A 141,461-nucleotide genomic window follows, 5' to 3' on the forward strand; every position below is an offset into this window, starting at 1 on the left:
AGCCAGGCTTCATCCTGGGATCTCTGAGCAACGTACAAAGCTCCATTAATGAAGCCAGGGCAGAATTACCTCCACTTTGCAGGTGGGGAAATGGAGCTACAGAGCAGGGAGCAGCTCTGGGGATGTCCTAACCACTAGGCAACGCTGCTCCTCTGCCAGTAATCACTGGAAGCCCTGGCAACACAGCCCCCCGCAGCCTGTCTCCATCACCGCCCGGCTCACTCCATCTGCCTGGGCCACTGTCACGGCAGAACAGGGGTGGGAAGGTCGGGTCAGCTGGGGAAGGATGGCAGGTGCGTGTCAGAAATAAAGGGCCAACTCCTACCCCCTGAGATGGGCAGCTCCTGTGGGAATCCCCTCAGGCTCGCACTCCCGCAAGATGCTAGGGGCAGGCGGGGCCCAGCCGGAGGCCAGTTCCACCTCCTGCTGCTGCCTCCTTCCTTGCCCCATGAACCCTGGCTGCTGGCCTGAGACAAGGGAGGCTGCTGGGAGTAGCTGCTGTCTCCCAGCTCTGCTTCCTCTTGGGCTTACTGAATCGCCTCCAAGTGTCTGGATACTTTCCCCATCAGGGGGTTCTCTCTGGGGGGCGCCCTTCACCCCCTGCTCACGGAGAGGGCCTGAGCCAGTGCTCTGCTCATCCGCATTCAGCTCCACCAGCCCCGCAATGCACGCAGCGGGGGTGCCCTGCACTGCAGGAGCTGCGGCTTTGCTATTCCTGGCTCATCCTGACTCGGACTCCTGAGTCCCCTGCAGGGGAGAGGGTAATAACGGGAGCAGACACTGCAGCTAGGCCTGGCTAAGGTGCCTATCATGGGTGGCCGAATGCAGCCAGGCACCAGCAGCCAGTCTGGTTGGTTTGGGGGGGGGGGTCTCACCCTCCACCCCAGCGCATTAGGCCAGTGACTGATGCTCAGAGGAGCTGGGGCTGCATAACCCTCGGGTGAAAGGCTGGAGACGTTTGTCCTGGATTTAGCCATCCTCCCCCTCTAGACACTGGGCCCCGCTCGTGGGCAAAGATGTGTAGTTGCCACCGGTCCAGGTCTGCCCGCTTAAGGTGCCGCCTTTCCCAACATGGGGACCCTCCCATGGGGGAAAAGGGGGGATGTGCAGCCACCTGAATCCTGCATACCTCTCCCCCACCAAGGAATGCTGCCAGGGGAATTGCATCCAAAGCTTGGGACTGGGGCCGTAGAGCAGAAGTTCCGAGGTGTGGGCTTAAAGGGATCTTACTGCAGCGGGGAGGGAGATAAAGGACTGGCTTTTATCTGTAAAATGGGCTCATTTGCACAGATGCTTTTAATAGGGCAGGGGCAAGGCTTATTTTTACCTAGGGTTCGGAAAGGTCGTGACATTTGGGCCCAGCGAACCCCCAAGAGAAGCAGCCTCCGAGCCTGGATTCTGCAGCACCGTTACGGTTTATCAGAACCGTACTGGACGTGGTCGTACCAAGCCCTCCGATAAAGGCTGCAGCCCGAGCGCATTGGGCTCACTCACCTCCCATTGCAATGCACTCACTCCAGGGTTGGGGAGGGGCTTGGTGAGGTTGTTAATTAAAAAGGAGACATTTCAGCTCCATATTTAAGCTTTGGAAAAACAAATCTAAGATCAAGAGAATTGTTTCCCTTTCCTGCAGCATTGGTGAATATTTGTAGGGAGCATCGGGGCATTGTGGGAGAAAGCACGGGACAGCGGGGGAGAACAGCCCTGGGATAGCACGGGAGACCTGGAAATGTAAGACTGGCTACAAAGAGAAATAAGAGAGATCAGTTTAGTTGCACTAGCCAAGCCAAGTACCCAGCACTAATGGTGCAAGTTACACAGCCTGGAGGGTGAACGCGACGTTATCAGCTTTGCCGCTCAGGGGCCAGGACATTTAAATCATATTTTACTATTAACTTTAAGACATTTCTGTGTGTATGAGTCTCTTTCCCAGGGTTATTTATGTCCATCCCCCCCCGAAGTCTGGTCACTGGCTCACACCCTCCCAGGAGGTGCGTAGTGTGTCCGTGTTTTGGAGCAGCCCTCCCCGCAGCCAGCCAGCACTCTAACCAGTCTCACATTTGTTGAGTGATGTCATTTGGGGTTCGATATTTATCCAGAGTAGGAACAAACCTGGTTTATTGCTGGCCTGACGGTAGCACCCAGTGGCGCCAGGTGCTGCCCATCTGCCCCATCCTAAAGAGCTTATGTTCTCGGGTCCGTCTTCACTGCGGAGTTAGCCTGGGCTCTTAGCCAGGGACTGCCCCCTCCCTCCTGTCCACACACAACACTCTCTCACCCGAGTGCAGTGGTGCTTTCCTCCGGGGCTAGCTGGACAGGCTGGGCAATAGGCTAGAGCTTGGGTGCTGCTTTCACTTGACCGGGTAAGGCCATGTACCTTGCAGTGACGACACAGGCTAGATGCTGCCGAGCCGATATCCTCCAATGCCCTCCCGCAGTTCTCCCCCCTTGAGCCCAGAGGATGACAAGTTCCCTCCCAGTTCACTGGGAAAGAAGCAGAGTGGCTCAGCAGCACAAGGGGATGTGCCCCCAGACGTCTTAGCGGCCTCCCGAAGAGCCCAGCATCCACAAGACTGCAGTAACTCAGGTGGGGCTTTGCAGTCTGGCTGCTCACGCCTAGCCAGGCTAACCCGAGCGCTGATCGCCCGAGCGAGCTCTGCAGTGAGGACACAGACAAAGGGTACGTCTGCACGGCAAGCGGCAATTCAAAACCGGGTGTATTCGTAACTCGGGTTAAAACACCAGCGAAAACCCGGCAACTCTTCTCAACTGGGGTTAGCTGCGCTGCCCCACAAACTTCAGCTGGAGCAGCTTATCCGAGTTCAAGCAGAGTTATTGGGTCTTCCCTGCGATTAGCTAACTGTGGTTAGCTAACCTCAGTTAAATACACCCTTTTTTGCAGCAGCAGTGACAAGTGACTTGCCCAAGGTCCCAAGGCAGGCCAGTGCCACAGCCAGGACCAGAACCCAGGTGTCCTAAGTCCTCCCTTGTCCAGTGTCCCAGTCACCAGCCCATGCTTTTGTAAAGCATCAAGGGGATGAAATTAGTGCCACAAAATCACATTCAGCCAACCAATGAATCACACTGCTCCCGAGCCTTGAGGGAAAGGTGTAGCAGAACCCCACCCTGCATCACCACTGTAAAGTGGGGGAGGGGGGTTCCCCTCTTGCCCCATGGCAGGTCCCTGGAAAGACACATCAGTGGTTGCGGCTCAGTGCTCTAGACACATACTCACCGGGTCCAGCACACCCAGCTCCTCTGCGCTGTCCCCCTCCAGCGGGCTCAGGTCTGAGTCTTCGTCCGCGGCCTTCTGCCGAGCTGCCATCTCAGCCATGTCCCAGGAGGAATCCACCCTGGCCAGGGACGGTGGTGGGTCCTGCCACCAGGCCCCGGAGGGGTCCAGAAAGAGGGGGCTTTATGGGAACCGTGACAAAAACAAAGAGGTTTCAAATGACATTTAAGCAGCTAGAGACGCTGGGTTCCGCTGAGATGCTGAAGCACTTCCCAAGTTTTCACCCATGCTCCCCCCCAGACATATTCACAAAGCCCCCTCGTTATCCTCCCTCAAATCCCTACTCTGCCACGGGCCCGACACAAAACTTGGCCCTGGTGTGCCGAGAGCACGGCCCCTCGTGCTGATCAGCACGGTCATTGTTTCCTTGCGCTCCCCCTTTGGTCTGTCTGGCTCTCTCTGTTAAGTCTCTGCTCTTATATTGAGCTTGTCAGCTCTTTGTCCAGCCCCTGGCACACTGGGGTCCCTGGTCTATGACCCAGGCGGACTCTTAGGTGCGATGGGAGCACAAATCGTCAATATGACTAATCTTGCAGCTTCATCGGGAGTCTTGCCACTCTTGGTGTTTTGCCTAAAGCCCCAGCTCCTGGAGTCATGAGGGTAACAGGAAAACTGCAGCTTCCATTTTTTTAAAGTAAGTCTCCGGCCCCCCTGGCTGCTGAGAAAAGCAGGGCAATGGGAGCTGGGGAGAGCCAGAAGGCAAATAAAGAGAACCCAACACTGATTATTTTTTAAAAATCTCATGAGCATCTCATGACACCCACTCCTGAGTTCTGAGCGCTTCGGACTAGATATGCTGCAGCACCTTGCACGTACAATGGCTCTGAACAGGATAGGAGCTATGTATTTTCCAGGCCAGGCCAGTAGCAGCCATCTCTGTGCCCCAAGCAAAGGCAGGGCAGCCTTGGCTTTTTGGAAGGCTTTAGACTCACCAATTGGGGCAAACTGTCCCCCACCCATCCCAGTGCCCCCAGAGCCACAGGTTTGGCACCGTCACTGAAGCATGGCTGGGGCAACCATAGCCCTTTGCATTGCCAGAGCACAGGCCTGAGGTTATAACTAGGCAAGTGGATGCTTTCACCAGTGCCCGGGGCAAACCAGTCCAATGTCACCAGCACTGGAGGAACAGAAAGCAACAGGCAAATCTGGGGGACACCCCATTCCTGCAGCAGGGGGACCCTGCTCCACCCTTTACCTTGCTTGGAAGCCAAACATTTTGAGTGCTCCCCTTCTCACAAACAAACAAATCAACCCCCTGTAGGGAACCTGGAGACCAGGAGGAAGCTGCACCTGGGGCAGCCCCTGCCAGCTCTCCATTTGATACATCAGCAGCCAATCACAGGCAGCGGTGACCCACCCAGGGGCGGAGGGGTCCCAGCCCAGCTGGTGTGAGCACCAGAGCTCCCTGCTGGGGGGTGTCAGAGCAGCTCACATGTTCATAGGTTCCCTCTGCTGGGGGAGCTAGTTTGGCAGTACAGCTCCTTGGGTAGCAGCTTCTGTGCTTCAGAGTAGCAGGTTGGGGGTTCTAGACCCCTGGTGACTAGCTAGTTGATCACACAAGTGTCCTCCTCTGCCTTATTATTGGGGGTCACCTTACAGCTCCCATTCCCCTCTGGTTTCAGCGTAGCAGCCGCGTTAGTCTGTATCTGCAAAAAGAACAGGAGGACTTGTGGCACCTTAGAGACTCACCCATTTATTTGAGCATGAGCTTTCGTGAGCTACAGCTACGTGCATCCGATGAAGTGAGCTGTAGCTCGCGAAAGCTGATGCTCAAATAAATTTGTCCGTCTCTAGGGTACCACAAGTCCTCCTGTTCTTTTTGCATTCCCCTCTGAGCTGCTTGCAGGTCATGTCACTGCTACTTCCCGCCCTGTAAGGGTGCACTGATGCCTCTCTGCCCAGGGCTTTTTGGGGATGGGAGGCTTAGGTGGTGGAGGGAACTAAATCAATACTAGCATTGTACCTCTCCCCAGGAGCCTGCCTTTGAATCCAGACTGGCTCGCACCGAGATGCGTATGGCCCCCGAGACTGCAACGGGGATCCCTGCCAGCTGGGGTGGCCGTGCATTGGCAGAGCTACGTGTATGTGTCTGGGATGCTCTTTATTTGGGCCCCAATCCAGGGAAGCAGGTGTCAACTTCAAGCATCTGAGCAGCCCCATTGGACTCAACGGGATTACTCATCTGGTGCTTTAGTGCACGGCTGGAGCAGGGCCTTGGCCTCTGCTGTCCCAGCCCCGCCGCCAATACTGCTGTGGTAAGAAGCCTTTCAGCCCAGCATTTCCAAGCCAGTCACCAGGGCATCCGCCCCCGTGTTTGACACCAATGCACGGCTCCGGGCCCTGCACAGAACATTGCTGGCCCTGGCCCTGAAACGAAGCTCACCTCCAGTAGTTTTCGTACACAGACATTTAGTGTCCGTGGCATTGCGAAGCTCCCCTCTACTGTCAACACTGGGGAGAGGGGAGCTGGAGAGCAACGGGGGGCTGCAGGTCAGGACTGAGATGCATTGAGTGAGGCTGCTGCGGTTCACCCCAGAGGTGGCTGCAACTGCATGGTGGAGGAACCAGCCTGCTATACACAGGGCTTATTCACCTGAAGCCAAAGTAATGAGGACTGTGGGTCCCAGCAGCGGCAAGCCCCCTGGCGGGGGGCAGAGCAGTACAAAGTGTCCGCCCGCCCTGCTCCGGAGTGAGTAGTGCTGGCTGAGCTGGGGGCATTGGCCTGGATGCCTGGGGGGGTGGGGGGGGCGAGTGCACTGGTTCACCACATCCCTACCGCCCTCACCATCGGCTCAGCCCTTTCTCAGGAGAACCAACACGGCCTGGCCTGGCCTGTCTAGGGGTGAATCCCTCTCCCCTGAAATGGGCCCACTTCCTGCTCCCATTCCCCTTCCCCAGCTGCACTCCTCCTCCGTTTGCCGGTGCCAGCCCTCCAGCTGGTGGCTCTTGCTTCCTTTCTTCCCCCGCCTGGAGCAGCGGCCCCCTGCTCCTTGTTTCCAGATGTTTTTATCTGCTGCAGCAGCTGACAACAAGGAGATCCAGAGGTGGTGCCAGCAACATCTGACTGTTGGGCTCTCGGGGGACCCACCAGCAGGTGCCCCAGGGGGCACAGTTTGAGGATGGGGCTTACATGGGAGTTTGTCCCATATGTGCAAAGCGTGGGAATGCACGCTTGGCGGGGGTAGGGGCTGCATTGCAATATGCCCATTGTTAGCTAGGGATGGCGCAAATCCAGACCCCTTTGGGATTTCAGTGGGGGGTTCACACATCGAGGCCAGGAGCTGCCCCCGCGGTTTGGTTGCTGGGCCTGGAAAGGGTCTCCTCTATGCCTGGTTTGGGCGTGACCAAAGTCTTGTGCGTGGGTCACTGTTTCAAATGCTGGATGACTTGGGAGAGGTCAGAGCTGGCAGGTCTGGAGCCAGACTCCAGTGCACATAACCGGAGCCCTGCCTGACCCAACCCCGGACACCTACAAGACCTCGTCCTCAGCCCAGCTCTGGTGCCACGGGCCTTGCCCCAGCCTTGTTTCATCTGCAAAGAGCAAAGCTGAATGCCGGTTAAGTTAAAAGGGTGGAACTTTATTAAACCCTGTGCACTGCTCTGCCCAATTCGGCTGAATTGCTTCCCCTGTTCTGCTGGTGTCCTCTCAAAACCAGAGAGTCCCTCCAGGGAACGCTGGCCCTCCGACCCCGGTCCCACTGATCAGGATACAGTCCTCACCGCTATGAACAGGGGAAGTGGCCGAGCCATTCTGAATCAAGGTTTTCAAAAGCAACGAGTGATTTTGGGGACCCATCTTGAAACATCTTAAAGGGTCTTGATTACCAGTGGGTGGGGGATCATCGCTGTTTGAAAACCAGGCCTCTAAAAAGGATCTCACATTGGGCACCAGAATCATTGGTCACTTGAAAATTGTGGCCTTCATGCTGGGTACAGCCAAGATACACTGATAGAACCCAGCTCCCCCCCTCGGCCTCCTAGTTTGGCACATCGCTGGGGGAGGAGGGCCGGGGCAGAACAGAACACAAACCACAGCAGCGGATACCCCTGGGTGATATTAAATTGTCTTTATTCCACGGATACAGAGTTAAGAACAGACATAACCTGAATCATAATGTTTACATCTTTCACAGGTCAAACATACAGTACACTTAGAGAAAGCAGGGAACCGCGCGGGGAGGGGGCAGCATGCCAAAAAACCTCCTATCATGTCATGTCTCTGGAATGGCCACGGAAACCCACAAACAGCAGGGAACGGGGTGGGAGGGGGGTGTGCGTGATTTCTGTTTTTTCCCCTCTTTAAACTCTTTTTCCACGCACGCCCATCAGTCTATACAAGCAATGCCTCCCCCACCCCCCTTTAATTCAAGTATTGCACAGTTTTACGAGTCAATCGCCTCCCAGCCCCCTCACATGGGCCTGGCAGGAGCAGGTTATTGGTTTCTGACAGGGCGTGTCAGCGGCTTTCGAGACTTTCGGCAGAGTCACTTCAGAGATGGGGGAGCAAGAGCAGAACTGAGGGTGGGTCACATCCATTCGTGGGGCTCAGCAAAGTTACACGCAAGCTGGGCTGAGCAGCTTGGGCTCTCCTGAATTGCAGGTGGTTGGCTGGCTGGGTCACACCAGGGCCAGGGACAAGGGAATGTGCAAGGAAGGGGGAAATTCTGGGAGCACCTGGTGGGTTTTTTGTTTGTTTGTTTTTGGTAAGGAATCAGAGCAAATTCTCCTGGATGGCTGCTGCAGAGCCGCCTTTCAGAGGCTCAGACGCCAGATCTGGACGGGATCCCAGAATCTGCCGCTCTGAAGAGGCTTAGCAGAAAGTCTGAGAACCTGGGTTTGCTCTGTATTTATTTTCCCTGGGCTGTGTTTACGTCTGTTTTTTTGACACCCCAAGCAGGGGTGTCCTGCTGCTGTTCTCCAAAGCAATTGACAAGCCAAGAGATGGGCTTGTTACAAGAAACAAAAACACCCTCCGGCTCCCCCAGATTTGCCTTACATAAAACCACCAGAGCACAGAGATGGGAAGAAGGGTCGCTCCTACCAGGTGGCAGGGATTGCACCCCAGGAAACTCCTTCTCCTCCCATTCATTTCTGTAACTAGCGTACACATGAATTAAACTGAGCCCGGCTGAAATACCCACCCACCTCAGGCAAGCACCCCACCCTAAGCACAAAGGCCACAAAATTGGGTGGGGATGTCCATAAAGAAAAAAGAGGATCGTAAGAAAGAGGAAGAGAAGACCGGAGTACAATGTGTGTGTCTGTGTACACGTACAAGGAGTGTATGGTGAGTTCAAATGGGGAAATGGCCAGGAGCAAGACAGCTGCCCCAGCAGCACTGGCTCTGGTTTGCTCCTACAGAATTGATCGCACCCATGTAATTTCTGCCTGTGTTTGCTGGTAAGCGTGCGACCGGAAGGGTGTTTCTGGCAGTCTCAAGGAGACTGACTCTCCTTTGCTGGAACTGACTCGAAGTAGCCTAGGTGTGGGCTGGGGGGTATCCAAGCCATTAGACCCAACCAATTGGCATTTAAGAACTGTTGGTGCAGATCGCAGGTGCACCATGAGAAGTGCTCCCAACACCTGCCTCCCCAGGGAGACGCACACTTGCTGCTTCGCTGTTCACCCAGCCGTGCCCGTCCCACGCTCCCCTGTCCCGGGAGGTGGGAGCTAGCGCAGGCTGACTCCCGCCTGGAAGATTGTGCCTGGGAAGGACCTTGCTGCCGGGACATCAGAGACAAGCAAGAGGGATTGGTAGGGGGCTGGCAGGGTTGATGGAGGAGGAGAGATGAGAAGAGCTGAGCAATGAGGAAGGATGGAGGGATACGATTCGAGTCCTACTCCACATCTATTTGATAGGGGGTAAAGCACCAAGAGAGAGATCACGGCGGCTGCAAGAAGAGAGTGTAACGAGCAGCAATGGGATGCTATTAAGAAAGGGAGAATACAGACTATCCGGAAAACCTGGCAGTGAGACGTGGCAGACCAGGGAACAAAACCCCCTCACTTGGTTATTTAAAACAGGACTAAGCAAAGCCCCAGTAAATGCACCATGTGGAAGAGTCTTGTCCGGACCCCGGCATGATCTGAACAGAATTCTTCCAGCTCTAACGTCTAGGATCACCAATGAACCCTGGCCAGCCAATCCAATGGCTGTGTCCAGCACTCGCATGCTGGAGCCGCGCTGGCATGAGGTCCCTGGGGTGCAGCTCTGCCCAGCTGGAGCAGGGCAGGTGGGAGATGCTTTGGTTTCAGCTTGGATTTCAATTTGGAAACTTGAGGGATGGGGCCAAGTTAAAGAGCCCTCCATGGAAATGGGTCCACAGTGAGTCACGCTTAAAGCCAAACAAAATCCCCATCTTGCCGTCCCTGTGTCAATAAACTGCTCGGCCCCTCGGCACATGCTCTAAACTCTCTGATCCTATGTGCAGCGCAGGGCTGGGGCTCCAGCACCAAAAAAGAACCTGGCATCCTCAGGAGTGACCTGCAAAACACGCCCGCTTCCCTCTGCCCCGTGGAAACAGGAAGGTGACCTGAACGAATGCACTGCCATGCCGTGCCGAGGCACACATTTATTGCAAATGATGAGCCAATCCTGCAGAGAGCCACATGCCCAATGATGTCAATGGGATTGGAGGACACAAGGTGCCACCCGAGATGGCATCTTTTGGGCTGTCCCGGATCCCAGATGCCTTTGTGCTGAGCTGCCCGGCGTTGTTCTGACCCCACCCCCTCTTTAGCCACAGAACCATCCATCACCCCTGCCTGGGGTTGGGCGCATCCCGTTTCTCTCCTCACTGCTCCATGGCTGCTGGAAGGAAAGCGGCAGGCGCCCTACCCCTCACACTCCTGCTGCTGCCCCCAGGCAGAGCTGCCATGGGGGGAGGGTCACCCCAGTTAAATACCTCCTGGCACGGGCTCTGGGAGGGGCGAAACATTGGCCCTTCCTTTTCTGATCATCTCCAGGGACTTCACAAAAAGATGCCCAAAGAGCCACTATCCAAGAGAGAAAAATATCCCAATTTCCCCTCCACCCGTCCCCCCAGTAATATGCATGGAGACAGCTCCTGGGCCCAGGAGTGTCAGCATTCCCTGGATTTTTGGCCTAGGTTAAGTTCCTTTTCCTACACAATCTGGGCCGCACTGTAACACTAGGATCCCTGCCATGAGGCAGGGTGGATATGCCGTGGAGTGGGCCAAATTCTGCTCGTAGTGACATCCCTGCAAACTCCATGGAGACAAAGCACTTGCAGGTAAGTCCCTGAGAGCAGAATCTGGCCCACTGCACACACACTACACAATCTAACCATGCTGCTTTGCCCCAGTGATTTAAAACCTGCTGACATGGCTGTGGCTGAGCTTTCTGTTAATTCTCCCAGCTGTTGTATATTCCACTGGGAATAATATTCCCAGGCAATGGGAGGCAGAGGAGAGAATCAGGGATTAGCAGGACACAGGAGGATGAGGTGACCCTGCAAAACCCACACATAAGAAAGCTCTGACTGAGGAGGTTTAGCAAGAACATCTCACAATGAAAGAGCCTGGAACCGCATGCATCCTCGAGCCCTACCCAGGGGAGTCAGCGAGCGGTTTTCTTTGTGCCACCCTCTTGCCCACGAGAGTTACCGCCTGGGAAGCTGCATGCTCCCATTGGTTTTTTGGCCACTGAAATACTCTATTTTAAAGCTTTCTGGTTTGGACTTCTGCAAGAGGCTCCCCTCACGATCACCTCTCCCCTCCCAGAGCTTTTGGTTTGAAGGCAAGCTTACTGAGTTCTTTTACAATGGGGTTATTTCCGTTCTATACAATTGTCGTCTGTGGTTTTTAAGCAAGTTGGAGGTAGAGAGGCAGGGTCCAGATGCTGAGCAGATGTGAGATGGATGGGACAGAGAGGCGGCCAAAATTCAAGCACAAGAGGAGGTTTAGAAAAATAACAAACACTAAGAATGGCAGGACGAACCCTGCAGGTAATTACATCTGAAAACTCTTATATATTACCTCTTTTCATGAAATATAAGAAAAATAGACAATATACATATATCACTTGATAAATAAACACAACAATTGTTCTTAGGGCGAGTGTTGCATGTCAGAAAACCAGGGTCAGAACCTAACGCTGGATGAATGAGGCTGCGGAAGGAAACAAACAGAAGCTACGAATTCTCAGGTTTGGCCCATTAAAAGGTCTTTGGCCGGATTCACTGCAAGCTACCATCAAATGGTTGGTAAACAAACCCCCAGCAATAGCTCCAGCCCAGCTAATGAGGGCAGCCACCGACTGCTTTGCAGCACATGGCTCCTGCAGAGGGACTGATCTCTGCACAGCTTCATCTTGGGCTTCAAGACTCAGTACAGGTCTTTCCTAGGGAGACCCTCTGTAATGCAGAGAGATCGGTTCACTGGTATTGCTGCTGGGACTGGCCTGCATCAAACAGCAAATCAGTTCCAGGGGAGGAAGTTCTACACTCACATATATTTACAGGCTGCTTTGTCCCTTGTACTGTGTCTCTCCTCCCATCCCTCACCGAGGGTGTGACCTTCCTCTGGAGAGCTGCAATTGGGACTTTGGAGGAACTGTCTCTTGGGGCTGGGCGGCTCATGGGTTGGTATTTTCCAGGAGAAGATTCTTACTAGCCAGGAATTCAGGCCTGCTTTAGAAAGACCACTTGCCTAGGGTTGGGGGAAGGTAAGGAAAGTCTTCCACAATTCCCCAGGGATGTAAGAGCTGCATTGCAGGCCAGGACAGAGAGCTAAAGCAAAAAGTCTAGTGCATTTTTAACTGCCCTTCCACCCCAGTCCCGGCTTCCAACAGCATTCCAACAGTGTCCATATTGTCTTGTCAGGACACGTTACCGTATAGGCCTGGCGGGGGAGAGGAAGGCTACAGAATGGGGGTGCTTCTGGCACTTGTTGGCTACTGGACGGGTTGAAATGCTGCCGGGTTCGCTGAGTTCAGAACTGGCAGGTGTTCAAAGCCTGAAAACTTTGGATGTAAGAACTGTGACTTCATCCTGCTCAAAGCCAATAGCAAAACTCTGGCTGGCTTCAATAGGATGGGATCCACGCCTGGTTCTTAAGATTTGATACCCCGATTGTGGCAGAGAGCTGAGATGAGGGAGGGGACAGCAGGGTGCATGGACTGCAGCGTTGCACTAACAACTTTCCTCAATCCCCACTTCCTGCCTGGGTCTGTCTTGCTTTGAAATCATAGAATCATAGGACAAGCCGGCACCAGCTGCAGAGAACCACGCGGCACCGTCTACAGCCATCCCTCAGAGGCAGTGAAAGTACACGTCAAACACAGCCCTCCACACTCTTCTCCAGGACAACCCGTCCCAGAGCCAAGACGACATGACCAAACGGCGTCAGAGCCACATCCACTGAGAGAAACAGCCACGAGCCCAAACCTGCTCCATGGGAACACGCCGCACATCTGAGGAGAGACACAACATGGTCTTTACAACTTCAGAGCAACCAGGAGGGAGCTTGAGTGGGGTGCTAAATGAACAGGGAGGACTCACATTGGATGCGATGCAGCTAACGGATCCAGGGCTCACAACTAGAAAAGAAAGGGCAAAGCAGACCCAACCGCAGTGGGACTGAACAATGCCGCCTAGCCCTGCATGTATCCATTGTGCTAAACAAAGGACTCCTTGTTGTTCCAAAACCCGAATCGATGTTCTAAAGAATCACACAGTGCTTCTGAAAACAGCAGAAACAAGGGAGAGGTTCAGGGGTGCGTCGTGAGGGAGAGGAAAACATCCAAACATAGCCACCTTAGGGTTCTGAGTCAATCGCCCTCAGCCAAACCTCCCTTTGCAATGACTACTGACTGGGAACTTTTTATTTGAAATCCCTACTTTTTTAAAAACACACGTGATGGATTTTGCAACTCCGGAAAACGAATGCTCCTAACGAGCATGTGGATTTTGCGTTTTTTTTAAAACCTATTTCCTAAACTTTACATACTTCAGTGGTTTATCTTAATTTTTTTATTTGGCAAACGTCTCTTCTTTTATTATTATCATTATTATTATTTTTTGGACCTCTTCCAATACTATATACATTCACATTAACATACAATATTTGCCCTGACCATGGCTGGGCAGTCTCTAGCTTTCTCCCTTTCTGCAGTCGTGTCACTTTCCATATTGCACTCCCGTCCTCTGTGCGTTATACACGATGCAAGAAATGCAAAATAATCTACATTGTCTTTTTTTCCTTCTCTAAGAACAAGTGTTTGTTTGTTTCCTTTCTTTCCTACTAGTAACTGTTGCAAAATCATATGAGGGGGTGCGGGGTGGGAAAAGAAAAAGAGAAAACGAAATAAAATGACCCAATGACAATGTTCATCACAGGACTGGAGAAAACATCTGGAGAACAAGTAGACACAAAGCAAGGGGGTCTATCTACAGGCAATCGAAAGAGTCTTTAGAAGGGGAAAAACAAAAGGTGTCTTTTTTTTTCCTGCGAAAGGTTGAAAGGCAGTCACAAGATACTGGAGCAAGAGAGGTGGGGTTATGGAGAGCAGAGAGAGGTAGTGGAGGAGTACAAGAAGCAGAAGGTACTGGTGCAATTGCTTTCTGCTCACACTCTGACGAGCAGTGGAGAATCAACGACAGATTGTCACAGTTCTGTTTGAAATGATGCTCTCTCTGGAACAGGACCAGGATCTGAAGGTTCTTGTTCATTAGCACGCTCTCCTAGGCAAATGAAACACGTTTATAATCCACAGAGGGAGGGAGCACACAACGTTGACTCCCCATCACACACACACACACACACGCACAAAAGTTGTGTATCTTTTTTTTTTTGCTTTATTTTAATAAAATTCCTTAAATCCACAGATGCGCGTCCTTCCTCCTTCAAGGTATGCGTGGATGCTGAGAGTCCAGCACAAGAACCCACTCCACCCCACCAAAGAACGCAAGGAGTCCAAGAGCGCCGGCTTGCCTTTGGCCAGTCGTCGTGGTTTGGTTGAAAGGGATAAGTGCTGCTCCTTGTTTCACAAAAAACAAACCAAAACCATCAACCGAAAAAGTAAAAATAACCAACAACAGAACCAAAAAAACTTTGGCAGTGGAAAAAAAGTTTGGATTTTTTTGTTTGTTTGTTTTTGGATTTCCTTTGGAGCAGAGGTGAGTCTGGTATGTTCTTGGCTAGCTAGCAAGGTAGTTTACAGGTAAGCTTCCTTTACTTGGTTTTACTTTGTTTTGTTTGTTTTTTGGATTTTTTTTTTACTTAAAGCCAAAGAGTTTGACGTTTTTATTTTTTATTTTATTTTATTTTTTTTACAAAAAAAAAAAGAAAAACGAAAAAGAAGAGAAGAAGTTTCTTGCCTTCTAAAATCGAAATCCTTCATCATGCCGTCCCCCGGCCGCACTGGGAGGGAGATTTCACACACATGCGCACATCTCCAGGGGGATAGAGACTGGTGGGTTTCCTTTCCCCGAGTCAAGGTGCGTAGAGTTTGCGGACAAATTCCTCGTCCGAAAAGAAGAAAACAAACAAACAAACCGACGACGACGATCATAACTCCCCAAATCATAGAAAACCGAAGCGAGAACAGAGAAGATTGGTATTTGCCTTAACTCCACTTAAAGCCCAGTTTGAGGATCCGTGAGGATTACATGTGAGAGATCGAGAGGTCATTTGGAGGTCACAGAAGAGTCAGGTAGCTGAGGAAGTTGCATTGAATGCAGTTAGTTTTTCTTTTGGAGAGAAGCAGTAGCAGCAGTGACGTTCTGTAGGTTTCTCTGTTTCTTTCCCCTCTGTTGGCCGGCCGGGGGGTCGGTTAGCGTGACGCCGTTTCCAGAGGAGCCGGGGTGGCCGGCGTGCCGGAGCGCGACGCAGCAGCCGAGCCGGTTTCGCTGGGGCTGGCGGCCATGGTGGCCACGCTGGTGATGGAGGTGCTGACGGCCCCCACGTCCGGTTGAGCTGAGCCCACCCCTAAGCCCACCCCGGAGGAAGGGGCTGCGCCGGCAGAGGTCTGGAGGCCCTGCAGAGTCTGCCCACAGACGTGGTGGTGCTTCTCCCAATCCTTGTGCTGGCAGAAGGAGCCGCAGTAGCGGGCCGTGTTGCATCCGCTGCAGGTCTCGCTGGCCTTGCGCCCGCAGTTCCAGCAGCTCTGTACGAGAGGGCGAAAGCAGAGACATCAGCGTCGGGGCGGTGCAGCCTGGAAGAGAGACCCAGCCCCGCTAGACACCCCCTGTGGGATGGAACCGTCCAAAGGATCCCGAGCACCCACTGAACACAAGAGACCTCGGTCTTAGGTCTTAGGTTCAGGCCCCCAAAGAGTACCATTTCCCTGGCCACTTTCAGGCAGACTCTGGGCTGGTCGCGCTAGTTAGATTTCACAGTATTGGATCTTTCTAAACCCTCAGTACCTGGGGGAAGGATGGGCCGAGCACGGCCTGGGAGCTGGGACGCCCCCACAGTGCAGGGTGAATTGCCTGCTCATCTGGTTTAAAACCAGGCTCCTGAGCTCGAAATGCTTGAACTCAGGGGTTGTAACGGGGCGGCCCCCTCACAGCAAGCTTCCAGCCCCGGCTCGCACGCTGGGGGCGCCCGCGGTGTCAACAGGCAAAGGGTTAAACTCTTACTACCCTAGCGAGCACGGCGCAGCGGGGCGAGCTCGCCTCTACCTCACTCGAGTCCTCCTGCTGATTGATCACAGTCAGCGCGTCCTCGGAAGCCTGGCGCTTGGCCTCCGCCAGGGCCCTCTCCATCTTGGCTCGCTCGGTAGTGATCAGCTCATGGGCTTTGCGCTCCGCATCCGACACTGCCTTCTGGAGCTCGGACATGGCCTGGCGCTTCACCTCGTTCACAGCTTCTTCTGAAAGGAAGAGCACAGATCATGTAGTGCAGCCACCGAGCCGACGGCCCGCAGGGGCAAGCCACGCAGCAGGAGACCAGAGGGCAAGTCTGGGCAGCTGCTCCCTAGGGTTTTGCTGTCAAGATTGGGTGGCCTGACTTTCTGTAACACGCCCGTGCTCACCCTGCCACAGCTGGCAGCGCAGACCGGCTCTTTGCATGTGTGCATACACACATGAACACGCGCACACGCATGTGCACAGACATATGAACACACCCATGCACACACACTGTTTGAATGCATAAATGCTCATGCAAATGTGTGCCTAGCTCTCAGGTTGAAGAACCGGGGAAGTGCCAGACTGGCTCAGACCCATGGCCCAGCCAGCCCAGCATCCTGTCTCTAGCAGTGGGTAGCACCAGATGCTTCGGAGGAAGGTGCAAGAACCCCACCAGCGTGGACAGCTGTGGCAGAAGCAGCCCATAGGGGGAAGTTTCCTCCTGACCCTGGTAGCTAGGGGTTGGTTTCTACCCTGATGCACCCCTTCTAACTGCGGAGGGTCTTGTTATCCACACAACCATCTGTCAAGCACAGTGCACCCTATGGAGGAAAAGCACGCACAGTGAGGGTTTCAGAATGAAGCTTCTGGGAGGGCAGGGGTGTCTTAAAACACGGAGGGAACAAGGGGAGAAAGCCTTGACCATGTTCTCCATGTCCTGTCTTTTACAGATTCGCCCAGCGCTGGTGCCAGGCGGAGCTGGGAGGATGGAACCGACGGCCCACTGAGCCATGTCCCATCGTGCCCAACAGCCAAGCACAAGCTTTTCTGAAAGCCTGGGCTGCCCAAAGAGAGCAGTTTGGGTCCCTGGCTCCAGCAGAGGGACATGAGCTGGGTGTGGATTCCACGGCAGGAAATCCCAAGCATCCAGGCTCGGTTTTGGCAGAGAACCCCTCCATGGCGTTCAGATCCCCTCCTGCTCTCCCAGTGAGGGGTGATCCAAAGGGACAAACTAAACTTCAGGGAACCAGGGGGAGGAGTGGCCTCATGGTCCAGCACCATCAGAAACTATGGGAGCTTGTTACCCCTCGTCCCTGCCTTCCAGCCCCTGGAGTGCTCTACACGTAAAGGTGCCCCAGAGAGACGGGGCGAGAAAACTGGCCTACAGTGGGCGGGATCCCATCCGTAATCTCCTGAGGAGTTCGGTCTGAGTGTGAAAGTCCCTATGGGACTCATCCAAGGCCCGGGGGAGCCAGTGGAAAGACTCCCATTGACTCCAATGGGCTTTGGATCAGGCCCCAGGGTCACTAAGCACCCCAGCCGCTGGTTCGGGGGAAAGGAAGGAGGCATAGGGATGACGTTTACGTGTAATGCTTGCTAGTCCCCAGGGTGTCCTAATGAACAGGGCTCCTTCCCCCGATCTCAGCCCCCGAAACACAGCAGGGGAACTCCACCGAGGTCCAGGCAGTAGACCCAGGGGTGCGTTTGGCCCAGCGACAGCAGAGTCCTCAGGCTCAGCCAGGCCCCCCGGCACCGCCTCACGCCGGCCGGTGCCCTGCTGGGCTGCGGACAGGGGATCCCGCGGTGGCACACTCACCAGCTTTCCTCCAGATTTCCTCGGGCATGTAACCAGAGAGGGGCCTGGGCACAAACTCCCGGTGAGTGTCTGAAAACAAGCGGGGAGAGGAACAGGTTGGAAGAAATGAAGCGTGCAAAGCAGCAAAGCCCCGGAGAGCTGCGCTACAGTGCGGTCCATGCGGAGACCGACAGCGCCGAGATAGCGACCCAGTGGAAACCATCCCTGCCTGCTCTTGCCCCAAGATACACACGGCGCGGCTGTAGGAGCTGCTGGCGCCCTGGGCCGGGCTCTCCCCTGCCGGGCACCCGGCGCCGTGGTACCTGGGCCAAGGGCGTGTCAGGTGCAACCCACTCACACCGGAGCCGAGTTGGCATTGGTGTAAATGCTGACACAAGCGCAGGGCAGGGGAGAATCAGGCCCAGGGCGCCATTAGCTCTTTGCCGGGAAAGCCGCTCCGCGGGGCTCGTCCGTACCTAACGGGGGGGCCTCGGAGTTGGAGGAGCTGTTGTGGGGGCGGGGTGGGGGGTTGGTGCCTTTCTTCATGTCTTCCGCGTCGCTGTAGCGGCGGATCCAGTGGTTGAGCTCCTCGCGGTCGGCCTCCTGGCAGCGGCGCAGCACGGTGAGGGAACGCCGCGTCTTCTCCACCATGTCCATGATGCAGTTCAGCAGCTGCCAGAGAGCAGGAGGGAGAGCACAGATAAGGCCCAGGCACAGGGTGCGTGCTGGGGGGCAGCTGCATGTCCATGGGGTGTCTCAGGGTAAGATGGGCTTGCCCTGGTGCTTCTCACCCTGGTATGTGATGCAAGCCCCAGTTTGCACCGGGGGAGTGTGTCTACAGCAGGTTTGAGTCCGCCCCGATTTGTCCTGGGGGGAGTGTGTCTAGACAAGGCCCGCATCAATGGAGTTACACCCAGCCACACCCTGAGAAGGCGCCAGCTTTGCAATGGCTGGTTCACATCCCATCCCCACACCCAGGAGTTTCCCCTAGGCCAGGGCAGCTGGACAGGGCTCAGAATGGGGAACCGTAGCCAGGGCACACAAAACGGGGTCCTGACTCAAATTCTAGCAGACAGAGACCCCAGGGTCCCCCAGCTTGGGGACAGGGTTCAGTTTCCGCAGGGAGAACCCTGCAGTCCTGGCTCAGGAAAAGCCATCCGTTTCAGGAGGGATTTCCCCGGAGCCAGGCTACAGGAGCAGGCCCTACATTGAAAGTCAGAGAAGATGGTGAGCAGCGTGGGACGTGAAACAGAGAAGTCCGGATAAGTTAACTGAGGAGCCCCTCTGTGGAAGGGCCAGAGCTCATGTTCTCGAGAGCAACTAATCCATGCCCTCCCCTCCCCACCCCGCCCTGCAGTGACCACAAATGTCACAGCCACCCCACCGCCTGGCAGGGCTGCCCTGGTCGCAGACAGCGGCAAGAGGGGTTGGTACGTACGTTGTTGAGGTGTTTCCACTCTTCAGCCCACTCCCTGTCTGTTAGTCTGTGGTCGATCACTTCCTCCTGGCGGGAGCCGTGCACGGCTGGAAGAGAACACGCGGGTCAGTGAGAGCCAGTCACCCTGGCCCAGAGCTCTGGGCACCCCAGGGGCTCCGGGCACCCCAGGGGCTCCAGTTACGGCTATGTTTTGTTATCTGTTTTAGGACAGCACCTCGGGGCCATGCTCTGGGATTAGGGCCCCTTGTGCTGGGTACTGTGCGGAGCAAAGAGATGGTCCCTGGCCCAGTGAGCTTCCTTCCCGTGGCCTGAGAGCAGTGCTGGCGGGCCGGGCGTTGGCCCAGGTGCTGGGGTGCACCTGGCCTACGCAGCGTGCCGGGAGGTGCCACGCAGGGCCCGGCGCTGGAGCACGCTGCTCTGCCTTGGCCTGCACCCTCTCAAAGTCGGGGCTCTGGGAGCTCGACACGGGACGGCAGTGGAGTCACGCCCCAAGACAGGAGAGGCCGTCAGGGAAAGAGAGAGAGAGAGAGAGACGTTTGAATGCCAAAATCAGTGCAGTCTCTATACCGTCCATACAGCCCCCACTGGGGCCTGCTCTGTAACGCAGAGCACTGGCTGAACAGCCGGGAGAGGGGGAACAGTCCTTGGGGCTAGCTTACAGGGAAAAGCTTTGCCTGCCCTTTGCTAGTAGGGGAATTGGGCTGTGGGCTGCCGCCAGAGCTGCCCGTGTGCCAGGAACGGGTCACCCTCCCCGCAGCCATGGGTTAGCACCTACACATCTGCACTGCTGCCAATCTCTTGCGAATCACTCATGTACGACCCTCTTCACCAGGCCCTTCCCGGCAGGAGACCCTGCCATAACAGGTGCCCACCCCGCTCCCCCGGTCACCTTTCCAACAACTATCTTCTCAGAGGCGGGAAGGGGGCATTGTGCAGGACCACCGAGAACTCAGCCTGCCTGAGCATCACTGCAGCCTGCCTAGGACCCCCGACAGCCCCAGAACGTCAGACGGATTCTCCCAGGGAGTCAGGGACTGAAATGCTTCTCGCATCAGAAGTTGCCGAGTGATTTGTATAACTCAGGCTGCGTCTACACTGCCCACTAACCCGGACTCTGACCAGGCTCCGTTTCTGTCCACACACCTATCAGTCTGGCTCAGGTCACAAGCACTCAGGACCTGGGTCCTAGGACCCTGCTAGGTCAGAGCGCGAGTCCCACTGTGACTGGGGTCGAAGCCCGGGCACTGTGCAGTGTGGCTGCAGGGCAAGCCAGAGACCCGAGTCAGAAGAGCTGTGCCGTGCAGTATGGAAACCTCGGGTACAAAGCAGTGTGGATGCTCAAATGCAGGCCCTCAAGCCTGAGTCCCCCAGACCTGGGTTTACAATGCTGTGTAGATACACACTCAGCTGCTCCTCCTGAAAGATACCTCCCCGCCTTGGCTCGGTACCGCTGTGATCCCAGCGATTTCTGAGTAGCATGCTCAGGATCCGGAGTGCTGATCTTCCTCCAGGAGAGCCATCCTCTGCTCTGCTTTCTCTAATTACCCAGGGGCAAGTACCGCAATGCCCCAGAGTCCCTGGGCCCCTGGACTCCTCTCCACGGTGTCCTGACAGCACCCAACCCAACAGAGCTCGCTTCTCTCCGCAGAGCGGGGGCTGAATCCATCACCCAGTGCAAGTCCACTGCCTGCACTGGTTGGGCCCTCTGTCTCTGCCCTGCCCCCCGACTGCCAGCCTCCCCCCGGCTCACCTTGTCTGTCCCTTCGTTATGCTCTCACGCCACCCAGAGCCATGGAGGCTCCCTCCCTTGGCCCAGTGCTTTGTGGTGGCCAGTCCCTGCCGGACTGCACACGCTCCAGGGAGGCAGCCCGCCCCCCAGTGAATTCCCAGGCACCTCCCCTTGGGCATGCAGTCTGTAGTGTCCGTCCCCCCGGCACAGCCTCACCTGTCTGCAGAGCACCCCCTGCACAGAGCAGTCTGGCCCTTCAGCAGTGGAGGGGAAAGGATACTCTCCGGGACATCTCTGCCCGTGATAGGAAATCTCTCAGGGAGCTCAATGCCCCTGAATGCTCCCCACAGCAGTGGGGGCCCCCAGCCCACGCCGCTTCCCACTCACCCACTTGCCGGTGGCGCTCCCGGAGCTCCCTGGGGTCAGGGTGCCGGTAGGTGTCCCGGTAGTGGTGTGCCATGGCCATGTCCTCCAGACGGTAGTGCTGTGGCGGGGGTGGGGGCGGGGTGGGGTGGGGCAGCCCGTTGCTGGGGCTGTAGCGCTGAGCGGGGCTCATGGTGCACGGCCGTTTGCTGAGGTGTTCGGAGTGCAGAGGGTCTCGGTCCAAGCCGTTCTCTTTGGTCCTGCTCCGCGGAGGAGAAAAAGGATGACCTGGTTACAACACTGGGACAGGGCTTCCTTACCCTCACCTCCTTTGTAAAGTCTTTTGAGCCCCAGCCCAGTGCTCTGGCCACTGAGCGCAACTCTGACACTGACTCCCTCAGGGGCCTTGGACAAGTCACTGCCCTTCTGTGCCTCAGTTTCCCACTCTGTCAAATGGGGAGGGGGGTGATCCTGATTTACAGAACCTGAGGGCAAGTGACTCTAGAAATGCAACAAGCTGCCAACGTATTAGTCCAACCTGGAGCCCGTGTCATTGAGTCCTGGGTGCAGCGAGTGATTCTTCTGAGTCGGGGGACTGCTGAACTCACAGTCTGAATTAGACAGCTGTAGGCCAGATTCATCTCTGGCTCCTGCTTGCTCATTCACTGGCCCCCTGCAGAGGCAGTCTGCTGGGTGACAGGGCACATGGCCAGGGAGGTAGAACGCACACTAACCCAGGCTCTGACTCAGGTTTGAGCCCAAGTCCTTCTTCTGTCCACAAACCAATCAGTCTGACTCAGGTCACAAGCATTCAGGACCGGGGGCCTCAGACCCTGCTGCGGGGAGGGTCACATCCCTAGCCCCGTTATGACTCGGGGCCAAGCCCCATCGCTGTGCCGTGTGGACACAGCTCAAGCCGCGGATCCGAGTCAGAAGGGCTGTGCAGCGCAGTGTAGATGTGCTAACACGGCTGCGAGACGTGGGTCCAGCACCTTTAAGCCCCAGTTTTCCATGCAGTGTGGACGCTCAAGCCCTGGCTTAGAAACCCAGAGACCCCCAGGCCCGGGTTCCATAGACCCAGGTTAACAATGCAGCGCAGACACACTGTTAGGGACCAGCTTAGCCTGCAAAGTGGGTGGCACTGCTCACAAAGAGGTGTGTGGCCAGGATGGCTGGAGGTGCTGATTCCTGCCCAGAGAGCTCTCCCAGGGCCTGGGTGGAGATGCAAGCTGCCCACGTTTCTGGGAAGCACCAAGGAGGTGGATGGTGAGAACTCCAGCTGCCTGCTATTGGAGTGAACCTGCCCTCTAGTGCAGGGGGCTCAACCCTGACATACCCCCAGATCCCAAGTGCCCCGAGGGCTGCACACGGCAGGGGAAATGCTCCTTGCCACGTGACATTCCCCATTCACAGCGATCAGTGCCTGGAGTCTAGCTGCAAGTGGCCCAATGTGCCTGCCAGGCTCCCTGGAGCAGGGTCTCACCAACCTGTATCCCTGGGCCCTTGAGCTTCAGCAGGGGAAATGCTGGCAGAGAGTACCCAGGAGACTGCCCTGCCTGCACCTAACATGGTGCCTTCGGGGGTGGGGATCTGGGAATGGCTTTATCCTCTCCTCCTTGCTGGGTCGCTCCCACTCACTGTGGGCCCCGTGCTCACAGCATGACACTAGCCCTAGGAGCTGGGGTGGGACTCCTGGAAAGCAAGCGAGAGCCTCTGGGTCCTACCTGTCTGGTGTCCTCCTCTTGCCAGTCTCGGTGACCTCCAGGAGCAGCTCAGAGGAGTCGATGGGGGAAGAAGCGTTGGCATCGAGCAGCAGCTGTTCGTGCTGGGCCAGGTACTGGGCTGGGGTCTGCTTGGCCATGCGGGCGCAGTGGAGCAGCTCGCGCTGCAGCAAGGGCAGGTTGGCCTGCAAATGGGGCAGAGACAGAGTAAAGCCCCTGCCAGCCCGAAGGGGCGAAGCCCCAGCACTCCCCCCGCCACCCACTGTTGCACAGACAAGCTGACCCATGGAGGCTGGGCTCCATTGCCTTGCAGGGCTCGCCCATGGGAATTAACCTGCTGGGGGCTCCTTACTCTGCATCCCCTGCAGACCTGGACGGGCCAAGATAAACAGCAGAGGATGCTGGCCTGACAGGGTGGGAGGAAGCGTGAAATGCTGGATCTTCCTTAGCCGCTGCTGGCAAGGATACCATCTGCCCTGTCTGAACACACGGCCAGGAATTCAGTGCCCTTGGCCAAACCGCCCGTGTGGGACAGTGCCCATGTCTCCGGTCTCTGTGCCGCAGCGCTTCACAACCCCCCCAGCATTGCTGGGGAAAGCAGTTGCGCTGGGGAACATAGGGGTGTAGCGCACCCTTCCCTTGAGCCAGCATAATGAGGTTCCCTCTCTCGTACCGGGGAGCCTTGGCCATGCTAGAACTCGACCCAAGGACTCTCCTACACTTCTGGCCAGGAGACGTGGGGGTTACCCCATAACTACCAGCTGCAGGGTTTGTGGCACCTTCCTCGGAAGCATGTGGCCACTGTCAGGTACAGGACATTGGAGTAGGTGGATAATTGGACTGATCTAGAATGGGAATTGCTATGTCTGGGAAAACCTCCCCTGGTAACAGCAGCAGACATTTGCTGGCACGTGGCCTGAATCCCCGCTGTATGGATTCAACCAAAGCACCCGGGCTAAGGTCTCCAGTCATCAGTCAGGTGGGAGCTGCTCAGACTTTGGAAGTCCCAAGAGTTTCCGTAACCAGTAGGCACTGCTGCAGTTTGCTCCCACCCCATGGGCTCCTGCAGGTGGCTGCGGTTTGAGCTCCTCTGTTAAGCATTTTGGGGCCAGGTCTGCTAGCCTTACTCACCCTGAGGAGCACCTTACTCAGTAAGCAGCTCCACTGATTGCACTGTTACCGAGTAAGGTGCTGCTAATTGGAATGAAGGGTGACAGAATCAGGCCCATACACAGCCGGGCTAGGGAATAGGCTTCACCCATCCCCTGACCTGGAGAAGGATTCTTAGCCACGAGAAAGCACTGGGGGCCAGATCCAACCTCAGCGGAGGGGATGGAAAGGCCCCTGTTGGATTTCAATGGGTGTTGGATCTGCCCCACAGATGTCACGGTGATGGGCACCAGACAACCCCCGGGGATAAGACAAACACAGATTACAAAAGCCCAGGGCTCCTCCTGCGTACCAGCAAATGTGGGTTATGCAGGATGCGGCCGCTCCCCCAATAGCATGGCCATTCGTCGTGCCACGTTTACATTCCACTAGCCAGAGCTTCGGGGGGTGTTCTCAGCCCTGCTGCCGCCCAGACTAGAGCCCCCCGCAGAGCAGACCGGGAGAGCCCCACCTGTCTCTGGGTAGCGCCAGGGCCGGGGTGGGACCGGCAGCTCGGACACCAGGCGTGGCTCGCCTGTCCAGCGCGGGCGTTGGCAAGGTAGGAAGGGTTAGTAAAGAAACTCCCCCACCCGCTGAGCTTCTCATGGAGCTTCCCCCCCAGAAGAGCATCCAAAGCAGAAATGATTAAGCAGCAGAAATTCATTTTTATCCAAGCACTTTTGCTGCCAGCCCCAGTTTTCTATTTAGACAGCTGAGCCTCGGCCAAGTCGCCATCTGTTGAACATGTTAGAGTGTGAGCTGAGGAGATGTACTCCTGCGGATTCGAGGGCAGCACGCCCCCTTCTCCCCCCCCACCCCACAAGACACCCTCTCCCCAGTTAAAGAAATAATTTTTAAAAAACCGGAGTCTGGGAAACACACTGGGGCTGGCTGGTTGCAGTTAACGTAATGAGAAGCAGCTGGCGTCCTAGGTGGAAACAGCTGGGAGCAGGGTGCCCGGGGATCAGACAGCACAGGGAGTGTTGTCACATGGCTCCTCTGGCCAGAGAGCCGCTGAGCGTCACGTGGGAACGGCAGAAAGGAGCCAGATTTTCAGAGCGTCCCAGGGCCTGAGGTCTGGGAGCACCAGGCACAGAGGTGCCACGGAAGCCAAGCTTCTCCAGGGCACCGGCACATCGGCCTCTGCCCAAGGATCTGGAGCCAAGCCTTCCTGGCAGGGAGCACTGGCCCTCTCTGACAGGCATGTAGCTTGGAGGAGAGGGCAGCATCTCCCGGAGGGGGGCAAGGAGAAGCACCCTTACCCTCCATGCTGAGGCGCTCGGTCTCCTCTAGCTTCGGGCAGCAGAGGAAGGAGCATCAGAAACCGCAGGTCCTGCCCAGTGCCCAAGACACAGATTCCCCAGCTGGCAGGGCCATGCGACCCCCTGTGCCCGACTTGCTCAGGGGTTAGGCAAGTGGGTACGACTGCCCAACCCACGGCACTGCAGGCAGCGGAGAGACTAGGTCCACTTGGAGCTCAGCCCCGAAAGCCAGGTCACGCAGCAATGGCCCCGATCCCCTCTCCTCCCATAGGCCGCACTGACCTCAGCTGTCTGAGGGGCTGCTGTTCCGGGCCCAGGCACGGAACGGAAAGGGGAATAGGGAGGGTCACATGGCTCCTAGGACAGACGGCATATTATTACCCCCCTTTCACCAGTGGGGAAACTGAGGCACAGAGCACTTAAGTGACCTGCCCAGGGCCACAGGTGTCAGTGTCAGAGCCCAGTGTCAAAGCCTGATTTTCAGAGATGTCGTGCACCCACAGTTCCCACTGGTATCAGTCCGACTTGCGAGAGTCCAGTAGTTCTGCATGTCAGGCCCTTCTTTGACTCTCTGTGCCTCGGTTTCCCCATTCACATAGCGGGGAGAATAGCACCTATCTCCAGGGGGCATTGTGGGGCTTGGATTGATGGAGCCCACTGCTGCAGCCATAGAACAAAGAGCAACAGGATCGGGTCCTTCATGCTTGACATTTTCAAACCAGTCCAGGTGACTGGCCATGTAGCTTTCATTCATGTCAATGAAACCTGGGTGTCTAACCCCCCTAGATTGCTTTGAAAATCTCAACCTATGTCTCTAAAGAGCTTTGAGATCCTCAGGCAGAAGGAGCTCTGGTTTTATTCTGACTTCCCCTCCGGACAGGGGGCGGGGGCAGGCGAGGCCACCCTGCCCGACGCGGCTGGGTGTGGGGCCGGCGCCGAATCGCCCCAGAGCACTCTTAAATGTTTAAACCCTTTGCCGTTTCATGGGAGTGGAATACACAGGCTCCGAGAGTGCTGGAGGCTGCTCTGGCCAGATTCCTGCGGCTAGTTCAGAGCCATCGGGATAGAACCCTTGGGGCCGGGGCGGGGGAGATAATAAAGATGCAAAGGGGGGGCTTCCCCCCCCTCCTTGATTCCTCTGATAAACAAGGGCAGCTGAAGCCAGCCTCGGAACATCTGCTGGAAATATTTGGTTTGACAGACATGCCAGGGCGCTGAGAATCCCTCCAGAGCAGGGTGACAGAGCAGGCTCAGGGCGGAATTAAAAGACAAATAAAAAAGGGAGATTTTGAATGAGTTGCAAATGGTGACCAGCTGGGCCTAGCCCCGCTCTTTGCTGTGCACAGCCCTGCAAGCCTGTATGTGGGGAGAGCGCGAGAGCACCTGTACTGACGAGCTGTGGTACATCCTGGGGGCTGCAGAGAGGGCAGCACAGGTTACCCCCTTCCCCCCACCCCCACATTTCCCAAACCGGGACCTGCTGAGACTGGGGAGTGAGAGAGGGGTCAGGCAACAGTTGATTTAAAGCTACGAGAGCTCCCCTCACAGCTTCTGCTCTGGTCCAGGGCCTCCTTCCTCACCTGGGGACATCGCTGGCTCTCACCAGACCACCGACTGGTCCAAGGAGCTGCTGTATGATTGTCTATGGGGCTAGGGTAGGCTAAGTGAGGGGGGCCCCCGACATGGCCCCCATGGGCAGGGCGTTAACGCAAAGCAGGAGGGCTTTAAGCGTTCCCTAGGGTTAATGTCGGGGGCCAAGAGTTACACGAAACTGCGTCCTGGGAGTCAAGGCCCGGCAATCTGAGAATGGAAGGATACATGGAGCCAGGCCCCTGTCCTTGTCCCCTTTGGGCCACTGGCTGATCCTGCTCTGTCTCTTTCTCCCTTGTGTCATGGAAGAGCAGACGCGCAGCCAGGACGGTTCCCTGCTAGCTCCCATAGGAGGTGGGAGCTCCAGGTCTGGAAAACACCCATCACATCCATGGCATGGCCAGAGACTGTGCGCAGCCCACGCAGAGCTAGCGGGAGGCACAGGCCGGGGCATCACTGAGCAGGCAGTGCGGGTTCACTGGGGGGATGGTTTGATCCTCTTTTGTGTTCCCCTCGAGAACTGGCAATGCCAGGCACCCGCCCAGGGGAGGCTGGGCCAGCTGCTGAGACCACGAAACTGGGGCCACAGCTTCTCGCTGGGCAAAGATTTCATATAGACCCAGAGTTCTACCCCCTTGGCCAACCTGAGTGTACAACGCCCTGGGTCCCGCACCCCCTCCCGTCACAGCCAGGACGGCACCTCCACGCCGAGCCGGTGCCTTGACTGACAACGAGAGCGTCACGTTCACACCCAGAACCCAGCCGGGCACCCGCTCCCAGAGGCTGCCCACATTCACCAGCAAACCCAGCCTCGGCACAGCGGAAGCCAGGTGCCCCCAGCGGGAGCCGTGCCAACCCAGTGTCATGGGCTTGAAGAGGAGGGAGTCACGCCCCAGTGGCGACATATTCCAGAGGGGTGGACCCCTGGCACTAACCTCCATGCCAGCAGCTGGGTGCTGCCCGCAAAGCTGCGGGGCCTGCAAGGAGCAGGCACGTGTGACTGTGTCAGCCAGCATTCCCCGCTGCTTCCATTCCCCTGGGCACCACCCGCCTGGGGCAAATATCCAGGACTGGAATGGAGAGCTGGGATCTGAAGCCTTGTGAGTGAAGGGTGGGTTTTCCCGTGGTTTCTGAATACCTAAGCACACCTCCTCTTTCCTAAGGGGATGCTGTCCTTTAGGTTAGGCAAAGCAAACTGGTTTCCGTTCGTAACTGTCTTGTCTGAAAGAACTGAGGCCCTTTGAAATGCACCCGAGAATGGCATCCGTGCGTCTGTCATCCCTTTGCATCCCAGGGTGCTTAGCAGTGGGAACTAAAAATACAGTGTAACTGCCCACCCCCCACCCCTAATGCTCACTTTCTGTTTATTTAAACCAGGGGGCAGAGATGGGCTCCTGTCACAGTGTGCCTGGCCTCAGGGGGCTCAGCTCCCCTCCTGGGACTGATCAGCTGCCTGCCAGCTGAGGCTGTGATGAGGCCGTGGGTCCGGGGATAGCCAGAGCTCAGTTTCTGGGTAGAGCGGGTAGGGTAGGCCCTGCAGGGGAAAGAACCCAGTTTGCACGTGACACTCAGCGTGTGGCCTGGGAAAAGACAAGGCAGCAGAGGCTCACCCTAACTCTCGGGGCAGACGGGGAATAGATAGGCCCCTGCAGGAGTTCCCGAATCAGGGAAGTGACCCGACTGATGTGCTGAATTTGTGTTATTTGGGAAAAGGGGCCTGGAATCCCGTGGCTGGAGAGTGCTCTTTGGTGCACAGGCTGCTGAGTTAGCCCCGGGCTTACAGCGCCCCACAAAGCTTACGAGGCAGAGACAGGGCTTCATATTGGTTTGAATCGTTCCATGGAAGTCAAGATGGCCCCCTCTGTGGCGCTGGGAAGCCAAAGACAAGCACCTCAGCTGGTACAGTGACACGGGCCTGCTGAGTTCCCCAGTCCAAAGCTGGGGGCAGCGGGAGAAGGGAATGCACCACCCCAATGGTGAGGAGGGAGCGAGTCCTTTAAAGCCGTGTTCCTGGGCATGTGAGCGGAGGGGGTGAGCCCGAATAACACGGGGAGGGGGTTCCTGGCTTCCTGGGTTTGAAACTAAAATTACAACATGCAGGCAACTAACCCAGCACGACCTGCCCCCCCGAACTCTCCGGCTCCACCCCAGAGCTCCTCAGCTCCATGTATCTGGCCCCTTCTGACTCAGGTATTTGCATGTTCCTTGACAGAGCAGGTAAATTCTTCCCATAGCACAGTGGTCCGATAAGCGAGACACCCACAGGAACCATCTCCCAAGTCAAAGGGCGCCTGATGCAGCAAAGCTCCCGCACGGGGCGTCATCGGGGGTTGGTGGGGCCACGGCCCTGGGCTAGGCAGGACCGGGCGGCATAAGGGACCTACCTTCAAGAAGGGGATGACGAAGGGGCGCAGCGGGAAGTTAGTCGCCTCCTGGAGCTTGGAGTGGAACTCTTCGATGGTGAGCGTGGAATTCTGCGAGGCGGAGACAGGAGAGGAGTCACAGCAGAGAACAGCAGCCCTCTTCCCCAGCCCCTGTTCACACGGCCAGCCCTTCGCTTCTCCCTCCCACCAGCCTGGTCATTTCCACTGGGGTCTAGAATTCACATGGCTACCGCCACAGGCCCTGGGCTACTCGTCACGCAGGGCTGGGCTGGGGCAGGGTAGGTCAGTTCACTTGGACAATTCCCTGTTCACCCCTGCATTTCAGTGCAGGTCTTGAGGCCGCAATGGGTAATTTGTACCCGGTGACAAATGCAGGAGAAATTCCCAGTTTTGCTGGGGGGAAGGAGGAGAAGTATACCCCCGCCCTTTTCCACATACTGTGTTTGCTTCTGGGAAAATGGCAGTTTTTTTCCCAGAGCAAATTCAGGACACAAGGAAAAATCTCTCCGGAGTTCGCCTCACAGCTCTGGGAGGGGAAAGCCTGGCTTTCGCACCAAGCCCTGGCTCAGTTACAGCTCCATCCGTCTCTCTGATGGGGCATGCCGGACAAACGCCCCACGGAACGTACCACGAGCCCCAGCACCAGCGTGCGCACCCGCTCCCCGATCTCCGGGGAGATGTCGTTCCCAAACTGCTGCAGGGTGGTCAAGAAGCGCTTGAGTTTGCTGAGCTGCCGGGCGCCGCAGGCTGGAGGGAGCTGATGGGTGGAGAGGGAGGCAGTGGAGGAGGTGGCAGGCCCGTTGCTGAACCCGTTGGGGGTGGAAGGAGCACCATTGATAGCGGATGGGGAGTGGCTGCTTCCATTCATTACTGCAATGAGAGAGACAGCGAGAGGGTCACTGGAGAAGGCACTGGCTTTCAAGACCAGCGGCTGGCCTCTGGCCTCCTGGAAGAACTTCGAGCAAGTAGCGCTGCCCCCCACTGGAGAGAATCAGAACGGCTCTACTATGTGCCATAGGCTCCATACAGCTGGAAGCTAATGGGGATTTTCCTTTAGCAAAGTGGGCTTTCTGGAGCAGGAGGCTGACTTCTCAGTGGCCCCACAGTGTGCGGAGGGTTAGCATCAGCTGAGTCACAGCTCCCTGCAGAGAGGATGCCGGGTCACAGTTTCTGTGCATTAGCATCACGTCTGCATGTAGGGAAGGGAGGATGTCACCTGCGCGTGGGAGTGGGGAGAAGTGTGTCAGCGAGGGGAGGGCAGGCAGCCTGGGGCGTGGGGGTGTCAGCATTAGACATGTCAGACCTGTCAGCAGACATGTCAGCGTTTGCTGGCCGCACGGGGAGTTTGGTTGTCTCACAACGACGTGCTGCAAACAGAAGGGAACGTGAACAGCAATGTCCGGCCAAGGCAGCTTCCAATCGACAGCCAAGCAGCAGGGCGATCAGCGAAACAGCCACTTCCCCCGCGGGCAAATGAACGTGCCATGAAGTGGCCATGTGCTCGTCAGGCCCGATAAATCAATAACCCGCCCTGCTCCCTGAGACCTGGCTCAGCCCGTAAACCTGCCAGCCAGTCATTTAACACCGACACAATTAGAAGGCACGAGGACAGCACAGCACGTCTGGAAATCCTGCCCCTTGCTGCACATGGGGCTCTGTGTATCAGCACGTGGCCTCTGCCTGGACCACAGCACGCCCCGGAAGGTACAACTCGCCTTCCCCAGCCCCACGGAGAATCAGTGGGACAGACAACGAGGGTTCTGGGATGGGGAGCACTTTGCATCAGCCTCAGTAAATACAACCTGACAGTGGAGCGAGGGCCTAAGTCTGCTCCTCTGGCTGGGATGTTTGCAGGTGGTGAAATCTAGGGGCTCGCTCCTGCATGGGCCAAGCGCTTCCAAGGGCTGCTCATGCAGGGCCAAGCCCCAGGAGCCATCTTCCAGCAGCCCGGGGGGCAGGACGGGCGCAGAGCTCTTTGGAAAATCCAGCCCTAACTAACCTCAGCCGTATATGTGGCTCTCTGCAATCACAGAGTGAAAGGCAGGGCCAGGCCCTGAAATCTGCTTTCTAACCCTGCAGAACAACCGGCTGCATTAAAGCTGGGCCTGCATTGTTTGAACCCGCAGCAGTGGAGACTTGGCACTTACAGGCCGTGCATTTCCTCGCGTGCTGCAGAGATCAAACCCCTAGGTAAGGTGCCTTCATGCCAACCGCTGCTGAGGAGCCGGTAAACAATCGCCTTCTCCTGTCCATAGGAAGTAGAGGGGGAATTGTACTGCTAGGTCCTGCCTAGCCCACCCTGCGTCAGCCAGGGCAAGATAGCGCCGAGCCCTGGGCTCTTCTGCGCCTTGTCCAGTGCAGCTTGAAATCACCGAATCAGCACGATTGCTGAGTAATTACACTCCGGGGGGAATCCTCTCCCTGGATAGCCTGGTTGGTTACATGCTTTTCACCAGTCTCCACCCCCCCGCCTCATCCCCACGTCTCCCTGGAGCAGGAACCGCAGCAGCTAGACGCGCCACCCAGAAAACAGAGTCACTTGGAATAGCAGAGGGATTCCTGTTCATCGGCTATGGAACCCCACCCCACGTGCAAATCACCTCCAGGAAATCGGGACTCCGAGTCCCCCTGAACACAGCTCTGCTGGGAAGAGAAACCCCAAAGGGCCCCACGATTCGCCCTGAGAAAATACAGCTGGTGAATAGACCCGTGGTTCCCCTGAATCCCCCCTTCCTGCATTCACTAACCTGCCCCGCTGTGGTTGTGCTTCTTGGAAGCCAGCAGCCCTGATTCTGGTGTTTTCTCAGGCTCCCTCTCGCTCTACTACGAAGCAATATCAGCCGCTTGCTAAAGAGATGCCGAAAATAACCCCCAGGCCACAACTGCTTTTATTCCAGTGACAGGTGTGTTACTAAGTTAAACTCCGCACATGGCCCCGACGGAAGGTTTGTGGACGCAGCCTGCACCCTTGTAGCCAGCTCTGCTAACGGGGGAGCAAGCAGGTTGGGAAAAAGTCCCGTTCTGACTGAGAAGGTAAGCAATGAACGGCGGCAGCCTGCTTTAAAGCCCCCTCCTCGCACGCCCTCATGTGCTCACACCCACAAGCCCTGGTGGTGAATTCGCTGCTCCCACAAGGCTGGGGCTAACAGACAGCAATGGACGCAGACACCGTGACTCCAGGATCAGCTGCCAGAGGGCAGATCCCAGCACTGGTCCCACAGAACAGTGTGTTTGCCAGCTCCCCATCCTCCCCCTACACTGGGATGGAGCCATGTCCCGCAGGGGTTGCAGTGACCCAGCTCCCCACGCCCTGGGGCTGAGTGCACAGCCCATGTAGCAGGCTAGGCGCTTGGGAGCTCCCTTAATGCCCTGTGCCCCTGCTTTGGGGAGAAGGCAATATCCAGCTAAAAGCAGAGCCACCAGCCCTGCCCCAGCTTCACCCCAAGTGCCCCCACCCTGCCACGGGGCAGCCTACCCCATCCAACTCCTGCCCGCCACGTAGCAGAACTGCCCCGGTTCTGCCACCCACGCACCAAGCATGGGGCAGGAAGTCCCTCGCACTCAGTGCAGCATTAAGGACCAGGGCGGGAGAGCTGAGGTGGGCTCTGGGTCTCTCATTCGAGTGGATGTTTCATTTTACTTACAAAGACAGACCATCGACCATTTCAAGCAACCATGAAAACGGCCGCGAGGCAGAAACGTCGGAGGCCCAGCTTCTTGATCTGCAAGCAAAATAAAACACACGCTATCATGAGAGACCAGAGGGGGCAGCTTTCCACAGTGCTGGGTGGGGGCTGGGCTGCTTCGGCCCCCAGCTGCTTGAAATGGAGCGGCGTGGTGAAAATCCAGAGGTGAGAGACTTAACGGACTTCTCCTTGGAATGGACTGTGGGTCCCTGCCTTGAAAAGGCCTGGCCATGCTTCCTAAATGGCACTGATCATCCGGGGATCTCCAAGCACTTTGCAGGGCTCCATAAAGGAAGCTTTGCCACTCACACGTGAGGTAGGTATCACAACCCTGCCTTGGGGAAACTGAGGCATGGAGAGGGGGAGCAACTGGCCCAAGTCACACAGCGACTCAGTGGCTGGGAACAGAACCCTGCACTAGCCATCAGACAATGTTCCCTGGATGGGACAGAATTTGCTACTGTCCCAATTTGGTAATTTGGGGGATAAATACTGACCTCTGAATCCAACGTGGCCCTTAGTGTCTGACGCCCCCATGGCTGCCTCCCTGAGTCTGACACTTTTACTAGCCTCCTCAGCTTCTGCCCTGACCCATGTCTTCCTCCCCCGTGCTGCACAGAGCCCTGAAGAGTGGTAACCATTAAGTTTGCTGGTTAATAAAGTCCCCTATTTACAGGGTAAGTCTCAGTGTAGACCTGAGTCAGAGGGTTTGCTAATATTCACAGGACTAAGTGCAAAAGGGACAACTTAAAATTCTTTTGTCTTTTTGTAACCTTTATGCACACGCAACACATACAGAGCATCATCCCCAGCCACACTGTTGAGGAAAATCCTGGTGTGTTGGAGGAGGGGGCTACCCGACCCCACGCAGACGCACAAACCCAAGTACGAATTAAGAGGCCCCACATCTGTTGCACAGCTCAGATTAAAAGCAAAACCCGTCAGATCACAGACGATCAGAATCCGATTTCTAATTAGAGAACATCTGGTTCCAAAGCCAATGTTTATCCTGACTGGGAATGCAGCTCGGGGTTAAAAAAAAAAAACAAACCAACCCGCTACCAAATGCACCTTAAAGAGTTTGGGCCTTGCCTGGATTCCCTTGAGCAGAGCAGATGGAGTAGCTTTGCAGTTCGAAGGCTAAGCAGTTGTCAGAGGCGTTGGCGGGTTTGTTTTTTGTTTTGCTCTTAGAATTTATCAGCAAGAAGCTGTTCTCGCTGGTCAGGAGGCAAGGCTCTCTGCTGGGGTGGGAAGGGGAGTCTCTTACAGATCTAGACCAGCTATTTCACAGAGCAACAGCTACGCCAGTGTGGAGGCTGCACACAGACACTCACATTAGCATAGTTCCTCGTGGGCCGTTGGACCGGTCGTCTGTAGAGCGGTTGTTGGCAGTGATGTAGCTGCGCTGGACCGGAAGAACAGCTCTGTGCAGCTCCAAAGCTGGTCTCTCTCCCCAGCACAAGTTGGTCCAGTAAAAGATACCATCTCACCCTCCCCGGCTTTGTCTTGCTCATTTGCACAAGGGGGCAAATAAAGTGCGGCAAGGTGCCTGCACGCTCCTGCCACCCGCTTGTGAGCACAGCAAGGAGATGCCACGTGCTCCTCCCTGAGTTAGTGAGGGTGAATGAATTCGGCCCCGTAGTTTTACATTTCCAAAGTGATCGAGGCCCAGCCCCAGCCCCTAACGTCCCGTCTTGTTCCCGCTGTCTGAGGGGGCAAGAGAAAGTGGCCTCCAGCGCACTGAGGCCAACCTGATCTGTTTGCAAGGGACTCCTCTGTGTCTGCCAGCCCATCCCACTGCGTCTCCTCCGTCTGTGTCTCTGGAGCCGCCCAGAGCAGGCTGTACCATGTATATGTGACTGGCTTCTGCAGCGTGCCCCAGGACATGGCCAGACACAGCCTGCAGCTGGTGCACACCAATCCCCAGCCTTCCCGGCTTACTACACTGAGGAGGGTGGCTGCAGCAAGTGATCCAAACTCAGTGGAGAACCTCTGCCGAAAAGGGGCAGGGCAGGGCTGCCGGGACTAGTCACGCCAGATGACTGATCCTGTGGAACCTGTGAATGGAAGGGGGGAAGGCAGATAGCGGGGCTGGGGCAGGGAGTGGGGGAACTCAGGTGTGTTGCAGAGACACTGCCCAAAGCCCTTTTTGAGCACCAGAGCCTCCCAGCTTCGTGGTTTAGCTCAGGAGGAGGAGGTCCCCTGAGAGCGTTCCTGGAGCAATTCCCTAGCCCATCAGTCACTGTCTGCGCACTCTGAAACCTGCGCTCTGTCGGGGATGTGACAGAACGTGGGTCTGTGTGCAACCAGATTATGTGCCTTCTCCTTTAACACCATCCGACTATGGCACAGGAGAGATCTGGAGCACTCGAATTACTGCACTGCAATAATTAGGGCCCTGCCAAATTCACGGTCATGAAAAATGCATCCCGGACTGTGAAATCTGGTCTTCCCCTGAGAAATCTGGTCTTTTGTGTGCTTTTACCCTATACTATACAGAGTTCACAGTGGAGACCAGCGTTTCACAAACTGCGGGCTCTGACCCAAAAGGGAATGACAGGGGGAGTCACAAGATTATTTTAGGGGGGTTGCGGTATTACGGGTGATCTGGGTAACTACAGGCCTGTTAGTTTGACATCTGTAGTATACAAGGTCTTGGAAAAAGTTTTGAAGGAGAAAGTAGTTAAGGACATTGAGGTCAATGGTAATTGGGACAAAATACAACATGGTTTTACAAAAGGTAAATCGTGTCAAACCAACCTGATCTCCTTCTTTGAGAAGGTAACAGATTTTTTAGACAAAGGAAACGCAATGGATCTAATTTTCCTTGATTTCAGTAAGGAGTTTGATATGGGGAATTCCTAGCTAAATTGGAAAAGATGGGGATCAATGTGAAAATTGAAAGGTGGATAAGGAACTGGTTAAAGGGGAGACTGCAGCGGGTCACACTGAAAGGTGAACTGTCAGGCTGGAAGGAAGTTACTAGTGGAGTTCCCCAGGGATCGGTTTTGGGACCAATCTTATTTAATCTTTTTAGTACTGACCTCGGCACAAAAAGTGGGAGTGTGCTAATAAAGTCAGCGGATGACACGAAGCTGGGAGGTATTGCCAATTTAGAGAAGGACCGGGCTATCATACAGGAGGATCTGGATAACCTTGTAAACTGGAGTAATAGTAATAGGATGAAATTTAATAGTGAAAAGTGCGAAGTCAGGCATTTAGGGATTAATAACAAGAATTTTAGTTATAAGCTGGAAGTAACAGAGGCGGAGAAGGACCTTGGACTACTGGTTGATCACAGATGACTATGAGCTGCCAATGTGATATGGCTGTGAAAAAAGCTAATGCGGTCTTGGGATGTATCAGGCGAGGTATTTCCAGTAGAGATAAGGAGGTGTTAGTACCGTTATACAAGGCACTGGTGAGACCTCCCCTGGAATACTGTGTGCAGTTCTGGTCTTCCATGTTTAAGAAGGATGGATTCAAACTGGAACAGGTACAGAGAAGGGCTACTTGGATGATCCGAGGAATGGAAAACCTGTCTTATGAAAGGAGACTCAAAGAGCTTGGCTAGTTTAGCCTAACTAAAAGAAGGCTGAGGGGAGATATGATTGCTCTCTATAAATATATCAGAGGGATAAATACCACAGAGGGAGAAGAATAATTTAAGCTCAGTACCAATGTTGATACAAGAACAAATGGATATAAACTGGCCATCAGGAAGTTTAGACTTGAAATTAGATGAAGGTTTCTAACCATCAGAGGAGTGACGTTCTGGAACAACCTTACAAGGGGAGCAGTGGGGGCAAAAGACATATCTGGCTTCAAAACTAAGCTTGATAAGTTTATGGAAGGGATGGTATGATGGGATAGCCTCATTTTGGCATTTAATTGATCTTTGACTATTAGCGGTAAGGATGCCCAATGGCCTGTGATGAGATGTTAGATAGGTTGGGATCTGAGTTACGATAGAAAATTCTTTCCTGGGTGTCTGGCTGGTGAGTCTTGCCCACATGCTCAGGGTTTAGCTGATCGCCGTATCTGGGGATGGGAAGGAATTTTCCTCCAGGGCAGATTGGCAGAGGCCCTGGGGGTTTTTGCCTTCCTCTGCAGCGTGGGGCATGGGTCACTTGCTGGAGATTCTCTGCACCTCGAAGTCTTTAAACCACGATTTGAGGACTTCAATCGCTCAGACGTAGGTGAGAGGTTTTTCGCAGGAGTGGGTGGGTGAGATTCTGTGGCCTGCGTTGTGCAGGAGGTCAGACTAGATGATCATAATGGTCCCTTCTGACCTTAAAGTCTATGAGTCTATGAGCCTATGACCAGCCTTATTTCAATACCTTCAGAGCTGCGGGGGCCGGAGAGCGGTGGCTGTTGACCGGGCGTCCAACTCTGAAGGCTGAGCCCTGACAGCAGAAGCACAGAAGTAAGGGTAGCGGTTCTACAACCCCCCACAACAACCTTGGCTTTACCAAGAGGATCAGTATCATTATCCCCACTTTACAGATGGGAAAACTGAGTCATGGGGGGGGGAAGTGACTTGCCCAAGGTCACCCAGTAGACCAGTGGCAGAGCCGAGAATAGCTCCCAGGTCTCCTGCCTCGCAGTCCAGTGCTGTATGCACTGTCTCCCATTACACACTATGGTGCAGTGCCATTCACACATCAAGGAACCCCACATCCTGTTGTGTTACACTGGCACATCAGGGTTCCAACACATATTGTCACTGCCTGCCTGGAGATACAGACAGATCCAGGTGCTTAGATACTACGTGGATAAGGGTCATGGAAGAAGTAGCTAGCTAGGAGATGTATATGGGGCTCGCTAGCTTGATAGATAGATGACAGGCCATTGGGGAGCACAGAGTTAAATCCATCCCAGGCCCAGCACCCCAGGCTGTTCCCAGCACTCCTTGCAAGCAGGAATCCAGTTCAGGTTCTTCTTTCTTCTCAGGACAGTGATGGAAGGAGGAGTCCGCCACGAACACCCGGACAGGGTTTGCACTGAGAGGAGCAAGCAGTTCCCACTAAAGCCAATGGGAGCTGCAAGTGCTCAGCACCATTCAGGGCTGGCCTCGTTGTTTGCACCATGTAACATTGTCAGCAGTGATGGTCACCGGTAGATCCACCTGGAACAGATCCTGATGGCTCCCCGTCACTGGCAGGACAACTGCTCCTGTTCCATCCTTCCCCATGGGACCGGCTCCACACAGCCTGCCCCAGTCACGCCCGCCCGTGGCTATGCCCTCTAGGGGACAGGTTTTCTCCGGGTCACTCGCCTGCCATGCTGGCCTGATGTCTAGCTTTCCATGCCCTCCTGGGAGGAGATTGTTCCAAGCCTTCGGAGTGAAGCTTAACTATGCAAGAGGGAACGCTGGCAAGCGAGGGAGTGCCCCTGCGGCATGTGCTCCTGGCAGTCCCAGTGCTGTGCTGTATGACAGCTCCATTTGTTTGAAAAGAGACGAAGGAGGCTGCAAAGTCTTAGGAGAAAGGAGGTGGATGAGATCCAAGACAACCTATCAAGACCCCAGCTGCTCCGTGCCTGGTGATAGGAGAGGAATGAAACAGGCGACAACACTGTAGAAATTAAATTGGTGTGGGTCCCCTTATCCCACCAGAGAAAGTAGAGAACACATCAATGCCCGTAGCCTGCAACTGGCAGCCAGTGATAAGGTAATCCCGGATCCCACCGCAGTGACTTGATGGACACAGGCCATAGGGGAGCACAGGGTTAAACCAGCATCAGCAGCTCATTACAGCCTGGATTCTGGCATTGCTAAGTCCAGCCCAGTGCCGCAGTGACTTGGCACCAGATGGGAGTTCCCCTTTGTCTGTTGCTTTCCAGCCTGGGGTTCACGGCCCTCCCCCTCCTCCCCAGTTCTTCCTAGAGTTTCTTGACATTTTGCATCCATAATTTTTTTGCTGCTGACAAAAATTTGGCCTTTTTTTCTAAACAAAATGTTTGGTGAGAAATTTTTGTGTTTCAGGAAATTTTCAGCTTTTTTTCAGCAGAAGAAGTGAGGACAACAGAGCGCTGGTTGCTTTTTTACTTTTTGGTTGAAAAACTGATTCCCTCCCTCCCCAAAAAATGACAACAAAACCCCCTCCCCAAAGGTGTTGTTTCTTCCCCAGATTTGCACAGAAAATATTCATAATTTCCCAACCGGTTCCAGTTGTTTCTGTATTGGAGAGAGGGTTGTCTCCTGGGGCGAGTGCTGGCAGTCAGGACATTGACTCGGTGGATGACCTTGGACAAGTCACCCGCACCCCCTCCTTGTGCCTCAGTTTTCCCCTCTATGACACAGGAATAACCACATCTCCCTAACCGCAGGGAGCACTTTGAGCACGAAGGCGCCGGGAAGGGCAGGTGCTTTGTGTCCTTTTTAGAGATGCAAATAAATAAGGAACACAAACACCTGTTCCAGGGTGAGGGCAGTTACTCTCTCTCTACAGTACGGCAAACGCTGAGCCTGTGGCCCAAGGATAATACAGCAGGGGTGCATCCCAGCTTTGAGAGCTCCCGGGGAGAGCAAGGGCAGTGGTAGAGGACAGGTGTTAGGTCTGCCTACGGGCGTGTGCTCATCGAGAGGATTGGCTGCGGTGCTGGCCACGCCCCAGCCTGCCCCTGGGAGGTGGGCAATGCGCACAGCAGCACCAGCTGAGCCCTGCTTGGTGCCATGCAGGCACAAGCCAGGGATGCGGGCACAAGCCAGGGATGCGTGGCACAAGCCAGGGATGCGTGGCTGGCTTCTGCAGGAGAGTGTTGGGGCAGAGGACAGTTCCCTGTCCTTCCCCTCCGCATGGCACTCCTGCCCAGGAGTAGCTGTAACAGGGCCCATACGCTGCCCGGTGGCACAGGGCACAGAGCCCTCTCAGGGAGTACCCTTTCCAGGTGACATCTCCGTCAGCATGACAGGATCCGGCCCCGAGTCTGCTCACCGCATCCCAGCCCCTTCCCATCACCCCAGCCCTGGCTGCCCCGGCTACTCACTGGTGTTTGGCGTGAAGGAGGGGTGCCGCGTGGCTCCCTGCGTGACGGCTGGCGGTGGAGGAGGCATGTTGGGGGGTGTCGATCTGGACTGAGTCTTCACGTCAGCTGGTGAGTCAGGCATCGTGGCTGCCTTCTTCTTCTCTGCACTACCTGCAAGGGGCAGAGACGCAGAGAGAGAGAGACAGGTGAGTGCGGTGGATTGGGGTCACCGGGCCACATGGCCAGGGAGGCGGCACCAGCTAAACCCAGCCTGCTGATCCTTCCCTCACCCTGGCGCAGACCTAACGCCCACTGGAGTCAGTGGGCATCTTGCCCTCGTCTGCAATGGTCTTTGGGTCAGGCCCTCAAAGGAGGTGGCAGCCACACACAGACCTCTTTGCATTGCAGCCAATCGAAACACACGTGTTTTGCCTCTCCTCTCTATGGCAGGGAGAGGAGCTTTACGAGTTCCCACCACCCCAAAAGCTGGCGTTTCAGGGCCAGGATGGGAGCACGTTTGCGCCTAACTCTGTCTGGGGCACCCCTCCCATCCTTCCTGAGCAGGGCGAGACTCAGATCACGGAGGGGGCAAGGAGGACGGCTCTCCGGGGCATCCCTTCCTGTTCACTGCAGCAGGGACGCAGTGGATGCAGGGCGGGAGGAGAAGTCTACAGCGGTCAGGCCTGACTGGTGCCCTTCCTGCCCCAGAGGGAAGATGCAATTTCACCCAGTGAGCAGTGAACACGCTCGGGCTCCTGGGCAGACACATTATCACTGGGTCCTACACAGAGCCATGGAGGGCCGTGTCTTAGCTATACCCTGGTCTTGGGGGCTCAGCTTTCTTGTACCTGAGCCCCTGGCCATCCATGAGCTCAGCCTCACAGCAGCCGGGCGTGGCAGAGAGACGAAGGGCGGAGAGCTCAGAAGGATCTAGGCAGGCAGATAGCTGGGGAGAGACGGGCCCCTGGGGATGCGATTCACAAAAGCCAGCGCACTAGGCGGGGAGCCGCCGACGCCAGCCAAGGGAAGATGCCAGCCGGGGTTGGCGCGCAGCCCCACCGCGCTCTCAGAGGCAGGCACGGAGGTCCAGGCTTCAGGGAGGTGTCTAGCACCGAGGACGGATCTCCCTCATAACATTTAGCTCAGTGACGAAGGTACTGATCTGGGAAATGGGAGACCCCCCGCTCAAGTGCCCTTCCCCCAAAGGAGGAGAAGGGATTTGCCGCCTCTCAGGCGACTGCTCTAACCATTGGGCAGTTCTGCTATGGTGCTCCCTCCGTCACTCCTGTTTGAAGCTGTAGCGCTGGGAATAAATAACGAAAGACTCCATGGAACAGGCTCCTGGCCTCCCCAGTCCTGGGCGGGTGCCCTAACCGCCCGGCGACGCAGTCACGCTTGTGCACCCTGGCTCGCAAAGCGTCGCTGGGACAAGAGAGTGGGCAAGCGAGCCCACCAGCACGCGCATGATTCTGCTGCCTGGTGGTTGGCACACTTACCGGGATGGGGGGGACGCGGGAGCCAGCCCCTGCTCCAGGGGCTCATTCGTTATTTGGCTGCAGGATAACAGCTTCAAGGGGAGGGCCCAGGGCCTGACATCAGACTGTCCCATGCCCCAGGGTCAGGGCACTCACTCCCCATTCAAATCCCCGTTAGGTGGAGGGAGGATTTGAACCGGCTACTCTCCCATCTCCCAGCTGAGTTAGAACCACTGGGCTAAAAGTTCCAAGGGAGGCTGTGGTCCTCCTCCTCCGGCCGCCTTGTGCAAACTCGCTGAGCCGATAGGCAGCCTCTGCGCACGCTTAGCGGAGCAGGATTCTCAGGCGGGTTAGGCAACCAAAGGCCTCTCTGCCCCTGCTCTGTGGATTGCTTGGGGGCTCAGGCGGAAGATGGGCATCTGGACAGCCCCAGTGCGTGGGCCCTGAGGCAGGGCCATTGACACCCAACAACTTTAGGTGCTTCCAGGGTTTCAGCAGGTATTTCGTGCATCGTGGTGTTCCCCAAGTTGGGGCTGGGGTCTAACTCCAGCGGCGCGTTCAGCCTGAGGGGACGTGCCCCTGGTACCCAGGAGGTCTGGGGTAGACCTGGGAACTGAACCCAGAGCTCCTGAGTCTCCATGACTGTGCCTTCAATCACAAGGCCATCCTCTCTTGCCCAGCCAGCCCTCTGCCACCAACATATTGTACATACGCACAGCACTGTAGGATAAACATATTCCTCCAGCCACACAACACTGGGTCGTATAGCCATCTACCCACCCCGGAAATCCTGCACCATGCGCACGTCTTCCCGCATACATACTAATGCAGAGTCCACACATCCAGGCGCGTAATACGGCATCTGCACAGACACGCATGCACACACAACACGCTCTGTAGCACACGCGCCCGACACACAGAGACAGCTCTAGATACGTGTCACGCCTGCACACAGCACGCTGTCATCTTGGCGCTCGTCCCTGAGAACCCCTCTCCGCCGCGGCACACACCGTCGGAGCAATCTCCCTGCTGGTTACCTGCCAGTTTGGAAGGAATTGGAATTCTCCCTGGGTCGCCGGCTGGAATGCCTCGTCATTTCCCAGGAATTATGTGTGGAGTTCCAGGAATCGTGCTGTCAGGCCGTGATTATTCACAGATAGTAAATTGGGTTTTAGGTTCCATGCCGCAGGCAGCAGCTCACATATATACAGCAACCAGGTCAGTTCCACTGGTACCTTGAGAGCATCCGTTCACGCGTCATTGACCTCAAACGCTCAAAAATCCCCAGTCAAACCCCAAAACATCAGGGGATTTAAAAGACCTAATAAAGATTCCCTTTCTTTCTTTCTTTCTTTGAGGTTCCCTTTCTTTGCCTCGTGGTTTCTGAGCCTTTAGCCCTCAGAACACGTTTTCTGGCTTTTCTCCAAAACCAGGAGAGGGAAATTTTACCTTTTTTTAAAAAGAGCTGAGATTGTGACATCATGCCAGGATGAGACTAGTGGGGGCTTTAAGAAAACAACTTGACTCACGATAGTCACAATAACACTGCGAGAACCGGCCACACTGCCTGAAGCCCGGCGCCTTTACTGGAAATAAACCCTTCTCTGGATCATTGGGAATAAAATTCCCTGCCCCTCCCACCTCTCGCTTGGCCTACAAAGCCACAGCGACAGAGCTGGTGGAAAGTTTTCCAACACAACGGGTTTCCATCCTCAGAAAATGCCTGGAAATTGAAACTTTGTCGATTCTGACAAAATTTCGTCATGGAAACAAAAAACAAGCGAGCCGAAGCATTGCCCCATTTGACGTCTCTAATGCAGAGCAGCACTGTTGGTTTTTAACAAAGCCATTCAACATGGCGCTTGCCGAACGGAGCGTTTCCGTGGCTAGTTTTAAAATGATTTTGCATTTTGCGAGTTGTTTTCTTTTATTTGATGTTATACCAGAAGTTATAATAGACAATTAAAAAAAAAAGTTGAAAGCTGATAGCCCAACGTGAAACGTCCCTGTTTTAAGTATCTAATGTTGAGACGGTCAGTGGGGGTCAGGGCTCAGGTGTATTTGACAAATTCCAACTGCCAGTGCGCCCCCACCCAGCTGCCTAAAACTAGTTGTGTTTGAAGGTCAGAGATAACCTGTAACCAGGGAGTGATTAGAGAATTCCTTGTCCCTGGGATCCCTGTGAGCTGTTACCAGGGAATATCCTTGTGATGGGGTGTTCACAGCTCCCCCTCCCCCCCCAGCAGTAGCCCAGAAAGGGCTAATGACACCATTGCCAACTTTCGCGCGGTAAATAAGCACCCCGACTTTCGCAATAAGCCAAAAACCAAGCGAATCCCATTTCAAAACAAGGCCAAAACAAGCCAATCCCTAAGAACCCCAAGACTCTGTGTGACTAGATCCCCCCGGCGTGCAATCTGGGCCTGTGGTGGGCCCACTGTGCACCCCTGACTCTCTCCCCCTTTGCCCCTGCTTGCCAGGAGCTGATCAAAAAAAAGAAGCAACAAGCTACAAGCCAAACAAACAACAAGCTACAAGCCAAAAACTAGCCAACAAGCAACTCAGAAGCCAATGAAGCCAAAAATAAGCCCAGTTTCTGTGGTTTTTTCGTGCGTTTGGCATGTCTGGTTAATGAGGCTCCGAAGGAGCCAATTAACCTGACAGGCAACACCTGAGGGAGAACAAGGGAGGAAGGATGGAGCCCAGCTGGACAGGAGCAAGGAGGGCTGGTATAAAGCCAGGAAGAGGGCTTCGAGAGGAAAGAAGGAGAAGCTTTGGGCTCCTAGCTCTCAGGGAGGGGTGTACCAGCCAGATGGTAGAGCAGGGAGTCTGATAAAGACAGAGTAGGAAGCAGACCAGGGAAATAGCAGGGAGGTTTGGGATGGAGGAGACCCTGGCTGCCGGTTGTAGGGTTCCCTGAGCTGAGCCCTGGAGCAGAGTGGGTCGCGTTCCCCAACCAGCAGTAGAAGGGAAGATTGCCTGGGTCAGATCATCCAGTGAGACGCTGATACTCTGGAATGGGGAAACCACAGAGTGACCCAGCCGGGGCGGTGGGGGGCAAGCTGTGGAAAAGGAGCCCCCTAAGCCAGGAAGAGGGATGACCCTGACCCACTGCAACTCCTGGAGCGTGAGACAGAAGGGGGCAGCCCTATTCCCCAGACACAGCTCCAAGGTGAACCCCACAACAATCCCCTGTGGAGGGCAGGGGCTAATGCAGCATATCACCCCAGGTGCCCAGAGCAGGACTGCGCGGCTGTGCATGTCACATCCCTCAAGCTGTCTTTCTCAGCATCTCGACAGGGCTGCGGTTTTCCTGGAACTCAGCCATGGCACAGTTCAGAGGAGGCTTTGGAGTGGCATGGGGACATGGCTGGGCCTGGGGAGGGGGGGGCAGGGAAGAGACGAAGCAAGTAAACAGGACAACTGCTAAACAAGCTTAAGTGAGAGCACCTGCTACTGAGCTCAGCTGCTGCCCTGTCTATTTCTCTCTCTCTCTCTCTCTGCTGTTAGAGAGGATGCACGAGGGTTTGATGGCCTGGCACAAGTGTGGGGGCAGCTGCAGTGGTCTGTCAAAGTGCCTTGTGTCTGGCGGCTCGGCTGGAGCTCTGGTGAGAACCAAAGAAGGAAAGCGTCCCTCTCGCTAGAGGCTGACAAGCGTTTCCTAGAGGTGTCACTGCCTTTATAGGATCAGGAGAACTCGGGGGCTTATTCACATGCAGGCACCGCTGATAAACTAATCTAATGGGCATTCTTAATCCACTGCAACTGTTGTAAGATTAATTGAACCCTGCGCAAGTACATTGTCCAGGCTAAATAAAGCCTGGTCTTATCCAGAGCAAGATGTTATCGGGGCTTGCACGGTGGCCAAAGCTGGGGCTGGGCTTAAACGTGAGGAGAACAGGGTTTTATAGATGAGCTACCCAGGTTCTGCAGGAAAGGGGGCATCCGGCATGGCAAACTGTAGCTCTTTGGTGCACAGAGCAGGCAGATCTCTGTAGTGGGGAGGGGCCACACAATCAGGGTGCGCTCGTGCCAAGCTCCTCACTTCCTCCAAGGTGCAGGAAAGCGCTTAGCAGCCTCCCGAGGGAAGGGCGGCCCACAGGGAGGCTATTCCAACAGCACCAATTAGCCTCGCTGCCCCTCTCATCCTCTGCGCAGAAGATGAGGCAAGCTGTGCCCCTGCCTTCATCAACCTGCCCTTGCCAAATACCAGCCACCGCAGCCACATGCTGGTGTAACACCAACAGACCCCAGTCGTCGGCGGGCGGGATCGAACCTGGGACCCCTGGAGCTTAGTGCATGAGCCTCTACTGCATAAGCTAAAAGCCAACTAGCTGGTAGCCCAGGCTGTAGAGCAGACTCGTTTGATCTCTCTCTTTAAGTGGCCTCTAGATGGGACAGGACACCACCCCCAGGAGGTGTGTGGGTTACTCCGGCACAACCTGAGATGGTGCCAGGCCTACAGCAGCAGGAGGCTGTGATTGCCAGGCCATGGTGGGCCTGTGATTCTACACCCGCGTGCCAAATGGCCGCCTCCATGCAGCACAGCCTCGCACGTACAGTGCGGGTGAGATCACGCTGCGCAGAGGACACCCTCTTATTCTACAAAATGGTGCCCGGCGGGCGCATTCACAAGCCAGACGGGATCGTCCCATGGGCACAGACGGCCTGGGGCATGCAATGCGTGCCTTGCGCTCACAGATGGCCATGAGAAACAGCACCGCACCGCCAGCCCCCCGGCAACTCACATGGTACGCCAGTGCCGCTGAGCCAGAAGCATCTGACCCTTGCCCAGCCAGAGGCTGCATCATCCGCTTGCCAGGCACCCAAGAGACGTGCCTCGCTAGCACAAGATGATGCGGCCCTCAGCCTTTGTATGGAGCTGTTGCTCGCAGGGCTGATAGGTCCTGAGTTCTAGTCCCAGCTCAGATAATGACGCCATCTGGGGCAAGTCACTTAAGAGCCCTGGGTGTGAGTGTGCGGAGAGGAGAAAAGGGCCTTGGCCCTCTCCTGTGCGTCACAGGGACAGCCTTTGCGCTCAGTGAGCTGCGAGCACTAGCCTCTCCAACGGGAGTGGGGAGGGCTTGGGAAGCCATGGGCCCCATGCCATGCTCCATCCAGCAGCTCCAGCCCCCCCCCGGGAAGAAGCAGGCTCTGCCCCCTTTCCAAGGTTGGTGTAGCAGCCTGGAGCTCGCAGACTGTGACCTCTGATTCAATCCTCCTACCTATCAAACAGGGCGTGCAACTGACACCAAGAGTTTTGCCTTAAGTCCCAGGAAACAGTGTCTCATTATTTAGAGGCCAGCTTCTCAAAATCTGGGCAGACGCAGGTTGGGTAATTGCCCGTGCAAATTTACCAGTTCGTTCCACAGCAACCTGATCTACTCTGGCACCACCCAAGTGAATTAGGCACCCGCATGCCCAAGGGCTTTGGAATCCCAGCCTGTCTCACTGGAATTGCGGTAGAGTCACACACTCAGTTACGTGGAGCGATGCAAACAGCATTGTAACAGCAGAGACTGGAAAGCACACGCTCACAAACACGCTTGTGCACCGGAAGATACTGGGCTCAACACTTTTGTTCGGGGCCTCGGACAAGAGCACAGCCATTGAGGCGAATGGACGCGTACATACACCAATTTATTTTTCAGGGAAATTCTTCTCCAGTTAAATCGCTGAGGATCTCTCCCAGACCTCTAAAGTCCCTTCAGAGTTCACGGCCATGGCGGCTCCACCTGTCTCTTCCAGCACTTGAGTGAGACCGCTATTAATTACTTATTTGTAATCAGTTTTAGTGGGACTGCAAGAGACCAGCCAGCCCCAAGAGCACATGAAAGAGGAGGAGGGGTAGCTCAGTGGTTTGAACATTGGCCTGCTAAACCCAGGGTTGTGAGTTCAATCCTTGAGGGGGCAAAAATTGGGGGATCGGTCCTGCTTTGAGCAGGGGGTTGGACTAGATGACCTCCTGAGGTCCCTTCCAACCCTGATATTCTATGATTCTATGAAAGGCAGAGCCGGCCATTCACACCAAGCCTGCTCCCCTCGCACTAACCCAAAAGTTTGCTGAAGTAACTTTGAAAATGCAAACAGCCGTATACTATTCCAGGAGGTGTAATTAGCTTCCCAGACAGTGGATGCCTTGTCTGTTATAGGCCCCTCGTCTCTCCCTCCACCCCCTCCTTCAAACCTCCTCCCCCAGAGCTTTCCCCCTTCATGCTCAGGCAGGGTCAGTTTCTACGTCTGGTGAAAGCTCCCCCCAGACAAAGGGCTACATGTTGTGGAGAGAGCTTTGGAAAGGAGCCAGTGCTGGAGCCTCAGTCCTTCCCCTTCGCTGTCCACAGCTGAGTGCAGGCCAAGAAACACGGGCTTTGGGAGGCAGCTCCAGCTGAGGCCAAGGAGAGGGAGGTGGGACACTGCCATGTTTACAGGCATTGCAGTGACATTCTTGGCAGCTGAGTCCCTCACGAGCCTTAACGGATGTAGCTTCATAGCCCCTGGTGAGGCAGGGAAGGGTCACTCTCCCCATGTCACAGAGGGGAAACTGAGGTGCAGCAAGATTAAACGACTCACCAGGGTCACCCAGGGAGTCTGTGATAGAGCCAGGAATTGAACCCAGGTCCCCAAGTCCTAGATTGGTGCCTTAACCACAAGGCCAACCTTCCTCAAGAGTGTAGTATTATTTATCAGGTGTATTACGGTAGTGCCAGGGAGCCCTAGTCAGGGCTCAGGACCCCACGGTACCAGGCACTGTGCATTATTAGGTGTATTATGGTACAGCCTAGGAGCCCCAGTCATGGCCCAGGACCCCGTGGTACCAGGCACTGTGCATTATTAGGTGTATTATGGTACAGCATGGGAGCCCCAGTCATGGCCCAGGACTCCGTGGTACCAGGCACAGTGCATTACTCGGTGTATTATGGTACAGCATGGGAGCCCCAGTCATGGCCCAGGATCCCCAAGTGCCAGGTGCTCTATGTTATTAGGTGTATAACAGTAGTGCCAGGGAGCCCCAGTCATGGCCCAGGACCCCGTGGTGCCAGGTGTTGTACAAAGACCAAACACAAACACGGTCCCTACCTGAAGAACTTACTTGTGTACACACCTAGAGCTCCGGATCCTCTCCCTTGTCCCAGTGCACCATGGCCCTGTAATGTCCCACAGGGAAACAAGGGGGGCATGGGTAGGCACGGGCTGGCTGAAGAAAGGGGCCTCGTCCCAGTATCTCCAGGGAGGCGAGTGGAGCCGCCAGTGTCACTTATGGATATGCTTGGAAAGTGGAATTCAGGTCCAACATGGAGATTTCATGGAGGGCCCTGCATTCCAGCCCCATTTACCCAGTGACTGGTTCACAGGCAGGCACCCAGTCCATGGGATAGACACCCAGGCCTGGGGTAGCTCCCACAGCTGGTATTTGCTCTCCGGATCACACACCTGCTCTGGGCCTGGCCCACGGGACCAGCTGTGACATGGAAAGTGCTCAGCCAGCCCTAGCGAGCAGCATTTTCACCCCCCGGTGGAAAGCTTGGAACTCACTGTGGTTCCCTGAGTTTGGAACAGGAACCCCTTTTCGTCAATTTCAGCAACGTTCCCAAAATCAAACAGGCTGGGATTTGAAAAGGGTCTGGATTTTGTTCTTGTTTCTTCCCCCCCTTCTTTCCCTTTTGCCACGGGAAAGGCGCAGAAAAGAACAAACCTAACTGAAAACGAAGTATTTGTAGTTTGGGGTTTTGCTGGGGAAAAAAAACGGAAATAAATGTAAAAGACGATTTTTTACAAACATTTCCATTGTTGGCAAAAGGTCCTTTCAAAAACTGATAAAAAAACCAAACGTTGTTTGAAAAATATTAACCGGGTCTTAACTCATGGCACGGGGCTTATCTGGAAATCACCTCGCCAGCCCTGCCTCCTGGCGTATCTGCCATGATAGTCGCCAAAGACCTGCGTGTGTCAGGTGCATCCCCATGGGCTGCTGCAGTTTCAAAGCAGGGCATCTGAACTCGAAGAGGGGCTGCCGTGGGGCAATTAAATATTAGCACCCACAGCCAGCAAGGAAGAACCAATCAATCAACTTCAGGGACTCGTCCCTTGGGCTGTGATTGCAAACCAATGGAAAGACCCTTTTTGCCCCCACCTCCCATCGCCTTCAGGAAATCGCCCCCAGTGCCATCACTTCACCAGGATTAAAGGCCAGCTCAGCAAACCGCACGGAAGAGGGAAGCGTTAGACAGAAATAAGCAACTGCCTGGTGCAGCACTTGTATGCAGGGTTGTAAATGAAACCAACTGGAGGCCAGGCTAGGCATTGCTGTGGCTGCTCGTGAAAAACAAAGCTCTGCAAACAAGGGGCTTAGGGTGGAAATTATGACCCAGCTTTAGCCACGGCAGAGCACATGGTGCTGGGAACTACCAGAACTGATGTGCTTGGCAGGAGCTGAAAGATAACTTTCCAGTGCGTTTCACCCCTACCTTTAAAAGTCAATCCCCTTTAATGGTGACATGGCTGCAAAATCAATTACTCCTTGCGGATCAGCTGATGTCCAACTGCTGTTCTAATGCCCCCACAGGGATGGAAACCAGCGGTTTATGCAGACAGGGCATTCGGAGCAGGAAACGAAAGGGAGTGAGGGTTTTTGCCGCTAGTTTGGGGCTCACTCACCCAAGAGGCATGGACGTTTTCATTCAGAGAATGGCCTCTACCTTTCTCCCTGCCCGGAATCCTGCTGTCTCCCCTGCTAGATCTCATAGAAATTCTAAGTTATTGTTGTATCCAGGGGCTTGGGGATGCAAAACGACACACTCCTGGCATGCCAGGAGCCCCACCAACTTCCCTGGAGCAGACGGTAACTGGGTCTCAGCCTGCAATGCTCAGTCACACTCAGCCTTCCCCTCCGCGCACTCCCGAGCCGAGCCGCACCTCCCTGTTAAAGCCAACAGCAGCTCAGGGTGACAATCTCCATGGGCTGCTCGCCTGAATCAATGGCCTACAGAGGCTGCCACGGCTGACTGCACCGCAGGTGAAAGGAGCCGAGTGCCTGGCTCACCTCTGGATGCCATGGGGCACAATGGGCTCACATGATCGCCAAGGAAGGCTCCAGCTTCTGTGGCAAATCTGGTGAGGTTGAAAGGCAGCCTTTGGTTCCAAGGGAGAGGGGGTCGTCCAAGCCCCACCACTCCAGAGACACTGGCCCAAGCGGGAGGGTAATGGATGTCTGAGCGGCAGGAGGATTTGGAGGTGACAGGCAGAGATGATGGGGGAACAGATGCAGGCTGTGCTGAAAAGGCAAACATCAGGTGGGCAACACTCCTGTAATGGCCCTCGCCTAGAGCTGCAATCCAGTGCTTCGGGAAGGGAGTCGTTCTGGAATGGCAGTGCCCTCTTCATTGGTAGGGTGGCAATCAGCTGCTTCGATAAAGCCCACGCTTAGCCCCACTCCACCTGGCTTGGCATGTTGGTTTGGCCTGAAAATTACCAGATTTCCTCCAAAGGCAAAGGAGAAAGGGCCAGGCCCTCAGCTGGTGTCAATCAGTGGGGTCCATTAACTGCAGTTGAGTTCTGCTGATTGACCCCAGTGGTGGATCTGGCCTGAGAAGCTTGAAGAACATCAGTCAGACCACCTTCAGTCCCAGGCCATGGAAAAGGGACTTGGATTCACAACTTGGACTTTCATCTTATGATGCTCAGTCCCCCAGTGGCTCCAAAATGGCTGGTTCCTGGCCCCACCGACCCAACCCCTGGCCTGTTTTGTACCTGCTCAGATGAGTGTGTATGTTTGTGATGCAAGTAGGGCAAGATGTCCACAGCACTTTGCTTCCTGGTGCTGAACTGCTGGAGTTCAGTGAATGATGGGCTAAGCCTGGGGGCTCTTGGCACCCTGTGCCCCGGGTAAATTCAGAGCATCATTATCTCCATTTCCAGGGGGGAAACTGAGACACAGAGCAGGGCTGGACCCAAGCACACTGTGGCTGGGGGGCGGGAATTGGCATCCGAGGCAGAATTAGCACTCGGGAGCTCCCGTGTCCTACTCAGCTGCTTACACTACTCCCTCAACATGGGCTTTGGCTGCAATCCAACCCAGCTGCACTGATCTCCCCAACATGGCATCGAGTGGATTATCCATTCGGCTGTGGATGGTCAATGAGCTATTTCTGGTGGACTGGGGAACCATGAGGAGACTGGGTTTGTGCTGCCTGCTTTTGACGAGGTGGGTTGCATTTAATATTTGCCCTGTGCCCCGATGCTGCGGAGATGGGCGCTTCACAGGTCATCCAGAGCTCCCTCTGGAGTCATCCCATTGACTAGGACGGGATTCCTCATGCGCACCAGTGCGGGGAAGGGGTTCGAAACCTGGCCCTGAGTGAGCATTCCCGAGGCTCAGCACGGAGCCTCCGGAGACAGAGACAGAAAGGGCCATCTCTCAGCTCTGTCTTTCTTCTCCTTCCCAGGCTCTGGGATCCCCACCGCTCCTCCGCAGCTGCACAGGGTCTGTCCCACTGGCTGATGACGCTGGGAACGTGCATCGGTCAGGACACAGAGCAGCGACGCATCAGCCAATGCACGGGGGAGCAGGGCTGGGAGTAAGCAGGGGTCATTTTCACACAGTCCCTTTTCTGAGCCCAGCCACGCTACGGAGAGAATTGGTGCTGTGGGCCAGGGAGGGTAAGTGAAGGCAGAGAGTAGCCTAAATGATGGGTGCAGCCAAAACAGCGGACCTTCCCTAACAGGGGAAATCAGTCAGTACGTGTCAGTAAGATTCTAGGTCAGGAGGGCCCTGATTCTGTGCTTCAGGCCCTGGGACATGGGGCTCTGGTAGGAAATAGATTGGGTAGTTGCAACCCAACCCCTTGCCACTCTGCTTTTGGAAGTGTGGAGGGGCGAGAGGGATCATGTGAAGGACTGCTCCTCCTTCTGCCCGATGGCCGCATTCCTGCCCACATCGGTCCCTGGGAACCAGGCCTGGCATGGAAAACTGAGCTCCACACGTTTCCTGCTTTATTTATAAATACCAGCCTGAGTGACAGCACAGAGCCAAACAGCAGCTGAGAGCCTCCCGTGGCAGATGGGAACCAACAGAAGTCCCGGCACGTCCAGGGAGCTGTCATCTGCAGAGGCTTGGGAGGTTTAAAGGAGACGTTGGGTTTGTAATGCAGGCAGGCGGGGACATCTGTGCGGGTTGAGGGGGGTGCAGCTGTGAATGCAGGTGGTATGTTAGCATGCTTGCACATGGGTACGGCCATGGGCCAGGTGATGAGTCTCTTGCTCACACTGGAGTATCTCACTCCTCAGCTAGTGCCACTGAAATCACTGGTGTAAGATGATACTCGGTGGGGAAAAGGGTATAGGAATCTGTCCCTAAGTGTACATCAGTGTGAGTGTGCAAATGTGTACATACTCTGTGAGTGTCAGTCCATCTGCATGTGAGCACGCATACATACATCTAAACTGCCTGCCGCCCTAAACAGATCTCCCCGCTCTCCTTGGATTCTACTCCAGGGAACAGACCCGCGAGGCCATTCAAGCACTCATCATCCTTTGCCGTGAATCGCTGGGCAAGCCTCCCCCCCGCGTGGGAGACCATCAGATGTGACCGAGTCCTTGTGCCAGCCAGCAGCAGAGACAGGACAGCCACACACACTGATTAGCACAAGCGGCCAAATTCAGCCTGGCTAGCGCCCGGCACCGCCCTAGCGCCCCCCCACTGAAGTCGAGGGGATTGCGTGGCGGGTAACTGCATGGCTCACACGTGCGTGTGTTCCTGTGTGCACGTGTACAGTGCATGTACCGTGTCAGGGGATGTCAGCGCACATGCCTGCGTAATGGTGTGCATGGCGGGACGGCCATCACGCCCTCTTCCCCCTTTCTTGACACACACGTTCTCAAGACTAGATGGTCACAATGGTTCCTTCTGGCCTTGGAATCTAGGAATTCCTCCAGAACCCACGGCACTGTGAGGGGAACAAACATTTGTTCATTTCCGAAGCCTTCGTGGTCAAGCCCCAAAGAATTCCAGATTTTCTTTTCAAAATAAAAACACTGCAGGGGGGCTGCGTCCCTCCGCTGGAGGGCGGGCTTTCCCAGCGGCGCCGCTGGCTCTTGCAAACAGGTTGCTGATAGAATCCGGAACTCTTCATACACATTAGGACCAACCCAACACCTTCAGAAGTGGCCTCTGATGCTGGATGCTGCGGTAGCTACGTCCCCTGGACTGGGCACCCTGCAGCGTGGCCACCCGCAGTGGATGTCGGTGAAAGGCCTTGCCCGTATGCGGGCACTAAGTCACCTTGTTATGAGCCGCTGCGAGTTGCAAGGATGGCGTCTGGGTCCATTATGCCACCATCTGAACCCACAACGACAGTCTCTGTCAACCCGGCATGTCTGCTACAGCAGCAGCCCCCACTGGGGCTTCTGTCTGTCTGAGCTGCCCCTACATCTGCCTGGCTGCACATTTTGCTGAGTGCTCTAAGCTAGGCATTCGGAGCTTACCCACTCACTGCGGTGGGCCCGTGAGCCCTTCCAGAGCCTCCGGTTCCTGCGAAGATCTCACCCCCTGGGCTGGCTGGGGTGAGACCAGCCCGTCTGCACCCACCAGAGCTAGTGGCTGCTCTGCACGCCACAAAGAGGCGCACTCGCTGAGTTAGCAGGCATGGCCTTGGGCATTCCCATGCAGTCTGAATTAAACCTAGTAACGTTCAACCCGGGGAGAGTCCAGAGAAAATTCTAATATGTGGCTGAATGGATTATAATAATCTCCACGGCATTTCAGCAATATTGCACCCCTGCTCTGCCCTGGAATACGACCCAACCTCAGTTAATGAAACTCCATTTAATCAGCGCCCTGGTTAGCCACACGTTAGCGGGGAGAAGATGCCAGGCAGTAGTCCCATCTGCGTGCGCCAGGGTTTCTCAAGTCCACTGGCAACTTCGCCCTTTTCCCAGAGGTCCCTCTAGAAGACCTCTAGAAAAATGGTGCTGTAGTGAACACACAGAATAGAGAGGTCACTGGCTGTGTGAGGGGATAATGTGACACACATGTCAATCCTCTGAAGGCTGAATGCAGCTGCCTCTTGAATCACCTGCAGTGTTTCTTTCTGGTAGGTGGCTACACTAGTTGTTTCCAGCTCTGCCTTTGGTTGAGGGTCCTACGCATTCCTGCCCACATTCGCTTATTCCTCTGCTGTGTCCTTATTTCTAATATGTGCCCAAATCCTGACACTGAAAGTGGAGGAACCACCAATATGTGGGTTAGGTACAAACAAGCTTTCCCACAATTTATCGCCAAGAGGAAAATTTCCATGAAACTAAACAAACTTGAGTGGAAACAAAGGCAGTTTTTTAAAAAGTAATAAACATTTCCTTGATGTGTTTGCAACCCAAAGAGATGAGAACTAGAAAATGAAACTGACCAGAAAGTATAATGGAAGAGAAACTGACTAAGTTTAGATATTTTTAGAGTCTAAGCTGAGAAATACAACAAGTGAGAAAACAGCCCGAACAGGGAAGGATGTATTAGTCTTTTAAATGCCCTGTGGTTTTACTAACCTTAGGTATTAGCGGTAATATCAGAAAGGAAGGCTGGGATGGAGCCTATGGGAGTCTGGCACTCTAACCAATGGGATATGGGCACGTCAGTCCCCTGAGAATCCCAATTTACATTTGTTTTTGAAAAGTTACCATTGTCCCTCTGACCATGGTTTAAGGACCTCATCCACGCATGCCCATTCTGACCTGTTATAGTATCGAATCCAGATCCTTTCTCCCGCAAGTTTTCCCCGGTTTTGGCCCAGCACCCGGTTACCAGGTATGGCTGAGTTTCTGCACTGGAGCATGGAAGATTTTGTGAGCTAAAATGCAGGAGGAGACCAGGGGGCGAGCGGTGGGGGGGGGGGGGGGAGAGGGGAAGGGGGCTGTGTGGAGGAGTCCATGCCGTTCTGAATGCTGTCAGTCCCCCCTCCCCAGGGCAGTTATAAATGTGGCAATGATTCTCTGACATGACTCAAACTCTGCTGGAATTTTTTTTTCTTTTGGATAATTTGTCCCAGCCGCTTGGGGCTGAGTCTGTTTTCCGACATCTGGTTTTCATTAGGTCTGTGCAACCCAGATGAATAAGTAATAATATAAAAATAAAAGGATTAGTATTTTCTCCTTCGTTGGTCCGACCGGACCCTCCCCCACTTCACCTCCTGATGGGAATCAGATGTCGAATCCAGATATCTCCCCATACACCCAATGGGGACCTAACGCCCTCGATTTGTTACACCCCGGCATTTAACCCTCCATGAACGCCTGGTGCCTGCTGGGGTAGAAGCAACATACCAGCCCTCCCAAATGCCTCCAGGTTTACCACCATAATTGTGGCAGCATCCCAGAAGCTACTGTCTAATAAAACTCAGACGGTCTTTTTTATTCACGCACGCCCAGGCGTTCGGCCTGGCGCCACTGAGCCCCACGGGCGAGCTCTGGGCCCAGGCTTCTCTGTGCAGGGCTGGAAGCGGCCAGTATGGGCTACTGTACCCCGGTTTGTGCCGCAGACTCCCAGATCACCCCCCCGCCCCGATCTCTCAGTCTGCTCTCCCCCCTGTTAAAAGCTATTGGGAACAGAGGCTGGTTCTCATCTGGTCTCTGTCCCTCTCTTTAGCGGCTGACAGAGCTTGCTGGGCCTGGTTCTCCACTGCCCTGCGCCCGGCGAGTCACGGACCCGGGCAAAGTGCGGGTGACACGCTCCCGAATCACAACGGCAGCATTTTGCACACTCTTGGCACTAGCAGCATAAATAACTGCTCGGGGCAATGGTGGATCGGGGCTTCCTATGTCCAGCTGGAGGGGACTGCCATGCTGGCCTCTGTTGTCCTTGGGCCCCATGCTAACGCCTCCCAGCTCTGCAGCGTGTCCCCTGGAAACAGAGGGGAGTACTCAGGGGTGGGGCTCTGTGGGGGCTGGGGAGGGTGGGGAAACGAGGAGCTGCTCTCCATGGCATTGCCCCCTCCCAGGGTGGTAAGTGGCGGTCTGCACCCACTTCAAAGCAGCAGCAAAGCTGGCCCCTCCGTGCCTGCAAGGGGCTTCGGCACAGACACGGGCCCCCTGCTCCCACAGGGCGGGTGGGCGGAGACGGGCCAGGCCTGGTGGGGAGTGGGAGTGAAGGAGCTGTGTGTGCAGGAACGGGGGCTCATGCACCCCGCACCCCACCAGGCCTTGACTGCATTCACCCTCCCTCTTGGTGACAGCAACCCCCTGAGCCAGAAGAGTGGGCCACTCAAGGCATCTCCCCTGCCCCAGAGCTGAAGAGGCTAATGCTCCAGTGCTCCCACCTCCTGGGAGTGCCAGAGGCCACCTCTGGAAATGCGGCTAGTCTCCCGCAGGCCAGCACCCCAGGGAACCAGGAGGCACCAGATGCATGACGGCTCTGCGATGGATTGGCACCTGCCTTCGCTCTCTCTTGGCTGGGGACCCTTGTTCCTCTCGCAGGCTCCCAGCATGGGGACAGATAATGAAACGTACTCCCCAATTCTAGGCATGCAGAGCAGCTGGCTGGGAGCACATGCCGTGCACCACGTCCCAGTCCCAGCAGTGTCACCCAGCGACTTCCAAAGAGCTGCCGCTCCTCGTCCTCATCCCGTGCAAGGACAGAATGGAGAGGAAGGCTGAGAATCAGGAGGGAGGGGGTCTCTCCCTGCCTTGGCCACAGGCTTCCTGCATAGCAAGTCACTTCACCTCTCTGAACCTCTGTTTCCCCATCTGTGAAATGGGTATAAGAATGCCCTACGTAAGCTCTAAGTCTGATGATGATATGTGTCATCCCTCAGAACCTGCACCATGGGCTAAGCCCCAGGCTGGCCACCTCCCTGGGTTCCCCCAGGAGTCTTTGGAAGCAACTGTGCCATGTTTCTGCTCCTCCTGGCATCCCAGTTCTGCTCAGCTGCAGAGAGCAGGGTCAGGCAGAATCTTTGCTTATCAGCGATCCAAAGGCCCGGAGCGGAATGGGACTGAGCAAAGCGGCTCTGGTTTTATGGCTGCCTCCCTTTGATGGGCTCTGGGGCAGGAACTGGGAAGGCATGGGAGCCGGGGCGGGAGACAGCATGGAACGCGCTCTTCTTGATTCAGACTGGAACCCGGGATAGCATTCAGAAAGCCCAGTCTTCCTGCGAGCCTCCCCTTGGGCCCGGGCAGTACTTCCCGAGTGAGGAAAGAGTTAAAAGGGAATTAAAATAACAGCATCTTTCATGCTCTCCAAATGGCTACAAATGAAATCCAGATGCTGGAGGCGACGTCTCCCGAAGCCGGGCTGCCTCCTAAATAAAGGAAAGCATTCCTGCTCCTCAGCTGCTGGTGCCACCGGGGCCAAGAACAACTCCCCGATAAGATCGCGAGGGACAGAGCCGCTCCATCTGGACTGTGTTAGGGAAGCACTCAATGCCAGCGGCAAAGTGGGGACGAACTGCAGAGCAGTCACATGTGAAAGGATCGAGGGGGAGACGGTTCACACACACACACAATGGGGAGTTGGGAGCCTGAGATCTGCTCTTTGGCTGCACCCCCCACGCCAGTTTCTCACCCATTTTGGGGGGAAATTGACACGGATTGGGGGTTTTTTTCTTGTTTTTCTTAAAGCAGGAAATTAACGCCCCTCCCTCCTGGCAGTCTCCAGACCCAGGTGGGCAGAGGCTTGGGGAATGAAGGGCTGGCGTCTCTGCAGCCTGCCCGGCCTGTGCCTCTCCACGCCGTGGTCACGGCTGTGGCTGCCCAAGGGACCCGCCACATTGCAAGCTGTTCTGAGAAACCTCCCGGCAGCCAGAGGCTAGAGCCAGGCCCAGGGCCGGGCAGGTCTGGAGCAGCCCACTTTCCCAGAAATGGGCGTGGATTGTTCCTGCCGTGCTGGGCCCCGGCAGCCCTGCCTCATGGCAGAAGCGAGAGCCCCGGCCACAGGAAACCACGTGTCTGATTCTGCTCTCCCTTAGGCCGCAGTGACTCCTGATTTACACCTTCCGACGCAAAGTCAGAATCAGGCCCAAAACAGCCACAGATCTGCCCAGATTGGGAAGAAGGCCACAAACGCAGAGCCCGGGAGAGCTCTGCAGACGACGTGGCCACGGCAAGCCAATAACTGTGAGCCATGCTGGAGTAACTGTTGCGTTCCACCCACGAAGGGCCAGATTGGGCGGGGGGGGCAGGACTGAGACTTGAAGCCACAGATTTTACTCTTAGTGTCAATTGTACACTGAGCAGTCCAAAGAAAGCGCAAGAAAGAGGAAGTTCAAGCAGGGATGGAGCCATTTTCCCTTCTTTGGCTCCTCAGGGGGTTCGTTATACCCATCAGCCACCCTTAGATGCCAGTCGTGGGCATGCGAGTAGCTCAAGGGAGGGTGTAAGTTAGTGGAACGGGGTCTAAGCTAGTGTCAAGGGAATCTAATGTAAGACATCACCTCTGAATTGGGCCCAGAGAGTCACTGGTCTGAGGGACGCCACTTAGTGCACTAGGAAAACCAAACCAAACAAAACCACCCCCTGCCTAAAAAATGGACCCCAAATCCTAATTATTATACCCTTCCCTGCCTAGGGAGCAGAGAGTGCTTTACAAACAGAGAGTCTTACCAGCCCCTCTGCAGCAAATATCATTGTCCCCATTTCACAGGAGATAAAACCGACCCACAGAAAAGTGGAATGACTTGCCCAAGGTCTCAGACAGAGCGAGTGGCAGGAATTGAACCCAGGAGTCCTGGCTCTCCATCTCCTGCTGTAGCCATGAGAGAAAACTCCCCCAGCACTGGGCCTGGAACCCAAGCGTCCTGGCTCCCAGACAACAGCCCTAAGTGCTAGACTGCACGTCATATTTGAATCACTGAGAGCTTTCCTCCCATCCCCTAATAAACCTTTCAGATATTTGCTGGTGGGGGATCACCCGGCCAGGTGAACTCCAGTCTACGCTCCACCTGTCACTGCAAACCCTGTTGGAAGGTGGATTTGTCTTGCCTCCATGGGCGGAAATAAAGTATCGTAACCACATTAGAGACCCCAGTTTAACCCTGGCTCGATCCCTAGGCCAAAACGTGCTTAGAATATGGGCTGCTTTCGTCCACACAGGCAGGTATGAACCACGCGCTAACTCTTGGCCACAATCTTGGGTGTTTTAGCACAATCCTCTCTTTAAAAAAGTGTCCGTCCCCCTTGTCCTGCCCCAGCAGAGCCCAGCCTGCCCCCGGGGGGGCGATGGAGTGAGGGGCTCATCCCACCAAAGAATGGCCCCCAGGGAGCAGCTGCCTTGGGTGGGTGATGGAGGCCGACGTAACCTGCCCTCCGTGGTGGAGGAATACGGTCACTAGGGCCAGGTGTGTGTGGGGGTTTAAAAGGAAAAAAAGTGTAACTCAGAGGAGTCTCAGGGAACGTGAGGGGGTCACTCTGTCACTGACCTCCCCTTGCAATGACAGCTCAGGCAGGCAGCCGAGGAGTTCAAGGCAAAGTGAGACACATTATCAGCAACGGCTCTTTCTGGCCTGACTCAAGGGATCTGAGCAGTGCTAACAACCAACCTGGATCCCCACAAAGCTCCGGCAATGGGGGGAAAACAAACCAAACAATCTCCTTGAAATGGGGATTTCAGAGCCCAAGAGCCCTCAGGAAAGTCTAACAATCCCGGCCCAGGGCACAACGGGAGCAATTCAGTATGCGCTGAAATGGAAAATCGCTCCATTATGGAGAAAGCCCCGCTCCTCCCAGCCCCACTTCGGCACCCAGGGCCAGGGTGTCCTGGGATCAGTTTAGGACTCAACTCCACACACCTGAGACCGGCAGAGTCTGCATGCAGCTGGGCTCTCAGCCATCTGGTCTCCACCGGCAACTTGCCAAACCTTCTCTCCACTATTAGTCAAATGTTTTACGAGCACATTTCTTATCTGCTCTGGGACATGACTCCAGGGGGACAACCAGGGCAGAGCCCTTCTTCTCAGGGGTCTCAGCTCTGACCCTGCCTTCCTGACAACAGAACCACACGTAAATGGGCTGGTGACCCTGCTGTGCAATACCATGGCTCTCTTCCCCGTATTGAGAAGGAGAAAGAAACGTGATCACCAAGCGAGGGATGCAGGATTTCACATCAGGACTGCGCTCCCTAGCTAGGTGTCTAAGGTCTGTCAGCACCGTGGCACCTGAGCCTCTCCCAAAGCAAACAAACTCTGAAATCTCCCTTCTCCCAGCCCTGCCGGCAGGAACAAGCCTACCATTATCGCTGGGATTTTAAAATGACATGTGAGGATGCTGATGTGGTTGAGAGAGAAAAAGTGATGCTTAGATACCAAGGTGAGGGGCACCTTGGCTTAGACAGATCAGTAACACATCCTGTGAACTCTTTGGGGCAGAAACTGACCTACCGAGTATCTGTATATGATTAGCACAACAGTGCTTCTTTCCTTTAGAGTTCTCCTAGACACTAAAGTAATACAAATAGATAGATAGATAGATAGAGGGGGTATATTGGGATGGATAGATAGAGGGGGTGTATGGGAATGGATAGATGATAGACAGACAGACACACAACGGTTCTCTGAATACTAGGCTATGTCCTCACTGCAGGGTTAACGGGCGGGATCTACACTCACATCAGCCTGGCCCGAGTAAGAGTGGTGAAATCACACTGGAGTTGCCATGTCCACACGGGCACTGCACTCACTTGTGGGTGATGCTGAAACTTCGGGGGACCTACCCCATGGTCCTTGGCGCTGCACTAAGCTGAGCCGCTCTGTGAATTCCTCCCCAGCGAGCTGTGGGGGGAATCGTCTGTCCTTTCCGGGCACAGGGAGGGAATTGTGGAAAGGGGCGAGGGGAGCAGCTGTACTCGAGTAGCGCTGGCCTGCGTCCACACTGCAGGTCTGCGTTAGCAGGTGACGCTCTGCGCTCCCAGGGGTGGTAACCTGTGTCCCTCTCCGGCCAGCACTGCTTTTGGGGGATGTTGGTGGCTGGGACTCAAGGTCGGGGCCACGGGGATAACGTGGCCGTGTATTCTAGCCGCAGTCAGCAGCGGTGCAATGCCCCTAGCACAGCCAGCCTTGGGCAGCCTTCCCACCGCAGGCTTTCCTGACAGCGGCAGGGACACCTGAACCCCGCTCCTGCCAGAACAGCTGCACCACGAGTGGAGTCGAGTCGCAGAGCCTGTCTGACAGCAGCTGCTGGAAGTGCAGAGGAGAATGAGCCGAGCTATAGCCCCGGGGCAGGACCGCAGCAGGATTCCCCTCAGGCCCAGACGGCCAGGTTTAGCATAGACAGTGATGCAGGGCCAGCTCCTGCCATGCTTCCTCGGGCAACGCTCTCTGCAGCCCGTCCTGGGACTGCTTGTGAGCTGAGGGTGATTTCTGCCTGGCTCAGGACGGCAGGACTTGGGGAATGTAAGGCATCCCCCAGCGGGTTCCAGTCTAGACCCACAGAACAGTTCCTTCTTGAGCTTGAGGGGTGGCTGGGGGGGCTTTCGCCGCCTCACCCTACTAATGAGGTGCTTAGCTACATGCTGCCCTCTCCTTCCCCGGCCCTCACACTGTCACTAAGCGAGAGTGACCTGGTCCCGTTCCCTCGGCCTTTGCATGGCCAGCTCTCTGCTCTGTGCTGGGCGGGAGCGGGCCTCTGATGAGCCAAGCTCAGGGTTGGAGCAGAAAGAAACGAGACTGATGCAGTCTGGGGTCAGAAGAAAAGCAAACGGCTAATGAGCTGAGGACACAAAGGCTCGTTAATGAAGCACGCAGCACAACCCGGAACCCAACTGTCCCCGCAGTGTTAGGTCCAGAGCCTTTCCCAGCCCCGTTCTCCGGAGTCGTCTCCTTCTCTTCATGCCCTCCAGAGCGATACCCAGGTCCCCTCAGTGGCTTCGACAGGGGCCACGTGGCTATCCCACAGCCATGCTCTGAGCCGATGCCTTGGGGTTTTTTGCCATGACAACATCGTGCCGCTCACCTGAAGTGGCACATTTTGGGGAGCCCAGCGGGCGAGGCCAGGGGAGCAGGTGCAGTTGCTTTCAGTTTGTTCTAAGCCTGTGTCAGCACAAACGACGCCTTTTGAAAGCAAAGCAAATCAGTGAAACTCCCACGTATCATGTAAAGGAAACCTGGCTTTCGCCGCTCCCATGCTTTCGAAATGGGGACTTTTGCTGCAGATAACACACGCTACTGGAAAGTCGGGAACCAGATGTGCTCGTAGGCTGACATAGAGCAATGACAGAAGGGCTCTGGAACAGCTCATGTGCGGAAATCTCCCCTCTGCACCCCGCTCCCTCCCGAGTTCACTCTCACTGCATCCCCAGAGCCAAGGACAGTGATGGAAAGTGCCCTTCACTGCTACCACCACCGGGCAAACCCTGTCTGTGCCATTACAGCCTCCTGGAAGAGAGCAATTCGGGCTGTCACGTTTATCGACTCAAATTCTCACCAGCCAAGACCTGGGCCTTGGCGGTACCTGACTAGGCTGCCAAAGGAGGCTACTGGGGTAACCTGGAGATCATAGGGACCCCCTTACCTGGGGCGGTCTGTGCTTTTCACCCTTCGCAGCTCAGAGCTTCCTGTGTCTGGCTGAGCTCAATATGAGGAGACTCTGCCTTCCAGCTAGGCCCCTTCCTGCTCTCTGTGGCTATCTTAGGGCCCGCTGCTGGGAGGTGCCAGGTGCCCACGGTGGAGCGGTGGGCCTAGGTGTCTCACCAGCATCTCAGCATCTCACCAGCCCAGACACGTGGTGCCCGGGCGCAAGGAGAACATGGAACAAGATGTCACTCTGTGCCTCAGAGCAGGACGGGCGGGTCCTTGATTCCAGGCTTGGCCACATGAGAAAATGGCACCGGTATCCTCTGAGTCGGCTTTTAAACTGATCCAGTGAAGCCGGTGCCAAAGGCGACATTTGGCTTCTTTTGGTTTAGTGACACTGGTCCTGACTGACTGGAGTGAACTGCAGCAAGCCTTCTACTGAACTAGCTCTGTTCACACTACCCTTTGCAGTGGTCTGCCTGGATCAGGTTAAATTCACACCTCCCTTTATCCATGTGCTGCTGTCTCAGGTGGATGAGCCCTCAGAGATGGAACAGCTTGGCTAGGTCCTCTGCAGCCCGTTGGTGCAGGGCAGGACTGGTCTGTTTTCCAGTCTGCTTTCAGAAGTCCTCACTGGCAGGGCTTCTGTCCCTTCCCTACAGCTCTCTAGATTCCCTGCCAGGCTCAACTCAAGGGTGTCTAGTCCTCACTGGTCCTTCCCCAGCCTTCCAGGCGGGTACTGCTTTGCCAGCCATGGCTGCCAGCGGTGCCCCTAGAAGGCCTGTAAGCCATCGTCTAGATCAGTGTGGTGAGGGAGTCAGCTGAGCCCCTCCTGCTTGTTAATCTCTTGACCATTTTAAGCAGAGAAGCAACTGGTGGCCGTTTTGTCCTGTGGTTGGAACACGGCGCTGTGAGGCTATAAGCCCAGCTGAGCCCCCAGCTCACCCAACACATGACCTCTGGCAAGTGCCATGTCTCTTGTCCTTGTTGAACCTCATCAGATTTCTTTTGGCTCAATCCTCCAGTTTGTCTAGGTCACTCTGGACCCTATCCCGACCCTCCAACATATCTACCTCTCCCCCCAGCTTAGTGTCATTGTGAACTTGCTGAGGGTGCAGTCCACACCATCATCCAGATCATTAATGAAGATGTTGAACAAAAGCGGCCCCAGGACCGACCCCTGGGGCACTCCGCTTGATACCGGCTGCCAGCTAGACATGGAGCCATTGATCACTACCCGTTGAGTCCGACAACCTAGCCAGCTTTCTATCCACCTTATAGTCCATTCATCCAGCCCATACTTCTTTAACTTGCTGGCAAGAATGCAGTGGGAAACCATATCAAAAGCTTTGCTAAAGTCAAGGAATATCATGTCCACCGCTTTCCCCTCATCCACAGAGCCAGTTACTTCATCACAGAAGGCAATCAGACTGGTCAGGCATGACTCAAGTGGATCTTTTCCAGAAAGTTCCTTCTGCAAAGGCCCAGAGCCAGGTCTAGATCCTGCCCAGGGCCAGGGGAGACCTCGGAGCACCACGTCCACCCCAGACACCACAGAGGTGAGCACAAGCACTGAAGGGGTCCGATCCACATCCCCCTGAAACCAGACCCAATCTGAAAACCGAGGGTCATTGCCCTAAGGTTCCTGCAGGCAGAGACTTCGCGGCTGCCCCACCAGCATGAGCAGCCCCATCACCTGCGCTCTCCAGCCAGGGCCATCACTCTGACAAAACGTTCTCGTTACAGTGGGTTGTCCTTGAGCTGGCAGGTCCCAGCAGATCCCCACACAGCCAGGCCTGCCCTTGGAGAATTAGGCCACCTCCTTTCACAACTGTACTCCACGGCTTTGGTCTCCCTGCGGCTAGACACATGAACACACATGGCTAATCTGGTAACGGGGATGAAACGAGACCGCTTTTGTTCCATCGCGAGATAGGTGGAGCAGCCTCCTCCCGCCATGCCTCCGCCGAGGAGGGCTCCACCCGGTGGGTGCGCTCGGGAACGCGAGTCATTTCACCATGAGACAACAGAACTCCAGGACCGCCAGGCCCAGGAATTTGCATCTCACTTTGCCAGATTTATTTAATATTAACTATGGAGCCTTGATTAAATCAGTTTTGCAAGGATTACATGGACTCACTTTCTTCTAGTCTGCTAATTCCAGAGGTCCCATTCCTCCTTGTTTCCTCATTGTCTTCCGACAAATAACCCTCAGTAACTAAGTGTGTTAGAGATGGGCCAGACTATGAACCCAAACGCCTCCAAGGGGGATCCAATCCAAATTTTACAGTCGGACCCGCTTCAGACTGATGCACTCCTATGGGGATAAATGTAAGTCAAAAACCCAACAGCCACTGGAGAGACCTAGCGACCAGTGCACTGGACTGGGAGCCGGGAGATCTGGGTCTATTCCCAGTCTGCCAATAACCCCCTCTCACCTTTCATGTGTCTTGTCTATTTAGCTCTTTGGGGGAATCTCACTGTGTCTTTGTACAGGGGCCCTGATCTCAGTCTGGTGCTCTAAGGCGACGGTAACACAAATAACTAATAACCACACCCTCATTCTCTGCCATCAATTCAGCAGTGTCAGCTAGCATCCTGGCTGTTGCTTTCCAGTGAGAAGCCAGTTTGGGAGAAAAGGAAATAATTTTAATACTTTTTTTTAAAAAAAAATCCCTGTTTTACAAGCCTTCATTCGCTATTGTTTATGTAAACAGGTAAATTGTTTCGTATCTCAATTAAAAACATCTGCCACATAAATGAATACCAATTAACTCCTCCTGTTTTTAATTACTCTGTTAATTACACACAGGCAGCAGAAAGGATGGCATGGGAATAGGGGAAGCGTGATGCACACGCCCTCCCCCCTTCCCCCTCTGCTCCCCTCCCCACCTTGCTCTTGGCAAGGATCCGAAATATGCCCAGATAATGATGGATTAAGGTGGCTGGTGAAAACCATGGCTCGTAGCCAGCTCTGGGGATTTCGGCTCACTTCACAGCCGCTATGTGGAGGCCTCACCTCCTGGCTAGGATCTCGCAGGGAGTGGGTTCACCTTGGAAAGCCATTCCCCTGCTGCACGCACGCTTACCCCCCTACACATGTATTCCCCTCAACCCGAAGCTGGCCTTGCCCACCAGAGGCCAGTCCAGGGCGGGACGCCCGCCTCCCTTCTCGCCAGCCGGCTCACCATAAGGCTTCCCCAAGCCTGATTAAAAGGGACTTAGCTCCAGCCCCCAGGAGCCCAGTATATGGAGCAGGCAAACCTCGTCAGGTGACTCCCTGGGTGATGAGGACTAAGAGGCAGCATACCTGGGAACCCCCCAGCCAGGAGGGAGGGGGGTAGGCGAGGGGGTGGGAAATGGGATGCCATGTCCAGCTGTGCTGTTGGATTGCACTGGGCGCTCTGAGTTACGCCCCAGATATTGCAAACCCTGGCTGGGTCTCTGCTCCAGGAGGACCCACTGCCCCTGCATGAACACAGGGACTCTGTAGTCAAGGGCCCTCGCACCCCTATCCGGGAGAGCAAAGAGCATCTGTGAGGGGCAGTGGAATTCCTCTCAGCCCCAGCTCCTGCCTACAGTGAGGCTCACCCTGCCCACGGGGACAGCACACCCACACAGCCAGGGCTAATTGTGGCTTTTAAGCTGCAGCTCCGCATTGCCCATGGCGGGGAGGGTGCAGGAGGTTGCCCCCCCTCTTCCCCAGTGCATCAGCCCCACCCTGCGGTCTGAGGCAGAGGGAGCGGCTAGGTAACCATGTTCACTACCCAGGATCGCTCACAATCGAAGTATTGGAGACAAGGAGCGGGCGGGCCGCTGCTGAGAAAGCCCGGAGGAGAATACCTCAGGGTCTATAGTTCAGGCTACGTGATAGTGACCCGCTTCTTGGGGGTCTCAGGAAGAAATCGGCACCTAGGCTGATCCGAGGTCAGGGAGCCGTGTGGAAAGAGGCGCAGAGCAAGACCATGGCGGTGGAAGGGACCCCGAGGCTGGCACAACGGGGGAAGTGTCTCCGTCTTGTTCTTTGCAGTGCTGCTGTCCCAGGAACTGTTTTTAAGGCTTGGAGTGTGGACAGTTCCTCAGCCTGGTAATGGACACTGCCCCGGAGAGAGTCATCCACACAGATGCATCTTCAGCACAGCAACCCTCACAGCCCAACCCTACATGTCGCTGGGCTTAGGATGTTAGACAGTCAAAGCGGGTGGATGGTTCCAGCAGGAAACGGATGCAGGGCGGTCACCCAGACATGAAGGCTGAATTATTAAGGGTGGCTGGGACCACAGTGTGCTCTATCGTTACGTTATGCCACGGAGAACAGCGGCTCTGCAGCTCCCCCCGAAATATGCCTCCCACCTCTGCTTTGTCAATGCAAGGGCCTGGGGATAAGGGGTGGGGAAGTGAGTGGTAAAGGCATCACACCTGGGAACATCGGCTCTGAGTTTGCCCCAGCAGCAGGGAGATGCTACGATGAGTACAGTCGTGCCGAGAGCGGGCTGGGGTTTCCTCCGACACCCAGAGTGCAGGCCTGTGGAACGGGAGCAGTGTCTCCACCTGCAAATGTCGTCAGCAGGATGCCTGCAGAGAGAAATCATGGGGCCTTTGCCCCACAGACCTAGAGGGGGTTATGGGGGCAGGGCGAAGGGGACTTGACTTTGCCTGCCCACCTCAACATCTTCATTGTGGACCAAATGCATCCCTGGTGTAATTGCATGAAAGGTAGTGGGGCTGCACCAGGGATACATTTGGCCCCAGGAAAGTGTTTTTTTAGCTGCACGTGGGTGTGAATTCCTCCCAATAGGCCCTTCCTTCTACCACCCTCAAGTGCTTTTGGCTGCGGGGCGTTTATTGCACCGTTCAAACCAAGCCTGCCTGTAATAGAGGCCTACGCTCGTATTGCTAAGCGATCCCTCGCGCTGCTGGATGATTTGGACTAGACTCTCCTAATCCTCCTCCCTCTGCATCACCGTTGTGGGAAGCTTTCCAAGCAAGCAGATGGGGCAGCAGAGCAGCCGCAGCGGGGAGCGGGTTTCCTTACAGGACACATTTTACAAGGGAGTATTTTGTGCATTTCAGCCTGGCCTATAAAACCATCTCGGGTCCAACCTGGGGATTGCACATTGGAGCATGTGAGTCTACAAGGTCTTGCAGGGGGGTTCGAGCCAATTTGGCAGGAATGGGGGGAGCTGAGCAGTTACTCTGTCTCTCACTGACGGATGTAGGAATTGCCTTATCAGTTCAGACCACGGGTCCCTGCTTCAGCAGAAGGTGCAGCAACCCCAGAGTGGACTCATCTGGAGTACTCTGCTCACAAGGGAATTTTGTTCCCAAGCTCCACGGGCGCCCAGCACCTCTGACAGCCAGGCCCAACGGGACTTTCCGCTGGACATTCACAAGCAGCTTTCACCAAGCTTGGCCTAAGCGATTGTCCTCGCCACCGGTGCCAGCCACTGGCCCATCCTGTCAGCTGTTACCTGGAAACCGGACTGAGACGCTGTGTTACTTCCTAGAGGAACAGGTGGGCAGCTTAGTGCTTAATGATGGAGTCACATGACAAAAGACACACACAACCCCTCATGCTATTTACCAGCTGTCTGGCGCTCCTGGATCTTAAACATACTCACTAAACACTGCGAGTAAACAGAGCAACGGGATCCGGCCGTACATGCCTGGAGCACGGCAGGCCCCCCGAGCATGTTCTGACATGCCTGCTTGGCAGTCATCTGCTGCGGGGGGCAGCAGTTCTTTCGGGGGCTTGGCAAGTAGCATGAGTCCTGACACCAGGTGGCAACACAAAAACCCACCCAGCCTTTGCCCTCTCTCGGGACTGGGGCCCCGTTGTGCCAGGCACTATACAGCCATATACAAAGACCTAGGGCCTGATCCTCCGCCGCTGAAGTCAACAGAAGTTTTGTCATTGCCTTCAGCAGGAGCAGGGTCGGATGCCCGGCTCCTGCCCTACCCAAGAAGACAAGTGACATATGGAGGGTGGGGAGGAACGAGAGCCAATCAGATACAATGATGCACCATTTTTACAGCCATAGATGCACGAAGACAAATTTCTCTTGGTTATTATGAATACACAAAGTGTCAGCTCTCCCCATCTGTTCCTCCAAGCAGCCGTCATAAATCCGCCAATTTTCTACAGGCCTCGCAGCAGAGGGGGGTCACTCCTCCAGCCTTGCTAGAATGCTCTGTTCTTATTTCTATTGTGGCCACATTTTCCAAGGTATTTAGGTGCCTAAAGACCTTTGATCTGGCCCCTAGAGACCCCAGTCCGGGATCAGGGCCCTGTCCGACTAGGCACTATACATACACAATGCCAGAGCCAGTTCCCACCCCGAAGAGCTTGCAGTCTAGGCTGGTAACAGGCTTGACCCTGACTTCAAAGGCCCCACTGAAATCAATAGGAATGTGTTGGCTAAATATCCTGGATGGTTGTGGGGAGAGACATTGGCATCATCTCGAATAATTCCCAGCCTCAGCAGAGCAGGGAGCCCAGCGGGAGCAACTGTGAGACACCTGCCACAGTGATGCTAAGTGAGTCTTGGAGGCCACGGAAATGGGAAGCTTCCATGGAGACAGGACTAGAGGGTGACAGAGTTTACATTGCTGCCTCCGAGGCCAAATCCCACTCGCTTGACATGCACCACTGATCGCTACCGGAGCGCTGGCGTGAGGCAGGGGTGACCCATGGACTTTCCTTGCAACTGTTGGTTCCCCTCCTCTTGGTTTCTGATCTGCTGGGCTCTGAGAAGCGTCCTCAGTTATTATGATCAGGATTTATTATCTGTATTACCATAGCGCCTAGGAGAGCTAGTCGTGGGCCAGGACCCACTGGTGCTAGGAGCTGTACAAACACAGAACCAAAGACAGTCTCTTCCCCCATACGTGTCATTCCCGTATCAAGGAGGGATTTGAAGGAAGAGGAGGAGGGAGCTTTGTAGATGTTTATGAGGGGCAGCCTGGGAGAAAGCAGGAAAATGGAACAAGCAGGTGCTGGAGGCTGGTTGAATGGGCCAGCTGGAGGTGGGAGTTGATATTTTGATACCAACTGTGAGATGACAGGTAGGGTAGGGCTAGGCTGGGAAGAGCCTTCACAGTGAAGACAGGCAGCTTCTGTTTGATGCAACAGAGCAGGGGGAGCCGGTGGAGGGATTAGAAGAGAGGGGTGACATACTCAAAGCCTTGGGCTCGGAGAACAATCTTTGCAGCAGCATTCTGAATGGGTCCGAGCAAGGCAAGGCTGCATTTGTCAAGGCCAGAGAAAAGGATGTTGCAGAAATTGTGATGATGAGACCCTGGATGCCAGTTTGAACTGCATGGGTGGATAGGAAAGGCCGTATGCAGAGATATTCTGCAGAATGAATTGGCGAGATTTAGATATTGCCTGGGTGGGAAGACCTACAGAGAGGTCTGAATCAAAGCTGATGCCCAGATGAGGGGCAGGATGGTAGTGTTGTCCCCAGCGATCAAGAAAGGAAGATGGGGGGAGGGAAGTTTAGGAGCTCTGTTTTAGCCATGTTGGACTTGAGCTGACGCTAGACATCCATGCGGAGACGTCGGAGAGACAGGCTGAGATCCTGGTTTGGACAGAAGGAGATGGGTCTGGAGCCGAATAGATCTGTGAGCCATCAGCACAGAGGTGGAGGTTGAATTTGTGTTTGCAGATGAGATACCCCAGAGATACAGTGCAGAGGGACAAGAGGAGGGAACCAGGGACAGAGCCCTGTGAAACCCCTACAGAAAGCTGGAAGAGGGAGGAGGTGGATCCTCTGAAGGACACGCTGAAGGAACGATTAGAGAGGCAGGTGGAGAACCAGGAGAGGCCAGTGTCACAGAAGCCAAGGGAGGACAGGATTTCCAGAAGTAAAGCACGACTGGCTGTGTCGGAGGCAGCTGCCAGGTGAAGGAGGATGCGGCTGGAAAACCGGTACTGGGCTTGGACTCATTAGAGACCTCGGCAAGAGCCGTTTCCGGGGAATGCAAGGGGCGGAAGCTGGACTGGAGAGGGTCTCAGCTGAAATTAGAGGAGAGGGACTCCAGCCAGCAATTACAGAAAGTGCGTTCAATGAGCTTAGAGCTGAGCCAGAGAAGGGAGATGGGGAATGGCTGGAGAGGCCAGCGGGGTCAAGATCGGGTGTTTTAAGATGCGGGAGACGAAAGCCTGGTGGTATTCTGAGGGAGAAGAGCCAGAGGAGAGTGAGAAGCTAAGGAGAGTAAGGCTGGGGATGAGAGACGGTGGGGGGAGTTCAGGAGAGGAGGAGAGAGTCGAAGGAGGGGAAGGCTGCCCAGCAGAGGGGGAAGATCATGTCGTGTTTTGTCCATTTTCTCTTGGAAGAAGCTGGTGAGTTTGTGTGCAGAGAGAGCAGTGGAGGAAGGCAGTGGAGTGGGTGTGAGGAGTGACTGGAAGGCAGAGAAGTAGGAGTTGGTTAGCCAGGAAGATGCCAGAACTGTAGAGTTCTCTCGAGGCCTAATGAGTGGGAGCGCCATGTGAGCTCCTTTACAGGATAGGCCCTGAAGTATGCAAACTGCCAAACTTTAGTCACATTCTATAGAACGGCAGGGCCCGATTCTGTCCCTATTGATGGCAGTAACCAAGCTCCTATTGACTTCAAGAGGGGCAGAATCCAGGCTGCTGATGGCACATGAGCTGTTGGATTCTCTGGTGTTCTCTTTTTTAAAATCCTGTGTTCAATTTTAACACATTTTTGTCTGTGTGAGATTTAATAAAATAACGGGGGCGGGGAGGAATCAACAGGAATTTTGCAAACTTAACAGGAAGTCCCTTGCATGCTTTCTGGAAGCATTTGCTGTGCATCTTCCAAAGGAAAGTTGTGGGTACATAAAGGTGTGGCTGCTATCCAATTGACTATCCATACTGAAAACAAGATGGGCCCTTTCTGTCGAGAGCACCCTGAGTGGGGATGAGGGGTCAGTCATGGGAAAGTCTCCGGCAGGAGTTTTCACTAGCCATATTAAAGGCCTGATTCTGCAATTGAAAAACTCCTCCTGCCATCCGTAGGGGTAGGCTTGGTCTTTGAACATTCAGGGTCAGATTCTCATTTACACTGAGGCCTCTTTGCCCCACTCTGGCAGTGTAAAGACAGCGTAAATGACATTCACATTCACTGTAAGGGCCATTTTCACTGCCAAATTAATGTAAAGGGTCCCTAGTGTACAAGAGAATTCAGGCCTGAGGCGTTCATTCAAAGACGCCTCTCTCTTCTTTGCCCCATTGCTCAGCGGAGACATTATTGATCTCGCTGTCATGCAGACATAAGAACCTGGAGGCCGGGAGCTTTGCCTCCATGTGATTGAAAGCAATGGGACATACAGTGGGTGGTACCTATTCTTAGCTGAAAGCGTGGGTCTGCCCTGCAGAATTCCCCGGTAAACATGGCCGAGAGTTATTCGGCAGAACTGACCCTGGGCGGATTCCAAATCGGATCAGCTCACTTGAGTGACCAAAATAAGTTGTTTAAGTTCTCATAAGCCCTGCAGAGCCAACACAGCTGTGAGAGGGAGCCAGAGTCGGTCTGGCCCAGTCTCTCCCATGGAAATCAGCTGGAATGAGGTGTCTAAATGCCTTTTGAGCATCTGGCCCTTTCTTCTCATGCATCATCAACAGCGCAGCCATCTGATGTTCCAGTCGCAGGGCCACGTTCCCTCAGGGACATCAGTGCAGCCTGCGCTGAAGACAGCCCGGTATTCCCCACTGCCCAGCACAAGGCTGGCCATGCACAACAAGTGATCTTCAGTGGGGCTGCCCAGAGGTCACAGAATTTGGCTGATTGATCATTATTCCACGGATGACGTGCAAGGTGGAAAGAACCCACAGATCCCAGAGACAGCGTCCAGCACTGGCAGCTAAAAGCAGCGATTGTTACAGATAAACTGAGCCCCTCTAGTCTGGGGGCACAAGCAGACAATCACCTGAGAGCCCCACCATGGTGTCCTTATTACAGTCACTTGTAAGAACAGAACTGCACGCTGGGACTGATCCTGCACCGCTGGAATCAGTGGGAGCTTGGCCATCGACTTACATGGGTGCAGGTCCGGGCTCTTAGGGGATGCTAAGAAGTAATAAGCGATATTTCAGGGGAGACACACTTGTGCCCACAGTGCCTCTCCTCTCTCGGCGTCTCGTGCAGATGCTTGTTTGGAGGGCCCCTCAGGACTCTGAAATCCAGAATGCATGCCATGGGCCTGATCCTGCGTTACACCAAGGCGACTTGACAGCACTCTGGTGGTGTAAAGGGAGTGCAAATGTCAGTGTAAAGTGGCCTTCGGGTGAAGGAAAAATCAGGCCCCAGATGCTGGAGTCCAGGGTCCATGTTCCTAATTGGTCCCAGAGCCCTTGTGGGTCGCCTGGCATCAGGAATTCCCTAGAAATCAGGGCCCCGACTCCCCACTGCCCTGCACCCTGTGCAGTCATTTGCACCAGTGCAAAGAGCATGGAACGTGCGTGTCCAACACTACCTCGTGTTCTACACCACATTGCACTGGTGTAACTGAGAAGCGGAACAGTGACGAACTGAGCGTCCTAATCACTCCAGAAGGAACTGTTCCAATGGCTCCTCTTAGCTCTCCCACACTGAAATGGGAGGCAGCGGGAATGCAGCGGATGTGAACGTGTTTGCTTTGGCTTGGTGGTGGCGTTGGAGTTTGGCTTGCTTCAAAGAAGCTGTGGCAGAGGAATAAGGGCTTGGTTCTTTCGGAGGACCTGCTGCTGCTCCTGCTGCAGAGTCCCGTGGGAGTTTTGCCAGGGGCGGCCATGGAGTGGGAGCAGGATCAGGCCCCACCTTCGCAGCAGTTGCTTGCTGCAAACTGCAAACGCACTCGTCTGAAAACACACCGCTGGTTTTTAGCTCATCAGAGCAATTAGACGGAGACACAATTCTCATTTATCATGTCTGATAAACACTGAAATGTGACAACAGTCTAATGCGCGTGTTGCTGGTTTCCCCCAATAGCCATGTTTTGTGCTGGCTGGAACGCTGGTGATGGCCCGTCACGCTGGACTGGAATCCCAACTGCAAACATTACGGCATTTCTCACAGTCGCAGCCTGTCCACTTCCAGAACGGCTGTTTCCTGTCCTTTTAGGCAGCCCTTTATTCTCTGTCTAGTTCACTAACGATCCATTGACCTCCATCAAATAATGCAATAACTTACATTCATGGAGCCCCTTTCATCCCAAAGGGTCTCACGGCGCTTTACAAACACACGGACGCTGGAATGTGCTTCACACGCCACAGGGTGGAACGCAGCAGCTGTTTAACAGGGCACGGCAATGTTCTACAATGGTTTAGGACAGGAAGTAGAGAAGATGCTATATCCACGTGAAGAAACGGAGTACTTGTGGCACCTTAGAGACTAACAAGGGGAACTTGGGAAGGCTGAACATCATTACCAGAGCCAATTCACCCCGGCCTTGTGTAGCCATTTACACTAGTGCAATCTGGCAATAATGGTGCAGGAATGGTGAATGGGACCCCTGGAATGTGACGAGGACAGATAACAGGACAGTTGAAACACCACCGCATCTTTAACGAGGGCCTGTGCTTAAGATCTAAATTTAATGGCCTCTTCCTCCCAAAGGATTCTACAGCTCTCCCTTAATGCTATTTCTGTGGCCCTGGCTCCACACGGTCTGAGAGAGAAGACTGCCATCTACCAACACCCTGACTCCACTTCCTTCAGCACCCTGGATCTTCCTCTGACGTTTCCCATCCGTGAACTGACTAGGTCAGGGCACGGCTACACTGGCACCGTCCCGCGGCAGCGCGTTGAAGTGCGCGTGTGGTCGCCGGGAGAGAGCTCTCCTGGTGCTCCACGTCCACGAGGGGATTAGCTTAGAGCACGGCGCTTTACCGCGCTGTAACTTGCTCCGCTCGGGGGGGGGGTGTGTGTTTTTTCACACCCCTGAGCGAGAAAGTTGCAGCGCTGTAAAGCGCCGATGTAGCCACAGCTTTAGCGTGGGAGAGCTGCTGTGATCACAGCCACAATCGTGTCCTCCGGTCCCTGTTTCCCCCTTAGGAATGCGTTGCCATTGGCTCTCAGAGGGTACCGAGTCGGCTTTGTTTAGCTTTTCATAACCTCTGATACACTGTAAGCTCATCGGCCGCGCTGGACAAAAAGGAGATTTGTGTTGCTCATCACCCACTCCTCCGCTTCGGGGTCTTTCCACACCACTTTTTTTTTGGAACATTTTTACCACCTTCTTCCTGGTTGCCAATACCACTACCTCAGGGCCCCTTTCCTTTAAGGTGGTGGGAGGCTTCCCTGATCTGAGAGCTCCTTCCCACTGGGTCTCTCTGTCCAGTGACTGGCATCCCCATGCATCTCAGTCTGCCCAGGTGCAAACGGGGGACAAAGACCCAAAACACAAGAAGTAAAAGAAGAGCAGGAATCTTAAAATGATGTGCAATGAATGTCTTGCTTGTTCCATTTTTCTGTAAACTCAGTTTCACAAGCATGAGTTTTTAAATTACTTGCCTCAAAATATCAAAACACAAGAGCCCCAGAGATCAGTGTGTGTGAATACAGGTCTGGAGTGAGGCCCCCCTTTTGTAATAAAGGGCAGCAAAGGGGGGTTCTGTACCTAACCCCACCGATAGCATGGTCTCCCTAGAACAGCCTTACCCCAGTAAGAAGGAGGGGAAAGAGTGCTAAAAATGCCACTAACCACAGGTAGAGAGTAAAACCTTACCTGCTGGAGGGGACATGGGCTGAGTCTGACTGGAAGCAGTGGACAGAAAAACCCTTCTCTGTACAGCAAAATTCATCTTTGTTTTCCTTCCCATTGACTCTCTGGCTCACTGTAAAGTCCCACAAATCAAAACAAAAGCAAAACTCTAACTTCTATTTTTATGTGAAGGGAAATACATTTCAGATCAAAGAGGACTTTCCTTATTTGTGTCTCAAGAGGTAAAACTCAACCCGTCCCCAACTGACCCCCCATAAGTCATTTCCCAGCATAGCAAACCAATAGAGTATAAGTCATAAAAATGATGTATAACTTTTTTTTAAAAAACCCCGAGTTTCCATTCCCACATGTCAAGTTTCAGAAAACATCTCTCCAACTGGTACTACTCGGAGAGCTGCAGCACTGACTTCCACACACTTCCTATCCAAGATCACTGCTTCAGTTTGTTGCTGGGGGAGTTAGAGTGGTCTAGTGGCTAGAGCAAAGGACTGGGAATCAGGACTTTTCTATTCCATCCTTAGGTTCTGCCTGTGGTTTGGAAAAGTCACCGAACTTCTTTGTCTCTTAATCATCTCCATTGTAAACAGAAATATTGACGTCTACCTCACGGGGGTGTTTGAGAACTAATGTTTGCAAAGTGCTTTGAGATCCTCGGATAAAAGAACAAAGGATTATTATTCCCCTTTAATTAAAGGCAGAATTGTTCTTGGACAGGCACTGGGAGAGTATAACAGAGGGAGCATGCATAGATGTTCCTTCTAAACGAAAGGCAGACTAGACCATTGCTCAACTTAACGGACACCGTCAACTCACATCTGACCAGAAATTAAAATGTTGTAAAAACAATCTTTTTGTGAAAACCTAAGATCAGTAGAAAAGTTTCATTAGCTTAAAAAAGCAGAAAAAACAACAACAAAAAGAGTTCTTTCTACTCAAATGGGCATGACCCTGCAGTATTTGAAAGGGAAATACTATAACAAGAACCTAAAGATGAAACTGACTCTAAAGAGAAATGAAATTGACCTCACTGATTTTCATTGCCCAAGATGAGAGTAAAGTAAAATGTAAAAAAGAGCAAAGGACAATTTAGCTGTATAAAATTCTTTCCCTTTTCAGAATGTAAGGACATAAGGAAACGATCTTTACAGGCATTGGTTGTCAAGCTGACAGCGATCCCTTTAACACATCTCTAGTCATTTCAGTGGCTATCCAGCACCACAATCCATTGTTGAAATAAAAACACACATATACTTGGTTGCAAGCTTAGATTGGGAAGGACACAACATGCAATGCTGAATGATTTGGCACAGTGCACTTAGCCCTCCTCAATAAACCAGTGGGACTGAACTAAGGAAATGGGGCCTTGGCTTGTCATGTTAAAAAGTGATTTGGATTCCTGGATATTGGGGGGAATATTTTGACTTGCTGTTTTTCCTTGGGCCACAACTGCTGCATCAGAACCAAATGTGCCATTAAGACACACTGGACAGACTGCTGAGCAGGAAGACTGGATACTCCAGAAGACAGATCTTTAATGAAATTCTGCAAGACAGGGGCACTGAATGGAAAACACGGGACAGAATCTTACACTGGTTAATTACTATTATGGTCAGAAGCATGTTAAGGCAAATTTAGATAGCTGGATTCCTCCTAAGCAGCCCTTGTTTTAAAACCTACATCAAATTGTTTTGTGGCGTATATACATGTATCTCAATTAGCCCTAGGTTTCTTCCTTATGACTCAGAAAGTCTCCTGAGAAGAATTATGCATCTCCTCACCACTAAGTCTAAATCAATCAATCAGCCACTCTGAAAGTCTGATGTGGAGCTGATGGCTTCTTATGCCTCTGAGCTGGCTCACTGCTCTTGCAGCCACTCGTGCAGGGAGGAAAATGACTTCTTCCAGTCGTGCAGAAAGGGAAAATTTGTGAAGCAAAAATGGGAGAGATTTGCTGCAGGTGGGCACAAAACGAGGCCACCTCCCTGTGGAACTGGTGGCCGCGTCAGATTATGGAGCATTCAGACACCAGCACAGTCCCCTCATTGCAGACACCCCAGGGCTTCAGGAAAGCATCCACACAGGACACTAAGGAGAGAACATGGACCTGCGCTCTCAGCCCAGGACTGGCTTCTGTTCCAGGGCAGAAGAAAAGGGCAATACCAAACCCTACAGTCCTTCCTCAGGCACAATTTCTCCAGACATCAGTTGGAGACTTGCCTGAGTGAGGACTGCAGCATCAGGCCCCAAAGAAGCCACTGTTCTTCGATGGTCACGGACTGACACTTTCCAGAGTGTCTGCTGATATTAGGTACCTCCATGGGGGGGGGGGGGGGAGCTGTGGACTCCTTCCAGGGAGCTGATTCTCAGAAAGTGCCCAGCAGCCCCCCCCCTTTCTGGAAACCAGGCTCTTGAACAGTTTCTAGAACTGGGCACCCCACATTTGGGCACCAGGCTCCCAGGCCTGAAGTAACATTCCCAGCCGGAGCAAAGAGCAGAAGAGCTCCATTTAAAGGGAAATGCTTCTCTCCTTTCTCTCTCTCCGCTGGGCTGTATGTCTGGTGGCCCTGCTGGATAGCTGTCTGTCCCCACATGTGGCGCTCAGAGGAACCTTGGCAATTTAGACTGTAAGATCTTCAGGCCAGGGGTTGTGGCTTTGCCCTGTTTGTACAGCACCCGGCACAATGGGGGTGGGCCCTGCCTGGGGCTTTGGGGCACTGCCCTAAAATAAAGATTGACTGCTGCTGGGAGTAATAAAGGTTCCCCCGGGCATGACCACCTTAAACGCTGTCTCAGGTACTGCCCTGAACCAAGTGCTTGGTGGGGACACTGACTTCACAGCTTGGTCCTGTGGACAAAGGCATCTCACCCCAGCTTTGCTATACATGATGCATCCCACTGCAAGCCTCCTAGGAACCACGGTGCAGATCACTGGGCAGCACAGACCTGGCTCTTGGCAGCCTGGCAGGGGTCCCCCCCTCCCAAAAAAGTTCTCTCACTGGCCCTGGCTCCTTGTGGGCCCCGGCCCCCTGGCTCCACGGAAGAAACACTTGCTCTCCCCAGCTTTCCTGCCTGCGTTTTAAATTCCCAGCTAGATCCTCGGGTACCGCGCGCGTCTCTCCCCGCACGCTGGCCAGGTAATCACCAGCTCCCGCTGAGTGTCCCGCTGCCGGGCAGAGAGCACGGGGCACCGGGCGAGGAGAACCCCATGGGTTTGGGACAGGCGCCCACGAGCTCCGGGCCAGCTGGAGCGGGAATCAAGCCAGCTGCGTGTCCGTGGAGCGCCTCTGTCTGCCCGCAAGCAAGGCCAGCTCCCAGCCCCTTCACCGGCTGTATCCCCCTCCATCCCCCGCCGCCACAGGCATCCGCCAGCCGGGATCTGAGCCCTGCACCTTCCCACCCGCCACGCGGGGACGGGGACACAGGCAAGAGCCTTCCTGCTTTCCCCTAATTGCCTAATGAGCCCAAGGCTCTGTCGGGGGCGGGATCCCGCCGCACACGCAGCCCTAGAAGGATCGCTCCCTGCCTTTGTCTGCAAGGGAGGGTAAGGCCCCCATTTGCGGCTCAGCCGGACTGGACCGTGTCTGCCTGGAAGGAAAGTTTAAAGAGCCTGCGTCCTCCGCCCCTGCCCCCGCAGCCCCTCCTGCAGGAGCCCGCACCTGGAGGGCAAGACAACCCACGGGAGCCGCCGGGGAGCGCTCCCACGGCCGGGGGAGGGCTGGCAGCCAGGGCTGTCCCCGCACGCCAGTCCCAGGGCACTTCCACGCGCGCGGTCCCCGTGGGGAGGAGAGGGACTTACTGGCCGGAGGTCGGGAAGGAGCCGTGAGGTAATTTCGCACGCCCGGGAGACAGCCGGGGTCCAGGGGCGGCGGGTCCGCGGCTCGGCTCTCTAGCAAAACCCAAAGGGAGTTAATCCAAGCGGGCTGCGGCGTCTGGCAGGGGGCTGCGCCCTTGTTCCCATGCCCCGGGCACCTGCCCGAGCCGCCCTGAGGGGCCGGGCGCGCCCCTCTTCCGGGCGCGCTGCGCTCCGCGCCGGGCGCTCTCCTCCCCGGGGTAGCGCGGTCCTCAGGCTCTGCGCCCCTTCTGCGCGCTGCCCCGGCGCAGTCCGGCCGCCGCTGGCCCCGCGGCTCTTCACCCGCCGAGCCGGGAGAGGGGAAAGGAAGCGCCGGGCGCTGCGCTGCGCGGGGCCCGGGTTCTTTGGTACGTGGCGGTGGCGGCGCCGGCCGCCGTCCCCCCGGGGCGCGCTTCACCTCCGGCCCGCCGGCTGCCCGGGCAGACCCCCCGCTCTCGCCTGGTTTCGCATTTTCTCTCGGGCCCCTTCACGCCCGTCGGGGCTCATCCCTCCGGCGGGGGGCCATGGGGCGAGGGGGAGAGGAGACCTCACCGCCAGGGAGCCCCAGGGCGCACGGGGGGGGGGGCTGCTCTTTGCGGCGATCTTCTCCGCCCTTCTTGTTCAGCCCCTTGGCTCGCCGGCTCCGTCTCTCTCCAGCCCGGGGGACTCTGCTAGCGCCGCCGCCTCCTCCGCTCGCCGCTGCCCAGGGCCATCTGGGGCGGGCTCCGCCGGGCAATCTCCCTCGGACAACTTCTGCGAGCTGTCAGGCTGCCCAGCCGCCGCCTCCTGCTCCTCCTCCCGCGGCGCCAGGCGCTCCGCAGCCGGCTCTCGGTGCCCTTCTGCCCGCCACCTCCCCTTCGGGCAGCTCTCTGCAAACTCCGTGCCCCGAAAGCGCCGGCTGGGGGTGCGGGAGCGGGTCTGCCAAGCCCGGATGCGCCTTGCCCGGCGGCAGCCCCCAGCGATCTCCGAGGGGCTCCGGCTGCCGGGGGGGGTCTTCACGCGTGCCCCCTTCCTTCCCCGGGGCGCCTGGAGGCGCGAGGCGATTCCAGCCCCGCCAAAGCTGCTGGTCCGGTGTGTGCACAGGGGAAGCCCCCGGCGGGGTCCTTTAGTGCCTGGCCAGCCCCCAGCAGCCTGCCGGCTCCCGGGTCCTGCAAGGCAGAGCGGCTTGTACTTCCCGGTGCATCTCGCCTCCGCTGCTCCCTCTTCACAAAGCCCCCTTTTTGCAGGCTCTTGGCTAACTCCAGGGTCCGGTGCGCTGCACCCTCCCCCTCCCGCCGCGAGCCCAGCAGCGGTCGGCCGGCTTAGCGAGGGCTTCCTCCTGATGGTGTCCAATCGCCAGCAGCCCCCGCCGCTCCGCTCCCTGCCTCTCCTCCCGTCTGATTGAGCTCACACGCCGCGGCTTCTCACTTTGATGCAGCGCCCGGCCGCCTATGCCTGATGAACCGGGTGGGCTGGCTGCACCTCTCAGCCTCGCCCTGCAGGGGGCGCTCCGCTACTGCTGCAATCCCGGCCGGCTTCGCAGCCCCTGTCACTGTGCGCACAGCCCGATTGCTGCGTTTCCTCTGGGTGGGTTTTTCTCTCGCCCCCTCTTTGGGGAAGGGCTGAGCCGGGGGTTGCAGTGTGGAAAATGCAAATCGAATTGAATACGTTCTAGGAGAAGCAAAGCGGACCCACCATTCAGATGCACAGAGTGCAAGAATCAGCTGCCCCTGCCATCTTGCAGGGGCCCAGTGCAGGGGACTCTGTGTGTGTGTTAACATGCTCCACACCTCTCTGTTTCCTTTCTCTCTCTTTTATATTTTCCCTTTGTCTGTGGGTCTCTGGGATTCCAGTCTTCCTTCTTCTGGGCTTGCTCTGGTTTGAGTTCTTCTAACTTTATTCCTGAAAGAGGCAGCTCACCCCTTTTTGCTGCTGCCCTGATTACAAGAGGGCAGGGCCTGAAACTTTTTAAAAGAAGAGATCAGATGGTTCAGCTGCAAAATCTCTCAGCACAGAAAACTTTTTACATGCCCCCTGCCTTGCAGCTTGAATAGCGCAGGCGCGCACAGGAAGAGAATCAGTGGAAAGCTTCCCTCCTGCTTTGAGCAGGGGGTTGGACTAGATACCTCCTGAGGTCCCTTCCGACCCTGATATTCTAGGATTCTCCCCACATACCAGTTCTGCTACAGAGTTGTTGTTCCCTTAATGCAAGGGCCAGTAGAAAAAGGAACAGCTGTTCATTTATTTCTATTAGAAATAAGCCAGGCCCCCTGTGTAACTGTTGGGCTTGTCAGGTGGCTTGCCTGTGTGCATTGTTGTGGAGCATTTGACACATGCATGGGTTATTTGTATTTTGTTTTTTAATGTAATAATTTCCCAAGACCTCCTTTCTGAAGCCTCTTTAGCAGGATCCATGTCATGACACAGCAGCCCCTGCTGGAGAGGACCTGTCAAGGCAGCCATGAAGAAATGATGTTGACCAGCGTGACTTGTCCCCAAGAAAACAATGGGACTTTCATTCAGGCTTCCCACTCTGACCCAATTCAGCCTTAGAACAGAAGTGCCACCTCTCCAATGTCACTCATTTAGACCCAATTTTACTCCCATATGACATTTTACTTCCATCTGATAGTACTACGGAAAGGGATCTGGGGGCCATAGGGGATCACAAGCGAAATATGAGTCAACAGCGTAACACTGCTGCAGAAAAAAAGCAAACATCTTTCTGGGCTGTATTAGCAGGAGTGTTGTAAGCAAGACAAGAGAAGTAATTCTTCCGCTCTACTCAGGCCTCAACTGCAGTACTGTGTCCAGTTCTGGGCGCCACTTTTCAGGAAAGATGTGGATAATTTGAAGAAAGTCCAGAGAAGAGCCACAAGAATGAATAAAGGTCAAGAAAACATGACCCATAAGGGAACATTGAAAAAACTGGGTTTGTTTAGTCTGGAGAAGAGAAGACTGGGAGGGGACATGAGAGCAGTTTTCAAGTACATAAGGAGGAGGGAGAAGAATTATTCTCCTTAACCTCTGAGGACAGGACAAGAAGCAATGGGCTTAAATTGCGGCAAGGGAGGTTTAGGTTGGACATTAGGAAAAACTCCCTGTCAGGGTGGTTAAGCACAGGCATAAATTGGCTAGGGAGGTTTTGGAGTCTCCATCATTGGGGATTTTTAAGAGCAGGTTCGACAAACACCTGTCACGGATGGTCTAGATAATCCTTACTCCTGCCATGAGTGCAGGGGACCGGACTAGGTGACCTCTTGAGATCCTATGAGTTTATGATTCTAGACCCAATTTTACCTCCATCTACGTTTCCTCCACTCTGCAACAGACTGGACTTTATTTCCCTTTTTTATTATCAGTTAGTTACATCAGAAGAGGTGAATCATGCACATTTATTGCTGGAGACACCAGCTCCACATCTGGACAAGCTTCTGTTGATATTTTTGGGTGTGTCCCTTGGCTTAAGCCTGGGTTGCCTCTTTGAGGGTTAATCCTGTTCCCACTGCAGTCAGTAGGAGTTCTAGTGTTTGGCCGGCAGAGTGGTGTGGGGCAAAATGTAATCAATGTGATTTCACCATGTGAGACGATTAGGTCAAATTGTTACCTCAGGGTATCCGGAACAAGACTCCTCACTGCCAAATGATTCCTTATTACAATGAGGTTGATAACTCTCTCCCCTTCCCCAGGAACTAACCAAAGGCCGAGCTACTGCCTTCTGCTACTGTTGTGTCCCTGCCGATATTCATCTTGCAATGGCCAAGTCTGAACAGCTCCTGGGCACCATAATTCAGACAGCCCAAGGCCTGGACAGTTACTAGATAGGTTCTCATCAGAGTTACTTGCTACGGGATGCAAACCGGTTCTGTTGATCTGTACCAAAGCTTAAGTGCAAGCCAGGGCCCCGGAGAAGGTGCTGTGCTCGGCTCACCATGGTGAACATTCCTATGACAATGAGATGCATATATGCAGCCGGGTCGGTCTCAGGACATTAGTGAGACAAGGTGGATGGGGTAATATCTTCTACTGGACTAACTTCTCTCTCCCCACCAGAAGTTGGTCCAAAAAGAGAGATTCCCTCTCCCACCTGGTCTCTCCAGAGAGATGCTTGTCGGGTTCAAACCCCAGAGCTGGGTTCAGGCTGCAGAGTTTGGGGGCAGAGGCTCAGGCCTGGCTTTGATGGACTGTGACTTGTGTTTGGAAACAAAGGGCTCGAGCCCACCAACCCTTCAGTGCACTAAGCTCATGGGGACCCTGCAGGGCTGGTCCCACAGCCTTTAATTCTGAGCTTGAAAGGAGATGTAATTTCCGAGCTCTGTGTCTTGGAGGGTGGGGTGTCCTTTCCTCTAGCTCCACCAGCCACAGAGCAGCCACAGAGTCCCTCCCCAGCAGCTACTGCAGCCAGTTGTGTGGCCCTAGTCCTGCCTTCCGAGGCGAGGGGGAAGGACTGCAGAATTCACGTGGTGGCGGATTCCCAGGTCCCCAACCCCTCTGGGCTTCGCCCTTACCCTGCATGAAGCATCCCCATTGACCACTCGCAGGGAGTCCAGGAAGCTGGGTTCAGCTCTCCAAGCCCTGTCTCCTGGCCAGCAGGCCCCCTGCAGCTGCAGAGGAGGATGGAGAAGGGTTTGCCCCAAAGAAACAAATTTTTCAAAAAGCAAAGGCTGACATGAGCATAGGAAAAATGCACCCACGCACACCTGCCTGTGCACTCACAAACAGGGCTTGGTGCCTGCAGAGCCTCCTTTGCATAGACAGACACCCAGCTGGCACATGCAAATACTTGGGGTGTGGAGGTTATGTGAACACGGATTCCCCTTGCACAATTCAGACTCCGCCACCCTCCTGAACACATGTCCCTAAACATTCTGGTCTAGTACTAGATAGCAATATTTTCCTTCCGAATGGCAGCGTTAGAAACTAGTTTAGGTGGCCTCCTCCCATCATCTCTTGTGTTTGGCCTCCATTGTGGAGTCAGCAAAGGCCTTATGCTGAAAATTCTTTCTCGTGGAACTAGTCCCGTTGATTTTGCTGGGCCTACTCACGTGAGTAAGTGTGTGCAGGATTGGGACCCCTTGTGTCCGAACGGTCTGTTCTACCAGCATGGTGAATTATCCCTTTTCACCCGTTCCAAAAGAGGGACCTGGCGCAAGTGAAGGTTGTCATCTCCTCCCCTGCAGAGACGTGACATTTTACCAGCACGTCGGCACTGAAAAGGCAGAAGGAAAGCTTTTGTCTGAAGAGCTAAGCAAAGCCCACGTCGTTCAGCCTAGGGAGCGTTGATAGGGAACTCTGTGCATGACCTGAATGTCTGGCTGTATAGGTGATGGCTTAAGTCTGATATGACATTTATCCTCACAAGTGAGGAGACAGATAACTTATTCATGATGGTGCCACTCTTGAGTTATCCGGTGTTTACTTGCCAGTGGAGATATCATTTCAGATCCAGCCTCAGCCACCATCATATATTTATTTCTGCTAACATGGGGATCCTCTTGCTCTGCCAGGAGAATTATAATGTATATAGTAGAAACATTAACTTTGACCATACACTTTAGTCAAAAGGGCCATCGATTAAATCGTTCCCAGCCGGATTTCAACCCGTCAAATAGTTAACAGCATCACTGTGAGCCAGACTTTGCTCCGGACAGGTGAACAGAAGCAGCTACCTTATTAAGTGTTTCCATTTGTGTTGACTAAAACAGGGTCCTTTTGCAAATCAGGGTGATACAAACAGCAGATTAATCAGTTTCTAATTAAATGATGGCAGCGTGCATGTTTAATTAAATAGACTGTTTAAACAATTCTTTATCATGGCACTGGAGACCAGCAGAGCATCCCATGGCATGACCTTGAGATGGTGCGAGACAAGCCTATCCCACTCAGGTGCCTGTGGACGTCCCTCGGGGACATCCTGCCAGGAGGAGTTAAGGATTTGGTTGGTTGGTTTAGTTTGTGTTTAGGTGATGGCTGCTGTCAAATCAGCTTTTTCATTTTGTCATTGGGGCCTCACCGGATCATAGAAACCAGAGAGGGAAGAGACTTATTGGGTTGATCCTGCAACCCCACCTAGGTCATTATTCAGGCCCATTATGTCCAAATGTGCTCACAGATGTACGTACACAGCCTCTGCCGACTGCAGCGAGAGTCACATGTATGCATGAGAGCTGGGTGAGGAGGCAGAGCCTGCCCTGAATTACTCACCATGTAGCCCAACTGAATTCTTACCCAGGGCAGAAAATGAGCCACATTCTCTATTGGGAGCTAATATTCTCTGCACAAGGGGCCGTTCTGCGTTGTTTGCAGGCCCAAGACTCCCAGTGGGGTCGATGGAAAGTTGAGGTCTGAAAGGCATACAGAATTGGGCCCAGATTACTGATTTATACAAGCTCCTTCCGTGATAACCCTCTTCTTTCCCTTTGTTTCACAGCAGCTCCAAAGTCCAGCACCAACCTGGGTTTGGGTTTTGATCATTGTGCCAGCAGGGTTTGGCTCCCAGCCTGAGAACCTGCAGGGAACTTTTGGACAGAGGAGAGTTTTGTGGTCAAGCTGCAGAATGGGAACTCTGACCAAGCCTGCAGCAGCACTGGGGCCAGGAGATATAAGCCTTTACCCCTGCGAGGAGTCCCAGCTAAGCTGTTTGCATCAGTAAGGTCTATTCACATAAGAGTCTGCCGGATCAGGCCTCTCCTCTGTGGCCCTGTGTCGGTATGAGAGAGACTGCAAGAGCGTATCTGCTACCAGAAAATGGCTCGGCTGATCGATCGTTATCCAAACACGCATGCATCATGCTGCATAGACAGCTAGTTATTGACAGAGCCAGCCAGCTACAATGAGTCATGTCAAGTGCAAGGATAAGCCCTTGGGAGGTGCCGCTCTGCTATCACCAGCCTAGCTTTGTCTCCACCTGCGGCTTTGCTCCAGCCACAATCTGTGTGGCAACTGGGACATGCTGTAGTTTGTTGGGTTTTTTTACTAGCCAGCAATAAAATCTAACCCATATTGGTTGATGAGAAGATGACGTGTTTCCCCCGGGTGTAAGTTTGGGTGGCAGGGTCTGTTTCATTTCTAGTCAGTGCCCAGGGACTGTAATTTCAGTCTACTGAAGTCATAATTTACTACTGTGAAAATAAACATTTGTGTTAGCTTGTTTTATTCTGTGGGCTTCGTATGAATGTTAATAATTCACAACCTGCATGCTTCTACATGGGGCTGCACAGCCTGGCTGATTGCACAAACCCTCTGCTAGCACACAGCATGCTTCCCCCGTGTTCCTTTTGCATGGGTCTCACACACAACAGATACCTTGGTATGTTTCCCCCAGGGGTTCTATCGCTCAAGACAGATAGGAGATGATGAGAGAAGTGCCACTTAGCGCTAAGCCACGGATAACGAGGAAATCAGTAGGAAGGCGGCTGTGAGATAAAGGTAATATTTTATGTAAAGATGATGGAGTTTAAAATCTGGGCATTTTGGAAAGCTTCCTGCTTCAGAGCGTCCTGGTGCTTGTTTGTTTGCTGTATTTGCAATAAAAATTAAAGGAGATTTTCCCCATCAAGGTCAAATCCAGCCAGCAAGCTCCTCCGTTAGGATTTAATTCTCCACCTAGATCCAAAATGGGGATGTCACCTTCAGTGCCATGCTTGGGTAGCTGTAATCCCTGCCCATGCAGAGAGAACCAGATATTCGGAGTCTAGATCTGCCCTGCTGCCTTCAGAGGAGAAGTTTGCCCATATGACTAAGAGGGCAGTTTGCTTCACAGCATACTGCACAGGTGACCCACTCACAGATATTTTTCTTGCAGGTGATTCCATCAGCAAGGCCATTTTCAAGGGTCCCAGGGCAGAGGAGCACCCCCATGAGAACGTGTGGCTCACCAGGCCAGCGGGGACAGCCTGTGCTTTGAAGGTGAGATTCTTCAGAGGTCCTGTCTGAGGCTTTAAACAGGTTCCTAGGTCATAACAAAGGGGGGTTGAGACCAGGCCTGAGAGTTAGGACACCTGGGTTCTACTTGAATCTCTAGCATAGATTTCAAGGCAAGTCACTGCCCCACTCTGTGCCTCAGTTTCTCAATCTATGAATTGGGGTACCTATGCCACAGGGGCATTGCAAGGCTAAGCTTATCATCTTCAGAGGGAACCTACTGTAGAAAGGCAAACTGTTATGGACCAAAGGGGTGAGATTAACAAATTGGTCAACAACTACCACTTAAAGAGGCATTCATGGCACACTCAGCAAAACATTGTTCAGAGGCAATTCAGTCTAAACTTCTCCATCACCCTCTTCTCCCTGGGATGTGATCATACATAACATTGTTCTATTTAGCTCTGTATCATCAGTGGAGACATTTGCATCAGCGACCATAGTAATGGGTGTTCTAGAAATCTAGATCGAGAGGGGTGTGTGGGGCTGGATGAATAGAAAATTGGCTCTTGGTATTTTCCCCATTCAATGTCAGAGTCCTGTTTGTGACATGAGACTAGTCTCTGCAGCAGCCTATTGGGACTGTACAAACAGTGAGCAGAAGAGGTGGGAGCAGGTGGGCTGCTGAGCGGCATGGGTTCTGTTTTCCTACCGGTGTCCTTAATAAAAAGGAAGGCAGGAGAATACGCCTGGGACAGAGGCAATGGGGCAGCAGGATTGTCACTAAATAGTTCAGTGTTTTTCTCCATGAGGCCCAAGCTGCTCTTGCAGAGAAAGGAAAGTGAATGCTAAGTGTAGTGGATCCACTCGCAGGACGATCCGGGGGTGACGGGGGCGTGGAGGATTGGCCGGGGGCGGGGGGGGGAGAACACATCCCGAGGCAGTGGAGAAAGGGTACAGCTGAGAGAGAGAGAGAGACTCTTATGGGAGGGAGAAAAGAACAGGCCCAAAGTGAAGCCCCAAGCAGAGCTCCTGTGGAATCTGAGGGCTAAAGGTCCTTTCCTATGAAACAGGACATGGTCTCATCTCTGCCAATGACCCTTCATGCCTCCCACCCCCAAACCAGGACACACCTGGACTGTCAGGGACACAGACCACGGGCTTTCCTTTGCTACCAGGCCCCCTCTGCCCTAGAGAATGCAAAGGGGCAGTGGGGGCGGGGATTTGAGTAATAGCTTTTGTTGGACCAGCTTCTGCTGGGGAGAGAGACAAGCTTTTGAGCTCACACAGAGCTCTTCTTCCGCTCTGGGAAATCTCTGAGTACATTGCCCAGATCTGAAGAAAGAAGAGCCCTGTGCAGCTTGAAAGCTTCTCTCTCTCGCTCTCTCACCAACAGGAGTTGGGCCAATAAAAGATGTTACCTCCCTGACCTTGTCTCTCTAATATCCTGGGACTGACCTGACCACAGCGGCACGGCACACAACTAGAGAATCTGGCATAGCAGCCCTGTAGGAGTATTTCTCCATGGCACAAAACACCCCCGCGGGTGGCACAGCCCCTCAGAGCCTGGGTCAACTGACTCGGGCCTGGAGAATTCACGCTACAGGGCTCAAGATTGCAGTGGAGACGTTCCCGCTTGGCTTTCTGAGCCGGGGCTTCCAGAAACGTCTGCACTGGCTATTCTGAACCCTGTAACCCAAACCAGAGTCCGTCGACTCTCTGAGACTCACTGCCGCAGGGGGGGTTGGGTTTTTTTTTTTTTTTTGCAACGTAGACGTGCCCTGCACACAGTGGCTACCATTGGCGTGCTGGGATCACACCGCTCTGGGCAAGGCTGACCACCACACTCCCCATGTCCTGCCTCGCCACAGCAGGGCCAGTGTCAGCAGCTTCAATGGTGCAACTGCCTAGACGGGGTTAGTGTGAGGCTTGGACTCCCTCGGTCTGTTCTGGAGGTTTCTCACCTTCCCTGCCCCATTTGAAAAGCCAGAGGAATATGGCGCTTCCCTCATATGCATTTGCATCTTCCCAGCTCTTTATCTTTCTCTCTGTCTCTGTATTGCTGCAATTACAGACACTTTAAAACACAATGATCTGGCTGTTAATGTGATGGATGACAGAAGCTTTCTGTCTGGTTTAAATCATCCCCTAGAGTGAGCAAACTTCTCTGGATTAACCCCTTCCTGGCCCCAAACTGGCTCCCTCACCGGGCCCTGTGGCTATTGTTTGAAGAGTGCAGCGCGCGTATCTAGATTTTGGCCCTGTGAAGGGACTCGATACCCGTGCAGCTGAGGAACCCCGTTATTTTCTTTCTCTTGCCTTCACAGGGGGGAACAAAGACGCTGCCCTTTTAGCTTCTCAGCTGGAGAAGAGGGAAGGTTGGTTTCCCTTTTACCGGCATGTTTATCCATCTCTCTGCGTCCTGTTGGGGACGATCCAGCCCCCCAGCAATAGTGCAGGACGCACCCCCACAATGACACTACAGCTCAGGGCAAAGGTAACCAGCGAGGCATTTAACCAAGCAGCGCAGCACTGCGGCTGCAGCCATGGGATTTCCTGCAGTGCGTATCTGTGTGCACGAGGCACGTGCAAATACATATGTGCACGGTTCTGTCGGCACAAAGAGGGGCCACCTCCTGCCTTCAGGTAGAGGCCTACAGCTCCCACTGAGGACTATGGCAAACATTTGTCAACGGAGTTTGACGGGTCTCAGTCTAGTTCCCAGGAGACAGGCATCCCCATCACAAACCTACCAGCGCCGCGGTTGGTGTACTGGGCTCTGCCTGACCGTGTCTCGGAGAATGAGCTCCCCCGCTGGCTGCAGGAGCAGCCCCTCCAGATCAGGAGAGAGGTGTAAGGAATGGCAACTGGCGCTGTGCTTTTCCCATGACTAAAGAGAGGCCCCGCTCCCCAGTCTGCCACCTTTCCCCAGGCATGTGCACCTGAGCAGTCACTTGGCCTCTCCTCCAGCCAGCTGGTCACCCGTGCAAGTTCTCAGGAGCCTGCAGCCAGCCCTGGAAATAGCTGGCAATGGCAAAGGGTGGGGTTGTGGGAGGGAGAATCTTGCACTTTTGCATTCTCCGCAGCTTTGTTTCACTACTGTGGGAAAGGAGATTAGGGCAGGCTGGCAGCCAGGGGTTAGCAGATAAGCGAGTGTTAGCGTTGGATAGGCCGGCTGGATCAGTTCCAGTGCAGGGCCTAGCAATCCCTCCTGGACCAAATCTGAAATCAACCGGCAGGCCTTGGAGGGGGCCAAGCCACAGCAGGCTGGGAAAGTCCATGGCCAGGCAGCTAAAAGCGCCTTTCCTCTGGGCTGCCTGGTCAGTACTCTGCCCCTTTCTCAATCTCGCTCCCCTCTGATTTCCCAAAACCATCCAGAGAGTCGAAGGGGGGCTGGGTTCTGGGAAAGTGACAATGGGCAGACAGGGTAGAAAGTGCTCTAATGAGTTTCTGTCAGTCACCCAGACACATGATTGATGGCTCAGTGTGCAACAACTGAGCGCTGGGGATTAAGTGCACGTGGTATGTCAATTTCCGACTCACGCACTCTCTTTGTTTAAAGAGCCAGTCTCTCCTTCCCCTGCCCCTTCCCCACCAGTGCCACGGGCAGGACCATTAAGCTCATCTCCTCAGACCCTGCAGGGGCAGGGGTTGGTTTATACCAAAGCTGCTGGCCTGACTTTTTTATGAGTCTGAAATGGATTTTGCTGCCCGTGGAAGCCCTACTTGGAGGCTGCTGCTTCTCTTTTTATGCCCCCATGAGACCTACCACATGCCAGGCCTCCGTGGGGGCATTGCCCTTAATTTTGACTGGGCATATGGTACCTCTCAGCTGGGCTGCATGAGTGACCCTGAGGGTTATTGCACGAGCTAGCGACATGCAACCACATTGTTGTAAGCAGCTATCGAGCACTTCTCATCTGTCAAGCTCTGTGTGCTGGGTTAGGACTGTTACAGCTGGGGAAAGCCAGGCCAGCTTACACCTCTGTTTTAGCCCACAGAGGGGAGAGGAAGCTGTAGAATTGGCCAGGATGAATGCCTGAGCACCTAGCAAATCCATGTGCTGGGGACACTACGATTTTACAAATTCCCTTGTATGCTCTTGGGGAGCCAGGACTAGAACCCTGGGCCTATAGTACCATAAACACAGGCCATGGTCATTTGTGCTAGGGGAGCTCTCCCTCAGCTGGCAGCAGTAGCACGTCCTTTATGTGCTTGTGGCCAATTATCAGAGGGACTGAGAGAAGTAGCATCCTCCCTTCCCCTTGCCCACAGCTCCATGGCGTCTCTTTCCACACAGTTGGGGATCTGCATTTTGTGGGGCAGTGGCTGTACAAGGAGGGAATGGAACTGGAGGGGATCCTCTGACCTCAGAGCTAGCCTCTCGTCAGCCCTGCAAGGACTTTCCTGGGTGGATTCCACTCCCTGCACTGACCCCCCACCCCTTGCCCCAAGAAGTGGGCATGGGGCAGTGGCCTGTGGGAACCAGTGGCAGCCTGTCTCCCGCCGGGAAGGTTCAGGAGCTGTCAGTGAAGGGCATGGTATAAAAGCCTAGAGAGACAAGAGCTGGATGGGGAGAATGCATTCAAGTGACACCCTGAAACCTCGCTGGAAGTGGTCCCCAGCACACGTGACTCAGGCGTTGCAGCTGGCACATGCATGTGACTCACACATGGCATCTGACACATGCGTGTTCAACGCAGGCGTGATATGTGGCACGCGTGTATGCAAACAGGGCACAACACCTGACATATGTGGGTGACTCGGATGCAGCACATGGCCTGCATGCATGAATCAGGCGTGATGTGTGGCGCACGTGTGCGACTCAGCAGGCTGCCTGGTGTGCGTGCGTGACCCAGGGATGACACCTGGCACAATTATTTCTTTTGGACACCTGTGGCCGGCAGAGGAAAGTGGCTGCTGGAGGAGCAGTGACTGGAGTGGGTTCTCTGGGGTGAAGCAGGGTCACTGAGCTAAACCATGATCGACGGTCCCCTAGCTGTCTAGCATAGCTTGGGGGATTGGCTGGGCAAACGCATGTGCCCCAATACCAGACATACCAATGCCAGGGCATTCTCCCCTAAAGCTTCTGGCAGCTCTGGACCCTTCAAAATTGATCTCCCCTGGGGAGTGGGGTGCTAGGGGTGGGTTGCACAAGTAGCATCACAGAATTCAAGCTCACTTATTACAAGTATGTGTCTATGTGTCTGCAGATGGTGTATGGGCATGTGAGGTCTCCACGGGCCTGTGTCTATGGGTGCATGTGTGGCTGCTTGCGTGTATATGGGTAGAGGTGTCCGGGTCTGTTTGCAGGAGAGGGTGTGTGTATGTTTGCATGGATGTTCACTGGAGGAGAGAGGGTGGGAATGGTTGTGACCCTGCTGTGGTGTCTGGTTTCACCCAGTCCAAGTGGTGCCCTGCCCTGTCTTGCAGGAAATGCCAATGGTTATTATTAGCAGCCAGCGAGCAGCTGTCTGCAGAGTGAAAAGGAGGACTTGTGGCACCTTAGAGACTAACCGATTTATTTGAGCATCAGCTTTCATGAGCTACAGCTCACTTCATCGGATGCATGCAGTGGAAAATACAGTGAGGAGATTTTATATACGCAGGGAATATGAAACAATGGGTGTTACCATACACACTGTAAGGAGAGTGATCAGGTAAAGTGAGCTATTACCAGCAGGAGAGAAGAAAAAAAAAACCTTTTGTAGTGATAATCAAGGTGGGCCATTTCCAGCGGTTGACAAGAATGGGTGGAAAATAAACATGGGGAAATAGTTTTACTTTGTGTAGTGACACATCCACTCCCAATCTTTATTCAAGCCTAATTTAATGGTGTCCAGTTTGCAAATTAATTCCAGTTCTCTCCTTGGAGTCTGTTTTTTGAAGTTTTTTTGTTGAAGAATTGCGTCAGGACCCATCACTCTCACAGATCGTAGGAGACAGGCCAGTCCTTGCTTACAGACAGCCCCCCAACCTGAAGCAAATACTCACCAGCAACCACACACCACACAACAAACCACTAACCCAGGAACCTATCCTTGCAACAAAGCCCGTTGCCAACTGTGTCCACGGATCTATTCAGGGGACACCATCATAGGGCCTAATCACATCAGCCACATTATCAGAGGCTCGTTCACCTGCACATCTACCAATGTGATATATGCCATCATGTGCCAGCAATGCCCCTCTGCCATGTACATTGGCCAAACTGGACAGTCTCTACGTAAAAGAATAAATGGACACAAATCAGATGTCAAGAATTATAACATTCAAAAACCAGTAGAACACTTCAATCTCTCTGGTCACTCGATTACAGACCTAAAAGTGGCAAGTTCTCTGTGTATATAAAATCTCCCCACTGTATTTTCCACTGCATGCATCCGATGAAGTGAGCAGTAGCTCACGAAAGCTTATGCTGAGATAAATTTTTTAGTCTCTAAGGTGCCACAACTCCTCCTTTTCTATTTGCAGATACAGACTAACCCGGCTGCTACTCTGAAACCTGTCTGCAGAGTGCTGATGCAATGAAGTCTGGGAAGAATGCAGAGTGGCAATTGCATGTGGGGGGAGAGACAGAGAGAGAGAGAGAGGCAGGCAGGACTGGACCCCATCAGACACGCGTGACTAACACACAGCGTACAACGTGGCTAGGGGATTCCACCCCCAGAGAGGGAACCTGGAGAGTGTGTCACAGCCAATTTCCCCAGCAGGGAGAATTTTGCCTACAAGGCAGTGATGCCTAGGCCAAGGCCAAGAAGTCTACCTGGGTAAGCACAGGACTGGGAATCGGGGGTCTAATATCGCCTCTGCCACTGCTTCCTGGTGTAGCCTTCGGTGAGCCAGGTGATCAACGCCGCGGGCAGTTAATGATTCCACAGCCCTTTGGAAATGCTAATTGTGGGCTGAGTTGGCTGGAAAGTGCTTGTGTGTTTGCACTCCCAAGTTGTCTATTTTTACATCAGCTGTTAGCTCGCACACAGTTACTAGGCTTCCATGCACAATCACAGAAATTGTGCACACACAGGTTTCAGAGTAACAGCCCTGTTAGTCTGTATTCGCAAAAAGAAAAGGAGGACTTGTGGCACCTTAGAGACTAACCAATTTATTTGAGCATGAGCTTTCGTGATCCACAGCTCACTTCATCATATGCATACTGTGGAAACTGCACACACAGTTTTGCATGCACAAATCCATGTGCACTTTTCTGAAAAGATGGCCCTATTTATTGCATACAAAATAGGACAAACCCTGAGTTTCCTGTCTCCCTCCATGGGCAGAGGCCATCCTGCTCTGACCCTGTCTCCCACCAGAGGTTCCACACTCTCCTCACCTTCACAAACCTCCATTCCTCACCGCATTATAGCCATAAGGTTTAACGTCATCAGGAATGAGAGGGACCCAGGTGCTGATTCCCAGACCAGAGATCTCTATTGCCAGGATCCACACCCTCCACTTAGAGACGCACCAGGCATTTAACTTCATACCTGCTGTCCCCTCACTTTCTCCACTGCCAGCCTTCTCTCTCCCACCCCTTCGTGTCCCCCCACCACTGTGCTTGAGGGTTTGGGACGTGATCAGAGGTGTAGTTTGACTTCTATATTTGGGGGGGGGGGTGACTCCACTCAGGCCAACGGGGCCACACATGGCGGGGAGGGCAAATTCCATGCCTGTTCACAGGGACACCATTTCAGATGGGGGGAGGCAATTTTAACCATGATTCCAAGGGCTACTTTGGCAACTGAAAACTCTAGGTTTTTTGCAGATAATAACTTAGAAATCTCTGACAGAAGCATTGCATCTAATTCCTCTGTCAAGAAAGAAAATTAAATAAATATTAGACCCCCTCAGCTCTAATACTAACATGTTCTGACATCTTGTGGCAAGTCACTTACAGAATGCTGGTTAGGTGTAAAATTGTAACGTCTATTCTTACTCAGATATTCTTCCTAAAGTCAGCAGGGACCACTGTGATGATCTAATCTGACCCTCTGCACCTCGCAGGCCACAGAACTTCACCCACCCACTCCTGTAATAGCCCCCTAGCCTCTGTCTGAGTTACTGAAGTCCTCAGATCATGGGTTAAAGATGTCAAGTTACAGAGAACTCACCATTTACACTAGTTTAAGCCTGCAAGTGACCCATGTCCCATGCTGCAGAGGAAGGCAAACCCCTCCCCCCCTCTCCCCGCAAGGTCTCAGCCAATTTGAACAGGGGGAAAATTCCTTCCCAGTCCCAAATGTGGCAATCAGTTAGATCCTGAGCATGTGGGCAAGTCCCACCAGGCAGATACCCGGGAAAGAATTCTCTGGAGTAACTCAGAGTCCTCCCCATCTAGTGTCCTGTCTCAAGCTGTTGGGGATTTTTGCTACAGGCAGTCACCGGTGGGTCACTGTAGACAGTCCTGTTATACCCTCCCCTCCAAAAACTTACCAAGCTCAGTCTTGAACCCAGGTAGGTTTTTGCCTCCACTGCCCCCCTTGGAAGGCTGTTCCAGAACTTCACTCCTATGATGGTTAGAAACCTTCGCCTCATTTCAAGCCTAAACTTGTTGGTGGCCAGTTTATATCCATTTGTTCTGGGGTCCACACTGGTGCTTAACTTAAATAACTCCTCTCCCTCCCTAGTGTTCATCCCTCTGATGTATTTATAGAGAGTAATCAGATCTCCCCTCAGCCTTCATTTGGTTAGGCTAAACTAGCCAAGCTCTTTGGGTCTCCTCTCATAAGGTAGGTTTTTAATTCCTCTGATCATCCTAGTAGCCCTTCTCTGCACCTGTTCCAGTTTGATTTAATTTTTCTTAAACATGGGAGACCAGAATTGCACACAGTGTTCCAGATGAGGTCTCACCAGTACCTCGTACAATAGTAACAACACTTCCCTGTCTCTACTGAAAATACCTTGCTTGATGCACCCCAAGACTGTGTTAGCCTTTTTCATGGCCACATCACATTGACAGCTCATAGTCATCCTGTGTTCAACAAATACCCCCAGGTCCTTCTCCTCCTCTGTTGCTTCCAACTGATAAATCCTCAGCGTATAGCAAAAATTCTTGTTGTTAGTTCCTAAATGCATGATCTTGCACTTTGCATTATTAAATACCACCCCATTTCTATTACTCCAGTTTACAAGGTCATCCAGATCTTCTTCTATGATATTCTGGTCCTCCTCGGTATGGGCAATACCTCCTAGCTTTGTGTCATCCGCAAATTTTATTAGCACACACCCACTTTTTGTGCCAAGGTCAGTAATAGAAATGTTAAAATCAGTTCGGTCCCAAGACCGATCCCTGAGGAACTCCACTATAACCTCCCTCCAGCCTGACAGTTCACCTTTCAGTGTGACCCGCTGTAGTCTCCCCTTCAACCAGTTCCTTATCCACCTTTCACTTCTCACATTAATCCCCATTTTCTCCACTTTAACTAATAATTTCTCACGTGGAACTGTATGAAACGCCTTCCTGGCATCCAGGGAGATCAGATCCGCTGCGTTTTCTTTGTCTAAAATGTCAGTTCTCTTCCCAGAGAAGGACATTAGTCACTTTGTTACCACCTCTGGAATCCAACAATTGAAACAATTGTAGAAAAATCTACAGTTACTTTCTATCATTCATTGAGCATCCGATGAAGTGAGCTGTAGCTCACGAAAGCTTATGCTCAAATAAATTGGTTAGTCTCTAAGGTGCCACAAGTACTCCTGTTCTTTTTGCGAATACAGACTAACACGGCTGTTACTCTGAAACCTGAACTTTAGGAAACATTCTAACAGCCCTTTCTTATTTTAATCACCTGTTAATCACTCTGGTTATAAACAAAATCCTGACTCCCTGCCTCAGGGGCGCAAGCTGGGAACAGCACATCTGTCTCCTCTGCTGTTCTCATAGCATTGCACACTCAGGCTGCCTGGGGCTTGCAGCTTGGGCGGGCAAGGCCCTCCATGGCCCCCCAACCTCCGCCTAGGAACGTGATGGCAAACAGGGCGAGGCAGAGAAGGCAAAGGGGTTGTTTTTAGCTGACTACTGTCAGCTAAATGGATCCTCCTAACAGCTCAGCCTCCTGCAAGGTTGCATCTCCTCCCCAGGGAGGACTGCAACAGGAGAATTTGCAAGCTGGGGGGGGGGGCGAGGGGAGGGAGGATACATGTGAATCGCCATCTCCTGCAGTGCAGGTGCAGTTCAGGTTAGAGTGACCTGTGGCCTACGCTTTTAGGTTCACCTGTGCCCTGTCTGCTGAGGAGCCCAGAGGATAGCACCCTGGTTGTAGCAGCAGAGCTCTGTGTGCTCTGAAAGGATGGTGTAGCAATGGGGCTTGGGCAAGCTGCATTCCTTTGGTTGTTTCTACTGAACTGACACCCCTCAGCAGACCTTTGATCCTTAAAGGGACGGGGCCCAAGTAGATCTAAGCCTGACATTCCCTCTCGAGTGCTACCCTTCCCCTTTGTAAATGTAAAGTCATCCTGGTGTTTCTATGAACAAAGTGGAGCACACAGTCCATCCGTTTGACTGATTAGCAGCCAAACACTCGTTCTACAGGCTGGTACCCGTCGCTCTCAAGTGAGTCTTTAGGTCTCTCCTCTGACACACCTCCTGGTACTGAGGGCGGAAGCTCTCTCTTCAGTTTATTTCACATTAAGCAGAACATTTCTGCAGCCATTTTAGTTCCGCTTTCCAAGTGAATAGTCCGTTTGGAACCCTTTCAATACCCAAAGGTATTCACATCCTAGTCAGTCCTTAGAAGAGCTGTTATTTTCTAAGCGCTGGATAACTTGGGGTGTTTTTGGTGTTCGGAACTGACTAGGCAGTTGGGTATGTGTCACAAACTTTCTCCTTAATGCGAAATAAACTTCTCTGTCTAATTGGATGCCTCACATGTCAGTGGGTTGTTCTGGTGATCTGTCCTCTTGGGTTTCAGGTTCCATGGTCTTTTGTTGATGTTCATGTCTTTCAACGACTGGCATGAATGCCACATCTGTCGGATCAACAGTTTCCAAGTTTACAGGTCAACAACATCCTCATTTCCCAGACAGAGCTGAAATGGTTCTGCCTGTGAACTCAGGGTCTCTGTGGCATGAGCAGTATCTGGTACCATCACATAATGTGGTTCATCTTAGTCCCGTGCACTTTCTGATCATACCAATTTTTACCATGAGCTGCGGATTTTTGAGAACATTTTCATGCCAGTTCATAAGCGTCTTTCATCTGCTCTTTCCATTTCTCAGCTTAATCGTTATGGCCCCCAGGTGCAGATTCAAAGTTCATAGGTAAACTAAATGCAGTGTCAATGGGCAAACACGGTGATCTTCCACCTAATAAATAGAATGGTAAGAACCCTGTAGCCTCATTTCATGTACAATTATAGGCATAGATTTGGGAGTTCTTCCTTCCAGTTTGACTTTTGTTCTTTTAACAAGGTTCTCAACATAGCCAGCGGAGTTTGGTTCAGCCTATCTAACTACCCATAGCCCTGTGATATGGGGCTGTGCAGGGGGCATGGATCAGTGGTCACGTTGCACTCCCTATCAGCACCCGGCCCAGGCCGGGGAAGCTAATGACCCAACTAGCTTCCAAATTGACCCAAATTTGGTGATGAATCCTGGTCCCGTGCCACTTGAAGCACATTGTACATATGCTAAGAAGATGGGGTTGTGTGAGACGTTTCAGTTTTACAGTTGTGCTGTACCCTTCTGAATAAATTATTTTCAAACTCTGACCCTTGGTCATTATGGATCCTTTTGGGGAAACCAAATTTTAAAACCAAGTCACTGAAGATCTTGCCTGCCACAGTCTTGCCGGAGTTGGCAGTGCTAGGTAGGTTTGGGCAAGCCTAGTGAAGTGATCAACTATCACTAAGATGCATCCATAGCCTCCTTTGCTGAGGCAAGAAGCCTATTGATACAAGCTCAAATGGTTCTGTTGTGTCGATGTGAGTGAGTGGAGCTCTGGCAGGCTGGCAAATTTCCTTTGCTTGACACATGTACAAACTCTAGTGAGATGATGTTTGATGTCCCTCTTCATCTGTGGCCAATAAAACCAGTCTCTTGTGAGACTGATTTCTTGCTCTGCTCCTAAATGTTCCATCTCTCCACATAGTCCTTTTGTATCTTACAGAGGATAACAGTTAGTTCAGTAACATAGTTTTCCAGTAAACTATTCCATCCAAATGCAGTGATCCCACGGAGACAGCAAATCTTACCCCGTTCTCCCATGTCCTTTTGGTTGTTTGGTTTGTTCCCCAAGGACTTCTAATAAAGAATTTTACTAAGAGCTGGATCTTCTTTCTGAGCTGCCAAAGTGTCTTCTCGTCGAATAGGATTGATGGTGGATTTCATACCCTTGGAGAAGTCTTCTACTGCCAAAGGGTTGGTAGTAATAGCTGCTAACCAAAATACCTTGTCATCTCTTTGTACATCCAAGGACAGCAAAACAGCATTAACAACTCCTTTCCTGTCTCTTCTGTGCTTCCATCCTATGTTTTTCCATATCAAAGGGGAATCTGGATAAAGCATCTGCCTCCACATTAGATTTCCCTGGACGATATCTAACCTTGAGGTTAAAATGAGCTAATTCTGCAACCCACCAGTGTGCTGTGGCATTCAGCTTGGCAGTGGTGAAAACATATGTTAGTGAGTTGTTATCGCTGTAAAGCATGAAGGATTATGCCTAGTAGAGGTTTTTACAGAATTTGTCAGCTACAGCCCATTTCAGAGCTAGAAACTCCAGCTTTTCTGAATTAAGGTGATAATTCTTCTCTCCTGCAGTTAGTGTTCTTGACCCATAAGGAATTAGGTGCAGTTTTATACTCTCAGTTTGCCCCAATGTTAATATAAGACCTAATTCCTTACTGGAAGCATCTCCATGAAAGATAAAGGGTAAGGCAAAATTGGAATAAGCTGTTACTGGTGGCTGTACCAGGCAGTTAAATCAGCGGGTCTAAAACTCTTTGATGTTGCCCAGTCCAGGGAACTGGCTGTTTGGAAGGTATCTCTCCAGATCCCTTGTCTTGCTCTTTGGCTTTCTGATTTTTCGGACTCCACTTTTGACAGTGTTGTGTGTCAGATTCTAACGGAACAGTCAACAAGTTATACCACGGCTTTGCTATTTGAGAAGTCTTGGATATATGTTGATAGCAGGTGAAAAAGCCTGGCAGCTTGCCAGGCTCCTCCCTATGGAGTTTGGTGGTTCCTCTGCAAGAATACAAACAGCCAAGGTGTCAGCTGGATTCACCTTATCCCCTTCAGCAGGTACCACCTTTCCCAGGTAACGGACCTCTCTCTTAACGAGCTCACATTTCAAAGCTTCATTCCAAGCTTCTGCAACCGTTGCAATGCTCTCCTTACAGTCTCTGTGTGTTCTTCAAAAGCACCACTGTGCACAAGGGTATCGTCCAGGTAGGGGATACACATCTCAGTCGTAAATTTGGCAAGGCACTCTTCCACGCGGCAGGTGCTGGAGCATTCAAACTCCAGCCTGTTTTAAGGCCACCCTCTCGTCACTGTGCTCCAAACCTAACCTACCATCTCCTTACGCTCTGCAATAACAGGCCCATCCTCTGCTGTGGGTGGAAGGGTTATCTGCTAATGATGCCCCCAGCTAAAGAACAGATCTGTTTATCTAAGCACTTATCCTGGGCTCATCATTGTGGTAGGTGAGCACCTTACCCTTAGGTCAACACGTGCAAGGGGCTGAGAGGCTACCGTGCAGAGCATGGGACATGTTTAGATCTTTCTTTCCTTCCCAGTTGTGTACAAACTCCACCCCAAAGGGCTCCATCCAGAGGTTAGGGGTCTATTGCAGGAGTGGGCAGGTGAGGTTCCGTGGCCAGCAATGTGCAGTAGGTCAGACTAGATGACCACCATGGTCCCTTCCAGCCTTAAAGCCTGTCAGTCAGTGAGCTTTGGGCACCCTGACCGTACTCTCAAACACACAAAGACATAGCAGATACAAAGTAAAAATCAGCCAAAACAACGTCTCTGCTCTTTCCTCCCTGTCTCCAACACACCTCACTCCATCACCAGTCACACGGTGGCCCGTACCGCTTAAACCCATCCCATTGCAGTTTCCCACTAGATGCAAATCAATCAGGCAGATCCTTCCCCAATGGCCGCTCAGACCAATGGGCTTTGCAACATGCCCAGAAGGTCAACAGACTTCTCCCAGCAGAGACTGGTGGGCCTGGTGCCATGAATGTGGCCAAGCTGTGGCCCATTTGGGGCCCTAAGGTGTTGGGGGAATTTAGCAAGCCCGGGAAGCTGCAGCATGACGTGAGTGTCTCTCGAGGATGATTAAGTCCCTAGACACATCTCCAAACAAAAACAGGCACCTTAGACTTTCGGGGCCACATACCCACCCCAGGGGCACTCTTTGTGCATGTGCACTATTTTTTGTGACATGTGCAAAACCACTCCTGAGTGCAAACAGATTTTGCTCTTGGAAATTCTATCGATTGTGCAGGTGACGTAATGCCAGTTGTGTGTGTGTGCGCACGTGTGCGTGCATGCGCGTGTGCGTGCGTGTGCGCGTGGGTGTATGTGTGTGCGCATGCGCGTGTGTGTGCACGTGCGCGCGTGCGTGCATGTGCGTGCGTGTATGTGAGTGTGCATGTGTGTGCATGCGCGCGTGTGTGCGTGCGTGTGCGTGCGCATGTGTGCTCGCGTGTGTGTGTGTGTGTGCGTGCGTGCGCGTGCGTGCACGTGCATGTGTGCGCATGCGTGTGTGCACGTGCGTGTGTGTGCGTGTGTGTGCGCGCGTGTGTGCACATGTGCGTGTGTGCGTGTGTGCGTGCGCGTGTGTGCACATGTGCGTGTGTGCGTGCGTGTGTGCGCGTGCGTGTGCACACACACACAAAACAGCCCATGTACAGACTGAGACTGGTCTTGCAAATCTGATCTTACATCATTTTTACCCCACCTGTTATCTCTGTGAAAACATTCCACTGAAGTAATTCTTCTTCTTCTTCTTTTATTTGCTTTTACTTTCCTGTCTGCTGTTTCCCCTGCTCTCCCGACATCCCCGAGTTGTTTGCTAAGCTCATGTGCTTCTGAGTACACATTTAAGAGCTGATTGTTATTCAGGCAATATTTCTTTTCATAAGCGTAAGGCTTTTTAAAAAGCCGATGGCATTCATTTATCCCACCTTCCCCTGCACAAATATGTTGAGTCATGCCCCTGCTTGGCGAGCACCGCAGACCATAGCCTGGGAGTCAAGAGGCCTGTTCAGATCAGAGCCTCCACTCAGAATAGCAGGCATGGGCTGGGTCTGTCCCGGCCAAAGCCGGGAGGATGAGGTTTCATGAATGGCTGGTTCTACAATCCCTGCTCCACCAGCCACTTCATCAACTCAGAGGCTGCTATGTACCTGCTCTGTTCCCACAAGCCTTCAGGCTTAGCATCCTTTGCTTTCTTACGAGACAGGTTCTTCTATCAGAGGGTGTAGACTTGAGAAGAAGCATGGTCTAGTGGGTAAGGTACTGGATGGGGACTCCAGGGTTGTAGGTTCAATTTCCAGCTCTGCTCCAGACTCCCTGTGTAACCTTGGGCAAGTCATTTCCTCGCTCTGTGCCTCAGTTTACCTGTCCTTCCTCAGGCACAGTTCCCACCCAAGTCAGGAAAAGCCAAGGCTTTGGCTCTCAGAGGGTTTGTCTTCCTTGCCTCCTGTAAGATCCTGCCCCCCTCCCCCCCCCCCCCTTGCTGGCTAGGACCCTGCAGCTGCAGTGAAGTTTATGTTTCTTCCACCTGCAGGTTCCTTTTGCCAGCATCAATCACTGTCTTTGAGCTTTGGCCCCTTTGTGGGGGCCACACCATATTTCCTCAACCCAGAGGCTCCTGGGTGGGGAGATTTTGTCCCCACCTGGCAAACTGCAAAGGGCAACAACATATAACAGAGGGAGAGAGAGCTGCCATGGGGGCATCGAGGAGGCTGTGAGCTACCTGGACCACAAGGAGACCTGTGAGACTGGGGACAGTCTGAGCAACAGCAAGCATTGCATGGCTGCAGAGATGGCTTGCAAGATTTCCATCCCCTACCCCACTGCATGAGTGACGGTCACTGTTGGCTCTGAGGAGCCGAATGACAGGCTCCAGGCTCATGTCTAACTGGTGTTGGCGAGTCTCACAATGATACTCGAGGTGTTTCTGAAAGCCCCAGCTCCTGGATCCATGGGATTCCATGAGAATCTCAGAGTGGTAGCTGTGTTAGTCTGTATTAGCAAAAACAGCGAGGAGGAATCCCGACTTCCATTACAAAAACAAGTCATTTCTAGCCCTCGTGGTGGCTGAGAAAAGCTGGAAAGCGTGACATGAGCGCATCACAGAGGATCAGAAAGCAGAAGGCAAGTGAAAAGAACCCACAGTGCAGTACTGGTTTGAAGTCTTGTGATTTGGGGGGCTGGACTCAGGATTTTTTAAGGCTCAGGAATGGCAATGCTGTGACCACCATCAAAACAACCTACTACTCCTGCTTTGACAGCTGGCTGGAGGAGACGGCGTCATGGCAACAGATGCCCAGGAAGTGCAGAGTGCAACCTCCGGCTAATGTGAAGCTAACTGGTAACCCCAGCCTGCCTTCTGTGGAAGGAAAGCTGCCGGGGAGTTAAAATAGCAGCACCGTGCCCTTTCCTAGCACTCGCTGCCTGTGGATCTCAAAGCACTCTCCACAGCTGGACAGATCCTTCCAGGTAGCAAGGGACACAGTCTCCCCCATGATGGGGCAAAGAGCAGCTCCTCTCTCAGGAGCAGCCAACAAACTATATTTCTGCCCTGCCCCCTTCCCCCTCCCAGGTATGAGAAGTTTCTCGGTGTACTCAGGAGATGTCAAATTTCCCATCTGGTGCTTTCTGTGCGGGGATGTGTTTGTCTTAATCTCAGCGTCTAAATCCAGCTCGCAGCTAATCCCAGGAGCTGAGTCGCAGACCGCGTGCGCCGTTCCTTTTTAATTTCGTTTGAAATCGAAGCTCACCCTCGCTCATTTCCCAGCTCTGCAATTCAGTGTGGAATGCACAGAGCAGATAAGCGACTTGCTGGGAGCCAGCGGGCTGGAGAAGACAGCTCACCCGCGCACAGGAGTTATCACTCGCTGCAGCTGCATCCGTCTAGGTGACATCTGCTAAACAGGAAGTGCCTCTTGCCAGTTTCTTTCTTAAGAAAAAGGGGGCTGGTTTTGTTTGCTTCCCCCCTTTCCCCTATTTGTCTGGGGTCGGGCCTTGCAGATCTTTCTTCATTTCTTTTGAGTCACAAGGCCACCGAGTGAGTGAGGGTTCATGTTTGTAACTGTTGAAAGACCAGGCTTTCTTAGCACCAGCCTTTTTGAGGCAGCATAGTGGCCCGCATGGTGTGGGAAAGGAGTTTAGAGGGGTTTGTGGCAGCCACAACACGTTTAATAAGGATTTAAAAATAAAAAGGTTTCCCAAGCCAGTCGCTCTGATCCTGTTACGTGGCATAAAAAGAAAAATGCTCCTAGCCGTTGTGGGAAGAGTGTCACCAGCCCTGAGAAGTGCAAAATCAGGGTTCATGTCCCGCAAAATGATGAGATTATCTTAGACATCAAGAGATGAAAAAAAAATCGAGTTCTTGTTATTAGTCTCCTGGTTTCTGGGCCTTTAGGGAGTCCTGTTTACCAGCATTTCTCAGCCACCAGGAAGGTAGAAACTTTGTTAAAGATGAGATTCTCATGTGATCCCAAGACTACCGGAGCTGGAGCTTTAAGAAAAAACCCAATTACCGTGAAACGGACACTAAAGCAGCGAGAGTGGCAGTACGTGGTCATTACGTACATTACGTGGGCAGTACGTAGCGCCAGGGCTGCGGAAGAGTTTCCATCCCAACCCCACTGATTTCACCAAGTCACAACTTTCTGAAATATCCCCTGGAGGAGCTGAAATTCTCCAGGTTTGGTCTCTGCCCAAAGGTGAATTTGTGAGGGAAGTGTGAGCTAAATCCCCTAAGCCCATTTGGAGTTAGGTGGGATTGCCAAACAAACCTTTGTCACGTTTTACCAAAGTTTCTGACTGTATTTTTCCTCACATCCGAGCCAATCTGTGGAACTGCAAACACAGCCCCCAGCGACTTGCCTACACATCGCTCTCTTCTCTCAGGGGTCTCTCTCTCTCTTTCCTCAATACTGGGGCAACATACCCAGCTCTCTCCTTCCATGTGCTGCCCCATCTCTGTTCCAAGAGCCATTCCCTAAGAGCTTCCAGTGTTCATTCTCCCAGGGCCAGAGTCCACTCTGTGCAGCCCTATTGAAATTCATCAGGCCTTGCTGGCCCTAGAATGGAGCTCCTTTCCACTCTTGCCAATATGTCCCATAGAGAAGGTCTTTGGATCATCTCTGGGGATCTGGGCCTGCACCTCTGGCCACTCCCTGGCACCTATTCTCAGGGAAGTTAGTTGAGACTGGAAGAATGTGAGGATCCTACATCAACTCCTTTGTAGCAAGGGTCCCGAGTGAATTAGCAATACCCTGCTCTCCAGCCAGGCCCATCTGGATCTCTGTCTCTCACACACCACATTTTACCCAGACTTCATCAGCCCCTCTTGGTCTTCTCTTCTGATGCAAGGGCAGAATCTTCTCCTTCCATGCGATGCCCTTCAGCAAAATCACACTTTGAGGTCTGACCACATCACAGATGTACATAACATAAGAACACAAGAACGGCCATACTGGGTCAAACCAATGGTCCATCTAGCCCAGTATCCTGTCTTCCGATGGCAGCTGGGACCAGATACTTCAGAGGGAACAAACAGAGCAGGACAATTATCAAGTGATAATTATCAATTATCAACTGTCATCCAGTCCCAGTCAGAGGTTTAGGGATACCCAGAGCATGAGGTTGCCTCCCTGACCATCTTGGCTAATAGCCATCAATGGACTTATCCTCCATGAACTTATCTGATTCTTTTTTGAATCCAGTTATACTTTTGGCTTTCACAATGTCTCCAGGCAAGGAGTTCCACAGGTTGACTGTGCGTTGTGTGAAGCAGTACTTCCTTTTGTTTTAAACCTGCTGCCTGTTAATTTCATGGGTGACCCCTGGTTCTTGTGTTATGGGAAGGAGTAAATAACACTTCCTGATTGACTGTCTCCATCCCAGACATGATTTTACAGACCTCTGTCATATCCCCCCTGAGCCGTCTCTTTTCCAAACTGAACAGCCCCAGTGTTTTTAGTCTTTGCTCTCACGGAAGCTGTTGCATCCCCCTCAATCAGTTTTGTTGGCCTTCTCTGCACCTTTTCCAGTTCTATCTTTTCTGAGATGGGGCGAGCAGAACTGCACGTCGTATTCAGAGTGTGGGCGTACCACGGATTTATATAGCGGCATTATGATCTTTTCTGTCTTATTATCTATCCTTTTGCTAACATTTGCAGTGGGCGAGGTCTAGGTTGGATATTAGGAAACACTAGTTCACTAGGAGGGTGGTGAAGCACTGGAATGGGTTACCTAGGGAGGTGTTGGAATCTCCATCCTTAGAGGTTTTTAAGGCCCGGCTTGACAAAGCCCTGGCTAGGATGATTTAGTTGGGGATTGGGCCTGCTTTGAGCAGGGGGTTGGACTAGATACCTCCTGAGGTCCCTTCCAACCCTGATCTTCTATGATTCTCTTAGCTTGTTGGACTGCAGATGTTTTCAGAGAACTAGCCACGAAGTAGCAGTGGGAGGCAGGTTTTCCAGGAGGTGTTGGAAATGCAGTGCAATGTCAAGTGTGCGCTGCACACCAATTCCTTGTAGCTATGCGGGGAAGGCAGTGCATAGAACAAACAACGCCAGGGCTGGGACAAAGCTGATGCTCTGAGGGGATCAGGGAGGCTGCCCTGGGCACCAGCATTTGGGTGACAAAACATGTAGAGACCCTGGAGGGATTTTAAAAGGTGACCAGGTGCAATGGCATCTGTCCCCAGCTGCCCTGAGCTTTTCTTGCCTGCGCCGAGAGCAAATTGCAAGGGAAAATGGGCTCTGGAAACAGGGTGAGTTAGGCAGCAGGAAGGCTGGGTGTCTGCTGCCCCACACTTAGTGCGGTCATCTACTCCCATGCAAAGGGCACATGAAACTCCACCATTTGCACTCAGTAGCACTGTGCACCCATTTGGCATGGACTTCGCACTAATGTAATGACTACACCTGGTGCAGGGCACTGGAGGATTGGGCCTTTGAGGTAATGTCTACTAGGGCCAGAGTGCAACAGAGTGTGTGATAGTTTGATCTAGGTCACAAGCTCTTGTGTGAGGCCAGGCTGCTCCTCCTCAGGGTGGGCCTTGGTCTAACTGATCAGGGCACAAGAAAGTTGAATAGTTTCCCTTACTGATTGCTTCCAGCTAGCACCATGTGACCTTGGGTTCCTGCCCTGTTTCTCCCCACCAGGAGCAAGCTGTCTGTGCAATTAGGTTGTGGAAGAGTTAACGCTCTCCCCTTCCGCTTGGCCAAATAACAACCCCCTAGCAGGCTGCTTGCCAGTGCTCCCAATTTGACAGGGTGGAACTGGCTGCATAAGGCTCTTTAATGATGGGAATTTAATTAGCTTGCATTGCACTTCCAACACCTCCGGTCCCTGCAAAAAAATCAATGTGAATTAACAGAAGTCAGTCCCGCACAGCCTGCTTCAGCCCTGCCACTCGCCCAGAGCTGTAGACAGCTTTATCAGCCGGTGCGCAAGAGCCAGCTTAATGGGCAGGGAGCTCGCTTGCTCCCTGCCCGCTTACACCAGCTCTGAGGGCAGTTTGCAAGAGAGGAGTCCCATGCCGCCAGGGTAAGGACCAGGTGGAAAATGAAGCTAAATCAAAGCCTACAGTGAAACTAACGAAACCATTGCAATAGGTCTCTCAGAGTCACTCTAACTGGATATGCTGCCCTCCAGGCTGCTGCCGCTGGTTCCCTCTGAGAGCTGTCCTCTGGGCCCAAAGAGAGAATGGGCAGCTGCCAGCGTAGCAGGTCTATTGCTGCATCCAGGGATGCCTTCGCTCAGGATGGCCGCCTACCTCCCCTCCCCCTGAGGCCAGCCCTTTGACTCTCCCCACAATCCACCCAGCCGTGAGCACGGAGCTGACCCTCCCGCCGGGGGACACCGCCACGCTGCTAATGGGCACAGAGCCGGGACCCAGGACTGCTGGAGTTTTACTCCTGGCGCTGACCCCGATGAGCTGCACGACCTTGGGCCAGCCAAGCTGTGCCCGTTCCATGCCACCATTCCACCCTATTACTGCCACTCCACTCGCTGGCCTGCCCATCCCTCCAGCTCTAACGAGAGCTAACCTGTCCCGTGGAAACCCCAAAGGCCCCACTGCGACCTCTACACCAGGCCTTGACGCTGGGTGGCACTTCCTCAGTGGGCATGATGCCTGTTGCCTGCCCCAGACCCTGGATACACCGCGCTCCTGGGTGGGAGGGGGGCAACGGGCCGCAGGCCCCCAAAGCCATGGAACAAACAGGGGCTGCAGAGTGCCACTGAAAGTGGGGGGACAGAGGGTATGACTAGGGGGGAGTCGGGTTCTGCCCCAGGGTGGGTGTTGGAGGGCAAACCCATCCTGCACTCACTGAGCAGCAGCAGTACCCATCCCATGGGGCTAGCGGGCTCCCCACTTTGGCCATTGGCTGCTCTCATCCCAGCGTCACGTGACCAGAGCTGGATGACCAGCGGGGGCGGGGAGGGCAGCCAAATTTGAGTGAGTGGCAGAGCAGTGTATGGGGGCACAGCACCACTCAGGGTGGGTCTCATTCGGCAACCCACCCCCACGGTCTCCCACTTCCCAGGGGCAGGGCCTGACCTCTTCTGTGTCACACCCCCGGGGGCACAACCCACCCCCCCAATCATGTTTTTGGAAGTGTGGAGGAGCCTCAGTTTCAGATTTTGCCCCTAACCCCCGCAAACCTCTGTGCAGCCCTGCAGCCCGACATTCCCCCTCTCTCCCAAATCTCCACAGGAGCATGGGAATTGCCCCCTCCCCAGCCCCTGCTCTCCCCTTACTTTTCCATGTCCACCATTGGACTGAACCATTCCAGACTCCTGCCAGTCTGAGGATGGACCGGGCGAGACAAACCCAGCTCAGTTGCGTTGCTGGCCGGGCAGGACACGGACCCCTCGACCAGTGAGATGCGGCAGTGGGAGGGGACGGCAGAGATTGCCTTGGGGGACGGGCCCAGCTGACACCCGCTGTGGAATGGTAACGCTGTCAGGGCAAGGGCACAGCCGGTCTCCTAGCACCTCGCAGGACTCGGCGTTGCCCAAGTGCCGCAGCTAATGCCCCTCTGCCTCGGGGAGCCCCTCTGGCTCAGGGCCCAGGGTGCAGGTGGAGGATTGACAGTGCACAGAGAGCTAAAGTGGGTTGGCCACAGGCACACCGGGGGTCTGTGGCAGAACCAGGAATAGACCCGCATCACCTGGGAGCAAGCCCAGGGCCTTAACCACAAGCCGTCCTCCCATCCCTGGGCACTCTGTGCAGCCTGCCAGCCAGAGGGCCCAGTTGACACCAGTGGTCCATAGGCAGGTTCTGATGGGGACATTGGTCCGCTCAAAATTGGCCTGAGACCCAGCTCAGCTCGCAGGGCACAGGAGGGAGGCCCCCTAGTGACCTGACTCAGGTGTGAGGGTATAAGGTCTTTGGGGTGAGGAGTGGAGATGAGGCGGGGGGCAGGAGCTGGGGGGAAAGGGGACAGAGTTGAGACCCAGGGACGGGGGTGCAGATAGCAGCTGTGGGGGGGGGGCGAGCGACAGAGAGCGGAGGAGGGTGAGAGTGAATAGAAGCAGATGGGGGACAGGATCTGGGGGCGGATAGGAGCCAGTGGGCACACGGAAAGTCTCCAGGGGCAAGAGTAGGTCAGGGGAAAGGGGACAGGGGTAGAAGGGTCTTTAACTTCTAGGCCCCACTCCCCTCCAGAACCTGGAATGGAACCCAGCATTCCTGAGGCCCCCCATCCCCCTGTGGTCAGCCTCTCTGTGTGAAACCCAGTGTCAAAGTGTGGGCCTTGTCCCCCTCCAGTGGCTGGTGCACCTGGCAAATAGCAGCCTACCACTGCTGCCGGTTTCTCTGGTAGCTCAAGTGGAGTGGCTCTAAAGGTGCTGATGGCCCATGGGTGGGGGGTGCAGTCGGGTTCCACAGGATGGGATTTCGGCTGTGTAACAAACATAGGAAATTGCACAAAAACGTCGGTGTGAAAAATGTTAAGGTTGCAAAGTCATGCAGTGTGCAGATAGGAAATGCCAGAATTGATGCTGGCCGTGCAACCTGAAGGCAGGCCTCTTGCATATATGCATTGTGAAACAGACTTTAATTACACGTTCCCAGCCTATACTGTCGACAGGACCCTGCCTCATTCAGTGCACAATGCATGAAATTTACCCTTCTGAAACAGGCAACCCCATCACCTTCTTCTGTGCAAGCCTTCCTCCTTCCCTCGCCTGCCCCGTTCGTCCCTTTCCTCTGCGGAGTGGCTAAGTGATGCTGTGCCTATGCTCGGGATTTGGGGCCAAAGTTCCCCACTGTTGCTAAGACTGATGCAGCTCCCTCATTGGCAGCAATGCTGGCTGCACTGGTGTGGACAGGTGGCTGAGTGGCCACTGGCATTTTAGGCCTGTTATCTGCAGTGTTAGATAACAGGATGGTTTGAGTTGTGACAGAAGCCTTGTCTACACGTGAGTCCAATCATAGCTATCACCAACGGAGCCGTGTTGACTAAAGTGGGAAATTGTGGCCAAAAACACCTGGTCTGGACACAGCCCTGTAAGTTCCTGACTGCAGAGAGTTTGTCCTTAGTCTCTCTGGCAGGTCCCACGTGTACCTATGAGGCTAGATGGTAGGTATTATTGTTGTTAATTACTGGGAACACATGCATCTTGGGAAGCAGGGGATGTTGCTGGCTGGCTGTGATCACCTTGCCCTATTTCCAAGTTCCCAGGCTAAGCAGGGCTTGTTATCAATAGCAGAAAACCGTGCCCTCTCTGTTTGATTTCATTTCCTTTCTCCCCGCCCCTCCCTGCTCCAGTGCTCCTCTGAGATAACTGAAACCAGAGTGAAGGGTGGGCCATGGACCAGCCAGCATTATCGCTCTCTTCCTCACGGCAAGGAAATCAGGAAGTTTGCAGAGATACCCTGCCAATAAAATAAACACTGCTCCTGCCAGCAGCTGAACGGTGTATCACCCCTGACAGCTGCCAGAGCTCCCCTTGGATCGCCCTTCCGGTCAATAATGTGTGCAAATGAGCAGCCACCCAGCAATGAACCGAGCTCCAAAGCTTACTGCATGGAGACCCTGTGTTTATGGCACCGCCCACCGCTGGTAGGGAAAGAATTCTCCATGCCGCAGGGCAATGGCGGGGCGACCGGGAGAGACTGACCATGTGTTGTTATTAGAGAGCTGAGCTCTGCATCCTCCATCTTCAGCAACACTCAGATCCAGACCCTGATATCTCAGCCCTCTATAAACAATTGAAGGCCCTTCTATAGCTCCCATTGCTGGAGTACCCATCACGCTTTCCTCACAACGCCCTGGGTGGCAGGGCAGGTCTGGTTGTACAGATGGGGAACTGACGCTGAGGGATTTGCCCAAAGTCACACATGGAACGTACGGCAGAGCACAGAATCCAAGCCAGGTCTCCTGAGCCCCAGACCAGCACCTAACCACGGGGCCAGACTTCATCTTTACAAGGAGATGGGAACTCTCCTCCGCAGATTCAGATCCTTCTTGAACCCCACCTCTGCTGCGGAGCTGGCAAGAACCTGAGTCAGCTTCAGTTATGCCAGGCTGGGGCACTACAGGAAACCCTCCAGTAGGACAGACAGACAGATTAGATAGATGATGACAAACACCAGGCAGGAGGGCAGCTGTTATGCAATAAACCCATAAAAATGGCACTACCAAAATGTGTGCCAGCTGTCACCCAGACCACTCAGATACCATGGTGATGGGCAGATTCTAAGAACCTGAACAGACGCTGCTCAGAGGTTACAGTCGCTTCCTCTGTTCTTTGTTTGCCGAATGTAAGTGTCCCAAGGCTGGGACCGAGTCTGCGAGGCAATTAGAAAGTGTCTCGCATTGCACATGGTGGGAAATCCCACGGTATAAATGATAATCATTTCCGCTGGAGAGATCCTGCCATCACCCCACATTTACCATCTGGGAAGAGATCCTCCCAAGAAAGGGCTCAGGATGGGACACTCCCCTTCCCCACCTTTACTCTAGCATCGCCATCAGGATGCATTATCCATTCATCCTCTGCCTTTCCCTACTGGGCCATGGTCTCCCCTTGGCCCCTGGGCAGAGCTCCCACTGAAATCAAAGAGCAAAGAAACAGCAAAGTCCCGTGGCAGGATATGATCCATAGCGGGCATGGCACTCATTGTGGGAAACCAGAGCCTGTGATTCTCTGAGCAGAAGCAGTGGCCCTAACTGAATCCCAGTCGGCAAAGGGTTAACTCCTGGCCCCTGTTAATCCCAGCAGGCAAAGGGTTTACTCCTGACCCTTTTTAATCTCAGTAAGCAAAGGGTTAACTCCTGGCCCCTGTTAATCCCAGCAAGCAAAGGGTTAATCCCTGGGCCCTGCTAATCCCAGAAGGCAAAGGGTTAATCCCTGGCTGCTGTTAATCCCAGCAAACAAAGGGTTAATCCCTGGGCCCTGTTAATCCCAGCAGGCAAAAGGTTAACTCCTGGCCCCTGTTAATCCCAGAAGGCAAAGGGTTTACTCCTGGCCCCTGTTAATCCCAGCAAACAAAGAGTTAACCCTGACCCCTGTCTCCCACAGCTGCACTGGGCGGAGTAAGGAGATGGAATTGGGGCCTGCTAGCCCAGGCAGGCTCTCCGAGGAAACTCGGGGAACTCCATAAAACAGCTAGTTCCCCAGGGCTGGCATCCTCTGAATTCCTGGGGAGCTGTAGTGTTTATGGGCCACTGGCTGAGGGCTTTAAACTAGAGAGAGCATCAGCTGGGAGGGCACCTGTGGGTGTTCTTGTGTGAGTGAGTTATGGTTGCCCCAAACGCCCACAGCTGCGCTATTATTCACTCTCCACTCCGCTGAGAGGACTAAGGGCAAAGGTACGGCTTTCTCCCCCCTTACCCAGTATGGGGGTGTGATGGGTGACCAGGTGTAGTGGTGAAGTTTTGCTCTCTGCATTGATATCAACCTGGAGTGGTCCTGGGTATGATGGAGGCTTTCTGGTGAGCCAATAAGACCTGCTATAAGCCTCTCCCAGCTGGAAGGGGGAGATCTCTTTCCCTGGCTCTCCCATGTTGCTTGTCAAAGAAACCCTGGTGCTGGGGCTGACTCGGGTCAGACATGCCTGTGCTGTACAGTCTGCTCTCAAGGGCAGTATTGCTCCCCTGATAGCCAGGTGAATCTCTGCTACACGCAGCCGGTTTCAGGTGCAGCTGCTGGACCTTCACGCTGTGTCTGCAGCATGATTTCTTCACGGCAATTTCCTTTCCGCACTCCCCTGGTAAGAACAAGGGGAGGGGAGCCCTAGTGGAGGCCGGCCGCCAGCCCTCTGAGTCCTGTGTTTCTTAACCCTGTTCGGAGCCAGGGTTAAGATGATGATGTAGTGGTTACATGTCCCTGGACAGTCAAGCTACAGCTTCTTGCCTTTGCCAGGGCTGTGGTGGGCTTGTACTGCTGGGGGACCTTAACGAGAGAAGGCTGGTGGAGACAGGGTCTCCGGCTGCTCCTATTTACCTTGTAAATCAGCTCAGCTGCTGGATTATTTCTGCCTGAAAAACAGACCCTGTTGCTGGGCTGCTCTGAATGCCAGGGCAAAAGCTGGAGAGTCCATGCTTTAAAGGGGAACCAGCCAAACTGCCTCTAAGACTGCCGATGTCCAAATCCCCGAAACAGCATCAGCAGGTCTGGTTAACTTCCCCTTTTGTTCCTCCTCTTATAGGAGTGCCACTGTATATGGGTTGCTGGTGCCTATGACTGCGGCTGGGAAATCCATCTGCTGCTGGGGAAAGAGTAAGTCCAGTTTGTATGCGATCCCAGTTGGGTTTTTAAGTTTTTGGTTGATCAACTTTATGGGTCTCAGAGAAGAATATTGAAAAGAAAGCAGAGACCCAGTATCCTTAGGCCAGTAAATAAAACCCACAGATGCTCATGATTCCAAAAGTGACTTACTAAGAACAGCAAAAAGAAAAGGAGGACTTGTGGCACCTTAGAGACTAATAAATTTATTTGAGCATCAGCTTTCGTGAGCTACAGCTCACTCCTGCCAGCTCTGCTCTTAGGAGAGGTGAGGTGAGAACACAGGACTGGGAGCCAGGGGTCTCCTGAGTTCTCATCCTGCCTTTGACACAGACACTCTCTGTGGCCCTGGCTAAGTCACTGCGCCTCTCTGGAACCTGGGGCTGATGGTGCCTGCCTCACTCCCAGAGGGCTGCGAGGATGAGCTAGGAAATGTTTTCTAGCCCTCTGAGGATGGAAAGTGTTCTACACAATGAAATGTTCTTGCCGCCCTCCATGCGCACGCCCAGCTCCTGCCCATGCTAGTTGGGGGGCAGGCCATAGGGTGCACAGCCCTGCTTCTGGGATGGCATCCTCCGAGAAAGGGTCAAGATATTTCCAGCAGCAGCAGCTCGTAGGTACGAACCGTGTGATCTGCTGAGGTCTTGCCGCTGGGCGTCACTCCAGCTTGGATTCTCTGAGGCGCTGCCGTTTTACTGGGACGGAACCGCTCTGCCCATGTTACCTGGTGTGGTTCTGTGCAGGGCTGTACAGTGATGTGGGAAGCCTCCTGGGGTGTGTCCCCACGTGCCTCAGGACCTAATCCTGAGAGGTGCTGAGCCCCACCTGACTGTGGGAGCAGGCCTTTGGGCAGCACTGGGGTGGAGGCTGGGAGCTGTGTCTCCGGAATACTCTCTGTGTGTGTCAGGGATCCCCTGGCTTCTAGGCAGCCTGGTTCCTCGTGTGTATTCACCTTTAAAATCGTGCTGCCAGGTGCTGGTGCAGACACACAGCACCAGGGACAGGCCCCCAATTCAAATGCACAGTTACCGGCTGGGGAATAACAGGCAAGGCAGCAGAGCTGCTGAAAAGGATTTGGGGGTGAGAGTGGGTCACACGTGGACTATGAGTCAAAACCATGATGCTGTTGCAACAAAGGCTACTATCGTTCTGGGGTATATTACCAGGCATGTTGTATGTAAGACATGGGAGGTGATGGTCCCGCTCTACTCGGCACTGGGGAGGCCTCAGCTGGAGTCCTGTGTCCAGTTCTGGGCACCCCACTTGAGCAAAGATGTGGACAAATGGGAGAGAGTCCAGAAGAGAAATGAGAAAAGGTTTAACCATTCCTCCTAGCTCAGGGTTTCTAAAAAACCCTGGGTATGTTTAGTTCTGAGGAAAGACTGAGCAGGGACCTGATGACAGTCCTCAAATCGGTGAAGGGCTGCTCTAAAGAGGACGGGGTCAACTGTTCTCCATGGCCACTGAAGGTAGGAGACGTGATGGGCTTAATCTGCCGCATGGGAGACTGAGGTGAGATATTAGAAAAAGCTTCTTAACGCCCAGGGGAGTGAAACCCTGGAACAGGGAGGGTGAGGGAGGCTGTGGAATCCCTGTCCTTGGAGGATTGTAAGAACAGGTGGGACAAACCCCTGTCAAGAACAGTCTGGGTTTACTTGGCCCTGCCTCAGTGCACATCACTGGACTAGATGAGTTCTCGCGGTTCTTCCAGCCCGACAGTTCCATGATTCTAACCCTCTGGAGTCACTTGGGATGGGCCCAGCAGCTCCTACACTTACATGTGCACTGGGTTAGTGGGCTGGACCTCATGAAGCCCTGCACCCTTCCTCCCTTTGCTTGCGGGGACAGCAGGGCCTTTCTATGGGTCCCCCCAGCATCCTCGAAAGCTCTGCAGGGCGGAGACCCTCCTGCTGGCTGGGAGTGGTAGGAGCATTGCCCTCCAGAGCCCAACCACGTGGCCCCACTGACCCCACTTGCTTGCCACTCAGGCCTCGGATCCCCGCACGACCATGCGGTGCTATCCCCATGCTGGGCTGCCCTGTTTCCTTCCCATCTCCACTGCCTCCCCTAGCAGAACATTATCAACTCTGTAGCAACCCTAGGAATGAGGGTGTCTAGGGAAAATGCATTACGGAGACTAGATGGATCCACAAGGGAACAGCTTTAACTCCAGCTCCTGCAGCCCCTCTGAGCTGTATCCCTGACGTGGAGCAGTAATTGACAGCTCATTAGGAGCACTGATAGCCGCAATGATACCCACACACCTCAGGGACTGGTGCAGGCGGGGCCAGATCTTGATCTCCATTACGCCAGGGTGACTTTGGTGGAGCCAGCGAGACTCTCTGGGGTAAGTGAGCTCAGAATCTGGCCCAGAATTGCTGCCGGGGAATTAGAGTGGAAAAATAAAACAAGATTCAGGATTACACATGAGCAAGTGACCTGATAATTAAAGAAAGCACCGAGTAAATTCAGGATTTAAAACCTGTAAATAAAACATGAACGAGCCTGATTAGTCATTATGGAAATGTTAATTGCAAAGCAGACACTGCCAACTCAGGATGCACCTTCCTCCAGCTCTGTAGCAAAATCCCTCCATTGTCCTGTGTTGCTCACAGATTGGAGACCAGAAATGCAGTCAAACATCTCTCTGCTCCCAACCTGGCTGCCTCCTCCTAATACTCTGGGACAGGTGACAGTCCTGCTGCTGTATGAACCAGCCTGGCAGCTCCCCGGGGCTCTGCTCCCCCGGTCTATCTGGTTTGTTTGTCCGAGGTGCCATTGGCTTTGCCTAGTCACCAAGTCAAGCTGACATTAAGCTCCCGCCTTTGGAAAACAAGTGCATCTCCCACCTGCTGTGGGGCCCTTGCACCGAATCTGTCTGTGTTTGCCACCCAGTAAGTGCAAGGGCTTGTTTGTGCCCAGGGCTTTCCCTGCGATGAACACCTGTCTGGCTAGTTACGGGCTGCTCTACTGCACTGAAATCCTGTTTGATATATGGGATGAGTCAACATCTCAGCCCTCATTGCGCATGTAAACAAAGCGGACAGGCTGGCAGCTGTAACTGCTACCACCTGCCTGTCCAGGATTGGCTTGTTTCACCTCCCATCCAGAGACCTTGTGTCCTTACCTTGGCCAGTTCTCCTGGAGCCGCTTCCCCAGGCGCCATGGCAAGTGGAGGCTGAAGGTTGGTTTTCCAGCTTGGAAGAGCCTCCAGCCATTAAAGCCCAGCCGGTTGCTTGCAGTGCCAGCTGAACTGTGTGGTGGTGGGCTCCAGAAATGCCCTCTGCAGTGCCAGGCCCTCTGCTGCCAGCACTGCTGGAGAGGATCCTTCCAAAGCTCTACCTGAGCTCTCTGATGAAGGCTAGCTGCGTCAAGGAGCTATGGAGGGTGAATGTCTCTCTCACATGCTCTCAGCCACTTTGCAGGGGAGAGGAAATCCACACAAGAGGAGAGGCAGGCTGGAGAGCTCCGGCCTCTCCTGCTGGTTGCTTAACAGAAAATGCCGGCTGGCGGCTGCTGGTTACCTGTCCCTAGGGCACCCTGCCCTGAGTCTCTCTGACTTACTGCTGTCCAGCCTGCTCTGGAGCGTGCCTTGCAAGGGGTGCTGGGTGCTCATGTGACAGCCAGGGTTGATGTGGAGGGGGAGTTGTGTCCCATGGTGAGAGGGGAAGGCAAACAGCTGCCTGCTGGTGATAATGCAGCAGGGGAGGAGGACTGGGCAGCTGAACCCTTGTTCTTCCCCCAACAGGAACCATCTGTGACCAAGCCCAGCTCTGTCTTCCCTGTCACCCATTCCGGTCTGACTTTCCAACAACTTCCCCTTCGCGCTGGCTTCACTTCCCCACTCCGCGAGCAGGGCCAGCGCAGTAGCAGCCGCAGCAGCGGCCAGGCTGGTGTGACGAGTTCTCCTTTTCCCATGCGGGGCGGGGTCAGGGACTGCAGGCGGGAGGAGGAACTCGGTGCTGGGCCTGTCGGTTCTACGTACAGCGGGCTGGGCAGGTGGGTGTCTGTGGCTGTTGTCGTCTTGAACTCGTAGGAGGGACTTCCAGAGGGCCTGAGAACTGACATGATCAGACCTGGCCTGGCGCCATGCCCTGGGCCTGCTGGCACACCTCTAACACGCCTCAGCCGTGCACCCTCTAGACTGCAGCCCTCACGCAGCTACAGGTCTCCGCTACACCTCGCCCATCTCTCAGCTGGAGAACTGGGAAAAAATCCCCCAGAAGTCTTTGCAATCTGGAGCCCCCTGACTTTCTTAAGTGGTCCTGGCTTCTCCCATCTCTAGTGTGTCTTGGCTCCTGCCTTCTCCACCATCCTGGGCTTCTGTTTGCCCTGACGCTGCTGACCCGCAGGGTGCAAGCCCTGGGGAAAGGAAAGGACTTGTTAGAGAGAGAGCCGAAAGGCTGTACAGGCGGCTGCAGGTGGGAGGGAGGAAATCTGTCCTAAAAATATAGCCGTGACTGCTCGCTCCCCGAAGATGGCTCAGCAGATGGTGTGTCTCTGCCTGCCACCTGTGAAGCGTGTGCTCCCGCAGATGGTGTATATGGTGCTTCCACTTTCACCCTGATGCCCTGGGCTTCCTGGCCCAGCCCTGCCTTTTGCTTTCAACAGCATCTCCAATATGGCTGCGAGTGAGAGGCTGGGAAAGACCACTGCAATGCGATGGGAAAAGCCAAGCCCGCCGTCCTCCAAGCAGCTTTGGGCAGCTGGAGCCTGGGACCTGGGGCCTGAGCAGGGGTGCGCGGAGTGTGGCCGCTGGGGAAACCGTAGGGACTTCCCAGTGATAGATTGTGGGAGGGAGCCTTGCAAAGGCCTGGGGTTTACAATGGGCTAGTTCCGATCTGCATCCTGGCACTCTTCCCAATGGTGCAGCCAGGGACGATGAGGGGGGCGATGCCCTACTCCCTGTTCATGCCTTCAGTCAGTATCCCCAAGGGGACAGGGAATTCTTCTCCCCTCTCCCCCTCCCCCCCCCAACGCCCTGTCAGAAGGGGAAGGGGTGTTCCCATCGTGGGGCTGGGTGTTACCAAACGTGAGCATGGGCGGGAACGTCAGGGTCACTGCAAGGCCCGTCTACACTGCAGCGGTGCAGATCCAGTGGTGCAGCGAGGCTGCTGTCCAGCGCAGTATAGACCCTTCCTAGGGGTGGCAGCTTGGTCAGCAGAAGCAATCTTCCATCAGCCTGGCTGTGTCTGTCTGGGGAATGGGTCCCCCAAGTATGGCTCAGGGCGCAGATTGCTGGGTTCATCGAATCTGTAGGGTCGTCTAGGGCTAGCTTTTCTGGCTGGGCCGCGAATCAGGTGCCTGCAGCTCCCCTTCTGGTCCCCTTTGCCTTCCCTGAGAGCCCGGTACAAGCTTCATTCTAGTTGTGAACTCTAAGGGGGTGAGAGCTGCTAGCAGGCAGGGTGGGGCCAGCGGCTGGTTACGCTGTGGGAGGGGAGGGGAAACCCCTGGGAGGGGAGCTAAGAGCCAGAGCAAAGGGTCTGACGGTTGAAAAACCACTAAACAAAGCAGATGGGTAATAAAGTACAGGGGCTGCTCCTCTGTGGGGGCGAAAGCCCCGGCAAAGCCCTTTGGTCCCATCCACAGGATCTCCGTGTTCCCCAGCACTGCTGTCCCCTGGCCAAGCAGCAGTGTGCCAGGCCACTCATGCCCCAGGTACAAGGTATGAAGTGTGCAGAGCCCAGCAAGTCTCTCTAAACTGTCGCACTTCTGGAGGATCCAGGAGTTCGACCCTTTTTCCCCCTCCACCCCCCCAATGCCTCCTTTGGCTGCTGGGTGGGAAATGCTGGGTAAGCTTGACGGTGCCATTCGGTGGTTCAATCTTGGGCTATCTTTTGCTAATTTTTGAGTCCTGGAATCTGCATTTATTGAGGGCTGATGCACTGGATCCAGGTGCCTTTGTGAGGGGTCCTTTCCCGCCCCCCCCTACCCCAAGCCATCCAAAGACACCCCTGATAGCTCGTCCAGGAATGGGAGTGGGGTGGCCCGCAGAACAAATCCCCCTCCAGGGAAGACCTTGCCCCTTCACAGCCACACCCATAGCAGAGAAGAGCTGCTCTCTTGGGGCTCTGACATCACCTATGGCTGCTGGGCAAACAGGTGCCAGCTGGACCCAGCGCCTAATGAGGAGGTTAGAGGGATGTTCATCTTACAAAGCTGCTGCCTCCAGACCAGGAGGGCTCTGGTTTGAGTGAGCATTGGCAGGGCATAGACACGGTCCCGTCCGCTCACTGACCATGGGTCCCCATGTCCCTGGGCTGAGAAGGCTGGAGTGTCTGGCTGGGGCAGCCAGTGCGGACGGCCTGATGAGAGACCGACACGGGTCCCGCCCTGCAAGGTGCAGGGTGGCTTTGTTACTGTTTAGTTAAGGCTCAGTTGTGCTGGGCGCTCTGTGAACACGGAGGGAGACACCGCCCTGGCCCGGTCGACCTCGTGGGCTAAGCAAACCCCTGCTGGGTCAGCCCTGTGTTTGGTGACTGTCTGTGCAGGTAGCCGGGTTCTTGCAGGCTTGTGGCCTTGCATCAGGCTGAGACCGTGGCAACCGTGCTCCGAGTGGGGAGCCTTTAAGTCCAATGCTTCATGCTGACAAAAGGAGGCTCGTAATGTAGCCAGCTGTGCTGTCTCATCTCTTCCCCCTTTTATTTTTAGCTTGGGTAGCACCATCGCTGCTTACAGGGCAGAGTGTATGCAGACAGCTCAGCTTTTGGGGAGTGGGGGAAGGGGACTTCCAGCCCTGGGTTCATGGATGGGGAGCAGGGGAGATGCCCCAGCGAGAACAGGGTTCAGAGAGTGACAGATGGGCTCCTTTGCAATCAGTTTTTGCAATCAAACAGATTAATTTGCAATCAGATTTTGAGACTCCGGGGTGGGGGCGGGGAGGGGAAACAGCAAGGGTTTGCCCCTGTGGAATGCTTTGATTGATAAGAGTGAGTAAAGGCCAGTTGGGGTGGGGGTGAGGGTTCCTTGCTAGACCATAGCAGGATCATTCTCAGCAGCTGCAGCTCCTGTATCATCCTGATTTCTCCCATCCCCTGTAGTAGGTTGGATTTTCTCAGTTAGGCCAAGCTGCCGTACACCTACCCTGGCCCAGATGCTCTTTAATAGGCATCAGTGATGTTACTTCACTTTCCCTTAACATTCAGCTCTCAGGTCCCCCTGGAGCAGCCATTCTAGCCTCTCATCCTGGGCTGGGAGTGCCCGACCCTCACCAACCCAGCCTTGGTTTCTGTCTGAGTAACGTGCACGTTTGTTGCTGAGCAGAAAACCCCATCAGGTTAAAGGAGAAGCTGAGCCAACTCTCACATCCCCTGGCCACTCAAACCAAGAGAGTGAAAGGAAACAAGAACCCCCCATGAAACAGCTGGCTAGCATTCGCTTTGTTTCTCACACGGGATTGGTTTTGTCTTTGCATTTGACGGTTGGCTTATCTGTACTTGGCTGTGGCATTCGCTCGTCAGTGCGGCCTTTCCTTTATCAGCATCTTTCTTCCCTCCTGGTGTGGGTTGGCTGGTCGGAGGCAGGCAGATTTATGCAGAACAGACGTTGTAAGGAAGATGCTAGAGCGAACTAGCCTGTTTTCTGAGATTGGCCTTTTGAAAGGAGAAGGAGAAATACACTGAGATACTTGCAGTCATTTTACACTTTAAAAAGAAAACCTGCTTTGAGTTAAATAAACCAGATCAAATGAAGCTGCATCAATAATCCATGAGTGAGATAATAATAAAAACGAGCTAAATAATAAATGAGAAACTGAGTGAAATAAAACTGATCTGTCTCTTGAACCTGTTTAGCGCTTTATAAGACTTTCAGTTTTTTAGCATAATGCCATGTTTCCAAAGTGACTTTCCCCCAGTCCCAAACCGCAGCCCCTGGGTAGGGACACAGGAGGTGTCTAACTGCCCCGCAGCACTGATGAGCGGAATTTAGGGAGGTGGAATGGAAGGACCATGCTGGGATGCTGGAGCTAATAACTGCTCTTGCAAAAAGGGCCTGGGATCTTTAACCAAGAATGGGCAGGGAATTCCTTTCTCATCTGCTCAGAAAGTGGCCCTGAAGGATTCCCACAGTGGCACAGAGCTGTTGGGTCAGCGCTGGCTCCCAGGAAGAGCGTCCTCTGTTGCATCACTTCCTACTGCCGTGCCGGTTTTCCTCTGGCATCTGCCCCCAACCGGCTGACTAGCCCCAGCTCTGCTTGTCTTGAGAGAGCGGGCGGTTCAGAACGGACGCCAGCTTCCTTTGTTGCTTGAAGTTTGCCCGGGGTTGGCGCCTGTCAGATTTTGGGGCTGCTCTTTTTCCTAGGTGCCTCGGAACGGTTGCAGTCAGGCGGGAGAAGCTGGGCGTGGGGAGAGCCCAGGGCCATGTCCATGTGGTGTCACTTGACCGACGATTAATGTAGGTGCAGAATCAGGTCCCAAGCAGCAGGAGATTATTCCGAGCCCCCTGCGAGCAGAAGCCGGCCCCATAATCTCAGACAGGCGCCAGCCCAGCCCTAGGGGCGCTTGGAGCACAAAAGCAAAGGGAAGCCAGTGCACTGACGTCTGCTGCAACAGGTGCTCGCGTTACACCAGGCCACGGGGAGCTCTCCTGCATGGCTGTGTCCGCACCGGGGAAGCAAGAGCCCTGGTTGCAGTGCAGCATTGTGTCTGTTCCCTAGCAGCTCCCCCAGTAGGAAAGCAGGAGCTTAGAGGCTCCAGTTATCTCCGTCCCCAGCTGTTCTCAGATAATGACACACCGCAGAGCATAGGCCTCATGGCATGCCCTGTGAGGCAGGGAGCGGTGGGGCTGGGGGAGGCAGCAGTGACTTTCAGTGCAGTGCAGGGTTGGGTGGGGGGAAGGCACGCAGTTTGCAAAGGGGCAGAAACTGTGGGAGGTGGTGAAGCTGGCAGGATGCTGAGTGAGGGGTGTGTTCTCTGGAAGGGCACACACTCTTTTCCACCCCACAGGGCCTGCTGCTGAGGCTGGACCCCACGCCGCGGGGAAGGGACTTCAAAGGAATGACTGTAGCATTGGTGGAGGTGCCAGTCCTAGGAAGAGATGCCTTTGCTCCCCTTTCCCCACCCCCTTCGGCCAGAAAAGGTGAAATGGGGCAGGAAGACTGCAGGCTCCCCGCCTCAAGCCATGCCACCCCTGCCAGTGGACACTGCCAAGAGGAACAAGGATGAAGGCTCGGTCTGGTTTGCTAGTTAATATCCTCAGAGCCTCCCACCTGTTTCTCTAGAAAAAAAAGACTATCAGCTGGGGAATCAGGCAGAGAGGGGTCTGTGGTTTTTTCCATCAAAAGGGGAGATGTTCATTCCCACGTTTGAAACCCAAAGCCTGTCGTTTATAGCAGCCCAACACTAGCGGAAAGCTGGAAAGGTCATTGGGAGACAGGCAGACTTGGTGACAGCTGGTGTTATTTGCTAAGCCAGTAAGGTTCAACCTCTTTTCATTTCTCTAAACATTTGGAATGGAGGTGTGGACCCCTTTGGAAATCTTGGACATGGTCTGTAGCCCCCCAGGGCTCCGTGGACCACAGGTTAAAAATCACTGCACTAAGCATCTCTGGGCTTTTCTATCATCCCTGGGGCATACGAAGACCTCGCGTACCCTAACAAATGCATCCCCACCATAGCCCTGTGACAGATGGGATGACAGGTAGGGTGACCAGATGTTCCTATTTTATAGGGACAGTCCTGATTTTTGGGTCTTTTTCTTATATAGGCTCCTATTGCCCCTCCCCCGCCCCCACTCCCATCCCGATTTTTCACATTTGCTGTCTGGTCACCCTATGCCTGGGGAACTAATGCACAGGAGGGGTGCGAGTGACTTGACTCTGGGAGTGTCAGTCAGAGCAGGGATTAGAACTGGATGTCCCAAGCGCCTGTCTACGGTCTCTGTCACAAGCTGTCCTTTCTGTGGAGACAAGAGCTGCACCTTTCTTGGGCATCAGGGCTTAAAGGGGAATGTGAATGACAGCGTTCTTTAAAAAAATCACCGCACCAGGGTGTGATGAAGTGGGACTGTTCTTAATGTTTCCTCTGAATAGTGTGGGGGTGCCTCAGTTTCCTCTGTGCAGTTCTTAAGTATCTAGGTGGTGGGGTAAGGGTGTATGATCACGGCAGAGCCCTAGAGGGCATGTGTGTGCAGGGGTCTGGACATAGAGAATGGCCGACACCCTGTTTCTGGGCAACTGATGGCCTGGGTCCTTCCCCCTGCAAGGTGAGAGCTAAAGGGTTGGAGAACAAAGGAATCAGGTGCCCTCCTGGACCGGGAAAGGGACAAAGCCCAGAGGAGGAGGGGCTGGAGGGAGTTTCAGTTTGGGGCTGGCTGGGACTTGGAGTGAAGTGCAGACGTGGTTGTCTGGCTCACTGCCCCCCAAAATGGACCCAGCTGAGGGGTCCTGTTCTCTGCACCTGCAAGCTCTGTTTTAGACCATGTTCCTGTCGTCTAATAAACCTCTGTTTTACTGGCTGGCTGAGAGTCCCGTCTGACTGTGGAGTTGGGGGGCAGGACCCTCTGGTTTCCGCAGGACCCCGCCTGGGTGGACTCGCTGTGGGAAGCGCATGGAGGGGCAGAGGCTGCTGAATGCTCCGAGGTCAGACCCAGGAAGGTGGAAGCTGTGTGAGCTGTGTGTCCTGCAGACAGGCTGCTCCCAGAGAGGAGACTTCCCCAGAGTCCTGACTGGCTTCATGGGGAACAGTTCCAGAGCATCGCCCAGGGACTCCGTGACACAGGGAGACAAGAAAGGAAGGGGGGGGGGGAAGGCAAGAGAAAGAAGAAGGCAAAAGTGAAGGAGATGGAGAAAGGAAGAAAGACTCCACAGAGTTCAAATGAAATACAAAGACCGAGTCTTAAATTAATCAGTCAATCACATGGCCATGGAGTGGGAGATAAGAGGAAAGACAGAAGAATGAAGTGTGAAGAGAGGGAAGAGGATTGAGAGTGGAATAGAGGGACGGGACTAAAGCAGCAGACAGATGGAAAGTTGGGGGATGAGGGAGTCTGCTCTGTGCGCGCCCTCCTATCGCTGCTCTCCATCACATTACCTTAACCTCAAGTAGTTTTTCACAGAGATTGGAGTGATCAGGTAGTGCTGCCCTCCCAGCCAGCTGGAGGGCTTGTGAATAAGCACCTGCTTATCTCTGTCCAACGGCTGTGAGCGGCTGTAGATTGTGCGGGAGTCGAGGCTCTGCCTGCTGGCTGCGATTTCCATATCAGCGCCCTGCAGCCGCCTGCACCAAATAAACACAACAGCCACGTGGACAAAAGGTTAATTATCAATTTTCAGAAAGAGAGCGAGAACAAACGGTGACTTCCATCAAACTCTGGCGTGGACTTTCCGAGCCGGGGAGCACTGCCAGGAGATAATGCCCCTTTAATGAAGAAATGTCCTGCTTTGTACACCTGGCCCCATGCCTGTCCCCGCCTGCCGCGGTGTTAGCCGCCTTCTTTGCCTGTTGTGGCAGCAGAGCGGGGCTGCTGCCGTATCTCTGCTTCTATTGTACCGAGGCAACACTAAGGCCTTGTGTGGTGTCCACCGAGCCGCCGTCGTGCATTGACTGCCCCGCTCTGCCCTCGGCATGTTTCCTTTGCCCTGTCAGCCCTTTGCGGGTGACCCACCCAGCTTTGTGAACGGAGGCATTTGAAGGAGAAATCTCTGCTTCCTCTGGGGCTGCGAAAAGGCTCCTTCGCAGCTCCCAGAAGGCGCCTCAGGCCTGTTCCTGTTCATCAGCATGGCTAGAGAGCCCCTGCCTGTATTATCGGAGCAGCCCACGAGCCCGCAGGGAGGAACGCACCTCCCGAGGGGAGAACGCTCCCCCGTCTATCCTGCTAGCCTGTCCCAGGAGCAGGCGCCGGTGGGCGACTCCGTCTGAGCTGGGCCGTGCCCTGAGCTCGGGGTTCCGCACGTTCCTCGTCCGGCGAGCGCAGACCCTGCCTGCCAGGGCTGGGCTAGAGCGTAACTCAGGGAGCCCCTCTGGCTGGTGAGTATGGAGCCGGCAGTTCAGAGGCACTGTGAGAGGAGCTGTAAGATAGGTGGCCTTGGACTCCCACAGACGTGGGCGCTGCGCTAGGGAAACTCTCCCGCTGAAGACCTGGAGAAGTGGGTGAGCCACGTACACCTTACCCCGGTGTGTGTGCAGCCCAACTGGTCGGACCCCCACAGGCTGGGCCTCCCCTAGGGAAAGGGGGTGTCTGGAGGGTGCACTTGCTACCCTATTCTAAAACCCTAATGTGTCTGAGGTGGCATTTTGGGTCTGTTCTAATCTAAATCCGATAGAAGAACTAAAGTGCCCTGGGTGGGACGAGCAGTGATGTGTGCCCATGGGAGCTCGTGCTCAGAACAAACCCTGCTTTGCACTTCCTGTGGTGGGGCCAGGCCGGGCCAGACTGTGAATTGTCACAAAAGGCATGGGGCAGTGTCTGTCCGTTGAAACCAATGAGACTGCCCGTGAGTGGGGGCTGCAGGATCGGGCCTGTTTAATGTTTGTTTCGCACTGTAGGTGTGAATGCACAAGAGTCCCTGCCCCGGAGGTCTAGAAGCATGAGCACATACGGTCTGGAGTGAGCGGAGTTGGGCTTGATCCTTACAGCTGGCAAACAGCAGGGGCTGGCTGCAGCAGTGGCATGTTCTGGGCATGGGAGGATGCCACGTTCACGGAGGGCGCCGACGCCAGTCGGCAGCAGTGACGACAGACCTGGAAGGAATTAGCAGATGTCTGAAGCAAGGGCAGATCGAAGGGCCCTGTTGTCGGAAGACTGAGGACCCAGGAGCTAACGGTGTGTGCGGAAAAGTTCAGCCCCCTCCACACGCGCTGACGGGGGAATGCGAGTGCCAAGGACCGGTTAGGAGCCCAGTGAGCAAGCTGCCTGCCTGGACCCCCAGTCTGCACGGCAAAGAAGTGAGGCTTTGCCCAGTGCCTGCCCTTTGCATTCAGACCTGAGGCGCCCAGACCCTAGTAACTGGGGAGGAAGTCGGGCTGTGAGTCCTGTTTGGAAGGAGGTGATGTCACTTCCAAGAATTGTCCTGGGCTTCCATCGCTGGAGGGGGTCAGAGGGGATCCTCTGCTCCCCCCGTCCCCCCAGGGAAAAGTCAGAGCTGGCCAGGGGGACCTGCGCTCTGGGACCGGCTTGCGCTCTCGGTAGCGGCAGCTCAGGTCGGAATGGAGAGACCGTCCTGCCCCACCGACTCTGGTATCGTTCCTACCCCGAGGTCCCCCAGCCCTCCTAATCCAGGGAGGGTTAGATTTGCCCCTAGCCCTGTGTCGGTGCATCCTGCATGCATTGGAGGCTGGGCTCTGCCTCCAGAATGATCCAGCTTTGATAGACAGACAATGTGTTTTTCCCCCTAAATTCTGGTTTGGGAAACAGCCAGAGAACTGAGCTGACGGCTGCATAGGGCGGGAGAGGGAATTCTCCTCCAGTGGTCTGCAGTGCCTCTCTAGTCTCACCGTCCGGCATGCTCCATCCTCTCCTTGCTCATGTTTCTGCATTCAGTGCGCTTTCTCTTCTTATCGGAAGCCTGGCTCTACTTAAGCTCTGTTCGGCCAAGGGGCACAGATAGAGAGGATGGGGAAGGAAAAGGTGCTGTGTTCTTGGGAGACCTTAGACCTTCTAAGAAAGAAAGAGAGGAGGGAATAAGCCAGATTGCATGTAGGTTACCGCATGACAGTTAACTTCTCTGAGAATTCTGCTGCCTAGCGTGTCCTTAATCCTACTGCTCCCAACCTAGACTGGCATGCGACTGTCTAATTCTCCAGCCAGCCAGGTCTTTTGGCGACCGTCCAGACCAGCCTTCCCTCCACAGCGCGAGCTTCGCTGCTGGGCTCAGCTAGAACGCGTGTGTGGGGCAAATTTTTTCTTTCTTCTGCCGTGTTGTTCACGTGTAGCCTTTGTACGGAAAGTCTCCACGCATTCACCTCTACATCCAGTTGTGTCCCTTGCAATGACAGTGGGACACAATGGGGTTAACGCTATGCATCCAAAATTAATTTAGGAAAATCCAGTACCCTTCCTGCTTCTGCATCCTCTCCAGAGTAACCTCTCTCCACACTTTGGCCTCAAAGGGTGCCAGGACCCCACCCAGCATGTAGCTGTTGGGATTGCTGAGGAATGCACCAAAACACTTGCTGTTCCTGAACAGTGACGCTAGGTTGGTATTGCCCCATGACCTCTGGAGAAGCTGCTCTGTGTATACACCGGATGTGCTGGTAAAATGAACTGCTTCCCTTCGTGTGATCCGAGCCCTGGGCTGGGGCCTTTTCGAAGCACTTCAGGAAAGTGGAGACAAAACCCCACAAATAAGCCACCTGGGGCTGCCACAAAACAAAGGCAAAATGTGAACATCTCCCTGCCTCTTTCGGGCCTGGGGCTGCTCCCACCGAAGTCGGTGGGAAAACTCCGTTGGCTTCACACAGCTCAGCAGCAGGCTCTCCATCCTGCCTGGCTTAGCAGCAGCATGCCAAGCAATCTGCGGGGGTTCTGGGGAGAACTGCCAGCACCAGCCTCTCCTCTCCTAGCTGGTGAGAAACCGAGGCCATTCTTGGCGAGGTAAAATGTCATGGCATCTGTCATAAATATAAAGGGAAGGGTAAACCCCTTTGAAATCCCTCCTGGCCAGGGGAAAGCTCCTCTCACCTGTAAAGGGTTAAGAAGCTAAAGGTAACCTCGCTGGCACCTGACCAAAATGACCAATGAGGAGACAAGATACTTTCAAAAGCTGGGAGGAGGGAGAGAAACAAAGGGTTTGTGTGTCTGTCTGTAGTCGTCTTGGCCGGGGACAGAACAGGAATGGAGTCTTAGAACTTTTAGTAAGTAATCTAGCTAGGTATGTGTTAGATTATGATTTCTTTAAATGGCTGAGAAAAGAATTGTGCTGAATAGAATAACTATTTCTGTCTGTGTATCTTTTTTGTAACTTAAGGTTTTGCCTAGAGGGGTTCTCTATGTTTTTGAATCTAATTACCCTGTAAGATATATACCATCCTGATTTTACAGGGGGGATTTCTTTATTTCTATTTACTTCTATTTTTTTATTAAAAGTCTTCTTGTAAAACACTGAATGCTTTTTCATTGTTCTCAGATCCAAGGGTTTGGGTTTGTGGTCACCTATGCAAATTGGTGAGGCTTTTTATCCAACATTTCCCAGGAAAGGGGGGGTGCAAGTGTTGGGAGGATTGTTCATTGTTCTTAAGATCCAAGGGTCTGGGTCTGTAGTCACCTAGGCAAATTGGTGAGGCTTTTTACCAAACCTTGTCCAGGAAGTGGGGTGCAAGGTTTTGGGAAGTATTTTGGGGGGAAGGACGCGTCCAAACAGCTCTTCCCCAGTAACCAGTATTAGTTTGGTGGTGGTAGCGGCCTGTCCAAGGGGTAATATTTTGTACCTTGGGGAAGTTTTGACCTAAGCTGGTAAAGATAAGCTTAGGAGGTTTTTCATGCAGGTCCCCACATCTGTACCCTAGAGTTCAGAGTGGGGGAGGAACCTTGACATGGTGGCACAGTGGTGGGATTAACCTGAAATCATTTTGAGATCCAGTTGAGATTTTTTGAACTAGAAATACAGATTTTAAAAAGGAATTTTTAGGAAGTCCAGAAGGCAGCTTTGAAACTGAAAGCAGCTTGGTTTCTCTCTGCTTTGTGGCCAAGCAGAGACAAAAGGGGATTATCTTGTGAATTGCAGATTTTCTTTGCCTGGAGGCAGGGTACTTAACTCCTGCAGGGAAATTCACAGTCTTCCAACCCAGAGGTTTTTTTTTTTTTTCTTTTCTTCCTAAAAGTAAATAGGGGGTGTGTGCTCTACCCATTTGCCTGGAGACAAAAGTGGCAGGGTTTTTTTTTAGGATTTTGATTTTTTTTTTTTTTGTTTTACAAGGAGCACAGGTTTGAAAAGAAATTTTTTTCTTCTTTGGGCTGGGTAAGCAGGTTTCCAAGTAGTTGGAGGTTTTTTGCTTTAATTTGGGCCCAGAGCAGAGACAAGGGAATTGTCTTTTTCTGTAGGCTGACAATCACTATCAGAGAATAGGTATTCTATTCCAGCACAGCAAAATTTTACAGCCAAGTTTTGTTTGTTTATTTCTAAACCTCGGGTGTAAAGTTAGTTAAAAACAGAGAGGTTAGAATGGCCAAATCCTCAGCTCGACTACAGCTGGAATTAGCCAAATTTCAGGCTGAGGAAAAACAAAGGGAATATGAAAGACAGATAGAACTCATGCAGCTGAAGAAGGAACAAGAAAGGGAGGCAGAACAACACCAAGAGGCTGCCCACAAGAGGGAAATGGAGGCAAGGAAGCATGTGGAGGAGGAGAGGGAAAAAGAGAGGAAGCATGTGGAGGAGGAGAAGGAAAAAGAGAGGAAGCATGTGGAGGAGATGGAGAGGATAAAGGCCCAGCAGAATATACCAACAAACCCTAGCAATCCTTCTCCAGGTACCACTTCCCATCCCAGAAAGTTCCCCACCTACAAGGCAGGTGATGATACTGAGGCCTTCTTAGAAAACTTCGAAAGGGCCTGCCTTGGGTACAACATCTCTACTGACCAATACATGGTAGAGCTGAGGCCGCAGCTCAGTGGACCCTTAGCTGAGGTGGCAGCTGAAATGCCTAAAGAACACATGAACAAGTATGAACTGTTTAAATCCAAGGCGAGAGTCAGAATGGGGATAACACCCGAGCAGTCTCGTCGGAGGTTCAGAGCCCTAAGGTGGAAACCAGACATGTCATTTACCCGACATGCCTACCACATTGTAAAACATTGGGATGCCTGGATATCAGGAGCAAGTGTTGAATCTCCAGTAAATTTGCCCTTCCTAATGCAAATGGAACAATTCTTAGAGGGTGTTCCTGAGGAAATAGAAAGATACATCCTAGATGGGAAACCCAAAACTGTAATTGAGGCAGGAGAGATTGGAGCCAGATGGGTGGAGGTGGCAGAGAAGAAGAAAACTGGTCGCAGTTGGAGCGGAGACCAGAAGGGACCACCCCAGACCACACCCTATTACCGGGGGCCGCCCAAAGCCCCACCTACCTCCCAAAGAACCCTCCAGACCCCTTATCGTCCCACCACCCCGTTCTCCAGCAACCCTCCTCGCCCCAGTGACCCGTCAGCTGGACGATGTTTTAAGTGTAACGAGCTGGGGCATGTAAAGGCCAACTGCCCCAAGAACCCCAACAGATTACAGTTCATTGCACCGGAATCACACCAGAGGTCCACAGGCCCAGATACCTCCCAGATACCCTTGGAACGGAGGGAAACTGTGAGTGTGGGTGGGAAGAAGGTCACCGCGTGGAGGGACACCGGAGCACAAGTGTCAGCTATCCATGCTTCCTTAGTGGACCCCAATTTAATCAACCCAGAGATCCAAGTGACGATTCAACCCTTCAAGTCCAACTCTTTCAATTTGCCTACAGCCAAGTTGCCTGTCCAGTACAAGGGCTGGTCAGGAATGTGGACTTTTGCAGTCTATGATGATTATCCCATCCCCATGCTGTTGGGGGAAGACTTGGCCAATCATGTGAAGCAGGCCAAGAGGGTGGGAATGGTCACCCGCAACCAGGCTAAACAAGCCGTGAGGCCTAGCTCTGTTCCGGAAACTTCTATCAGGACCCAGTCAGAGGTGATGGACCTGGACCCCAGGCCAATGTCTGCAACAGCAGTAGTGGATCCAGTCCCAGAGACCCAGACGGAACCAGTCCCAGAACCGGAACCAGCCGAACAACCAACACCAGACCCCGTGTCAGCACTGAATCCAATACTTGCAACCTCAACACCAGAGGGCCCCACCGAACCTGAACTGGCAGCAGCCGATAACCCTACACAAGAGGCTCAGCCGGAGCCTGAATCCCAACATAGTGCACCAGCGGAGAGCGGTTCACAGTCAACAGAAACAGCTCCATCCCCTATATCGCTTCCAGAGGGACCAAGCCTAGGTCCACAATCCCATGAGGAACTGATGTCTCCAGCATCAAGGGAACAGTTCCAGACCGAACAGGAAGCAGATGAAAGCCTCCAGAGAGCTTGGACGGCGGCACGGAGCAACCCACCGCCTCTCAGCTCTTCTAATCGATCCAGGTTTGTTGTAGAAAGAGGACTTTTATACAAGGAAACTCTTTCTGGGGGACACCAGGAAGACTGGCATCCTCAGAGACAGTTGGTAGTTCCAACTAAATACCGGGCCAAGCTCTTGAGCTTAGCCCATGATCACCCTAGTGGCCATGCTGGGGTGAACAGGACCAAAGACCGTTTGGGGGGGTCATTCCACTGGGAGGGAATGGGCAAGGATGTTTCTACCTATGTCCAGTCTTGTGAGGTGTGCCAAAGAGTGGGAAAACCCCAAGACCAGGTCAAAGCTCCTCTCCAGCCACTCCCCATCATTAAAGTTCCATTTCAGCGAGTAGCTGTGGATATTCTGGGTCCTTTTCCGAAAAAGACACCCAGAGGAAAGCAGTACATACTGACTTTCATGGATTTTGCCACCCGATGGCCGGAAGCAGTAGCTCTAAGCAACACCAGGGCTAAAAGTGTGTGCCAGGCACTAGCAGACATTTTTGCCAGGGTAGGTTGGCCCTCCGACATCCTCACAGATGCAGGGACTAGTTTCCTGGCAGGAACTATGAAAAACCTTTGGGAAGCTCATGGGGTAAATCACTTGGTTGCCACTCCTTACCATCATCAAACAAATGGCATGGTGGAGAAGTTTAATGGAACTTTGGGGGCCATGATACGTAAATTCGTAAATGAGCACTCCAATGATTGGGACCTAGTATTGCAGCAGTTGCTCTTTGCCTACAGAGCTGTACCACATCCCAGTTTAGGGTTTTCCCCATTTGAACTTGTATATGGCCGTGAGGTTAAGGGGCCATTGCAGTTGGTGAAGCAGCAATGGGAGGGATTTACACCTTCTCCAGGAACTAACATTCTGGACTTTGTAACCAACCTACAAAACACCCTCCGAACCTCTTTAGCCCTTGCTAGAGAAAACTTACAGGATGCTCAAAAAGAGCAAAAAGCCTGGTATGATAAACATGCCAGAGAGCGTTCCTTCAAAGTAGGAGACCAGGTCATGGTCTTAAAGGCACTCCAGGCCCATAAAATGGAAGCATCATGGGAAGGGCCATTCACGGTCCAGGAGCGCCTGGGAGCTGTTAATTATCTCATAGCATTCCCCACCTCCAACCGAAAGCCTAAGGTGTACCATATTAATTTTCTAAAGCCCTTTTATTCCAGAGAATTAAAGGTTTGTCAGTTTACAGCCCAGGGAGGAGACGACGCTGAGTGGCCTGAAGGTGTTTACTACGAAGGGAAATGTGCTGGTGGTGTGGAAGAGGTGAACCTCTCCATGACCCTTGGGCGTATGCAGCGACAGCAGATCCAGGAGCTGTGCACTAGCTACGCGCCAACGTTCTCAGCCACCCCAGGACTGACTGAACGGGCATACCACTCCATTGACACAGGTAATGCTCACCCAATTAGGGTCCAACCTTACCGGGTGTCTCCTCAAGCTAAAACTGCTATAGAACGGGAGATCCAGGATATGTTACAGATGGGTGTAATCCGCCCCTCTGAAAGTGCATGGGCATCTCCAGTGGTTCTAGTTCCCAAACCAGATGGGGAAATACGTTTTTGCGTGGACTACCGTAAGCTAAATGCTGTAACTCGCCCAGACAACTATCCCATGCCACGCACAGATGAACTATTAGAGAAACTGGGAAGGGCCCAGTTCATCTCTACCTTGGACTTAACCAAGGGGTACTGGCAGGTACCGCTAGATGAATCTGCCAAGGAAAGGTCAGCCTTCATCACACATCTCGGGCTGTATGAATTTAATGTACTCCCTTTCGGGCTGCGAAATGCACCCGCCACTTTCCAAAGACTTGTAGATGGTCTCCTAGCGGGATTAGGAGAATATGCAGTCGCCTACCTTGACGATGTGGCCATATTTTCGGATTCCTGGGCAGACCACCTGGAACATCTACAAAAAGTCCTTGAGCGCATAAGGGAGGCAGGACTAACTGTTAAGGCTAAGAAGTGTCAAATAGGCCTAAACAGAGTGACTTACCTTGGACACCAGGTGGGTCAAGGAACTATCAGCCCCCTACAGGCCAAAGTGGATGCTATCCAAAAGTGGCCTGTCCCAAAGTCAAAGAAACAGGTTCAATCCTTCTTAGGCTTGGCCGGTTATTACAGACGATTTGTACCGCACTACAGCCAAATCGCTGCCCCACTGACAGACCTAACCAAAAAGAAACAGCCAAATGCTGTTCAGTGGACCGGAAAGTGTCAGAAGGCCTTTAACAAGCTTAAAGCGACACTCATGTCTGACCCTGTACTAAGGGCCCCAGACTTTGACAAACCGTTCCTAGTAACCACAGATGCATCCGAGCGTGGTGTGGGAGCAGTTTTAATGCAGAAAGGACCTGATCAAGAATTCCACCCTGTAGTGTTTCTCAGCAAAAAACTGTCTGAGAGGGAAAGCAACTGGTCAGTCACTGAAAAAGAATGTTATGCCATTGTCTACGCTCTGGAAAAGCTACGCCCATATGTTTGGGGACGGCGTTTCCACCTGCAAACCGACCATGCTGCACTAAAGTGGCTTCACACCGTCAAAGAAACTAACAGAAAACTTCTTCGGTGGAGTTTAGCTCTCCAAGATTTTGATTTCGACATCCAACACATCTCAGGAGCTTCTAACAAAGTGGCTGATGCACTCTCCCGTGAAAGTTTCCCAGAATCAACTGGTTAAAATCGTCCTTGAGATGTGGAAAATATTGTTAGTCTTTATGTACTTGGTAGTATATTTAGAGATGCATGTGTCTTATTAACTCTGTTTTCCTAGAGCTCCAGGAAGAAATCCCAGCCAGTGTTTCACCCTAGCTGAGATTTGGGGGGCGTGTCATAAATATAAAGGGAAGGGTAAACCCCTTTGAAATCCCTCCTGGCCAGGGGAAAGCTCCTCTCACCTGTAAAGGGTTAAGAAGCTAAAGGTAACCTCGCTGGCACCTGACCAAAATGACCAATGAGGAGACAAGATACTTTCAAAAGCTGGGAGGAGGGAGAGAAACAAAGGGTTTGTGTGTCTGTCTGTAGTCGTCTTGGCCGGGGACAGAACAGGAATGGAGTCTTAGAACTTTTAGTAAGTAATCTAGCTAGGTATGTGTTAGATTATGATTTCTTTAAATGGCTGAGAAAAGAATTGTGCTGAATAGAATAACTATTTCTGTCTGTGTATCTTTTTTGTAACTTAAGGTTTTGCCTAGAGGGGTTCTCTATGTTTTTGAATCTAATTACCCTGTAAGATATATACCATCCTGATTTTACAGGGGGGATTTCTTTATTTCTATTTACTTCTATTTTTTTATTAAAAGTCTTCTTGTAAAACACTGAATGCTTTTTCATTGTTCTCAGATCCAAGGGTTTGGGTTTGTGGTCACCTATGCAAATTGGTGAGGCTTTTTATCCAACATTTCCCAGGAAAGGGGGGGTGCAAGTGTTGGGAGGATTGTTCATTGTTCTTAAGATCCAAGGGTCTGGGTCTGTAGTCACCTAGGCAAATTGGTGAGGCTTTTTACCAAACCTTGTCCAGGAAGTGGGGTGCAAGGTTTTGGGAAGTATTTTGGGGGGAAGGACGCGTCCAAACAGCTCTTCCCCAGTAACCAGTATTAGTTTGGTGGTGGTAGCGGCCTGTCCAAGGGGTAATATTTTGTACCTTGGGGAAGTTTTGACCTAAGCTGGTAAAGATAAGCTTAGGAGGTTTTTCATGCAGGTCCCCACATCTGTACCCTAGAGTTCAGAGTGGGGGAGGAACCTTGACAGCATCGCAAGGCCAGGGCCTCCCTAGAAAAAACAGCCCACGCAAGCAGAAGGGATTCAATGTGTGACCTACCCAGCCCTCTCCTGGGGGGAGAGCCGAGCCTGCCCTACAACCCAGCTGTTCTTGGGCCAGGCTGGCTTTGTTTTGCCCTGGGTGCAGAGCACCAGCTGAGCCTCTGGGCAGAGGCAATGGCTGGAGGCAGCCCCACCTGTGCTGAGTTCCGCGTCACTCAGCAGAAGTGCGGTATCCCTAGACACGGGGGCCGGTGTGGCTGCAGGCAGGCTTTTCCCGAGCTCAGCCTTGCCCCTTCTAGCAACGTGCTTGTGCTTTACGAAGAATCCCACAGAGGAGCCTGCCTGGCTGGAGAGCATTTTCCAGGTGCTACATGTAGGCCACATTCCCATCACATTTTCACTAGGGCAAACTCCTCATTTCCACTGAGTTGCTCCTAATTCATACCGTGGTTACTGGGATCAAAATCAGGCCTGTCCTGTCAACAGAAGGGGCATGCTGGGGTCTGACCAGGAGCTAAGGGCCTGAAATTATTTCAGCTGAACATCAGGGTAACCATGAGCGGTATCCAAGGCAGTGAGGAAGCCCAGGCTGGGCATTTTAAAACCAGACTGGACAAAGAGTTAGGCTTTGGCCTCTGAGGAGATGGTCTGGCTGCTCCTAAAGGCTTTTCCTACCTCTCACAGGAATGACCAGAGCCGAGCCAAATGTGAAGTAAACGATCCCCCGGTGCAATGGTGCTTGCAGCTAGGAGACTGTGCTCAGCTCTGCACAGAGAGTGGACACATTGCTCTTTGCATTGGTTATTCAGTGCTCACGTACTCGCCAGCACAGGGCCGTGTGATCAGCTCCAGGGGAACAAGAAAATTCTGCAAGCACGTGCTCTTCCGAGGCCAGACTAACCTATACCCCGGGGGTCGGCAGCCTTTCAGAAGCGGTTTGAGCCTTCATTCATTCATGCTAATTTAAGGTTTTGCGTGCCAGTAATACACGTTAATGTTTTTAGAAGGCCTCTTTCTGTAAGTCTATAATATAGAACTAAACTGTGGTTGCATGTAAAGTAAATAAGGTTTTTAAAATGTTTAAGAAGCTTCATTTAAAATTAAAATGCAGAGCCCCCCGGACCGGTGGCCAGGACGCAGGCAGTGTGAGTGCCACTGAAAATTAGCTCCCTTGCCGCCTTTGGCATGCGTGCCATAGGTTGCCTACCTCTTCTGTACACCATCCCATGCAAACTCCCCTGGGAAAGGCAGAGAGACCGTCACCAAGGATGGGGGCTTGGCTTCCTTGATGCCTCTGCCAGACATGGCCTTGGTTTGGTGCTGTAGACACCTGGCAACACTGAGACCCACCACGCTCATTGCACATGGGCCGTCAGGGACGGATTCAAACCAGCAGCCTGGAAGCAAAGGGGCAGTATATCTCTCACCATTCCTGTGAGCCATCCAGGCCCACGCAAATCCATATTTATCCAGGGACGGTCTCCTATAAATAGGAGGCCCTCAAATCCAAGGTCCTCGCTCAAAGCATCCGCTCAGATGGAGAGTAGGCAGAGCTCCGACAACTGCTAGCAATGGCTCTCTTGTTTGTTATAGTTCTGCCTACTCTCCTTTGGATTAATCCGGCTGTTAGCTAAGATTCAATACGCCGCAGCGTCTAAGTGCTTCATCACCAAGGTAGCTGCAGGCAGGTTTGCGAAGAGGGCCACAGCAGCGCCTGGCGAGTGTTCAGAGCAGGCAAAGTGCTCTCGGCAAAGAGATGGCTCACTAGAGCACAGTTTGGCTGATGGAATATTTCAACCATGATAGAGTAGCCGGGAGCTCCATTCTAGCTGCATTGTCCATAGAAGCACTGGAGGAGGGAGCCATATGGTCCCCTGAGCAAGCTGTTTTCCACGCCAGTCAGATTACTGGGAAAGGATGAAACTGAGCCGAGCTTTTCCCTCTGCAGATGAAGATGAATTGTTTCTTGGTTTGGGATGTTTCTAATCCACCTGGGGAAATAGATGTGTGGCTTCTGTTAAGAATATCACAATTTAATAATGATATTTAGCCGTTTGTGTTCAAAGCACACTGCGGCATTGTCTAATCAATTCCCACAATGGTCCTTTTAGGGAGGTAAATAGTATTGTCTGTTTTACAGATGAGGAAACTGAGGCACGAAAGGGTTAAAATGACTTGCCCAAAGCCACCAAGGGAGTCAGGGTTAGAGGGAGGGTTAGAACCCAGGAGTTCCTGACCCCCAGACCTGTGCTCTAATGACTACATCACCCCACTCTCCCAGCCCCAGCAAACAGACATTAACTCCAAAGGCTCCGTTCAGAATTTTTCTAATTCAAGGGGTGTCTCCTTTCTCAGCATGAAGTGTCCACCCCTCAGCATTTTCTAAAATCACAGTGTAGGCATGAGGAAAGCAGATATTGTGCTAGGCTGAAGGTCAGCATACTCTACAGCAGTGGTTCTCAGCCAGGGGTACCCACTGGGATAGGCAGAGGTCTTCTAGCAGATACATCAGTTCACTTAGATATTTGCCGAGTTTTACAACCGGCTACATAAAAAGCACTAGTGAAATCAGTGCAAACTCACCTTTCACACAGACGATGACTTGTTTATACTGCTCTATATGCTATACACTGAAATGTAAGTGCAATATTTATATTCCAATTAATTTATTTTATAATTGTTTAGTAAAAATGAGTCGGTGATTTTTCAGTAATAGTGTGCTGTGACACTGGTATTGTGTCTGATTTTGTAAGCAAGTAGTTTTTAAGTGAGGTGGAAACTTGGGGTGCACAAGACAACTCTGATTCCTGAAAGGGGTACCTTAGTCTGGAAAGATTGAGAGCCCCTGCTTTACAGCATATAAACCCTTGGCTTCCAGTCTATACAGCCTAATGAATATGGCCCTGGTGCCTTGGACTAGCTCACGAGAGGTAGAGATGAGACTGGACCAAGACTCTCTGGATCTGCAATGCTGCATCACCTGCAATGTTCAAGTCTGGACCAGAACTACAGTGCAACCCCTCCTGAAGTGGGAGAAGAGCACAACCCCTCATGTGTACTGGGGCCAGGGCTTCCAGATGTCTCTCCAGCAAGAAGCAGCTGAGTCCTTGCTTATTTGTGCCTAGGTTTGTAGGGTGATGCCCTCGAAGGGCCCCTCGTTGTGCAGGGCAGGAGCCTGAGAGGAGCCCTGCTATGAGGCAGGGTGTGTGAAGGAGGGTGTCTCGTTTTAACTGGGCCTGGGGAGAACAACTGGCTCAGGAAGCGCTCAGCCCTCTGCTCTGTAATCAAATCCCATTCACTCCAGGTGCCTCTAGGCTGCGTGTTTCTTAGGGGCAAACTCTGCCCCCCAACCCAATCCAGCCTGGTGCAGGGAAGGGGGATGGAGTGGGGTCAGGAAGCCTCTCCTAGGTCCATGAAGTGGCAGAGCAGTTGACTTTCAGTCCTGAGTGCCTGTATGGCCCCAGACTCCCAGTCTGTAGGGGTCTAAGGCCAAAGGATCCTTGTAGAGGCAGAGCTGCTGCACAGGGGCATGAGGGAGGGAAGCCCCTGCATGAATCCACATCCAAATTCTGGCCTCCCAGCCCTGCCCCCATGCTAGAGACACATTGGTTCTGCTGTGGCCAGGACCCTCTGCAGAGAAGGGGACAGGTTTCCCCAGGTGTTGGCTCAGAAATCCCGTGTTGCACTTGTGTGATGGCTGCCATCCTGGCTGACACCAGGGATGGCACCAGCGGACTCCAGAGCAGAAGTGTGAGCTGAAGTGCCCGCTGGCAAGCTGTAACAGTCTCGTGACCTGTGACTAGTGCATTACTGTCATGTTTTGGGATCCAGTCCAGACCAGTAAGGGTTTTTTCACCATCTGCCTTATAACCATGGGTGCCTTCAGTGTCCTGTGGTCTGGATGCTCCCAGCTAGCATACTAGCATGCACTGCATTTCTCTGTATTAAGCGGCCCCAGTTCAGTAACCAGTGACCCCAACACACCCCCAGGCCTGAATTTCCCCCAAATCACCTGCCCTGAACTGCCCAGCCCTCTCCTGGACCACTCAGAGGAATAATAGGGTTCATTTATGCCTTTAAAGACACAATCCCCACCTTAACTAGAGTTAACAATCGCTTCCATTCAAACACAACACTGGGTTGGTTTCGATTAAAATAAAATGAGTTTCTGAACAAAAGGCCATAGGATAAGTGATGCCAAGTAAAAGAAATAAAGGTAGAGATGGTTACAAGTGAACACCTGCATCCAAAAGTCTAAAACTTAATCTAGTAGGGTACAGTCTTTGTTCATCCTCAAATATTCTCTGTCCAGCACGGCTGGCTGACTCTGTCAGGACCTGCTAAAGAAGTCCAAGGTGCTGGTTTCCCTTGTTGTCTTAGGTGAAAGATAAAGATGGCAGCTCTCTGTTTTGTATGTTTCCAAAGAACTGTCTTTATTCTCAAAGTTCAGAAGGGCCCCTTCTTTCTGTGGGAGCAGGAGCCATGGAAATTCTCTTTCCCGTTCAGGCTCAAGACCATGTTTGGTGGGTTGCTTGAGAGTGTTGTTGCAGCTAATCTGTAAATGGAGGTAAACCCCCACTGCTTTGTCTAGGGCAGACCTGTTCATCACCTTCACTGAGACTAGGCTGCCATTTTACACATGATACAGAGGGAATTCATAACATCACATTGAGGGTTAACGCATGCATTCTGCACTGATGATATGACCAGTAGCATTTGGGGTGTGCAGACAAGGGTGTGCAGGGTCCCAGTCACACCTGTACATGTGACCTCTCCACCCTAGTGTAAGCCTGGCCAGATTTCACTCCAATCTAATATCTGATACAAAACCAGGCCTAATATGGATCTGATTGGATTAATAGCATTTAAAGTGTATTCTGCTTCCTATCACATACCTTTGTGGTGTGAAAGTAGGCCAGGTTTTTCTTAATGCATCGCTTACGTCGTCCCTTCCTGTACATAAGGTGCTTGCAGAGACCCTGTCTATTGGACCTGGATTTATTTTGTGTATACAATATTATTGCATTTGTTGCAGGGGAAATCAGCCTCCCTACACACCAGCTAGCTCTGCCCCAGACATGGCTCTGCTTGTCTCTAGTAGCACAGCTGGGCTTCAGCGTCTGCTATCTCTGCACACATAACTTTAGGGCTATTTTGCGTGTTAGCTAGCAAATTGCCCCCCAGCTCCTAACCCAGCAAGCCCAGCTTCCCACTTGTGAAATATTAGTTCTATATCAAAAACCAGCTAAGAGTTATCCCAGATCCAAGCAGTGTGTGAAAGATCCTTAAGCCCCTGATGCGTTCCTCCTTCCACAATCCGTTCTCTCCCCCCACCCCAGCAGTTTCCCTGATACAGCCCTTCTGTGTACAAGGCCCTGTCTTCCATCTGAGCCGCCTGCTCCCCCACTTCCTGCGCTGAGGC

At 53.5% G+C, this 141,461-nt stretch overlaps 2 protein-coding genes across 7 annotated transcripts in view; both read right to left on the reverse strand.

Annotated features, from left to right (window-relative positions):
• The window catches only part of PABPN1L (PABPN1 like, cytoplasmic), a gene marked incomplete at both ends in the record, with an annotated part of 11,947 nt that extends 7,440 nt beyond the window's left edge, over nucleotides 1-4,507 (reverse strand). Inside the window, 2 exons of the mRNA XM_084644266.1 lie at nucleotides 3,236-3,413; nucleotides 4,488-4,507. Of these exons, the coding sequence (XP_084500392.1) occupies nucleotides 3,236-3,413; nucleotides 4,488-4,507 (198 nt within the window). The remainder of the gene's footprint in view (nucleotides 1-3,235; nucleotides 3,414-4,487) is intronic.
• A 2,837-nt stretch (nucleotides 4,508-7,344) lies between these two features.
• CBFA2T3 (CBFA2/RUNX1 partner transcriptional co-repressor 3) lies at nucleotides 7,345-79,920 on the reverse strand. 6 transcript variants are annotated; one of them, XM_084645133.1, is made up of 13 exons: nucleotides 79,436-79,553; nucleotides 75,643-75,751; nucleotides 39,993-40,142; nucleotides 32,961-33,038; nucleotides 29,945-30,186; nucleotides 29,317-29,406; nucleotides 22,935-23,116; nucleotides 21,235-21,470; nucleotides 19,119-19,204; nucleotides 18,157-18,352; nucleotides 17,702-17,770; nucleotides 15,937-16,127; nucleotides 7,345-15,419 (listed from the first exon to the last, which is right to left on the reverse strand). In XM_084645133.1, exons 2-13 carry the CDS (start codon nucleotides 75,734-75,736, stop codon nucleotides 15,087-15,089), a joined length of 1,947 nt encoding a protein of 648 aa, XP_084501259.1. In that variant the 5' UTR covers nucleotides 75,737-75,751; nucleotides 79,436-79,553; the 3' UTR covers nucleotides 7,345-15,086. The 6 variants fall into 6 exon arrangements, with proteins under 6 accessions (XP_084501259.1, XP_084501258.1, XP_084501262.1 ...); XM_084645132.1 differs by having other exon boundaries at nucleotides 15,898-16,127; XM_084645137.1 differs by having other exon boundaries at nucleotides 15,352-15,467.
• Between the last annotated feature and the right edge of the window lie 61,541 nt (nucleotides 79,921-141,461).

This window comes from Lepidochelys olivacea (assembly GCF_965140295.1).
Source record: "Lepidochelys olivacea isolate rLepOli2 genome assembly, chromosome: 12".
In the NCBI taxonomy this organism is placed as follows: Eukaryota; Metazoa; Chordata; order Testudines; family Cheloniidae; genus Lepidochelys; species Lepidochelys olivacea.

Bases quoted from the DNA above. Each gene is read 5' to 3' on its own strand.
- CBFA2T3 (XM_084645132.1), bottom strand. From the start codon at position 75,736: ATGGGAAGGAAAACAAAGATGAATTTTGCTGTACAGAGAAGGGTTTTT. The intron at 16,128-17,701 runs GTGAGTGTGCCA...TCTTCCTTTCAG, and splicing joins GGAAATCTGGAGGAAAGCTG to AAGAAGCTGTGAACGAGGTG. The intron at 15,420-15,897 runs GTAGTAAGAGTT...CCTCTCGTACAG, and splicing joins GCTGCGCCGTGCTCGCTAGG to AGCTGCTGGAACTGCGGGCG.